Here is a 144179-nt window from a genome sequence, read left to right on the forward strand (position 1 = left end):
GGCTGCACCCCTGTGAAACCGTGCAAGCTCCCCGGTAAATAACAGCTGCACCCCTGCTAAACCACGCGTGGTCCCTTGGAAATCAGAGGAAAAAGGATTGTGAGTAAGCCGGCTTGTAGTGTGCTCTCGTCGACAAGGTTTCTGGGCATGCTCAGGCCTGGAAACTTGAGGTTCTACGCTCAACCTCAGACAGAAACTAGATAAAATGTGGTTGGTTCTAGTTATTCACGCAGAGTTTAGTAATAATTATGATTTACAATATTCATATGAATTTGGTAACAATAAGCTTAAGTTCAGCCAACACGTGTTTTGATAATGGGTCTTTGTCAAGGCACTGGTAACTTGTTAGCCTGACCCTGATGGTCATGAAGTGAGTTCAAAACTAAATGATTGGTTGTTAGAGGAAAGCACTCCTTAAAATAAAGCTCTGCTTTAGCTCTAGTTCTGCAAAGTAGCCGTTGGAATCACTGTGATGGTTTTGTTCAAGCCCAGGCCCCACCCACTAGCCCCCCTCGCCTCAGATACTACTCCAGGCAGCCCCTTCAAGCCCAGATACCACCCACCAGCCCCCCTCACCTCCATCAATACCCCGAGGCAGCCCTCTCAAGCTCAGACACAACCCACCAATACCCACAGACAGTCCCCTCAAGTTCAGACACCACCCACCAGTCCCTCTTAAGGCCAGACACCACCTACCAGCCCCCCTCACCCCTGCCAATACCCCCAGGCAGTCCCCTCAAGGGCAGACACCACCCAGCAGCCCTCCTCACCTCTGCCAATACCCCCAGGCAGCCCCTCCAAGCCCAGGCACCACCCACAAGCCCCCAAACTCCACCAATACCACTAGGGATCCCCCTCAAGCCCAGACACCACCCACTAGCCTCTCCCACCTCCACCAATATCCTCAGGCAGCCCTCTCAAGCCGAGACACCCCCAACCAGCCCCCTCACCTCCAACACTATTCCAGGCAGCCCCCTCAAGTCCACACACCACCCACCAGCCATGCTCACCTCTGCCAAAACACCCAGGCAGTGTCCTTACAGTCTGTCACCCTTCCAGTTCAATGTACAACTGCAACTCACCTGAACCTCTGTGGTCTGCCTCCACCATGAAGCAGATCACCAACATGTCCACCACTAACACAATCAACTGATAGCACTTATGAGCAATCCAGAACCGGAGCATCACCTGTCACTCCCTGGCAGACCTGAATCTGCAGCACCTAAATCTTGACATCACAATATTGCACCAACAACTATACACCCCCCCATCCACATATGACATGTGAATGCAATGCAACGTGGTATGTGCATATTGGCCATGTGGCATTGCAAAGGCCACAAAGCACACAGTTGAATTAGTGTTAAGGACAGAAGCACACAGAATCATAGATTGGGCATATCCATGAATAATGACAGGGCGCATTACAGCCAGTGCATAAGTAGCCTGGGTGGCAAGGGTGGCAAAGTCCCTGTCAGGGACGAACACATGACAGAACGGTGCATGGGTTATGAGAGGGCAGTCAGAGATTGCATGGCTCAGTGAGACAGGAAATGTGTGCTGACACACAGAAACAGCAAACATGGGACACAACTGCATTCCACTGGCAGAGGTGGAGCATGACATGAGAGTAGGCATTGTGTGGCTGCAGATGTCAGTGGGTGTGTGAGCATGACATGGCAATGACACAGCAATACAATATTAAATGCACAAGTGATGTGTCCAGCTCACCCATCCACAGTGTGCCCACTTCCCACCGCAGCAGCGACAATGATAAATACACACTACAATAAATGGACTGTGGGCACTCTGAGAAACCAAAGGGGGTCTCACCTGTTATTCCCTGGGGATCTCTCTCTCAGGTGGCCAGGGCACGGCCTTCGCTTTTGGATCCAGACCCTGGGGGTGGACCAGTGCGGGAGGTTCCCCTGGGTGAGGGGTCTTTGAGGTGTGAGGGTGAGACAGCCGATGGTGAGACCCAGTTTTCCCCCCTTTTTTGTTCACCTATCCCACCCTATTGTTTTGTATTCTCTGAAATCCCAACCCCCCATTTTTACACAAACACTTGGCTGAGGAAGAGGGTGACCAAGAGTAACAAGACTGCAGAGTTCGGGAGGCAATGCCAAGCCTGTGGTACAAACCTTGACACGTGAATTGGAAATCGAAAAACAAAGAATAAAACGCACAGCCTGTGAGTTGGCAAATGAAGGCTGCTTGCGTGTGGATGAGACGCAAAGAAAGGCAGACCTGTGAATGAACTTTAAAGCCACTGCAGCTGTGGAAATCAGTGGTACTGAGTAATGGAGTGGCCCGGAAAAATGAAGTAGCCCACTCGAATGTCTCCATAAAAGGTGTATTGTTTGTTAAGCTAAAACGAATAAACTGCAAAGGCAAAGTAAGAAAAAGTAACTCCTAGAGAAGGGCAGTGTGAAAGTTGAACCTTGAATTGTGAGTCCCCGTGGTTCTGCAGAGGTCTGTAAAGAGAGCCACACACATTGGAAAGTCTTCGACATCCGAAAGCATTCTGAGCCTGACTGAGGAGACCCAAAGTGTACAAGGCTTGGGGAAGGGGGCCCCTTGCAAGTCTTGTTGAATGTTTGCTTTAAAAGCTTGGGGAAGAGGGCCCTTTGTAAGTCTATGTGAACATTTTTAAAGGAAGGTTAAGGGAAGCATAAGGGAAGGTCTGAGCCTGACAGAGGTGGACATATGTGAACTATGTTTTTAAGAGGTCTGAGCTCGACAGAGTGGGATCCACAGGAACCCTTTGTTGAACATTATTTGGGAGGTTTGAGTCCGACAGAGGGGAACCTATGAGAACATTTTGTTGAAGATTATTTGGAAGTTTGGAAAGAGAGACTTTAATGTGGAAGGCCAGGTGAGCCTTGACCCACGTTTTGGAACTGTTTATTTTGTGGGAAAACCCGATACAGAGTGTGTCTTCCTGCCTACAGGGACTGCCTTATTCCATGTGGTCTCATGTGGGGAGGAGAGCTGATTTAGCTACATTTATTCTTTTAAACACTGACTTTTCCTTTACATACATTTCTCATTTATAGACCTTTTGTACAAGAGATAGGGCAGGCATTAGGTTTTGTTAGCATAGGCCATTTTGCTTTGACAGACTCCACTAGGACTGTTTCCTTGATTATTCGGTGATAAGACTATTCTCATCTTAGTTATTGGGCCAAGGAGGAGTTTATCCTACCCCAGAAACTTCAATAAAGGTTTTACAAATTGTACTAATTGTGTCAGTGTCATACTTGTGATACCATGCCGCCCCCGCAGAGGCAGCACATGAACAACAGTGGACCTGAAATGAAAACAATGCAAAAGAGTGCAAATACACATGAACAGATGGCAATCCATCCCCAATGAGAGTCAACATATAAAATCATAACATCATAAGACATCCACACATCACTGCAACCATACTCCTATGTACATCATCAAACACACAACAGAAGCCTGCATGCCAACCACACTGACACACTGACACCAAACACGCAATGACGCTGCACACAGAATGGAAAATGAAAAACACCCAGAGCAGCCTCTAGTGGTCTGATGGCCTCACCTGCACATGTCAGGCACATGTTCATCCCTCCAATCGCAAATACCACTGCATCAACATGACAAACACAGTCACGCTACAATACACATGACCTGCAAAGAAGAGATGCACTGAATGAAATAAAGCTATCAATGCTTAGACAGAAACTTGAACTGCTTGAAGTGTGCAATTAACTAATTGAAAGGCTGTATTGAACATACCTATAAAAATGAAACACAGGGATGGAATGTCTCTGAATTCCAGGGCAAAAGAAAAAACATAAATGAAACCTATTCCTAAATATAATATCTATATACATGAACAACTGGGAAGGAATGTTTCTGAAGTCTGGGGGGAAATTAAACCTATACCTAAAGAACTATATACAAAGGCAGTGGGCTAGTCCTCCTCTCCAAATTTCAACAACCTGTCCACCAAGGATGAGTCACAGGTCATGTCCTCCTCCCTCAGGCGGGCCTCTGCAATTGCCTGCAGGGGCTTTCAGGGTGGCCACCAACTGATGCTCGACCTACAGGATGGCCACCCGCCTCCATGCACATCGCAGTGCCACCTGAGCCCTTTCCACCATCACCTGCACCTCCCATGCCCACTGCCTCTCTGCAAGCGGCTGCCTCTGATGCTGCCGGAACAGGGAAGACATAGCCTACAAGGCCCCCCTATAGTCCTCCTACCTCATTGGTGCCACCTCCCTCCTCGGGGTTGTTTGCCCTCTAACAATGTGCTTCCTCCCCATTGCCATCTGCTGACTCCATACCAAGTTCATGCTGTGTTGGTATGCCCCCGATGTTATTACATTTGTCGGGAGCATACGACACTTTCACTGCTCTGAGGTGCCTGCTGACCCACCATTGCCTGTGGCCGTGTCGGTGCCTCGGTAGGCATGGTGACCACCTCATCCGACGTTAATGGGACACCCACCTCGGGCAGGGATGTTAGCTCCACCAGATGGGGCATTGGTGGTGGGACTGGTATACAGGGGGCCGCGCTGGAATGTGGCCTGGAAGGCACCCTGGAGGGTGACTGGTGCACAGAGGAGGAAGCCAAAGAGGGGGTGGCAGCAGAGAACAGCCCACCGGGCCCACCAGAGAACATTGCTGCTGCCAGCAAGGACATGAGGAGGCAAAGCTCATTGTGATGATGCACAAGCATAGCACAGGCAGCCTGTGCATCATCAGGGATGACTGCGGTCCTACTCGTGAGACCAGCCAGTAGGGGCAGCATATGATCTCTGATGGACACATTATCTGGCATTGGGATGCTGGTTAATGGTGGAGGCATCCCGGAAGGTGCACACTGCTACGTCCAAAGGACCAGGGACAGTATTGTATGCAGGCCCCTCCATGGTGGCCTGCACAGTCACATTCCCCTGGGACAGGGTTGCAGCATGAACACCCTCCTTGACACCCCCACCTGACCCCATGGGCTGGGCTGCAATGACCACCTCCTCCGCCTGCAGCTCCATCAACCTGGATTACTGCAGTGTGTCTTCCCCCATGGATGGCCCATGTGTGGAATCACCCTGTCCCACCGCTGCTGAGGAATCCCCTGCATTATTCACCTCCTGGGACTTACCCCCAGCAGCCACGCCCAATGGTCCTGGCACTCCCTCAGCCACATTGCTCCCCAAAGATGAGATGTCACAGGGGAGTGGCTGGGTTCTGCGTGTTGGTCTTGTGGATTTGTCACCACGTCCACGCACCACAGCACCGGTTATGCCCTCTTCTCCAGCTGCAGCAACTGTTGGAAAGGAGACACAGAACATTGACATCAGTGTACAAAGTCAAAACATCTGTGGCATACACAACATTTACAGTAACATGAAGTCGCCATGGTTCAACCAGCAACAGGCACACTCACACACACGGCCATGCAATTCCCATGAAAACAGACACAACAATCCAGTGTCAATGATGAGAACAGTCACAACACATTCACAAGTAAACACAGCCCAAAGACGGCAGTGCACAGCCACATACCAAGAAATATGACATGGCACAATGGCGTTCCTATGGAAGACATGGCACAGGGGCACAAGGTTACTAGGTTGACCAAACACGGAATGCATGGAAGCACAGATCGGCTGGGGTACCGCTTTGTACACATTGGTGGCAAGACGCACAGTGGAATGTTGGCTCTCAGTAGAAACACATGATTGCACTACTCACAGCATGGCCATGCCAACACCTGCTTGGGCATCTGTCAACACAATCACATCAAACAAAATGTCTTCCTGACAGCCTGACCTGTGAGCATGTAAAACATACACTAATTGCAGTAGCACACGTGAGTATGCCGTAGCCCCAAGCACATACACATGGCATGCTCATACATCAAATCAGAGTACACATGCAGTGGCATTACATATCACGTCAATGTCCCCAAAATATCAATGCCACAACTTGACACCGCCAAACATCCGTAAACATGTGTCTCCTCCAGACGTTAAGGGTGGATAGCCACACATTGCAGTGGTCCACACAACATCAAGTCCATCATGCATGCCTCTCACATGGGCACTGGAACGATTTTACGAGTGGATTGACCTACAGACTGGTTTTCTGAAATTTACGCACCAACATAGTACAATTTCCTTAGATTTCTTGGATATAACCATCTGTGCCGAACCTAACATGAAAAAATTGCATGTTAAGCCGTATAACAAGCCAACAGATAGAAACTCTCTGTTGCACTACTCAAGTTTTTATCCGCGTCATGTACGCGATAACTTACCACTAGGCCAGTTTTTGAGGCTGAAAAGAAACAGCACCAATAGAACTGACTATCAAGCTGAAGCAGCCAAAATGAAAGACAAACTCGAAGACAGGGGTTATCCAAAGAAAATCACCCAGACTGCTTGGAAACGGGCGAACAACAATAATAGAGAGGCACTTCTAGAATATAGGGAACAACGTGCACAACATACAAAGAAAGAAACCAACAAACGACTTGTGTTTGTTAATAGGTACAACCACCTCTTGAATGGAATTAAAACAATAATTGGGAAAAATTGGCACATCTTGGAAAATGGTGATCATCCGATTGCAAGACCCATTATAGCTTTCAAGAGAAGCCGTAATGTAAAATAATTTCTGACCAGAAACAACATCAGTAGGAAACCGACAACACAGGCGACATTACCGCAACAATGGGGGTTTCAAACTATGACGGGACACACACAGTGTGGTAACTGCCACTGATGCCCCTCCACATTTAAAAGTACAGCAGTAGATATTGGCGTATCAACCCTCTGGCAACAAAAAAGTTTTACTAACTGCAATTCCAAGATGGTTATTTACGCGGTTTGGTGCCCCTGCAGAAAAATGTATGTGGGCAAAACGGATAGAAAAATCAAAATACGGTTAGGGGAACATAAAAGTTGCATCAGAAATAAAACTCGGAATGCACCCCTAGTTGACCATTGGATTGAACACAACCATAAAGTGGAGGACATCAGCTGGACTATTCTATACAAACAAAGGTCAAGCATGGATAGCAATAAAGACAAAAGAACTCTTCTGAAAAAGGAACAACAGTTGATTTTTCTTACCAACAGTATGACTACTGGTCTGAATGAGAAAATCGATTGGTGGGCTTGAAGAACGGAGCCCTCTGGTTCCTGTGCATTATCTGGAGCTTGATGGGACAGTGCGGTGAGCCGATGGACAGTGCGGCTATTTACCAGTGATGTAGTAACTTACACTCATTTCCCAAAGTTATTACCCAAATTCGATTTAACTTGATCTTCCCCTTCTTCTGGGCTACATATACTTCCCATTGTTTAATATACACCAATGAATCCCTTCACACTGGACTGGCAGAGTGAACTACTCCTTAATTAATCTCAACGAGCTTTGGGCTAGTCCCGAGGCTCCACTGCGCATGTGTGTGTTAGGAACGCTGACACATAAGAAATCCGACATGCCGTCAGCCAATGGAAGCTACCCCGGAAGTGCCTAACTGCCGATAGGACATGGACGATTCACTCACGAACGAACGTGGAATTTGGACAAAACCCCGGAAGTGTCAAACTGCCGATAGGACGCGGATGAAGCGATCGCAAACGAATGCTGAACTTGGACTGAACACCAACGGTAAGAGGGGTGGTGAATACGATTCCCGAGTAGGGATAAGAGCCCGGATAGGGGCGGGTTTGGATAACTAAAAGTCCGTAATGATGCAGACCGTTAAGTTTTCCTGATGGACAAATTCACTCGCTGTTTGACCATAATCAGGCAATTTTAGATCCACGGCTAATGAATACATAGGTCCACACGAGTGAGATATACATACATGGGCAGGCACTGTCACTATTGTTAAAGCGAGTGACTAAAGACACAATAGACTAGCCACATTTGAGCTAACACGTAATATCACTGTGTTTCCCGTTTAGAAATAACAATCGGCAAGCGTGGGTCAACAATGGATGTGCCGGTAACGACACAGCTGTGACTCAACTCATTGGAGCCTGCGAACTCTAAACACGGAGCTATTACGCCCAGAGGAACACTTTGACTCAGTAAGTTCTACACACGTTAGACCTACGGACTGACTGTTATGAGAGGCATTTTTTCACCAACCCATAATATGTATTTTTTTCCCCATTGTAGCACCATATTGGCTCGAATCAGGTCGGACCCACAGTAGACAAGACCGTTGATTAAAGATTAACGCAAGCCAATGACCTTCATAAGAATTTAGGAAATGAAAGTCTCCTTAACTGGGTAAATTCACGCCAAAATATGCTAATTTCATACCAACTGACCGGTTTTTCACAGAATGTAATGGGATATTCTCTCACAATTTTCTTTCAGCCCAGTGAGAGCACATGATCCACAGGAGTGAGAGGATCCCTGTCATCTGCCCACAATTACAGAAACAGTGGACCAACATTTGATAAAAGGGTGAGTGGATGACATCTGCTTAACCCATTAACTAGGGAAGGAAGGGGCTTAATGAAGTCTCTCTCTCCCCCCCATTTTTCTCCTGAGTCGGGCAATAGAGTTAGACATATCTTGTTAACCGTTGGCCCCCTTGTTAGATGTACACTTACGCCTTCCTGACCACAAACGGATGTTTTGGTTACTTTGTATGATGACTGCCATTAATGAATAATGGTAGCCTTGTGAGTTCAGCAGTTGAATAGGTTACTAATACGCCTATTCTTTGTTGTTTGTTGACCCTCAATAGGTGGTGATTCCCTTCCAGATAGATGGACGGCAAAGGGACTACAAACCCTTAAGGAGAAGGGACCATTAAGACCCAACTTGAAACGTTGAGACAAGACTGTTTTCAGTAGTTATTATTTAGTTTTAGACTATAATGTTGACAGAAATACTTTGCATGTTTATTCAATCCTTCACGAAAGCCCCTGAAGAATTTCCAAACATTAATTTCAGTCACATTCTAAACGGAAAGAAACATGTTGGGCATTAGTTGTGTGTGTTGAATGTGATGGTGATAATGATTGAAGATGAGAGTGAATGTTAAAGTGAGGTGTGCTAAGTGAGGTATGTCCGAGTGTGAGAAACAACACAGCACAGTACACTTTAAAGTTTAGGAATTCGAATCTACTAGCTTACCAACTGAAGGGTTGAAGCTTGTGCATAGAATTCTGTGAATTGGTTTTTTAGATTTTCACTGTAGGAGATTCAAGAAGTACAGTGATTTTACACCGATGGTGTTCTTAAAATTTGTGTGCAATTTAATAATAAAATATGTATATTTTTCTACAAATTTGTGTCTAAATAATGCTTGTTCATATGCCTATAAGTGAATTTTGGACAGGAATAGGGTCCACCTAGAGTGGTCAGCAACTAGTAGCACCAGCTTTGTTGTCGCAAAGTTCTAAGGGTTAATCCCTTTATGTTGAGGGTATGCTGGTGTCACATACGCCTTTATCTCTCCTTCTTGTTTGAATAGACCCAAAATATCAATGCCACAACTTGACACTGCCAAACATCACACACATGTGTCTCCTCCAGACGTAGAGGGCGGATAGCCACACATTGCAATGGTCCACACAACGTCATGTCCATCATGCATGCCTCTCACATGGGCAAAACATCTTCATTTGGCACCCTTGCTGGCCATATACATCTAAACAATCAATTGACATTACATGTGCATGGTTTACACAACTGTACAACTACACATACTGCAAATACCAGCACATGTCCAATTAACAGATGTCACATTTCACAAATGGGAAGCATTGTATGGGGGCTGCATGCCGGTGTGGATCACTGAAACGCACATGCTGCATACATAAGGGATTAACTACAAACATGCAGGCCCATGCACACCACACATGCACTGAAAGCAGTGCACCACATGGCTACTCACAAGCAGCATCCAGACGGTGTTTCCACTTGCATATCTGGTGATAAAGCTCTGGGTAGAACCTCGCCAGGACTCGCATGTTGGAGGTGGAAAACGTGCACCTGCCAACACGGTGCACATCCACGGTGGCACCTCCCTTCACGGCGTGCATTGCCTTGATGTAGTTCCTCGAATTGAGGTCCTCCCATCGCTTTTGCCTTCTCTTGGGCCAGCAAACTGCAATCTCTTCTGCGTTGATGGCAGCCATGATGTTCACCCAAATCTGCTTGTGTCCTTCTATCCCACGTTGCTTTGTTGGGTCCAAGAGGGCATCCTAATTCTCTAGGTGGTCCTGAAGATGGGCTGTGGAGCAGTGGGGGTGGAATGGAGAGGTGGGAGCCCGACATGATAGATGAGGTGGTCGTAGGGCCGGACACAGAAGCATAGGCAATGACAGGTCAGCAGGCACTCCCAATGCAGTGCAGGTGGGCAGCAGTCAATCACACTGGGCAGGCACACTAGATGGCAAGGTGGGAGGCAGAAGAGTGCAGGAGGAGGCAATTAAATTGACACAGAGGCAGGAGAGGGGTGTTTCCTTGTCTAGCATCAAAGGCAGCCAAAAACAGAGTAAAGGCCTTTAGCATGTAAGTTATATGACATGCGCTGCACGCAGCATGCCTACTTGGCTCACGGCAATGATGGTGAAATTAAAGTGGTCCTATGCGCTTCACCGGAAGAGTATTGTATACACGTATTTGGGGGTGTTACGTCAGCTGTTTGCTGTAGGTACAACATACCGTATTTTTCTTTTGGGGGAGGCCTCTGCGTATACGCGTATGTATTTTGTGTTAATTTTGAGGCATACGGTTTGTCACATACGCAACACATTTTTTTGGGGTGCCACTGTTTATCGCGTACTGCTTCTTTCACCTTTCGGAAGCTTTCCGGGGATAGCGTGCACCAATTTAAGTTTCATGGTGCCTCTGCATATCACACACTGCTTTTTTCACCTTTCGGAAGCTTTCTGTGTATCCCGTATGCAATTCTTTCTTTCGTGTGCCTCTTCGTATCGAGTATTTATTTTTTTTGCTTTTGGGGTACATTGGAGCCTTGCTGAACCACCCATCTACGTCGTACATCACGTAGACTGTTCCCTTCCTCATATTGCCTTGAACAATATCTTTGTGTGCCTTCTATTTATCCTTTACATTTGCAACATGAGTGAAAGGCCCCAAAAGGGTAAGGGAGTAGACAAGGTCGGGGACGTGGCAAGAGCACATCTGCCCCAGCCCCAGGGGGGGTCGTGGTGGGCCTCAGTCTACAGGTGACCTGGTGCCTCGACATCAACGTTTTCACAGCCAGACAGGTGAAGCACCACCACCTAGGGCTACTAGGGCCAAGAAGGGTCACCCTGCAGAGCAGGAAGCTCCACCCCAAGACCCAGCACATTATCAGGATCTGCAGAGGAAAATGTGCTTCTACTGACAAGGAGCTCCAGATCTTTGTTGACCGTGTAACCGATCACCATCATGAGATGTTCCTGTATGCGGGTAGCACGTTTACAACCGTACATCGATTGGTGCATTGGCGTCATGTCACAGACCCCATCAGCGCCTTAGGTGTGGAGAGGTGTACTGCTTATCAGGTCCAAAAGTGGTAGAATGATCTCACGTGGATGACCAAGCACAAGCTTAGTGTTAACCTGGCCTCTGCAACGGCCACTGGAGGGGGCAACCAGAGGAGGAAGAGCTGACTCCAAATGAAGAGGCCACGAGTCAACTCATCAGCATTGAGCAGGTACAAGGCATGGGAGTTGTGGAGACCCATGAGGACACATCTGGTTAGTGCCATTTGTTTGCATTGTATGTGTGGAAAATCATGGTTGACTTACCCATATTTGTGTAGTAGTACAGCCGGTTGCAGTAGTCAGCCATCCTTGGGCAGTGCATGTTTGCTACGGTGTACACTTCTGTTACATGGCCAGCGATCAGTGATTTACCTGTGTGTGGCACATGTTAGTGTGACTGTTTACAGCACTGTCTGCTGGCCTACACAGCCATGCCAGTACTTGCATGCAGGGATAATATGTCCGAAACATGAACTAATTGCAACACCCCATGACATGCATCCCTGACAGGTACACATCACCCACAGGGCACACCTCTGTGTCACATTCAAGTACATGCAATATACGTGGACCACACATATCATTTTCTGCTGAGTGTCATGTTAGTATTGTCATCTGCTCTTACCGGATGCCTTGTCAGGATGCATAGCTGGGCATCCTGCCATGACACTTTGTGGTGTGACCAGCCTGCCAGGGAATCAGTGCCCACAGACCACTGTGCTGTGCAGCAGGTATTCTGAAGATGCAACTTGACTTGTTTAATGCATGAAAGGGGCAGCACTAGACAAAACATAGTGAATAATGGCTGATGTAGGGTCATCATGCCAAGGTGAGCTGTCTTGCATTCTCAAATTGTAATGTCTGTATACAGCCCATGCAAATGATTAGGGGCATGCTTAATGACAATGAGTGTGCCTGTCTGCATTGCAGGTCATGCAGGTGCATGGTCGAATGACGAATGTGTTGATACAGTTCAAAATAGTACTACCTGTCTGACATGATAGCCCTGTATGTTGTCTATCAATCGATGCATGACAGACACACGCCTTCTCCCTTGCATAATTTTGCCTGCCACTTTAGTATGTCCATGTGTCCACCAACAGCATGGACAGGACCAGTGGTGGGGTGGCGCTGCATGTCAGCAAATGCCATATATCTGTGTCTTACAGCTCATAGTGTGCCATTTCACGATGTCAGATACATGGGTCCCTTGCCATTTTGTGTCTGTCTGCCCTTTGATGCACATGCGCATGTTTGTCAGGACACACATGACTCAAAATTACAATCTCTGTCCATGTGAAGGTGATGATGCAGCCGATACAAAGGAGGAGGAGGAAGAAAAGGTGCCGATATCTCAGTCTACCAGTGGAGGCCGTGGTGTATTGTGCCATGAGAATCCCCAGGTGCCATTATCAGTCATGATCCAGCCTCATCAGACTCTTCTGACTCTGCTGATTTGGATGCAGAACCAGAAGTGGATGACTCGCTGAGGGAGAAGGTGAGTGGCCCAACAGGAAGGTCAGATGGGGTTGTCAGGTCTGCGACAGCACAGTTGGATTCACAGAGCCAGTCAGTGATGGGCCCGATGTCTGCAGTGGTTACGGCTGCAAGGCCACCCTCCCATGAGTTTGTATCAGGTTCTGGGGATGATGTCTAATGGAGGGTTACTGTCACAATCCATGCCCCTGACCCCCTCAGGTATAACAGCCCCCTGGGAGCAGTGGGGCTGAAGCCCTTCACACTGACCCCAATGGCCTTAAAACTCCATCAGAAACATACATGGAGTCAGTCCTGGTGCCTTTGGTGCCAGGCTCATTATCAGGAATAAAGCAATACCAGTCTTGGACCTTAATGCAAGATGGAGGCCTATTACACAGCTCAGTTCTTTAGAACCAAGCCATGCGGTCTAGTGTTTTGGGTGTGGCTGGGCCTGGAACAACTTGGCCTGGAACTACTTTACCTGGGCTATTTAAACCACACCCAAACATGCGGAAGCGATAAGCGTTATTCTGCACTTCTGCAGCCTAACGCTCACTGTGTTCAGCTCATGATAATCTGCTTCTTCGGTGGCCCGATCCTGAAGCCCTAGATCCAGAGTCCATCAATAACCTGGAAGGACAAGAACAGCATTAGCGAGCAAGAACACTTACCTGTGAAGTAACCGGTCTTGAATCCATCCTGCGCTTTGCTTACCTTGCACATCTCCGGAGTTCGCCGCAACCTGCAAAGGTAAAGAAACAAAGACAGCATTAATAACAATTCTCACCTGAGCAAGCAGCGAGTCCTGGCAGCACCCTGCGCTTCTCTTACCTCGCCCATCTCTGGGTTTCACCGCAACCTGCAAGGGAGAAGGAACAAGGTCAGCACTAACAAAGCACTTACCTGGGCAAGCAGCGCTTCGATCGCTCATCACTCCGGAACATTACCGCAACCTGTACAAAGAGAAGAGAACACAGGTTAGCAATTAAAACCAATAAAAAGCGCAGCGCTCCGCGCATCGATAACTCACTGTGGTCTTCACCATCAGCGCGATAACTCCGAGATCGCAACCATCCCTGTGAGACATTGTTAGGGAACAGCGTAGTGGAGCAAGATGCCGAGAGGACAGAGAAAATGGAGGGAAAGAAAGAGAATAAAGACGGAAAAGACATTATAACTCACCTGGAAGACAGCAAGCAGAGTCAGAGTCACAGCCAGTCGGGACCCGACATAAGGGCAACGGACCAGTGAAGCAACTAGGTCCATGGAACGTCTGCACCAACCATGTGCCCCTATACAGAGACGCAGGACGGAGAGTTCAACGCACAAAAACCTAAGGTGAGTAATAACCCCAAGGGAGGGGATATGGACCAGAGGGAGGTGGGAGTCCACCCATCACAGAATCAGTATCTTAACCCTCCATTCTCCTGTTATAGGCAATACCCAACGTCTGGCATAAAACCAAGCAGAGAGGTGTCCAGGATAGCGCTTAGACCTCCATCCAGTATCGTGTGGTGCCCCCATGGATACCAGGTGAGCGTAACAGTTACAGACCTGTAGCCAACAAAGTAGGCACCACAGCCATAGGACCTGGTCCCTTGCATCACACCGCTATGGGCCTTGCACACGTGGTGGATGTGTGCAGGCTGGAAAGACAGCGTGGGAGCAGCAAATGTTGCATACCACCATCGGGCATGGCAAAGTGTTGGATAGAATTGCAGAGGGCATAGATGGACTGGCCGAGAACATGACCTCAGCAGTGGGCCTCGATGTGCAATGGCTACAGATCATGCAGTCCTCAAGCTGCTCCCCCAGCCTGGGCATGGAGGCCAAGACCAAGGGCCAATGGGCCGATCTGATATGTCTGCTGGAGTCCCTGCATGAAGATGCTAGGGAACATAGAGAGGCCCTGAGGCATGAGAAGTTGGTATCTTGAAGTTCCAGTCACCGTGGGATGGAGAGCTTAAGGACTGCACTGCAAGCTGAACTCTCAGCCATCCTTGACTTTGACCGGCGGCAACTTTTTTGACCCTTTGGCTTAAAATGTTCACGGATGGACACAGATTTTCCTATGTGCCACCATGCACCCCCGTGGGGCCACCCAGCACAAGGCTGCACATAAATCCGCTACCCCGCCCCCTGAATCACGATCCTAGCACCTATGAGGATGTATCAACACCGGCAGCGCACCTACGTTCCTCTGTCACGGCTTACAGTTATACTAGTCACCCGGTGTGACACTGAAGTGCCTAGGACCCTCACTCCACGGGCACCCACCATCACAACCTGTGTAGAGTGCAGACAGCCTCAGTTTGAGACGACTTTGGGGATTTAGCACCATGATTCCCATTTTTCTGTTCTCCTCTCAGACATGGGACCACTCCTGGCCTATTCCAGTCTTGCGGGACCCTGAGAGACGTCGGCTCTTAGGAAACGACAGCCGACCCACCCAGTGCCATTGTTGCACCGGCAATCCTGCATCTTTTGAGGATTACCAAACAGCAACCTTCTGCTACCACAGTAGTAGGTAAGCTGTTCTCCAGATACACCATGCGATGGATCACCATGGCACCACTTTGCCAGTATTGAATACTTCTTTTACTTAGTCAATCAGTTTCCGAGATCCTCACAGCTCTGTTTAACCCACAGATTCAACGGACAGCACCGCCACAGATGCCCCTCCTGACGAAGGCCAGCACAAAGACAGGCTTCAATCAAGCCCCTTTTTTGGCCGAAACACACCCTGTGTCGATCCCCATGACACAACTGTACCATCCCCCCTCGTGTATGTTATATGTAAATATTGTTGTGTGCACCATGTGTAAACCATGCCTTGGACCAGTTTAAGTCTGAGGCGCATATTTCCATGCATAGTAGGGTTTTCCTACCTCATCCATTTTGGGAAATGTGCATTCTAATGAAGTTTTGACCTCAATAACCCCAGAGGTCGACACTCATCCATGTTACCACTATCCACAACCAGCCTTGTCCGTTTGTACTTCCTAAACTTTCGTGCTTATCGAAAGGATTGTAAAGAAAATTGTCAAGTCACCCAACACCTTCTGTGTTAATGCAAAATAAATACACGTACACAGAATCACTTTGTTTCTTGTTGGATCTCTCCATCCTGATTATTTTTGTATTATACATTTACCCACCTGGGTAGATCAGGACTCTGCCAGGTGCCCTATATTTTTTACCTCTCAGCCACAAGGACATTGCTCCATGAGGAGATGGATGCCTTGAGGCAGACACTGTCCCAGCAACTCGATGCGTCACCAGTCAGCGTGCATACAGACTCTGTAGCCATTTGTGATGAAGCACATTGTGACCTCACTGCCATTGGGATGCTGGTGCATGCATCCGTATCAAGGCTGCCCTGACCAATGAAGACCAGGCCTTAGCACTTTGTGGAATGGATCCAACACCACAACCACCTGCAAATCAACCGAGGGATGGGGGGCCCAGTACATACACCCACGCCTCCTCAACCACAGATACTGTGATGTCCATGAGCCCATCGAGGTTTTTTTTCCTTCATTTTTTCATTTGTGGTTCACTCATGTGGATATTGACATGGACCCTCCCCCTTCACCGCCCCATCTAGGGTGGATATTTGTTTAAACCCCAATCGATGATGGCCATATTCTTTTTTTACCTGGCCGGTGTGGTCTGATTTTTGTTTTTTTTACCCTTTGATAGGGATGGACCCATTATACATATTTTTTCATATCCCTGTCCATGATGAAGGCATGTGTTGTTTTTTTTTCCCTAATCCAAGATGGACTTTTTTTGGTTATTATTATTTTTTCCTTGAGAGATGTGCTGTTACCCTCTCAAAGGAATGATGAGTGTGGTACTGGAGATGCAGACATGCACAGGGGTGTCACCTGTCATGGTTACCTTGAGAACAACAGGATGACATGTGCAGGTAACAATGGGTGGAAGTACTGTTTCCACATATCTGCTGTGTGCATGATTTCCTACTACAGCTGGTCACATACCATGTCCCATGATTCATCTAGTGACTGCACTCCATGAGAGTTCCGGCCTGCAACCTTTCACCTCCCTTGTCCCCATGCCGTCTGCCAGGCAGTGACCCTCCTTTCACAAATGTGGAGGTACATTATCTGGTGGAGGTGATGAGGGAATCACATCTGGCCAGCTCGGTCAGCAGGTAAGTATGAGCACAGTCTCTCGTTTTAAATCTGTATTGGTCATCACCACAATATTTGCATGCATTCTCACACTTGTTCTATCTGTGAGTGTGCTGATTGAGTCATGGTAAATGTCAGTGCAGATGTGTGTTTGTCCACCAGCATGTGTGTGTATGTGCCGTTCCGCTTCAATGCGTGTGCATTGTTTATGACGTTGCACTTACAAAATTGACTGCTAAAATTATGGTAATGTGCAGCACTTATCACACTTGAGCCAGTTGCAGTATTTGCCACATTCGGGATATACATCATCATTAACGTCCTGCCTTATCTGTGCATCTGGACTCTGTATATTTTGGTTTTTCACTACTTGCATATCTGACCATAATGATGTCTTCTTACTGACACCCTTCTCCTCATCCTGCCCCATGTGTCCTATGTGGCCCTGCAGGTGTACTCCCTGCACACACTGCTCTTTCACATGTTCCAGTGCCCACTCCACTCCCTTATCCACTCAAATGGCCTGCCCTGCTACAATTCCACATCTAACACACACGTCCATTGTCAGATCTACACAACCTCTGCTTCATGACCTTGCCTCTCGTGACACAGATCTGGGCATTTGTCTACATTGGCTCCATGGGACAGATTTGTCACACTTGGTGCTTCTACAGTTATACAGCTATGCACATGTTTACCCCTGATGGACTGTACCTGTGTTCCACAATCAGGTCACATGTTGCTCATTGTTCCTTTCAGTATGTTCTCTCCACCTCAATGTATTGCATGACTTATTTTTCCATTACTTGTTGTTCAAATCCAGCACTATGAGTGACTGCATGGTGTGTGTGCACATTGTGGGAACATGCATGTGAAACATCATCGACTCCACCCACCTTCTGTTCATCTGTTGTCCCTGTTTGTGTTGCCAGTGCACCCTGTGATCCCTGCACACTTACTGGGACAGTCCCGTTTCAGGGTGTGCGATCTGTTGGAGGGTGATTGAACAGCTGTGTATTGTCCTCATCTCAATTCACTGAGTTGTCCAACTGGAGAGAGAGGGGACGGTTGTTGGTGCAGGTTATGGGAACATGGTTGGAGGCACTTATTTGCGGGGATATTGTGGACACAGGTCTCTTATTTGTATACATGGCATGGTGGGTTGTGTATCTTTTCTTTCTGTGATGTGAAGCTACTGATTGACCTTTCACAGATTACTTTGTTTTCCAGTCTGCCCTTCTACATCACCCACTTTTGTCCTTCCTTGCCCCCAACATGTGCTAGTTTCCATCTATGTGCCTTCCAGGCTCTCTGACCTTGCTGTCTTTTTTAATGCATTTCTGTCTCTGTCTACCTCTCTTGTCCACCTTCTCTATGCCCTCACCCACTGTAATGTCCAACATATCTTTCCTTATCTCCCCACCAGCCAGTTTCCTCCTTGCACTGTGATTCCCTATCCCCATCTCTCTCTCTCTCTCTCTCTCTCTTTCTCTATCTCCACTCCACCGCTATACATTCATTACTCTGTGCCCTGTCTCACTCTTGCCCTCTGTCATCCTTTTCATCAGCTACAACGTATGTACTTTGACTCCCGAGACCATCACACCTGACTTGGAGTCCTTTTCCTGCCCTGCATCCATGGGTGACCCGAAGGCACACATAGCACCTGACAGTGGGTGTCCAGAACTTGTATGCCTGCATTCAACATCCCCACTTGTTACTGCATCCCAGGGGTGACTGAGACTTGTTTCCAAAATGCAAGTCATGCTGTGCGTGTAATCTGTTTCCTTCACTGTCAGTGTTCTCTCTGTTGGTTATTTTTGCTGTGGGCATGTTTATAGTTGAGGTTGCTATGGTTTTTTGTACTTCCAGATGTTGACACTAGATGGTCCATGGCTATTTCATTGTTCCATACCGGAGTTGACATGGCTGTCCAGTATCTTTGCATTGATGCAATGCATGTCTTTGTAAGTTCATAATGTTGTTTCAGGTGGGATGCTGTGGATGCGAGACAGGTGGGTGCCTTGTGCAGGTAAGTTGAAGACACTCACAGTGGCACTTGTGGTGTTGTTGATGGTAGGGAGTCAGACACTGTGTGGGGTAAATTTATTTCTCCTTGTACTGAGGAGAGATGGTCTGGCTTCATGGGTGGGAGAACAGATGGTGATGGTGGGCTTGTGGTGGTATGCTTGATGTTTTTGCATGACAATCTGGGGGGCACTGATTGTGGGGGATTGCTTTGAGGGAGGCTGTCACTGGAGGGTGTTTATTGGTGAGTTGTCATGAGGGTGGCCGGTCCGGCTGCATGGGTGTTGGGGACAAATAGTGATGGGAGTCTAGCGAGTGATTGGTTGCGATTTTTGCATGTGAGCATGGCTTCCCATTCACTCAGCTCTTCATGTCATGTCTACCTAAACTTTCAGTTCACTCTTGGTACTTCTGTCCCTTCTGGGGGGTGAGGAGGGGCGGTCTTGAGACAAAGCCACACACAGCAGAGCATTTCAGGCCATTTGGGGGATGCCATGTTCACCAGAGGCACCAAGCACACGCAATTGGCCTGGTGTTGTTGTTTGCCATGGGGACATGTTCCATGCATGCCACAGTGGCAGATATTATGCTGCCTGTTGACAGTTGCTCAGTGCATCTCAACAGTCCCTTCGGTTCCCAGCACATTGGTCCCCGTTAAGTCCAGTTACTGTGAACACAGCCTTCCCTTCCTCTTATCTGTTCTCTAGTCCCTTTTGTGTGGCAGTCTCCCATGCCTCCTTTTCTCATTCCTTTCTCTTGTCTGCTTGTCTCTTTTATGCCAGTTGCTTCTGTACCCTGCCTTCCTGTATGACTGCTGTCTCTTTGACCAGCTGCCTTTTGCCAGTTCCTGTCTTCACTGCAATTGAGGAGATGTTTGCATTCCGTCGTCTTGGACATTCCATCATCGTCCCCGTGTCAGTGTTTACTGAACTGTCCTGATGCCACGTTAATCAGGGGATGCCGTTTCATGGCATTGGAAGTGCTTCCAAGGGGATCCTGGGTTTCCAAACTCTCAGTGATCTCTATTTGGGAGTGCTCTCAGTGTCATTCTGATTCAAGTCGGATCACTGTGTTCACAATGCCTCCTCACCAGGACAAGGGGTAAGTGTTACATGGTCCTTCAAAGCACAGCACTCTGGGGGGGAGGCAGTGTAGGTGTTGTGGCTGGGGAAGGTATCACTCTGTGGGGTAATTGACTTGCATTTGCCTGAGTTTGTGGCTCTGACTGCATGGGTGCAGGGACACGTGGTTATCAGTGGCTGGGGAGCTCTTGTTTGCATTTGTTGCATGGCACTCAGCGGGGCACATGTTACAGTGTAATTGGGTGCATGGATGTGTTACCTGCACTGACCGTGTGTTTTTTTTATTTCTAAACTGAGGCATTCTGCGGGGGATGTTGATGGCTGCAATTGAAGGGCATATTGCTGTTTGATGCGTGCTTGTGACACATCAGCAGAGTTGGGTGGCATGCAGACTTACAGAGGGGATTGTCAATGCATTGGACATTACAGCTGGTGCACGCTCAGAAGGGGAAAGTTGTGAGGTGAGATGTGCTTTGCTCTTTCGGTGCACTTTTCTCAAATTCTGCATGACTATTTTTATGTGAGTGTGTATTGTGAGCATTTGTGTCGTCACTGAATGGGTAGGACTCCACCTGTATATTGGTGTGTGACATGCATAGGGTGGCCGGGTCAGTCCTGACATGTGTTACTTGATTTTTTCCATTTTGTGCTGTGCCTTCCTATTTGTGTTATCCTGTGTGTTGTCCGGGGTATACATGCACAATAGTTGTTGGTGTCCATGTGACAATGGTCAGGGACTTTGTTGCTTGTGTTGTAGACAATGTAGGGTGACCTCACAACAGACATTGAATTAACACCCCACTAGGGAAAAAGGCTAGGTGCATCCTTTTTCGGGAAGAACAAGAGCTTTCTTTTGTATACAAAAAGGAAAATGGCGACAGAGTTTTATTAGTCCGCTGCCACAAAGCTCTCTCTCTTAATCAAAGCAAGCAGCACGTTATAACCTTGTTCATCATTATGTGTCACACATTTCATGTGCAGTTTTCATCCACCACCCTCATTGACTACATCTATTTGCATGCTTATATTCACATATTGTCCCCTCTCCCATTGGCTGTGTCATCTTATCCTCTGACTTGTTAACATATGTGTAACAGTCTCTTCATCTCGGGTCACTGTAAAATGATTGGTTGGCATTTGATTACTTCACCCTATCTTGGGGTATAACCACGTGATGTGCAACGGGCCATCAATATGACAACTTTGCCTCAATCTTACTGATGTTGGCATTGACAGTTTGCTCTGCCAGGTAAAAATCACAGAACTTGATCTCTGTTGCCCCCTTTGTCAGGTACTCCTCACAAAGAGTAGGCCTTGGGTTCCTGCATGTCCCACTGATCCATCTGATTCATGAAGGATTTAGAAAATTTTCCCTGGGTATCTGGTGGTTCAAATGGGATGGCCATTATCCTGGGGGGCGCTGGCATCCTTAAACTCACCTCATGTTTTAGCAGATCAGGACCTCTGCCCTGGCTCCCATGAGTATGACATTCACAATCACCCACAGCCCTACTCCTATTTGACTGTTCACCTTCCTGTCTAATTGTACAAAGTTGTAACTTTCTATATTTGTATGTGTGTGTACGCGCTTGTTCCCTGCTCTACCTGGGATGTGATATTCAAGCAAGAGAAGATGCCTCTTTGTTCTGTGTTTCCAACACAGCCTGCAAGGTTTGAGGCCTAATGTCAAATACAGTATTAGTTAATGTTCTGTATATCATGTACATGCAATGTATTGTACGTGCTATTTCTGCAAAGCAAGTGGTTCTTTTCACTTGAATATGTATGTGCTTCTACAATACACATGTTTCCTGCCAGTCACCTCCACCCAAAAGATTCACCCTCCCCTTATGCCCACCCCTATGCATTCCCCACGTGTAAGTGTTTATTCCACGATGTGAAAATGTGAATCATTTGGGAGGGGCTGGGATCTGAACGTTCTTTCCGACAACAAAATGGGTACTGTAGTTTCCATTTGCTATGATTCTGTTGGTGATTGGTGCATGTCATTTTATGTATAGTTGACAGACACAGTTTGCCTCTCGCACACATTCTCAGGGTATTGTTATGGGCACTGAGGATAGCCCCAATTCATCATTGAATGGCACCAGCGATGTGGCCTCACTGTGTGTGCTCCACAGGGCAGGTTTTCAGGTAAAGCTTATTTGCAACAGCTTGTTGCATGCAGCCTCTCCCTGTGCACTTTGACCAACCCAGGGCAAGGGTGGTGCCTGTGGCTAAGGGCAATGTCCCACCTGCATATCAACTGGTATGCTACGCTGTGTGGCTACGTTGTGCAGTAAACATGTTTTGACAATGATTTTACAGACTATTGGTGGGGAATATAGCAATACCCCACCAGAGTGGTCTAGGGAGAATAAACATGACTTATGCACCCTGAATGCCCGCTTCACTAAGCCCTTTGTGGCCACAGGTGCAGCATTATATCTTACCTGAGCTGGTGTGTCAAGATTCCTGTATGGCGTCATCATGAACAGTGATAGCAGGTAGGAACTGTCACCTGTAAATGTTTACGTGGTTGTTATTGGAACTTATTGTCATGGTATGTTGTTCAGTGCGTGACGTGCATGCATGCAGGTGCATGACAGTTCATACTCATCAATGATACAGGTGTTGCCATATTTTCCCGATGCCAGGACCCGGTAGAGTGGTGACTGGCGGTAAATGTAGCAGTCATGTGTGCACCAGGGAAATTGGCATTGACTTGCATGATCACTCCTTTCGTGTCACAGAGGACCTGCACGTTGCTGGAATGCCAGTGCTTGCGATTGAGGTTTATGTGTTCCATCATTGAGGGGGGCCGTAGTGCAAAATGTGTACAGTCGATGGCTCCAAGTACGCGTGGAAAGTGTGTAACGGCATAGAAATCCTAGCATACTCTGTGCCTTTCCTCCAGTGTGCTCTGCATACATATGTGCATACGCAGACACGCATGTGATGTTATGCAGGCCAAGACCTGGTGGAGACAACGGGATTGTATGGCCTGTGATGTCCCACCAACTATGGCAGTGGTACACTGCAAGGAGCCTGTGACAATGAAATGTAGTGTTGCTAGCATCTTTTCAAGCGGGGTAAGGGTCTGGGAGCAGATGGTGGGTGATGCTAGGTCTTTCTGACACTCCTATAGAAAGTATAGCATGATTTGGGGTGGGAAACGGTACCTGGCATACACCTGGTTGTCAGGCATCCCAAACAGCGTGGTGCGTGTTGCAAAAATCTGGGGCCTTGGCATCCTTCTACTCCTGTGTCCATATATGATGGCTCCACTATTGTAGCATTTTTCAATTTACTATCATACAAAATTTGGCCATACCCGATTAAAACACCAGCAGTTGCGAAAACTACAACACATTATTTTCCGCCTGCACCTTTGGGTCAAATAGGCAGGTCACGTGGGACTCTACGTCAGGGAAAATTTTATTTAATTGCCCTCCGTGAGGTGTGCCTAGTTGGCCCAATTGTCAATTCTAAAACATTTTAAGAAAATCCACATCACACACCACTCTCGTTAATGTGCGAGGGGAACATAACATATCTACAACAAGAAATCACAGAATCTATAACATTGATTCTAACACAATTCTTTCTAAAAGAGCATCAGTCCACTTGTGTCACTCTAAGTAAAGTGGCATCCATATGTCTGGTCGACCGGTTTCAATGATGTCTTTCGTGTATCATATTCTTCAGGACCCATTGTTTCTTCCATAGACCCAATCTGCAAACCCCATGAGGGTAAAGTTGCGACATGTTCTCTTTGTCTGTTGTATGTGCAAAGGCATGGTCACTTCCAAGAGTATTCACACGTTCTAAAGCTTCTTTTTAGAAAAGCCACCAACCTTGGTGCTAGATCACTCGTCAATCTCTTTTTGACCCAGTACACCTCTTGTGGTCTAATGTTCTTATGGGAAGTGCCTTTTAGGATGGTCGAGTTATTTTCGTCTGGGCTTCTCTGCCTCTCGTGCTTCATTCACAGTTTCGTTTACCTCGCGAGATTGACGAGTGATCTAGCACCAAGGTTGGTGGCTTTTCTAAAAAGAAGCTTTAGAACGTGTGAATACTGTTGGAAGTGACCGTGCCTTTGCACATACAACAGACAAAGAGAACATGTCGCAACTTTACCCTCATGGGGTTTGCAGATTGGGTCTATGGAAGAAACAATGGGTCCTGAAGAATATGATACACGAAAGACATCATTGAAACCGGTCGACCAGACATATGGATGCCACTTTACTTAGAGTGACACAAGTGGACTGATGCTCTTTTAGAAAGAATTGTGTTAGAATCAATGTTATAGATTCTGTGATTTCTTGTTGTAGATATGTTATGTTCCCCTCGCACATTAACGAGAGTGGTGTGTGATGTGGATTTTCTTAAAATGTTTTAGAATTGACGATTGGGCCAACTAGGCACACCTCACGGAGGGCAATTAAATAAAATTTTCCCTGACGTAGAGTCCCACGTGACCTGCCTATTTGACCCAAAGGTGCAGGCGGAAAATAATGTGTTGTAGTTTTCGCAACTGCTGGTGTTTTAATCGGGTATGGCCAAATTTTGTATGATAGTAAATTGAAAAAATTGACGAAAATAGTATTGTGTGTTTTGTGTCCCTGCAAATTAACATAGGGTGAGATTTGCCCCCTGGTGGTTCTAATGCGTAGCCGGTGCATCAGCGCTTGCTAGGGCTAGGAACACCATGCAGGGCTAGAATATTTTGACCCCGACAGGATAAGGGTTTAGGTTGCATTAATGGCATTACAAAGTAATTAGCTCAAGTGAAGCAACTGTTCCCCATTCTGTTTTGTGTGATACAAGTTTACTAGGTAACAGAAAGGACACATACCCGTCGCTAGAGGTAATGTGAAATTTAGCAATATCCCTGTGTGGTAGATGATCCACTATTGTAGCATTCATCATGGCTGTGCCATGCTTTTATGGTGTGCATTGCATGCTTTAGACTCATTGGATCCTTTTTGCGTGGAACTTTACGCCTGCTATCATGTGGCGGTTGGATCACAGGGTTTGCGTGTGACTTTTCCTGATGTGAGGTTGCACTTTGGAATCCATGAATTTGGTTGGGTTTGCGGTGGATTGGGCGTGCCATTGCTTTGCATGTCATGTCCCTCAACACGCCCACATTATTCCTCATTCCATGTGAAAAATGGGCTATATGCATTTTCCGCCCCGTTTTAATCTCTGCGCAGCCCCCACCCATGCCCTGTGAGGAGTCTCACACAATGCACTCGACTGCACAAAGAGATGTGTGCCGGACCATTGCGGAGTCCTTGCAAAGTTCTGAAAAGGCCTGCTAAGTCAATTCCATGATTCGACAAGGGCAGGTTTTGCATGCGGAATGGCCTGCAAAGTCCCTGTTTTCCCGTAAAGTATTCCCTGAATCAGCCCCAGATGGAGAAAAAAAGAAAGCTTACCATGAAACAGTTCGTATTGTGCAGGCTTTGTCTGGATTTGTGAGCAGGGACATGGGAAATCTTTGTGAATGCTCTAGGCGCATATAAAAGGGGGTGAAATGCACTATTCATTCATATGCTTAACCTCATCTTAATCTTTTGGCTACTGTGGCCCTAATGTCAAAATTGACACATTTGTGCATGCCCTATGCATATGTCCATAGACAAAAGCGATGGTTAAGTTACTGGTGCTGCATCCTGTTAAGGATTTCAATCAGGCGATGCACACCTTAGTATCGGCATAGTATGCAGCGCGAAAATGAAATGCTTATGTTTTATGTTAGATTCAATATTGAGATGATACACCACCCACATCACACACCCTTTTAAAATATCCTGGGTCACAATGGGCCATGAACCAGGCTGGTTGATAAAATGTAATATTTATTTATTTATTTTAAAATGCAAACGAATTCATACAATTTGTAATATGGGGCAGCAAACACCAATGGGTGTTAAGAACAATATGAATGTAAGCAATGCACTTAGTTTAACCTTCTATTGACACAACTACAAAACACAAGGAAATAGGAGCACTTTTTGATTTTAGGTAAGATAGCACTTGAGTTAGAATTTTCCCATGCAATGTTCCCTCAACCCACAAATAATCAATTGTAAGTGGATAAACAGAAGCAGCAGGTAATCAGGAATGACAAATGGAAATCAGATTTGAAATCGGACTTTTAAACCCTTGCAATGCTAAAAATGACACTCGGAAATGGATGAATAAGAAGACAATAAATGTCTATAAACTCTCGAAACAAAAACAATTCTTTACTGGAGCAACACTGGAAAGATACTAGCAATCACAAGCAATGGATTGAGCAAAAGCATATATTTTGAAATTGAATGGAAGATTTAAAACAGTTTATAATCAAAAACACACAGTGGAAATTTAGTAAACTTTTGCAATTCCTGCCTGGATTTACCAAAACGGTTTTTAATAAAAACGGGTGAAATATCGTAAATGCGCGATGCGTTTTTTGTGTGAAATGAGGTTTCTAGCTGGTAAATTGAGTGAGTTATGCAAGATCTAGTGAGGAACGTTTTGAGAAAATGAAGGCGCGAAAATGGAAAACAAATCAATGTTGACAAGGACAGTATTACTCTACACTAGAGCATTCAGTCTAGGCTACAAGATTGAGACATAGTAAGCTCCAGGGTTGACCCGCGAGTTCAACCCTAGCACATCTTCGTCTGCCCTGGCGGAACCAGTCCAATCACCTGAAAGAGGACTAGGGGCTTAGGATTTCACAAGACAAAATTATTAAAGATATTGGTGCTAGCACATGGAATCAAAGGCAGGGTTTCAAGAATGATTTTTGACAATATTACAAGTTATCAGGATAAGTATAGGATGACTTAGAGATTGGAACTACGGACAAGGCAAGGCAAGGTATACTATGGTTTACTTGGTTCCTATTGATAGTCACAGTCTGCTTTTTAGTTTGGATTTTGGACAGTCAGTGGTTCTGGTCACCACACGGATCTGGTCTAACAAAGAACAGCCGGACAAAATTAGCGGGACATGATCATCTGGGCAGGGACTGGATACCAAAGGATAGTTCTTCTGGACTGTCAATTCTGGTTTACTGGATGCTATAGGTCATCGGGGTAGCAGGATGGCAGCAGCATGCAGTGAGTGGCGACAAGCCAAGCTGGATTAGGATGCCAAAAGTAGCACAGTTTCTTCTGGTTAGTGCGAGATTAGGTGGGTTTTAATATTTTAGGGTAGGCCTTGCTGGAGCAGGATCAGCAATGCTTGGGCTTTGCAATGAGCCCCGGTATAGGATCAGGAATGCTTGGCCTTGTTGTTGGAATCTGGAGTCTTAAAGATGAAACAGGAACAGGAACACAGCGCAGGAAATCAGGAAGAGTGTGTGTCTAGAGTTTTGTCAGGGACCCTTAATTATAATGCAAACTGACACCATCAAGGTAGAGGCTGGGCAGGGTTAACTATGCCTGCCCCTAAACTACTTGGATTGGGCCGGGGAGCTAGTCTCTGCCTCGCTCTCAGTTGATTGGACTTCTAAGGTAATGATGTCAGATTTTTGAGGTGAGTTTTACAATGTCCAAACACTCCCACAATTACTTTACTCAAAATCCGATTTTGCCAAAAACATACCTTTCTTCACTTGCAAGCTCTTGGCAAATTATACACTCAGGTGCCATATTATGTGCAGCCCAGACCAGTCCAATCCTCCGGACTGTGTGACCTTGTTTTGCCTTTCTAATACATTTTGGTAATTTTACACATTAAAGATTTGGCCTAAAATTCCACAATTTTACGTACACATGTGAATTGACCCAGGGATGTATGTACAAAATGTTATGTTTGACCCATTAATACTTTCCTTGGAATCTGTCATATTTCTTAACTTCTGTTCCCCATGCGGCAATGAGTTCTACCACGTTTTAAAAGATAGCCTACAAAATTAGATTTAAAACTGCAAACAATTTACATTTTTGCTTATTCTTGCCACAGAAATAAAAGTCATCATAGTTTCTTTATAACATAGTCTTTGGCACCAAAAGGCAGTCCCTTTGTTACTAGATCCTGTTTTCTTTCTTCCTCCAACTGCAAGCAGCTGTCATTTCCTTCCAGGCAAGGGGGTTTCCAGTCTTAATTGAAGGTTTTATTGCCCCTTCACACTTGACAGGTGAGTGTCCCAGAACTGCTATTGTCCCAGCCTGGAGAACAGACGAATGTCTGATGAGCGTGTGAACTTTCATTGTCCTATCCTATACAAAGGATTTCAAGCTAGCACTTTGCACCGACGTGTCCTGGATTTATGGTGTATCTCCCTTCCTTGGAGGAGTTTCATGGCTGGCAACTGGAATAGCAGGTTTTTCTGAGAGTTTGCAAATCCATCCCATGTATTTTAAACTGTTTAATTTCTTACTTTGGGTCTTGAATTAAACAAACCTGTGACAGAAGATATCCTATGTGTATATTATCACCACTAACATAATTGCTTTACATTGCGAAATAAGCAGGCTTTCATCAACAGTTTATTATAAAACAGGCAATTTTTTTCTCTTCAGTCAGCACAGCCCATTTTTCCACATCTGTTAAAACCTGCTAGCATTTCTTTCTTTAATTTGGTTGGCAGCTCCTCAGATTGCCACTGTCTTTGCAGCTGTAGTCATTTCCCTGCAGCAGGAGTTGTATCCAAAGTATAGATACTTTTGCACTTGACCTGGCTCAAAGAGTTAAAAGTCTCTTTGAACTGCTGTGCCTGGATACAATATGGCAAGAAATAAATGCATATTCCATTGTGAGTGAAAAGAAAGTTGCTTGTTGATTTTTTTCAAATCTACTTTGACATGAACTGTCATTCAAGAATTATGCCTGTTTTTTCTGAGGCACCCTGACTTATCCTGGGCCTGGCAGGGCCGTTTCCATCACAGTGGTTTCAGAATGCACAGATGGAAATAGCATAACACAGTATTTTGAAAGGGTGATGAAGGTTTCATTTTGAAGGGGAATTATTGGCTTTTGCAGCAAAGCACTGCCGTCTTTCCCCTGAATTCCATATATGTCTCAGAACACACTGGCATACTTTTTCAGTGTACCCCCTGGTTCCATTTTCCCTGAAGCATGCTAGGCAGGATGGTGCAGCCATCTTTTGTTGCTGCCAAAAACGCATTTTTTAAGTCCTGGTGTGCACAGGAGCCAGCGCAGCCAGGTTGCTGTTTCTTGCGCAAATGCAGCTTAGTGATGTGAGGCAATGCTGTTGAGTGAGTCATTTTATCCCACAATCCTAAAATAAGCAGGCCACAGTACGGGAGATAGGGAGTGTTTATGCTGATCTAGGAGCACTGATCACTACTAGAGCACACTCTTCTCAGTGCCTATATCAATAACAACTTAGAAGGACTCTGAGGCAATCCTCTTGGCAGATGCTAAGAAGATCTGAAACATCATTGATACAACTTAACAAATGGAAAATGGACAAGTGCTCACAAAACTTCAAGGAAGGCAGACACTAACACTTTACACATCCAAGTACAAAGGCCTAGATACAGGCAGGGGAACTAATTGGGGAAAAGATGCCACATAGGAGAGTGATCATAGGCTCATATTATGAAAGTGGATGTTGTGCCAACCCTGGCTAAAGAACTGTGTCTCGTTCTGTAGGTGCACTCCATGAAAACTGAAGCCTGATAAGCAATAGGGTACAGGCAGATACTAAGATGAGGTTACATCAGTGTTAGACAATTTATAAAGGAGGATGTAGCATGAGAAATAGAGGTGTGCATTGCCAATTGGACTGTGGCTCTAGAACAAGCATGACATCAGATAAGACTTGTCCGGCAGTACAGGTGGAGTAACTAAATGGCGTTTTTCCTAGACAGGGTAAGTGCATGGAAGCAGCTTCAACAGCAGGACAGGCTGAAGCACAATCCTTAACACAGTGCGGATGTGCCTAGATGTAATGATTGAAAATTCAACTTTTTTATTAACGAACAATAAAGATCATAGTATTTGCATATCTACTTTAATGGTTTTCTTTTAGCAGTGAGATAACCAAAAGAAGTCACAATGGTCTAATTTTGCTAGGTAGCATTCAGTGGCATTGGCAGCTTTTGATACTGGTGGACGGGGCATCTGGGTAGGGCACCTCCATCATAAATGATTGAAGGTCAGTGTCAGTAGGTGTTTTTAATATTGGCGGCTTTTGGGGTCAGTGCGATGAGTTATCCTAAGGGGGCACCTCCATTATAAATGATTCAAGGTCAGTGACTGAAGGTGTTTTTATTTATTGGAGGATGTCAGTGCTTCTTCTGTATTATGTTGGGCAAGAAACGCGGCACCCGGAAGTGATGCAGTTTCACAGCCCTTTAAAAAATAAATAAAAATAATCCTTAGCTAAAAGCCATACACTGTACTATCCGTTCTGTAGGGTAACACATGGAAAGGATCTAAAAGATGGATGCCATATCGCCAACAGTTTATGTGGGCATTACACAACATTTTCATGATGCCTGTTCCTGGATTATATAGCAATATTGCCATAGTAGAACAATTTCATGTTGTTGCTCATAGTATCTGCTACCATGCTGTTATGTTCTGGCCCTGGAAGGTTTGGCATAGATGGTCCCTTTCCCGGTGTAAGGAGTGAACAGCAGCTGGAAGCGCTATGCGCGGTCTACTCTTCCCCTAAAATGGCCGCCGTTTACAGCGTTTCTATAACAATGCACTGAAGCTTCCGCTCAGTGCATTGTATCGCTCCATTACCTGTTTGGCGTTCTGGTCCTCCGTTCGCTAAGCTTTCAGTGCAAGTTTCTCCCCGTTCCTTTCCGCGGCAGCGGTATCTCGTTGCCACCACCTCCTTCCTCTCCAGCCCTTCCCGTTCTGCTGCCTCTGTCTCCTCCGCATCCTCTCTCTCTCTCTTCTGGGTATCCGGAGTGTTTTCTCTTTTGCCTCTTGCTTTCGGTCCGCATGTTACCTCTTCGGAAGTGCCGTGGGGCGTCCCCCTATTCTGTGCCTCTGCACGCTCTAAAGCCACTCTGGGCATTTCTCCCTATTATTTCCTCAGTTACATATTCCTCTTCCTTCTCGCTATCGCATACCAACAGCTGATCCCTTAACAAGACATCATGCCATTGGACTTCCTGGGTGTACTCTTCGCCCGCCATCTAAAGACTTACCTGATTCAAGCCAAGCCATACTCCTCGCGCAGCCTTCGCCCTCCAGGGTTTTTTGGAGCTGTAGAAGCTTTTTCCCTGAGTCTAAGGTGGGCTTGCTGCGGGTCCCTGGCTGGGAGTTTCCCCTGCTGCCAAGGTGGCCTCCAGCGGAGCCCGTCCTTACTTACACGACAAGAGGGCCAAGACAAGAAAGAAGAAGACCCAGAAGGCAACACCGAGAAGGAGAGAGACCTTGCAGACACAAAGCACATCTTCTGGAACATCAGGTGAGGAGGGGTCACGGGAGAGTACCATAGTCTTTCGCAGTCACGACACATGCTTCTGTAATGCACATGTTCATGATTACTCTTACCCCAATATACATTGCTTGTATTGTGTAGCTTATTTGATTCTAAACTGGATTGTTACATAAATATTAAATGATTACAATTATGAACAAAGGTAGAACAGAGAAAGAGATGACAGATAAAAATAATATGAAAATTATTTGAAATTGTTGATGGTTCATGAAAACAATACATAATAAAATTCAAGTAACCAAATGTACATTGTAAAACCAAATTAAGCCACCCCATCAGCAAGCAGGAATTATACGATGTGGATAGGGGACTAATCCTACAAATGTTCAAAGAAGTCCAAAAATGACATATTTATTGCAAGATGTGCGCAAAGGTACTGTGATGTCCCACAGAGTGCTTAATCTTGTGTGAGCGGGAAGATGGCCTGTATTAACTGGAGTGACTCTCTGGAACTTCTGCTGTATTTTCAAAGCAGAAACCCACCATACACTGCAAGATAGTACAGCTTGCAAGCCCTCCTGATTGCCATCTGTAGGAAGGCCTGTGGACAGAAATGACTTGCTACACACCCAGAGCAAAGGAGCCAGTATGCTGGAAATGCTGCCTCTGCCCGCTAAAACACTTGTTCATTATGCCTGTGACCAAAATACATGTCAGCACTGCCATTGTAAACACATTCATAATGGTAAACTATAATGGGATATGGGTCTATCCAAGGTGCCGACCATTCAATTTCTGATACAAACATTGAATCTGAGCCCTTAGTTTATCAGACTTTATATTTAATGCATTTTAATATTCTCAAAATGTGCTTGGTCTTGCCAACATGTGTTTCGACCTTAACAAATTTGGTCTTCATCAGGGATTAGCACACTCTTAAAAATACAACCTACATTATATTCCAACTTCATTAGTTGACTGTTACTCTTCTCTTACCACTACTACACCTCACAACTTTTGTTCAAAGTAAATTGACTCTGCAAATTTCTGTTATTGTTAACAACCTTCCAATTCTTAGATCCTATATGAAGCACCTGATGGGGTGCTTGCATTGTTTTCTGCAAGTTTTAGCATTTTTCCGAAAGCCAGTTAGATTGAATGGAATAATATCAAATTTTCCTGCCCAGTCCTCAAGTACTTTCCAGCATAGCGAGCAGGCATTAGTTATTAGGGTTATCTTGCCTGCCCTTTTTTAATATTGTCAGATTATGCAGTCGCGCCATAATTTAGGAATCAACTGAAGTGACTCGATACATTTGAAAAGGCGATGTAGGGCATGTGCCCAGAGATCAGGGTCCGCTTTCAATAGGGAGCTACATGCACTGTCAGGTCCAGGTGCCCTGGTGGTTTTACTCCCTCCTGTGATCCCCAAAATGTCCTTTGGTTGCAGGGTATAAATCCAGTGCACCTTGGGTGCCCTCCAGCGTTCATCAGCCCGGGTGTGCTGCCAAGAACCTGCTGAGTGTGCCAAAACCAGCCCTGCTCTGCTCTGAAACTCCATTCAAAGTTCCTGACTTGTGTTATTTACCGTTTACAATCCTCCAGAATTTTTTTTGGTGTCATTTGAGAAGGAGGCCAGCACTAATTCTTACAACTGGAGGCAATTCTCAACATATATGTGATTCTTCAGCCATTTATGATACTTAGTTTGGCGGCCCTTGCTCCTTTACTGTGTGCATTTGCTGAGACTTCTAACTTGGCTATGGCCCGCAGTTCTCCTCTCAATCCCCTCTTTCTATCCCAAACGTTTCTGTCATAGGGCTGGTGTTTGCTATTCCCATTGCCAGTGAATCCAGTCATTCCCTCCAATACAATGCATCGAATGCAAAAGCATCAAAAAATGCATTTTTTGTAGGTAAAGGCTTTTTAAAAATTAAAATAGGTTTTAAGGGGTAAAAAAACAGGGGTCATTTAAAAACAGGGGTCATTTAAAAAAATGAAAAAATGTATTTTTTTGATACATTTTTTTTTTAGGTTTTTGCATTCCATGATTTGGCTGTCAAGGCTATCACTAGTAACCTGTGGCCAGAGATCCCCCTCCATGCTGGATTTATGGTGGTGAGGGAAAATCCCTGGTAAGGGTCAAAGCCTACTCACTCTAAACACACGGGTGAAACACAGGTCCACCACCCTAGCTGGGGAATTGCCAACAAACATGTAGTCCAAAATGTTGCTCCCTCTACACCCCACCAAAGAGCAGTTGGGCGGGGTATCTGAAGAACGAGCACCATTCATTACTGAACCCATGTGCCCAACACTAGGCCCTTTAAGATGAGGTAACAATACTTTGAGATGGATGGAGATGCAGAACATACTCAAACATCAATAAACAGACTGACTCAGGAAGTTGGCAAAGTACGTCTGTTTTAATATCAAGTATCTAAAACAGGGAGATACAAGGAACATCAATGAACATCTCAGTGAATTTCATAAAAAACACAACGTATATAGTAAAAACTCACCATCATTGACGTCAATCTACTTGGGAAAGTGATAGGCTTAAAGGGAACATCTAGGTAAATGTTCCATACTTGTTGGGAAGGTGATTGGGTCTCTAACATCAGGTGGGGCAACTAAGCCCTCCTCGAGTGCAAATCACTACAAACGTCATCAAATACACAACGTCCTATTGGTTATACTATTGGTTATACAAACTATAGGGGTCTCTATTACGTTTCCCGCTACAGTTGGTTGGCACCCTTGCGCCCCTCTGTATTATTCCACACACGCTAGCAGCACGCAGGCTGGTACCCAGTGGGCTGGTTATAACCATAGCTTCCCACCTCGTTAGCCTCGTCATCACTCTAGTGGTCTGCCAGTCAATTAGCCCTTTGAACATTCGCCTTGGAAATGTTCTCTATCCCTGAGAATAATGTCTCTTGGTTTCAATACAGCTCAACTCAGTATCTATTTTCTTCCACTCACGTGACTAGAGACCATGTTTCAGAGCTTTATGGTATTTGAAATACTATTAAATGATGAACCGCTCATGTCCTCAATGTTCTAGCTCCTCACCTCAAACAAGAGTTTGTTCTTTTCACACGTTTTGTAGCTACTGCATGAATCTCCAAGCTCACGGTGGCCTTGACTTTCTGGTGCTGGGCCAGCCAAGCTCTTCTTGAATCTACCTCCGGTAATAAGTTGTTTTTACAACTCCAGCACACTGAAAAAAGTCTGTCTATTTACTGGGGCCAAACTCTGCTAAAGTGCATTGTGGAACATCCATAGTTTGTACAATCCTATGCATATATGTTTGCGCATCGCCGCAATCTATTCACTACGTAGCCAGCCTTTAAGAATACTTTGTTTACTTGCGTTACTGTGTCTGTACAATTGTAAAATGACTTGACGTTTTCTTCATCGTCTCTGTAGCATGAGCATCTTCATCTCGAGCCCGAAATGTTGCTCATCTTTAACAGCTCCTCCTTAGATCTTCATCGAATGCTTACATTCTTCAGCCTCTTGTCTCTTCTCTGGATACGTCAGCTCTGCTTCGCATGACGTCATCAATCTTCGCTTTTGCTCGTTTTTCACACCTCTTCCGGGATTTCATTCAGATGGCCATCATATTGTCGGGCGTGCATATATGGCTTTCTCAATGGGTATGTTACTTCGAGGATTCTTTTCAGTATAGGTACTCCCACTGGTACTGCACGTGTCCCACACTCTGGCGCCCAACATATAGGCATCATGGGGCAGAGCTTTGAGTGGTGGTACTTGGCTCCACATCTACATTACTTTGAAGCCATACATGGATAGTAAGCATGCCCATCCCTGTCCCCACTGGTGCATTCTCTGTTTTTGGTCTTTAGTAGCCATCAGCTCTTTATCAGGGAGTTCTCCCTGTGGGGGAACCTCATAGAGTGGTATTGTGGCATTGAAGTACCCACACAGAATTATTGGGTGCTCAGAGTGTCTGGGTAATGGACAACTACAGCTGTGCATTGTGTGTGGGCACAAGGGACAAATGCAACGGCTTGGGTTAGATGGTATTATGCCTTATTAAAATGGATCGTATGTGCCATGTCATTGCTGGTGTACTTTGTGACGTCTTGAGCAGTGTATGGCATGCAGAGGGAGCCATGATTACTCGGCTAACGTTAGCTGTGGAATTTCAGTGTTTGATAGGTGTTCCGGTGTAACCATCTCATCTCATATTCTTCACTGACATGTTTCAAGTTTGGTTACGCTTTTTTTTATGATTTTGTTGACACTGTAAGCAGCTTCTAGCAGTGCAGAATGAGAAAGAAAGAAAGAAAGAAGAAATAAAGAAGGAAGGAAGAAAGGAAAAGAGGAAGGAAGAAAGGAAGGAAGGAAGGAAGGAAGGAAGGAAGGAAGGAAGGAAGGAAGGAAGGAAGGAAGGAAGGAAGGAAGGAAGGAAGGAAGGAAGGAAGGAAGGAAGGAAGGAAGGAAGGAAGGAAGGAAGGAAGGAAGGAAGGAAGGAAGGAAGGAAGGAAGGAAGGAAGGAAAAAACAGAAGGGAAGTCGGAAAGAAAGAAAGAAAGAAAGAAAGAAAGAAAGAAAGAAAGAAAGAAAGAAAGAAAGAAAGAAAGAAAGAAAGAAAGAAAGAAATTAATTGTCATGTTTTACAATTGGGAACACATAAAAGTCAAATTCTACTGCGACTCATTTGTTTCCAGGCAGCTCGGAAAGGCCGCTCCTTTTTAACCATAAACCGACAAACGATGGAAAAAAGTCCCTAGATTGTGATTTTCTTTTTTACAAAAAGTAAATCAGCCTGAATGGACGATTTTTGGATTTATTGTGTTCATAAATTCCCCACTCAGAACAAGGATTGCAAAGAAAAGAGCAGGTGTGGCTAATTGCGTTTTAAGTGCTCCACACCATAATCTGTAGCCGGCGATGATCTTTCAGCAATGGTCATAATTTATATTAATTAAAGGGTGCCACCATCAGGCTGCAAAACCTTCTATATTTCGTGTACACTTAAAACTGCAGCAAACTTACAACTATATCCCTGTTATTAAATCAACACGCTGGTTTTTAATCTCGCTAATATTGTCTGCATTTGTGTTTTTTTATTGGGGAAAGCGTGCTGTAAAAATATAAAAGCCAGCAGGCCAATGATAGTTTGCTAAGATTTACAGGGTTATTAGTAGGTTTTTTGTGGAGATGCTTAACGGTCTTTGTTATGCTTGATTAGATGTTCCCGCGCGTGCGCATTCTACCTCTCAAAGAGAGGCTGTGGATGGCGTACTGTGGAAGCAGCTGTGCTGGCTGGCAGGGCTGGCTGGAGGTCAGTCGGTTATCAGAAAACGGCATGTCACTGCTGACAAATGCATCTATTCTTGGGTCTTCCTTTAACAATTCGCTGCGATCTGGTATTTTAGTCCAATTGGTCTGACTAACGTGCAGCTAGACTACATGCCCCAGAATGCACGAGGTTGTTATACGAACGCTTAGAACGTAAAGCTCTGTTTCCTCACTGGACATCCAGCAGCTCTGAGGATAAGCCAATCACGTGTCAGTTTTGTCTCTGAAACGACAGCAGAGCTGTGGAAGAGTGAGCTGCGTGCCAGTACTAATAGGTGACTGGCACCGCATCGCCACAGTTTTACTGGCCACAGACCCTTTGCTTTAACCCTCCAATTTCCTCTGACGATCGCCCACCTCTGACTTTCTTTGCCATGCTGGGTGTGCGGGGACTCAATGTGCCAAGGAACATAGTCCACTGGCAACCTCGGTTACAGGCCTCAAACCAATCGCGTCAGACGCCTCCAAAGGCAGGCCTGCTCGAGTGCCCTTGTTTTCTTGTCAGACTAATGAACATTTATGCTAATTACTCTCATTAACGTGCTCAAAGTGGCGCCAGCCTGAGCATGCATATTCATGGCTCCCTGCTCTGGCATGGGGGATCTGATTTCCTCTGCCACTTTTAAGTTACTGCTGATGTAAATGGCACATACACATTAAAGCAGAAACTATGCATACATCACCACTTAATCAAATCGAATTTATAACAAACTCTGTAAATAGATTTTTGGCAAGTTTGACCCTGCCACCTAAAGCTCCCCTGGGCATGCGCTGGTATGACAGAAATGACATGTGTCTGTGGCCACTGAATGGCACGAGGAGAGTTTCATTTACCCTTTCGGGACCTGACGCCATAACATTCCATGCCTGCTTTTGGAAGTCTGAACATTTTCATCCGCAGCATTTTGGGTTTAAACGGCTTCCATGGAAACAAAATGGACATAAACAGTCAGGGGGTGACTTGGTGGAATCCCTGCTTCTCCCGTATTTAGTTTGACCAACAAGGCTTTGTATCTGGAAAAAAAGAAGAAAAAATCCCTGCAAATAATCAGCCTAAGGCTGAACAACTCAGAAGCACTTTGAAGCAGGCTCGGAGTGCCCTAATAGGCCAATAGGGGATGCCGCTGTGGGCCCACGTGCCCTGCTCGATCCCCGTGATGTCTCTGTGTGGCCCCAGCCCCCTCTGGTTAACGTGATGTCTCTGTGTGCCCCCTGCCCCTTTGATGTCACAGTGTGCCCCTTAACCCCCCGTACCCCCAAGACGTGATGTCGCTTTATGCCCCCAGACACTCTAGCCCCGTGTTTCACTTCACTCTACCCCTGGTTCCCGTGTCAGCATTGCACCCAACCCCCTGGTCCCCAGTGATGTCGCTGTGTACCCCCAGCCCCTTGGCTCCCCTAAGATATCGCTGTGTGCCTGCGCCCCTCTCGTTCCTGTGCTGTCGACGTGTGTCCCCATGCCCCTCTGGTCCCTCTTGATGTCACTGTGTACCCCAACCACCCTAGTCCCCGCAATGTATTTGTGCCCCCAGACCCCTCTGGCCCCTCCATGCTGTTGCTGTATGCCCCCAACCCCCTTGTCCCGCAATGTATTTGTGCCGCAGCCCCCTCTGGCCCCTCCATGCTGTCACTTCGTACCCCCAGCCCTCCGGCCCTATTGTACTGCTCCTTCCTGTCTGTGTCTTGACAATTGCACTGTCTGGGTGTCGCTAGACCGAGTACAGTAGCTAGTCTTCTCATTCATGTTGTTCATGGCCCGTGGGAGTGTCTTTGCGTTTTCCCTTGTCCCTTGTTTTCCCAGTTCCCTCCATTGTCATCGAGCGCTTTTGAAGCATATTGTGTGTGGGCGGTGTGTATATTAACCATCATATCATATCACTATGCTTACTTTCTACTATACACCGTCACACAATTAGAGTGCAGCTACACCCCTCGATCAATTTGGCCTAGCTGTGCACATACGAACACTATCCCATGAACACCACATCACTCTAATAAAATGCAGCTATATCCCATGAAAAAACTGGCCTAGCTGCACACATAAGCGTCCCACAGACCTAACACAGCCAGAACCCAGTCTTGGTGTCCACCCCCCAGACTGCACACATTGAACAGATACCAATACCACCACACCTAATGCTAGGATTCCGCTACCACCAGGCAATTACATCAGCTGCACACATAACTGGTGCACCTATGAAAACAGAAAAAGAATATCGAGGCTGAGTACCCCAAAAAGGAAATACACCGAACACGGGTTACAAAGGAACATACAAAGTACTTTATTTTATACTGAACCCAGTTACAAAAACAGAGCAAAATCAGATAGCTATCGTCCCACAGTACAACACAACGAACTTCAGCATGGTTCAGTGTGTTCAGTGAGAGACTCTGTACATTAGAATGCATTTGCTTTTTATACATTTAGTGGGCGTGTTGTCCAGTCCCACTTCGGGTTAATAATCCTTTTAATACATCACCGATCTAGGGTTTGTGCCAAGTCTCAAATAACCGCATATAACTTGTTTGCCTTTAATACATGTATCAACAAGCGTATGCAATAACTGTGTATGCTAAAGTTTTCCATGCAGGCCTTCTTAAACATTAATACAATGTAGTTAAACAGATGTTCTTCCTTCAGTATTTGAATACATTGTCTCAACATATGCTTGTGGATTAGTTTCATTGCACGAATAATCCTTCCACACAAATGTCAATGAAGGACAAGGTCTCAGTTCACGACCTCAACAAGTGGCCTGCAGGCAAATTACATATTAGCTATGTACAGAGGTCTAGACGGCCATGTTGTATTCTGGAATGACATCGTCCACCATTTTAGCTCACAGGGTGACTTTTACACAACGAATCCTAAAATGGCGGTTTGACCTCAAATGGCAGCTTACATGGATTTGAGGTCAGGACCTTGCAACACAGATTTCTTTCGCAAGCGACTTTCGAGCAGTTTGGCGTAGGCCATTATTAATATATTTATTACAATAGGAGGCACAATATACTTTCTATTTCGACAAACCCTCCTTTTGGCCTATGCCAAGTGCTACAAACTACTTTGGATCTCCTTGCAAATAACTCCATGCATCATTGTCCATGCACCCTGAATCACTATCAGAAATATCTATTGCCATTAGGTCTTTTGCTAAAATATCATTCAATACGTATTCTTTGGAAGTTCTATCTGGGGCATACACTTCATGTCCTATCGAACCTATCGCTTGTGCGCAGCATCCCCCTAGTATCGAACACATACCAGGCAGACACTGAATACAGCAACAAAGAAACAGCAGTATTCCCAAAATAATCAGTAAGACCGAAAGCACCTTCCAACCCCAAGAATGCAAGAAGTCCCAGAACCAAGCGCTCAGAATCCATTTTCCCTGGGGATCATGCACTTCGGAACTAAGGACGTGCAGATTCTGTATTGCCTTGAAGATAGTTGGGGAGGAATCTGGTACGAAAACACAGCAGCGGACCCCACTAATTTGCATACTCCACCACACTCAGCTAAAATGACATCTAATCCCATTCGATTTTGAAGTGCTACTAATCTTATCGCCTTTTGTTCTAACGTCATATTATAGAGTATGTCCGTGGTCCGGTTGATGGTTCTCTCCAGTACTCTCGCTAGTTTTCTGATAACTTCGAATTCGCTATCTGCCCCCAAAATGGCACAACTGATTTAGCTATATCTCCCAAGAGTTGTGCTGGGGTGTCATCATTCCCATCCCGCCGTGGACGAGGCTACAAAACTACTTTTGTACTAGCTATAAAGACCACAGGTAACAGGATCCCTAAATAACAGGTTCCCTGCCAATCCCTGGGCAACCACGGGAATGCTACATTACCGCAGACAAAGTAGATAGGTTCACCTACATACAAAGGTCTGTTTTCCCCAGTCAAATTTGCAACGTTGGCACAACCTATTGACTGAGTAACATTCCTCTGTATGCAAAAAGAAACTGAATCAGGGCTATGGTTAACAGTGTAAGAAGGAGGCACGGCATCCTTACTGCCTATCAGAGCCATTTTAAAGGAAATCAAAGATTGGAAAGGACAAGACAGTTTGTCAGAAGGCCTAATAGAAGCAACATTCGGTTTACTCCTATTTGCAAAAAGCGAGCATCCCAGGGGAGTCAAAACACGTTTCTCAAAACTATTCAAATTGGTGCCATCAAAGTTCCCTGAGATGCTATCATCCCATCGGCCAAAGAACAGTGCTCTAAGAGAAGCATAGCAGGCAGTTGTCAACGGTAAAGGATGAATATACCAACCTAGCCCCTTATCCACGTGTTGTGGTAAATGTGAGCAGACCCAGCAGTTGGATTTATTAAACATGGCATGTGTAGCATTCATGATAAGTAGTAGAGTGTTATTGTGGTACCTTTGTCTGTGCTGGGAATCCCAAGGGGGTAAAGTGTGCAAATGTACAAAGGGAGTAGGAACAATGGGTGCACTTTCAGTAGGCAACAAAAGTTCTAAAGAGTGAGTTTCCTCGAGGTACCATAATACTAAGGCAGCGATTATTAAAAAAAACAAATATCATTATAAGAATACAGCAATATGTTTTCGGGGCCCAGGCTTTTTGTCCATTGTCCCGGTTGGTCACCCCCTTACTTACAAGTCCCATATGAGCGGTAGCGGTAGCAGTGGCGGGCATCGTAGTCTTCAAACAAAAACTCCAAAGTTTGTTGCTGGCGACCTCCCGGTCGAGCGACTTCTTAGTCCTTCCACCACCCCAGCCAACAGAATCCCCTTTCTCAAATTTGGGCAAAAAGCAAGACCTCGATGACTCTTTTCCTTCTCCGAATGCACAGCCGAACCGTGCCGTAAGTCTATCTTCGTGGTCGCAAGTTATATCGTACTTTTCCTGGTACTGATTGATCCGGAAACAATATGCCATCACTTCCTGCTGGAAGCAACGTGCCGGAGGCAAATGAAGGGGCTGAATTTGAAACAGCTGTTTCCGGGTGCAAAATTTGTGGAGAGTGTGGAGACAAAATGACAGCTTCCCCAAGCCTCCCGGGCTCAGAGATATTCTCCTACACACTCTCAGTGCTGCTTACTGCTTTGGGATCATTGGTTGCAGTATCAGCGAGGGGTTCTGTTTCTTCTGTAGCGTGTGGCACAGGGCGAGGAATTTTCTTGATGTGCAATGCGTGGATCCAGTTCTTTCGTCCAGCTACCCACACCGCTGTCTGGGTGACCAACAGGACTTGGAATGGGCCACGCCAGTGAGGCATGAGGCAGGAGGTGCACTCAAAAGATTTGACGAGCACCCAACTCCCAGGTTGTATGCCGTGGCCCGGGCCTTCATATCACACAGGTAAAGCTTCTCGTACCTGGTGATAAATCAAATACAGGTTTTTAGTCAATTGGCTACAATAATCTGAAAGTAGTACATTTTCAACAATCTTTAAAGTTCGAAATTTTGGAAGGTTTCAGATATTGGCAGGTCTCCCCATTACCACCTCAAATGGAGAGAGCCCAGTCTTAGTTTGAGGGGTTGTACGCATGGCTAGTAACACGATCGGTAAGGCGTCCGGCCATTTTAGTTTGGTGCCGGCACACGTCTTAGCGAGCTTGTTCTTGATGATACCGTTGTGTCTTTCTACTAGTCCGGCGCTCTGAGGATGCCGGGCCGAATGGAACCACTTGTCAATTCGTAACGCTGTACATATCTGTAGAATTACAGCGGTGACAAAATGTGGACCATTGTTCGACCAGATAACTCTTGGCAAACCGAACCGGGGGAACTATTCCTTTAACATGGTTTTCGCAGTGGTCATGGCTGTAGCATCTTTAACAGGGAAAGCCTCAACCCATTTACTAAAGGCACAAATGACCATGAGGACATACTTTAGATTGTTGCATCGTTCCATTTCAATGAAATCAAAGTGAATAACTTCGAAGAGGACAGAAGGTGGGCCAAAACTTCCCCTTGGAGTTGATGTCCCCTTTCCCACATAGTGTTGTAGGCAAATCATGCAGTTCTGGACATAGCGCTGGGCAATTTTCGAAATCTTGTTATTTGCCCAAACTTTTTCTAACATTTTCGTAACCTGCTGGGCACAAACATGTGTAGGGTCGTGTGCCATGACAACCATCATCATGACATAGGCGTCAGGTAACAGCCATTTTCCTTCGACCATGTCCACCCAACACCCATCATCATCAAGTTTCCCCAAGCCTTCAGCCCACCTCTTAGACTCCTCCATTGTGGCATCAGCTTGGATATCCCGTACAGACCCAACACCTCATCCATTACATAGGCCTCTACAGTCTCCCTTGAAACATACATCTCCGTGAAGAGATCTGTGGCAGTTTGTCAAGCTATCTGGTCCGCGAAAAGCATTCCCTTTTCCAATATCATCTACAATCTTTCGATGTGCTGCACGTTTCTTAACTGCTAACTGAGTAGGGAGCGCAAGCACTGAGAGTAGTTGCACTATCAGGGAGCCATGTTGAATCTTGGTGCCATGCGAAGTTAGGAACCCTCTTTCTGACCAACGTCTCCCAAAGTTGTGAACCACCCCAAACGCATACTGACTATCAGTATATATATTTACTGCAAGCCCATCGGAAAGTTTGCAAGCTCGGGTCAATGCTATAATCTCTGCGGCCTGCGCAGAATTATGCGTAATTCTCTTAGTTTCCACAACCGTGCTCAATGTAGTGATTGAATAAGCGGCTGTGGATGTACCATCCGGAAGTTTCAAGCAGGAGTCGTCATAAAACAGCTCTCCTTGCGGATTATCCAAAGGAGTATCTTTCAAATCAATTCTACCCTTTGTTTCTTGTTCGGTCGTATACAAACAATCATGTGTCTCTTCATCGCCGCAAGTAGTATCTTGCGGAAAAGGTAGGAGTTCAGCCGGATTAATGACACAACACCTCTTAATTTGAATGTGAGGAGCAAACAAGATCAATTCATATCTTGTCAACCATGCAGAAGTGAGGTGTTGGCGTTTGAGTTCGGTTCAATAGAACATCTACAGAGTGAGGCACCATCAGGGTTAGATCATGGCCTAGGACCATTCCCTCACTCTGTTTTACAGACGTGGCAGCAGCAGCGACAGCGCGCAAACATCTTGGCAAAGTGCATGCTACAGGATCAAGGGCGGAAGAATAGTAACCGCATGGCCTATTCTTTCCTCCATGTTCCTGCGTTAATACAGCCAAAGCACATCCATCACAATCATGCACAAACAACACAAAGGCCTTTTCATAGTTTGGTGTGCCCAAAACTGGTGCAGAGCATAATGCAGTCTTAAGCAAGTCAAACAACTTCTGGTGTCCCGTGTTCCATGGCAATGGCGAAGAAATGCCCTTCTTTGTCAAAGCCACCATCGGTTTGATCACTAGTGAGAAATTCAGGATCCACAACCTACAGTAAGAAGCCATACCTACCAAGGCCCTAACTTCCTTCTGTGTATTTGGGACAGACATACCAGAAATGTGTTTTATTCTTTCAGGTGTCAATCTTCTTCCCTCCTTTGACAGGAGATAGCCTAAATAGGTTACCTCCTGACAACAATATTGACATTTTTTAAGCAAAGCTTTGTGACCATGCTTAGCTAGATGAATAAGTAATAACACAGTGCCCTCCTTACAGGCACTCTCAAAGTCAGCAGCTAGAAGCAAATTGTCAATGTACTGAAGCAAAGTACAGGTAGAGGGCAATTCAAGGGTATCAAGTTGTTCTTTCAAAGCCCTACTATAAATACTAGGACTATCTGTGTACCCTTGAGGTGCACAAGTAAATGTAAACAAGCTCCCCCCTAAGGTGAACGCGAACAAATATCTACTTTCCTTGTGTATAGGAATACTAAAGAATGCATTCTTTAAGTCCACAACACTAAAGTAAGTAGCTGTAGCTAGAATCATGGTTAGGATTGTCGTTACATCAGGCACAATTGGAAATTGTGGTGCCACAACTTTATTAATGGCACGTAAATCAATTATAAAACAAAATCAGAAACAATACATTTCAAAGCTTGCTCGCCCTCAACCGAAATCTTATACTGGGGAATGCGTGGCAGCTCAATTCCATGTTTCAAAACTATCTTAACAGGCTCAATCTGTAAAACACCGACATCATTGTCGTCGACAGCCCACAAGCTCTCTGGTACATCAATGAATTCTGGAGGCAAAGGTCTAGTGAAAAATTGCAAGGCAGAAAATTGCTGTGGTGAAATTGTCAAGTGCACTCCATCAGAAGAACAATAAATCACTGCATTTAATTCTTTTAACAAATTCAACCCCAGCAAGTTCTCTCCGCAATCCGAAGTCAACAGAAATGGACACTGGTCCGTAAAGGGGCCCAAAGAAATAGGTACCGGCATAGAAACCGGACAAACAACTGGTGTACCAGAAAACCCTATAGAAACATTGGTTTGTCCTGACAGTGGAATGTTTGGAACCCGCAAATGATCAATGGAACACTTTTGTGCTCCAGTACAAAACTGATGTTTCCTATTTCCCACCACCATTTCAACGTAGGGACCTTTCTGATTGACGGGAATAGGTGTAGGTTCCAAACCCTGCTTTGGGCAATCCTAACGAAACAGAATATCATCAAAAGGAAGCTCTTCAGATAAATATGCAGCGGAAGGATGATCAAATATATTCCTGGTGTCCACACTCGGAGTCTGATTGTCCTGCGAAAAAGGTTGCTGAGGGTCCTGTGTAAATTACCCTCTACCAGGGCCCCCTACGCCCGGGCGACCTCTGGATCGCCTACCCATATTACCAAATGTATTATTCGACCTTTGTTGAAGGACGGGGCATTGTGCTCGCCAATGACCCTCTCGATGACAATAAGCACACTGGTTAATATTCACAGGACCCAAGGCCACATTCCCCTGCGGGACATATTGACCTCTAACCTGAGAACTACCGCCTTTGGGGCCCCTAACAATTTGCTAAAAATAGCACTTTAGTTTTTAAATCGCCTTTCCGTTTTTCAATCCTATCTTTTTCATTATTGACACGGTTCTCATAGTACTGGGCCATGTGCTGTGGGATGTTTTTACCCATGCATCCAAGCTCTACCATAAAACTGTGCAGTACTGGCATGGAAAACATCATGATGGCCAGAACTCCCCAGAGAGTGCACAGGGAAAACATGAAGAATAGGCTGCCGCCCATTTTTGCCTATGTTGTGAGCACAGGAGGGCACTGCCTAAAACCACCATTGGGCTACACACACAGTAGCCTGAAACCATTGGGAATGGCAATGCTGATTGCCAAAAAGCAACTCAGAACTGTGGGGAATTCATTTTCTTAATACCAAAAATGGTTGCAATACCGGTACTCACCACTATCAGAAAGCCGGCATTTTAAAACCACCAGACTTTTGTGTAAAACTGAACAGAGGAACCCAAACCAGACCAAGGAAAGACTTGCTAAGAGGTGGATACAATGTAAAACTATATTCTGAAATGACTTGAAGGAAGTAATTATTTAATGTATAGGTAAAAATTGTAAGTTTGATTTAAACTGGGAACTAAAGTGACATTTAGCTGAATTCTGCCTGACAACTACCCCCGACAGGAGAAACCTGCTCAGCCACTCTTCCCAGGCCTAGCTGCATCCTGCTTCCTCACCAAAAGGAGTTGACACCTCTCTGATTAGATTAGGGGAAGGGCACCGAAGGAGGTTGAACAAAGCCTTGTCCTGGACTCAGGCAAATGTTATATTGGGGGGGCCGTAAAGTGGCTTCCTCTTGGGAGAAGTGGGAGGAGAAGTGCCTCTGGGAGCCACCCGAGCTGGAGGCGGGGGCAGACAGAAGCTACCCCCATGTGCTTTGGAACCTAAACCACACCCATCTGGGCCAGAGCATAATTTAAAAAAAGATGGATAATTCATAGTACGGACTTGTCAGAATTATATAAGTAATATCATTATTCTGGTGATTTTTCTGTGCATGTTTTAAGAGGTGTTATTACCCTGTGGTGTATGCTGGGGGGTTGCTAGCGGAAAATAGGGTCTTACTCCAAATGTCTGCATGTTAAAAATCTGACACTTCATCAATTAATGTCCATACTCCTTGCGCACATGTGTGTAATTTTTGGTAAATGTCTGATATTGGTAAACCAGTCAAAAAGCGCAAAATGTTGTCATTTTTGAACGTAAGCCCCCAGGAAGATCAGAGGCGGACAAACATGGACCATAAGGAATATATAATGTGTACATGTAATTTCAACAAATTGTGTATCTGGGAAATATGTATTTGAATCAAATATAGATTTGTGGGCAAATTGACCAGGGGAGGATCCTCTGACCCATAAACAGACCTCATCATGATGACAATCCATTTCCTTCCCCCAATCATGGGAGAGGGGAGAATTGGGCCAATGACAAGTAGAGAGGGGCAGGCTTAGCTAGGCCCAGGCACACACCCATTTTCAAAACACATAAAAAGAGACTGCTGGGACAGGTAGAGACATTCAATTCCATTTTCTGCGGGACGCTCTGCCGGGAGACTCCAGACTTCACATCCATCAATCTTCAGAGACCAGAAATTTACTTCAGAACTTAAAGCAAGGGCCTAAACCCACAAACTGAGAACTCTTCTCAGGAGGCCTCAGCATCCTTAAAATCATTTGCAAACTATTCCACAGCCGGGTGCGCTGTCTGAATTCTTTTGCCAAGAACTTTTGCCAGTACCCAGAAAGCAGTGTTACATCCAGAATCCACTTGATCCGGACCAGAAAGCAGAGCAGTATCCAGAACCAGAGGCTGCTGTATCCAGAGAGGCTAGACCAGCAGAACAGAGCTGACCCAGACCGCTGTGAGCAGAACCAGAGATCCGGATCACTGTGAGCAGAACCAGTGCCTGATTGACCCACCGAGCAGACAGAACCGCTGCCAGACGTGTTGACCAGATCTGTGATGAGGCCTAGTTCAAATTTATATTGTGAGTACCTAGCAGAACTGTGCAGAACCAATCTCTTAGCTAAAATAAACTAATTTAAGCTATTTTAACCTAAGTAGAACTGCCTCCTAGAAATCGTGTCATCTGTCATTTTTAAAGCTGCACAACTGTCACCTGTCAATTCTGCAGCTGCAAGCTGTCACCTGTCATTTTGAGTTTTACTTTAAATCCGAAAATCTACCTTTATCAAATCGTTCGTATCTCTGGAACCGTTTGGGCTAGGAACGAAATTTCATTTGAAAGCTGTGATTCTAGGCTTTCCAACGAACCTTGAACCGACTTCTTACTCCCTATACTTTTTCCGCAATCGTGATTTACGCACTCGCGAAATTTACCGCGATTTGCGATTTAGGCTCAATTTCTCCACTTGTCAAAATAGCAGCTCCATTCTTTCCTTTGTTAAAATCCGTTTGCAACCTGGTAATAACTCATAGAGCATTGCTAAAGTGAGCCTGAACTAATACCAACAAGCATTTCTCACTCACCCTCAATCTCTAGAGGGAATTAAAATAAGTTAGCACATTTTCCCATCCGTTGCCATCACATTTAAAAGCATTTTGGGCCTGTGTTTCAAACTTCTACCTGTTTCCTCTAAGCTTGCTGGGGGGTGGGGACTGAATTCCGTATTGTATTTGATTGTATTCCCGAAGACTGTGTGTGTTACTTCCATCTCCTTGCATTGCATATAGGGGGGTGAATTGCCACCAGGGGAAAAGTGATTACATTGCCTTTTGTTGAAGCCATATCAAGTTATTTTCTCTACTGCATTTCATTCATCATTGCGTTTCCTTGAACCATATAAAGCATTCTTTCCCACCTTATTCTTCTGTTCCTATTCATAAGTTACCTCTTGCTGATTACTGCTCATATTCACAAGTGTGATATCCATTATCAATTTATTTATAGAAGTGTGATATATATATATATATATTGTTTATATTTTTCAAATAAACCTTTTAATTTGCAAAACAAACCTACTTCTTGGCTCAGTGGGGTCAGGGGGATTCTAAGAGGGGGATGTTATACAAGGGTTGTCACCCAGAGTACTGAACTGGACATACAAATACATCAATAAGGGTTTTCCTCAGCATCCCAGACTAGGCATTGACTTAGCTGTAGTGTTGATTGAATATCGCTTACAGTGCAATACTTCTGATTGTGATTTCACCTGCCAAGCGCTCTCAGAAGACAGAATCTGTGACTGGATGTCAGGCAGCAATCCACGTACAAATTTGTCCACAAATAATATTTTCCCAGACTCTGTGCCTAAGTCTTGTCCACTGAAATCCGAGAATACCTGTTTGAACCTATTAAAGAACTCGGTAGCACCTTCAGACTTTCCTTGGACACAGGCCGTAAGCTTGTCCCAAATAATTCTCTTTTCGGGAATTATGGTTTTTAATTTAGCAATGATTCTATCAGGCAGAGTTAATATCACCTGTTGAGGTCTTTCGCCAGCTGGCCTTTCCCCATCGAGTCTGGTAATATTCGCCCATGTATCTCCCAACCTGGGTACATCATCAATAGTTCTAACTTGTTTCCATAAATCTACGGGCAGGAGACAAACTGTGATACATAATGTGCAGGAATGTTCACAGCGACTATATTATTTACTGCAACGGCCACAACCTCAACCTTCGGGACAAATGTCGGAGGAACCTCTCTCATAGGCAACTGAGAAATAAGTGACTCCGAACGCTTACTAAGCAACAGAGCAAAGTCGAGCGCTAAAGCAGTCGAAGCAGTGTCAAGTGAAAAAACTCTCTTATAAATGCTCAATAACTCTGTGGGACAACTAATCTTCCTTTTTACACATTCATCCTGCAGGTATTCTACCATTACCTGTATCACCTTCCTCTGCATTTCTAAAGTATATTGACTATATGTGTCATATACCTCAACTGGAGTTATCGATATGTCTGAAATCCATCTAATCTCGTCTTTCTTACAAATTCGCATTTCCTCCGATATCGGTTTACGACACGGAAGGAACCGTTTCTGTACATACATATTCTCCTCTTCATCATCCTCATTCTGTAACTTTTCTTACTCCTTTCTATACCCAAATAACCTCTGGACATGCTCATTTACATTCTCCGCAGTGTCTCTAGAAAGCGCTAGAGTATTTAGATCCCTTAACCCTTGCGGAACATCCACATTATTTAATCTTCCCCACATTATACATAACTGAATCCCTAAACCTTCAATAAAAACATTTTTCTCAGGAAAATTATCCGTATTACAAAGTGTGGCAAAAACGCTAGCTTGATCATCCTTCTCCATACAATGCTTAGCCCATGCAATTAACTCACGTTACGTTTCTTCTCCGGTGGTACAGTATAGCTAGTGACAACTTTTGTTCCTGTACCTCGATCGATTACAAGCGGCTCAGGACCACTTGGAAGAGAGGGAGCAGGCAAATTCGATGGAGGTACTATAACTGGTGCGATAAAAAGAGGCGGAGGAGCAGGTGGAAGGACAAAAACTGGAGGAATAGGAACAACAGGTTGAGCAGAAATAACAGCAGGAAGAGGTACAGCAGTGGGAAGAGGAACATACGGAGGTGGCGCAGAGGCACCAGGCCTTCGTTCATTTAATATTTTGTCAATAAACGCATCAGAAATATGAAGATCTTTAGAAGGATAGATTTTCTGAATTCCAAGTGAGAAACCCCTATACATATTTTTAGTCGCCTCAAACTGTTTGTTTTGGTCATATAACAATGCTTTTTCAGCGTTCATTTTATGACGACGTGCATGTTTCTCTCTGCCTTTAAGTTGTTGCAACGCTTCTTTTTTCCAATTCTGCAAAACATCAAATGCTGCAGGTCTAGCCTTTTTCTTTAACAAGACTGACTCTAAATATTCAATACGAGGGATCTCAAAACTACCATTGATTGGCCACTGAAGTTCGGAGGCATGTCTGGTTTGTCTGTGCCAAATATCATTAAATACTATACTTCCAATGCCATACTTACAGTACATAGTACATGCCGGCGACCCCTCCTGTGGTGCGGGACGGCTAAATTCCAAAGATTGTCTATCACTGCGGAATAATGCCCTAAAGCAGGTAGACAATTTCCCAGGCATATCTCAAATTCTGGGTGTTACCTGGTCAATAATTGTGTCTGCAGATACAATGCGCCAAAATTCAAATTGTCAGGGTTAAATTAAGAATCAGGTCACGACTCACCTGACCAAACCTAAGGAGGACCGATTGGTACTTCTAAAAACCTTACCTAACTAATCTTACCTCGTGTATGGTGATTTCAGCAAATCTGCCCGCCTCGATAAGTGGACCCTCGTCAAGATGCCGTCTCGGACCACACGCTTTTCGTCCAAGGATCGGGTCATGCAGCACTGTTGAGGTGTCGCGTCTCATTCAGGGGGCCTCTTATGTCACACCGTCCGATCCCGGTCCGATAGCGTGCGTCAACCTTCAACAATCCGGCATCAATCTTGAGGGTCCCTATTCGGGCGCCAACTGTAAAAACAGAAAAAGAATATCGAGGCTGAGTACCCCAAAAGGAAATACAGCGAACACGGGTTACAAAGGAACATACAAAGTACTTTATTTTATACTGAACCCAGTTACAAAAACAGAGCAAAATCAGATAGCTATCGGCCCTCAGTACAACACAACAAACTCCAGCGTGGTTCAGTGTGTTCAGTGAGAGATGCTGTACATTAGAATGCATTCGCTTTTTATACATTTAGTGGGCGCGTTGTCTAGTCCCAATTCGGGTTAATATTCCTTTTAATGCATCACCGATCTAGGGTTTGTGCCAAGTCTCAAATAACCGCATATAAATGGTTTGCCTTTAATACATGTGGATACAATAACATACAAGCGTATGCAATAACTTTGTATTCTAAAGTTTTCCATGCAGGCTTTCTTAAACATTAATACAATGTAGTTAAACAGATATTCTTCGTTCAGTATTTGAATACATTGTCTCAACATATGCTTGTGGATTAGTTTCATTGCACAAGTAATCCTTCTACACATAGGTCAATGAAGGACAAGGTCTCAGTTCATGACCTCAACAAGTGGCCTGCAGGCAAATTACATATTAGCTATGTACAGAGGTCAAGACGGCCATGTTGTATTCTGGAATGACATTGCCCACCTTTTTAGCTCACAGGGTGACTTTTACACAACGAATCCTAAAATGGCGGTTTGACCTAAAATGGCGGTTTACATGGATTTGAGGTCAGGACCTTGCAACACAGATTTCTTTCGCAAGCGACTTTCGAGCAGCTTGGCGTAGGACAATATTAATATATTTATTACAATAGGAGGAACAATATACTTTCTATTTTGACAACCGTAGCACCCTTCCACACCCTGCTCTCAACTGATCTGTACTACGGTCCGATGGCGTTCAACCTACCAGCGCTTTGAGGTCATACCAATGATATATAGAGCACTATATAAATGCCAAATAACATAACATAACAATGTGGGCCAGTTTGATGAGTTCCTTCACTATTTGGCTAATAGTTTTGAACAGTGTTGCTGAATAAATATTTTTTTAATGCATAATTTGCATCACATTTTATCAAAAAACTCCCCCTTGTGTATTATTCAAACAGTGTCACAAAAGGAATGAATTGCCATTTACAACTGGGCACTTTTTCATTGGAGCCCTAGACAATTTTATGCCCCAGTCCCACCTGCTTTGAAGTACCTCCAAAGTGACATGGTCACCTCTAGAAAACACCCATATGAAAGAATTATTTAACTAGCTAATTATGATGACACTCAACCCTTTAAAGGACCTTAATTCCCAAAGGAAACTTGCAAATGGTGCCTGACTGGGAATCCTTCCTACACACACACACACACACACACACACTCTCTCTCACACACAACACACGTTTCACAATCACTTACGTGTGTCTTCCCAGTTTTATGTCTGAGCTGGAAGCTTATAAATCCATAGTTCTACTTGTGCTTCCTACCTAATCCCCCACCTATCCAGCAGACTTGAACTCCCCGGCAACCAGAGGTGTTGCTTAGGGGCTGAGGAGGCTATAGCCCCGGGTCTTTTTGTTGTAGTCCTGGATAGACGCTCAGGGCCTACAACCAAAAGGCTAGCTAGCCCCGAGTCCCGACAGTCCGACATTAGCATAGCACTGCATCTTTTCCAGACCTAGCAACACCCCTGCTGGCAACCCTACAGAATTTATCGTAAAGAGCAGGATTTCCAGCAATTCTGAATTTGTCACTTCTGCAAACTATTGGTGGTTTACCCTGTTTTCCCATTTTATCACAAGCACAATCCCTCTGGTGTCCAGTTACTCTCTTATTTTACCAAGACATGTAAACATCATAAACTGCAGGGCTTTAAGTGTGCCGGGCACTAGCTGCAGCTCATAAATATCATTTTGAGGCGGGGGCCTGCCGGGTCTCACTAATGTTCCCTGGCAGCTCATGTGTGAGAGCTTCAGACTTAAGAAAATAGTGGTGGCTCTGGCACATCCGATGTATCCCTTCAATCAAAAGATACATGTGGTGCGGCGCCACCTTTATCGAAGAAAAGGTGTGGCTGCTGTAAGGCGAGGCCTTTTTTTCTAAAGCCTGAACCTCCTGCCCATTCGCGGGAGATTCAGGCTTTAGGAAAAAAGGCCTGGCTTCCAGCGGGCTCACCTTTTCAGCCTTAATGGTGCTGCCCATTAAGGCTGAAATGGTGAGGCTCTGTCTCCTGCCAGGGAAGCCATTAGTAAATGCTGAGATCATCCACACCCAATCCCCTAGGGAGGAGAGGGTGCTGATTTCTACATAGGGCTGTCTGGCAGGGGTGCGTGTAGCCCATTAATCTGGGCTTGTCAAGTTGGCGTGGCCTACCGAGTCAACAGGCGACCCCCCACCATTAGCCCACGCCCTCTTGATAAGCCCAGGCTAATTTTCCAGTGGCACTTAAGACACTGATAAGGAGCCCTGGTGGGCCAAGCAGCAGTCCCAAAGCGTCAGCACCAAGTGTGCCACGTGAACATTGGTGGGTTTGTGCTTTGATGGGCGTAGAGGCATGGCTGGGTGGGTGGACGGACGTGCTGCATCACCCACCCCACTCGACCATCCAAATGATTGAGGTAAGCCTGTCGACTTAATTACTAGCTTTTCTCACTGAAATTTCTAGATTCAACGTGCGACATCACCAGAATTCCACTTTGCCCTTTATATTCATTTGAAGTCACAAATGAGCCCCTCGAGGCCGCCGGGCCACTGTCAGTGCGATATGAAACTTTATTACACAAGCAAACCGCAAAGTTAGCATTTAAAAGATGGCCACCGCCGTGTGATTCCAGCATCCGCACAACTTCTGAAAATATTTGCCTCCTGATTGGGCAGTCACCAGCAGATAGCCTATCACGGGGCACCGGCAGGCGTTAGCAGGCCCCCAATGAAGGCAAGCAAAAAAGGCTCCTGACTGAGCCTGACCAAGCTGCAGTGTGTCTGCAAGGACCCCTGCCCTGAACTCTGATGAAAACATGACTGTACTCATCACAAACCTATTCCATTGATTACGCTTATGGTAAGCACCCTAACATTTGCTGGGCACTCATTGCAAAGAAACTTGAGGAATCATGTTACATCTCGTTATGTTGCGCTCTTTTACCAATTAGCAGATTCTAAAGGTAGTTGTCCTACAAATACCAAGATGCACTTGGGCACTCTAACAACCATCTCTTTGCCTTGCCATTTATAATGTCTCCTCATGCCTAATTGCTTTGTGTTAGTTCTTAATGTACTGTCATACGAATACTGCCTCTGCCCATGCTTGCATCGAAGCCTCAGCAATCGAGACCATTTCATGTTTGCACCTTACCCATCTCCACGCAAAGGTCAGGCTGTCCGTAAAGCACTATTGATGTGCTACTAATGGCTCCTAACGGCCTACATACTGCACCACCCTTGTGCGAGCCAAGCGAGTCCCTTGACCTGGTTCCATCCTTCTTGCATTTATCGCTAGAACTATTCATCCTAAGGTATGGCAATCAATGACCTTGCATTACTAACTACCACAGTCTGAGTAGCAGGCCCGCCTGCTAGCTCCATACTCCCACTTACACCGACCCATGAGATTCTTACTTTGCAGGCTTGATTCAAAGCCAACTAGTCATTCTGCAAATTGCTGCTTTGGTTGTTTTTTAAATGAAATCAGTTAACACAATTTTACCATACCTATCTACCTGTCGTACAGTGATCTCATCCATTAGCCGGTTCGAACTGTATTATTCACACATACTGCAACTTGTCTTTATGACTGCCTTTTTGTAATCAAGCATCACAATTGCCGATAGTGTCAGACAACCTGGACTTTCTTGCTATCACAGAGTCCTGGTTGGATGAAGCAGCAGGACCCCTAATTTCATTAGCTATCCCTGATGGCTATACTATATTAATACAGACAGAGACAGGAAGCGAGGAGGTGGCATTGCCATCATCACAAAAACTAGTCTAGCGATGAGAACTATACCTTCTCTAGTTACTGACTCATGTGAAGTGCTTACAGCCAAACTCCCGCTACTTAACTCCCAGATCCTCACAATTCACATTATCTACAGACCCCCCGGACCTATTGGAACTTTTGAGGAAGATATCAATACCTTACTAGCGAATAATCTCAAAATCACCTCCGTACTACTCCTCCTAGGGGACTTCAACTTGGGTTTCAATGATCCTTTAGACAAACATTCCACCTCCATCTCAAATGCCCTCGCTGAACTAGGTATCACCCAAAAAATCACCTTGCCTACACACACCAAAGAGTGAACCCTCGATTGGGTGGCCAAATGTAACTTTACTGCCAATATTATAACTATCTCCCCTCAACTATGGATGGACCACTTCCTACTATCCTTTGAACTGGCCACCACCAGACCACTCTCCTTAGTCCCCATTATTGCCCCAGCTTTTTTAACCAGGAACAAAAAGAGTATAACACTTGAAAAAGTGATCCCTGCCATCCTCCCCACCCTCAACAAACTGGCTGATCACCTCGACCCAGAAACGCTTGTCGAGGAGTATAACAAGATCATGTTAACTACACTCGACAATATTGCCCCAATGAAACTCAGACCAAGCAAACCCAAAGCCGACCTAATCAAGTGGTTCACCCACAAGTAAAATATCCATGACTTCTAAAAAAGGAGGTGCGAAACTTCGTAGAAGTTACTCCCGTCAGAAGACAGCAAAACTAAACTTAGAAATCTCATCTCTTTACAAAAAGGAAATCTATTTAGCCAAGCATAATTCATACAATAAGCGCATATCCAACACTAACTCCAGTATGAGAGAACTGATCACCATCCTCAAGGAATTAGAACCCCCGTTTGACATTCCTGACATCTGCACCAAAGATAAAAAATGGTGCTCTGACATTTTCAACAGGCACTCCACAACAAGGTAACTACTTTGCAAGGCAAAATTGCCCAAAAAAAAAACACACACTCAACATACCCCACTCCGAAGACAACGCTACAGACCTCCCTTGAAAGAACATTACTCTATAGCTCTCTTCAAGTTCTCTAAAACCTCAATTCTTGAGGTAGAGAAAGTCATCCTCTCACTTAAGCCTTCTAATTGCCAGGGCGATCTCTGCCCAGCCCAGCTCATAAAAGATGCTGCAAGAGATCTCAACCCTTTTGTCTCTAAACTTGTTAACACTTAATTTGACCTTAAACAATCTTGGGTGCTGCCTCTGCTAAAGAAGCAAACCTTAGATCCACTCATACCCACAAATTACCATCCTATTACGACAGTGCCATTTCTGTTAGAAATCTTGGACAAGATTGCCTACAATCAAATTAAAAAATTCCTAGAGCTACATAAGCTCCTGGGTGCGTGACAATCAGGTTTCCGACCTAAACATGTGACCGAGACTGCCCTTATTGATTTGAAGGCACACATTGGGGGTCATTACGAGTTTGAAGGCAGCCATGGTGCTCATAGCGGCACAATTACCACATTCCTTAAGAGTAGAGCAACCCTTCCCTAAATTTAGACTTATTCTCATAAACTGGCTGAAATCCATGGATAATTAGTCCCTTATAAGTGGATATTACAAGGCTGAAGATACTGCTCTGGTATTTAACTTATAGCATCCAACCACCTAATCCATGTTGCCTATATGTGTAATTTATGTCCTTCATTGCTATGTATATATTCCTCATCATATATCACCATATCACTGCCTGTTTATATACCGTGTCTTTTTACTTTGTAACCATGTAATCTAAGCCTTGCATATTCTGTACTGATGTGCCCTGATACCCCCTGGTCTTGTGTGCATTACAAATGAATACAACAAACAAACAAACAATTGTACTTTATTTATATAATTCACTGTCTAGCCATTTGTTCCATTGACTGCCTTCTGCACATGCTATTGGACATCCTGCTAAGCTAAAATGAAACATGTTCCAACTCTGGGTAGCTACTACTTGCCTTATAACTTATCTGGACATGCATACCACTTACACATGACAGACCCTCTCATCGATGCTACCACACCCTGGTTACCCCAACACCTACAATGGAATCACAAACACACTCTAACAAAACATGGCCACATCCTATCTAAGGCGACTAACCTGCCATGCTCAGACAGCATTAAACCGACAACTTTCCTACCATGCTTCAACAAGTGTGCTGCCAAACCATACCTGTTCATAGACCTACTAAGAACATACCTCTAATATCGGACCTACGGATATATCCTTATGCCTTCAAATCTACTCCTAATCTACCTTGCCCGACCATAACCAGGAATCTCAGACTAGGTCACAGATTCCCTAAAACATGTCACTGGGCAATCACCAGCCTCCATATATCTCCTATTAAACCTATGCCAATAGATCTGAAACCAGTTAGCATCCCCAACATGCCACTCAACAAAAAGATCCATCCTACTAAAATGCCTATTGCTTCTAAAATGCTTACGCAGCACAATACCTCTACCCTCAAAGGAGGCCTGGTCAACGCCAGTTCTTTAACAACCCATGCGCTCAATATCAATGATATCAATGATCTCATACTGTCCAACGACCTTGACATCCTAGCCAGACATGGCTCCAACCAACATCTGGCCCACTACTCTCATTAGCTATCCCAGACCAATACACCATCATTAGGCAAGACAGAACCTCATCCAAAGGAGGAGGTGTTGCCATCACTGCTAAAACATCCTTAGGCCTCAGGCAAGCCACTAACCAGCTATTCTCCCCAGGAGAACTCCTCTCAATTAAATTACCTTTGTCGCCCACACAAACTATAACAGCTCATCTGATCTACAGACCTGCTGGCCCTCTGTCCTCTTTCGAGGAGGATACACTGCTACTTATCACAGCTAATTCCAAGCCAGGCTCACAAATCCTGCTCTTAGGTGATTGCAACATCGACCTTTATGACACTAAAGATACCAATGCGTTAGCTATCAGCAATAGCATCTCTGAACTAGGTTTTACACAACGGATCTCCTAACCTACCCATAACAAAGGGAGACAATTAGATTGGATTGCAGATACTAACTGCAACATCAACATCTTATCCAACGAGCCCTGTGCTTGGACTGATCATCACAAAATCCTTTTTACCTTGTATAAGAACAATAACCCTAACCCTGACAAATTATTGGCACCTCCCAGACTAGCAAGAAGTATGTGGAATGTAACAGTGCACAAGCTACTCCCACTCCTACAACCTCTCACCAACCCACGGATATTCAACAAATCCATCGACGATCCTACTCCTCTTGTGGACCTCTCTAATGCAACCATACTAGACACTATCAACAAGATCGCACCTCACAAACAGCGAAAAGCTAAACCTAGATCCCATATGAACACATGGTTCAACCCCCACCTAAGAATGTTGCCGAAAAAACAAAAGAGCAAAAGAGCAGCAGAAACCATATGGAAAAACCTCCCTTCTCTACCGAACAAAGTAGCGTTCACAACAGCCTCCACCACCTACACGATTGCGTTATTACTAGCAAAATACAAGTCTTACAAGGAGCGGATCCAGAAAGCTAAATATAACACAAAATAATTATTTAACATACTTAGAGAGCTAGAGTCACCCACAGCACCTCTGGCTGCTTGCTCCAAACACACCACATGGTGTCACAACATTCAAACAGCGCTCTCCGACAAGATTGAACTTCTTCAAAAGAAAATTGAGACTAAATAAGCAAGCCTAGGCAACAGCACACCTCAACCTTCAACTCACGATCCTCCACTAGAGCAAACAGACTTATTTAAATTCTCCACCCTTATGATCAAGGAAGCTGAGGATATAATCTTAAGCCTAAAACCATCCAGATGCATGGGTGATGTCTATCCAGCATCAGTTATTAAAGAAACAGCAAACAAACTTGCACCTTTCATTCCCTCACTAATAAATGCCTCATTCACAGCCAATACAGTACCCACCAACCTGAAGGATGCATGGGTCTTGCCTCTTCTCAAGAAACCTACCTTAGACCCCAATACCCCGACCAACTACAGACCGATCACCACAGTGCCCTTCCTCCTTAAGATTATTGACAGAGCGGCCTATCTACAGATTCAGCACGACTTAGAAAGCAAGAAGTTGCTGGGGCTACGCCAGTCAGGTTGCCGTCCTAGGCACAGCCCTGAAACAGCCTTGATAGATCTATTAACTCAAATAGAAACTATAAAAGACAACAGCAACCTTGCTTCTATTACTAGATCTATCAGCTGCATTTGACTTGGTAGACCACAATACTCTCTGTAGCCATCTCTCATCTGCTGCCCACTTTTCGAACAATGCCATCACTTGGATCCAATCCTTCATTAACAATAGATCTACTAGAGTGTTTGCCCCAACTCCATCTGACTCACCTGCCTCTGTCACTTGCGGGGTGCCTCAAGGCCCTTGTGTTTCCCCTACGCTTTATAATATATTTACAAAGCCCCTATTCAATGACCGCTTGGGTGTCTCATATACCAACTATGCTGACGACACCCAAATTCTCATACCCATCTCAGGCAACTACACAACTGACTCTAAACGACTTAATGACATTCACTTAATCAACCAAGCATGGATGGCGAAACGTGGACTATGCCTAAATGATGATAAGACTGAGCTCCTCCTCGTCGGAACTCAAACCAGATTCAACAGACTTGACAATCAGTTTAACACTTTCATCATTGATGGAAACTACATCGAGGTTTCTAAGGATGTCAAAACTTTAGGCATCTACAGTGAAGCAACCCTCTCCTTATCTAGACAAATGAATGCCACTGCCTAGACCTGTAAGCTTATCAACTCCTGCAGACCCTTTCTGACACTAGACAACTGCATTACCTTAGCCAGGGCCTTACTATTAACTAAGCTTGATTACTGCAATGCCCTATAATTAGGCACTAACCAACACAACCTAAGAAAACTGCAAATCTACCAAAATAATGCTCTTAGAGCAGCAAACAATTTCCTGAGAACACACCGCATCTCAGAGTTGAAGCAGAGTGTCAGGTGGCTCTCCATCAACCAAAGCATTAAATTCAAAACCCTCTCAATTACATACGAATGCCTTAATAATCAATCGCCTATGTATCTCTGTGACAACTTCAAACACTACACTACTGACCAACCGCCTAGATCAGCACATTGCAACTGCCTCATTATACCAAGGTTTAAGCTTCAAAAGGCAGGCGGCAGAAGCTTCCCGGTGCTAGCAGCCAAAACTTGGAATGCCCTCCCTCCTAGCCTTAGAGTAGAACCATCCTACTATAAATTCCGAAAGAATGTCAAAGCATGGCTCATTACTAATGAAGCCTAACCGCCAATAGAATCTGATATATTCTTCATCATGTTATTACTCTTCACAACTGTAAATTTGTTTCGGTATCGTGTAATTAATCTCATTGTATCTATTTCCTGCAAAATGTATAAATGCATGCTACCTATGTAACTATGTAAGAAATGTGCCAAGAAGCCCTAGGGCTTGGCACGCTATAAAAATAAATACAATACAATACAGTCATCAATGACGTGAGGTCATGCAGATCACAGCTCCAATTTATTTGTAATTGGTGTAATTTAGATTGTGCAAGATAAATTTGCATCTCCCACAATGCAATGCACTTACCGATTTGAAGATTTGCAACCAGAATCTGCACTTTTTAATCCTCCTGATTCTGTTATGCTGCATTACATTGATGCAGATATGAAATCCACCCAGATACACTGTACAGAGCTACAGGAAGACTGGGAACTGAAACTGGGTGTTCCTGATGCCGCCATGCTTGATACCAGGTAGCAAGAAAATGGATGCTTCCAGAATTATCTGTGTTGAGCTATCAGAAGTCATGCAAGTGTTATCTTCACTTTTCAACCGTTCTGGGGGAGTATTGCTCCAAGCAACTACTTCATAAGATGCATTCTGCTCAACTACTGGAATGTAGGTAGCTGCGCTTGGGAAGATTTCCTGAGCTCGGCTGGCCCAGCTTTCCATAAATCCCGTAAATGAATGTAAGCATTCCAGCCTCTAGCTTGAAAACCCTGCAGGTGCTCTCATTTGGCACAGTGTGTATGTGTGTGTGTGTGCATGCGTGCATGTGTGTATGTATGCATGCAGCGCATGTGTGGAATGTCTGTAGGCGCACACAATGTATGTATGTGATGTATGCCTGAGTGTGTTTTTGGCGTGTGGATGTCCGTGTGGATTTGTGTTTCATTCAAGACCACATGGAGAGTTTACCCTTCAGATTACATATAGTCATGATCAGTTCTGACACCCTGAAGGTGTTTAATGGCTCATTTGGTCCCCTCATCCTCCTGGGACTATTTTCCCGTGGCCTTAGCATGTCTAACCTCTAACCACAGCAGCACTGCTTCTATTCAGCTTGTGATTTCCTGGCTTATAGTTGTAATTTCAAATTTAACGTTTGCTTTCTGGCCTGCATGGATGGAACCTGCTTTCTACGGTCCATGCCATCTAACACAAACATGTATTTTGGGAGCTTCTGTTCTGCAAATTGTACTTAAGCAACTTACATACATGAAATGTGCAAGGAAAAGCTTAGTACTGGAAAATTAGTGTCCAAGTGAAAAGGAGTTATCTCATCACCTGCGGCAAAAGAGAATGTGATGACTGCTCTGTGGCGAATCAACTTCCGGGGCACCAGTGGTCCAGTGATGAATTTCGGTTTCCAAAACATCATTCAGCCCCACACTTCTAGTAAACCAGAAGGGATCCGAACAGAATGGAAACACAAGCAAATTATAAACTTCCTTGTCCAATTTTGGTAATGAGGACAGAACGGCAGACTTATCTCTGAAAGTTTGTGGGTCGTTGGTTAGTTGCAACACAGTGAAGAAACTATTATTACCCAATGATAAAAGGGAGTCTTAAGTGAAGAATGTACACAAATATCTACTTTATTATTATTACAACAGACAGCTTTAGCAGACAACCAAATACAGTCCACCCTGTAAAGGAATGCAGAGGATAGATAGTTTCAAAGTAGGAAAAGGTATGCAATCTGGATACTGACAGGAGGGTAATCGAAATAGTAAATAATCACAACAGTTCAAGGATACTTGGTTTCAACACAGAGGGAGCAATGGGTCGTAAAATGTCACTAGTGAGCTTCAGAGAAGGACTAAGGGGACAGAACCACAATGTACCTTGTGCTGTAGGAGTTTTTGGTGCTTGACAGGGTGGAGTTAGTTTCAGGGCGCTTTGCAACTTCTATGACAGAGTTCAAGACAGGAGACAGCTGTGGGTATCAGCAGCAGGCAGTTCAGCGAACAAAGCTGGATGCAAGGCTGTAGGCTGGCCTACATGACAGCTTGGGGTAGGGAATTGTTGTCTTAGTGCTGGTCGTGGTTATGAAGCACTGGTTGGACAAATTTGGATGGTTGTAGTGAATACAGCATAACAAAAGTCAGCAATGCAGTCAATTGCAGCTCGAGGGGCTCGACTGGCTCGAAAATGCCCTTTCAGGCAGACATCTTTAGATGCTTGGCAATGCACTCCTCCTAGCTTCCTCACTGAGCTCCTGTTGTCCTTTAAGGTGGACAAGCCAAAGCTGAGGAGAATGTTGCAGGCAGCTGCCTTGTCCATGGTTTGTTTCAGAGACTCTGTTTCACTTCCCACTTATGAAGCTTGCTGCAGAGCCTATCAGGGAAAGCTGTATGCTGGCTGATTACTGGTTCTGGAACTGCTGGGGGGTCCTCTGGATTCGGTATCTCCCTCTGTTTCCTAGGAGATGTTTAGGTGAGGGAACTTGCTTCCCTCTTCAGGGTCCTGGCCTTCCTTCACTGGCAGACTACATAAGGCAGCTATTCGTTTTAGCCAGGGTCTAATGATGAGTTCTTCCTTTTTTTTCTGGTTAAGCCTTCCGATGATCTGCCAAAAGAGGGGCTCTGCCCCATTGTAAAGCCAATTGGACTGCAGGGGGATTGGTGTAGACTAAGCCTACCTTAATGACCTAATCCTGGGGCCCCACCAACAATCTCTTGTATGTGTGAAGTCATAACCAGAGTGCTTTGCAACAAAAAAGGTAAAGGGGTGAAAACATGTAATACTAAGTCCCACCCACCTACCTGTCTGTTGTGCTTCAAAAGGTCCTTGTGGTTAACAGAGCTCTCTGTGGTTTCTGATTAAAGTGGCAGGTCTCCCTTGAAACTGTGGCGATTTCAGACTTTCTGGCTCTCTCCGTCCACATAGCTGTACTTTATGAATGGGGTCTCCCTGCAGGGATGAATACTTTAAACATGCAGTTCCAGGCATGATATTTCACTGTCAATCGATACTGGGGCGGGAGCTGGCATCAGGTGGACACAGTGCATATGAAAGGGTTTTCGGGTATTCTGTCTCATTTGTTAGCCTCTGCAGCCAGGCCCCATGTGGGCCTGTTTGAATTGACATCTGATTAGTATGTGAATGTTGCCACAAGCTTCAGCGCTCAACAAAAGCACAGGGCGGATCCATGGGGCCTTTGTTAGTTTATTAGGCTGGCAATGGCAGGGGGGGGATTGCCCCCCCCCCTTCTGAGATAATAATAATAATAATAATAATAATAATAATAATAATAATAATAATAATAATAATATTATAAAAGATGACATCGTGTACTCCTGGCTATCATATCACAACCAATATGACTGGGGGTACTCCGCCTGTAGGCTGTGTCCACCCAGAGTACATGGGTCTATGTGTATGCTGTGCGGTGAATATAGGAAAATGTGTGCGGATTAGCCCCACACATTTCCAGAGGTTGATCTACCATCATTCAATTTCATTTAAACTATCTAAAGAAAAACATGTGAGTGCACACCTACCATGCAGATGGTCAAATTCCTCACATGCTCTGTGTTTGATTTTTCTTTGTTTGGCTTGGTGCAGCTCCAACAGGTGACATAGCACGTTGGTCTGGGCCACACAGGAATAACCCACATACCTAATTTCCTGTTTTATAAACCTTACATAGATGGTGTGTTAAACTTTCCCCTGGAGCTTTTCCTCAGAGTTACCATTGCCATGTGATTTCCTGTCAGTGTACACTAGAGCCCTTTCATAGTTCCTACTAGGTTAGCATTAGCTAGGTTTACATTGTACTGGGTATTCCCTGTCGGTTTCTTGTAGGTCTCCCTGCTTTAGATCCAGCGTTAGTATGCCTTCAATGTTCATCATGGTTTCCATGTAGTGTTTAGGGTCTGTGTAATGATAGTTTTCTCCAGTTCTAGGTAGGTTTCTTGCAGGTCCACATAGTGGTATCATCTCTAGTGCCTGTCAGTTGTTTCCACTTGTACCTGCTAAAATCTACCTACTCCTTCACCTTCCACTATTTTCGGTTCTGCTTGGTGTTAGCTTTGTGCTAGAAACCAATGTTCTCCTCTGCACTGTCACATTTATCCCAACACTTAAAAGTAGGAAGATACCTCAACAGAGCACTGTAGGCAAAATGCTATTGTTCTTTATTTGTGTACTTTGCATTATGTGGTGCTGTGTAATTCTCACAAAACAAACCAATTGTTTCCTAACTCTAAATCAAAACTGATTGGGAGTGGACAAGTAACTACAATTGTTCTAAGTGTAGTGGTCTGCTACTTAAACCCCATCCATCCAGTTGGTTTCTCTCCCCCATTCCCTTGACAGTAGCAGCCATGGCCGTGCAGTGAATGTAGTTTGTTCATTTGCATGCTTTGTCTGTATCTAGCATGACAAGTCATTGAGCTCATCTTGTGCCATGTATGCATCCCTCACCAAACAGACCCTTTTAGCCAGACATTAAGCATCCACTCTGCCGCCTTATTTACTCTCTGTTGCCTGGATCTGCATCCAGCCTGCTTTGCCTGTCGGGACACCTGTCACCCAGAGTAGAACCTGTCACCCAGTGCCCTTACTTAAGGCTGATCCTGTAGGGGAGTCTTTCTTCAGTTGCCCAATCTCAGGAATTGGTGGATTTGGACATGATCATCCTAAGTGGCTGGAGAATGTCCCCTGCCCCAGCCTAAATGTAGCCGAGTAGCACTTATTAAAAGGCTTCCTGAGCAAGTCTGCTCTTGGCCTATGAATCACTGGCCTGCTAGAAGAAGCTTGGAGAATGGGCATTAAAACATAGATTTAGGGGCATCATCAATAAATTGGAAGTCATAGCCATATAATATAGACAACAGTGTCCCCGGCCCTAGGCTCAAACCTACTCTTACCCACTTTTCAAATAATGAGCTGGGTGCTTATAGTCTAAATAATGCATGTTCTAGAGGATTGCAATGGGCCTTGCTTAACGCCCACTCAATGCCTGCACATGCTCTGGAAATCCATTATTTCATTTTTCACAATATGCCTAACTTGCTGGCTATGACGGAAACCTGGCTTAAGGAATTTCCAGACCCAGCCATTACAGCCTCCATGCCACTGGGTTACTCTTTTACCACATCCAAAGGAGTAGCAGGTAGAGGAGGAGGAGTAGCAGGTAGAGGAGGAGGAGGTGCTCTCATATACAGGAACACCGTACATGTTAGCATATCCCCCAGAGAGGAGATTTCAAAGTGCAAGTGCCTGAATGTTGAAACCTCAGGTCAATTTCCTGGGCCGATACACTTTGGTTATTTATCGTCCGCCAAACAAAACATGACTCTCTGTTTGGTGAAAATGTGCTCATTGTTGTTGCACCACTAATGAAGGCCTCTTAACTGTTAATGTTAGTAGGACATTTTAATCATCTTAACCTTAACGATTCCAAAGATTCACTCCTAACATTTCTTTAAAAGTGGGCTTAGTGACCAGTTTAAAAAAAAATAATCTGAACACCCTTTCTAACTATATAAAGGGTTGCATCCCAGATAATTTAGAGTGGCCGTCCAAATGGGTGGACTGGAACGCCCACGCTATTCTACTTTCTAACACATTCCATCCTTTAATTAAAAGGTTAGGCCCAATGAAGAAGCGAATGTTCTGTAGAGAGACAGGAGGCAGCTGACTGGCAGGTTTCTAAACTCTACTTTTATCAATATAGAATAGCATTTGACGCCAAATTAATCAATTCTTTGGTCGATTCTTATAACTTATTTTTCAGCCAAACTGTCAATCAAGTTGCACCTCAAAACATAAACATGGTTAAAGCCAAACATTTTGGAAATTGTTGATTTAACGATGAGCCAGCTACTAAAACAAAAAAGAACAAAAAAGCAACCATAGATGGAAGAGAAATTCCAATCAGGTTAATTGCTTTAGTTTGAGATGTGAGCAGACTCTGTTCAAAACAATGCAACCAATTTACATTCAAGAAACAAATCATCTCATGCTTAGACTTAGCCCAACTAATTGTCCGAGAGATCCATGTCCTGCACTGATTAATAAGGTATTTCTTTTTAATTAAAATGTTTTATTGGTTTCAAATACAAAACAAACTTTAAATCTTTAACATATACATCTTCCCTACCATCACATCTCTCATTCACATTGAATTCACTATGTAAAAATCCTAAATCTAAATTAGGCACAAATTGCTTACCATTTACTTCGACCATCCCTTCTTTAAAATACATTTACATCACACCAAGCGGGACAATCACCCACCAAGACAAGCAGGAGAAGGGAGTCTGTGCATGCAGACGTGAGTAGAGTATAGAGAGATCCTCATTTTATAAAGATTCCACAATGGCACCATTAAAAGATACATCATTCCCTACTTCCCTTTTTTTCAATTAACACAAAATCCACCATCTTTATCACCACAATCACCAAACTGTTTTTTTCCCACAAAAGGACCCATTCCCACCATTCTGAAGAACTCAGTATTCCACAATCAATTTTACACCCATTTAAAGTATTGCTTCTCACTTCCCAAAGAGGCTCACATGCAGTCACCAAGTGGAGCAGCATGTCTATTGATCCTCCTTCTTACAAAAGCGACATTGGGCATTCTTAACTCTTGGCATTTTCCAGGCCCATTGTACCTCTCTTGTACCGAGGATGTTAAGCTGAAATCTCAGGAGAAGGTCCAGATAGATCGGTGAGGGGAATTGTTGTAAGTAAACTGGCAGACAGTTAAACATTTCTTTTCAGAACTCATTGGCTGTCTCAATTTTTCCTGACCACTTTTCTCAACAGTTGTTATCCAATCTGAATCTTGGAGTTTCTTTTTGACTTTATCAGGATTAACAACCAAATCACACATTTCAATCCCCTTATATTCCAGGATCCTTTCTACCTTCCTTCTCCATTGAGTCAGATACCCATCCTTCTCTTCTTTACATGGATCAAACATAGCAAAAGGAGTAACTGATGATTAATATGCACATTTTCTATGAAAAACAATTGTATTCCACAGTACCATATATTTGAGTGACTGCAGTTTCAACTTCTGTACAATGTTGATGTCATTTCTAGGTTTGACAGAGTACTATGTGAAGTTTATCCCAAATTATGCTGAAAATGCTGCATCCATGAGGGGTTTGCTAAAGAGGAGTGTCAGAATCGAGTGGTCTGGTGAGTGCCAGAAAGAGTTTGAGTTGGTAAAAGGGATGTCGATCAGGCTCCATGCCTGCGGTCATTTGATCCACCAGTGAAGTCAGGGTCGGGGCTGTTTTGGAACAATGGCATTATGGCGCGTATAGACCTATTGCATTTGCTTCCAGGGCGTTGCATGATGCGAAAGGTAGATATTCTGTCATTGAAAGTGAGGCTTTGGCCGTTGCATGGGGTCCTAAGCATTTCAGGACATTTTTATGGGGCATTCCTTACGTAATCAGGACAGATCATAAGCCGTTAGTGCACGTTCTTACTACTCAGGGTATAGCGTCTGTATCCCCTAGGATAACCAGGTGGGTAATTGAATTGCAGGAGTACAATTATATGGTGGAGTATCTTCCTGGGAGGAGGAATTTAGTGGCTGATTGTCTGTCATGACTGCCTGCGACGGGGTCTGACGATGGACGGGCCAAGATGACAGGTTGCGAGTGTACTGCCTGCCATTAACAAAAGTGAGTGGGAGGTGGAAGGTGACAGGGATGTGGACTTGTCTTGGATCAAGGAGGGTCTACTCAAAGGTTGGAATGCAGTTAGAGGTAGGGAGGAAGGAAGTGGTTAGGCTCAAGTTCTTGATGAATCAGCAGAAGGTCCATGGGGAGTATCTAGGGGTGACAGGTTGATACCCCCTGTGAGCATGAGGAGTAAGTTGGTCGCTTTGGCACATGAAGGTCATTTAGGAAGGTTGCTAACCAAGAAATGGTTATGTGAGGATTATTGGTGGCCTGCTATGGACCAAGATGTGGAGGTGGTAGTAAAGGACTGTTGTGCGTGAGCTATCAGCGACAATAGCAAGGTTATGCGTCCTCAGCCGGTTTATCCGGTAGAAGTGCCTGAAGAGGTGTGGTCAAAGGTCGCATTAGACATAATGGGCCCTATGGATTGTTTGGAAGCAGGGGCAAGGTTTCTTCTCGTGTTGGTGGATTATACCTCTCGTTGGGTGGAGGTTGCTGCATTTGGTAAGGTGACGTCAGAGGCAGTCATTAGTTTTCTTAAGAATGTTTTTGACAGGGAAGGAGTTCCTGCGAGTATAGTTACAGAGAACGGGGTCCAGTTTGTGTCTAAAAAAATGCAGGAGTTTGTAGATCATTTTGGCATCAGACATCATCAGACTTCTCTGTATAACCCTTGTGCCAATGGGTTGGTGGAGAGGGTTATCGGCATGATTAAGGAAGTGATTCAACTGGCGTTGGCTAATGGTTAAGAGTGGCAAGTTGTCGTCATAGAGTATCTTTCAGCTTACAAGAGGATGCTGTCTGTCATGACTGGGAGGACACCTTTTGAGTTGCTGAGGGGAAGGAAGGCTGCGTCAAGGTTGAGATCAATGGCACTGGGTGGAGGGGGTCCGTGTAATATGGATCTTACTGGTGTGTGTCAAAGGGTGCAGTTGCGGCAGGAGGGTATGAGGATGAATCTAGGGCATATGGAGGCCTTGGTAGTGAGGGTGGGGGACGTAGTATGTGTGAAAAACCCTAGGTTTGTGCTAAAGGGGAGAAGTATTTTTATGTCTCCTCAGGTAGTGATTAAAAGTGGGGTAGGATAGGTGCAATTGGAGGATGTTTCGAGATGGAGCAAGAAGAGAGTGGTTGTGTTGGACAACTGCAAGGTTGGAATACCAAAGGGTAATCAATCAGATGATCGTTCTGAGGATGTGGTGTGTGATTTTCGGCTTCCACTGCAGAGGGGTCAGGAGCCTGTGGGAAGTTCGAGTGGTATGGCGCCGGTGGACATTACTGGAGTAGGGATTGGTGTTGAAGGTTCTTGCAGTGAAATTGAGCGTGGTGCCGTTGAAAGGTCTTGAAGTGAAGATGAGCATGTTGTTGATGGGTCTTGCAGACAAGTTGAGTGTGTTATTATGGGTCGCCTCACTAGAAAACGTGGGCCTCCAGTTAAATTGAATGACAATGGGCCTCATTACGACCCTGGCGGTACGGAGTGAACGGCGCCGTAAAAGGTGCCGGCGCCGTTCACTCCGTACCGCTGCATTACGAGTTCCCCTCACGGGACACGGTAAGCACGCCTGGGAAAATCAGGCGTGCTTACCGGGTCCCGCGAGGGGAAGAGGGAGCAAACAACAGGCCATCTCGTAATGGCCCATTGTTTGCTCCCTCTCCCCTTTCCATTCAGCCCTATGGGGGCTGAAATGGGAATGGGGAAGGACCTTGTCCGGGTCCTTGGAGGGAGGAATTACCGGGCCTTCCGAACTCGGAATGGCCCGGTGAGTCCTCATTCCGAGGACCCGGACCCCGACACGAGCTCGGCGGCAGCCATGCAGCCAATAGCGGCATGGTTACCGCCGAACTCGTAATGAGGGCCAATGTGTGGTAGTTGGTGTGGGGAAAGAATGTGGATTTCCTTTATCTACTGTGCTATTTTTAGCATTCAGTGTAGTGGTATTTCTTTCATGTTTTCTTTGTTGTTGATTCAATATCTCATGGTTATGTGTTGTTGCTGTTGTGTTTGAGTTTCGGTTGTTAAGGGGGGATGATGTGTCGTAATTAGTGCGTGCGTGGAATATTGCTTTAGTTTGTATAGCAACATTCCAGGCAGCACACAGTTTATCTTATGCTGTGCTCGGCAGCGGCTGCTGCGGGGTCTAATTAAAATGGTTACTTACCTTCATGGTGTCCACGCTTTTATCACCTTTTTCTGAGCATTAGGGAAATCCATGATCTTCTACAATTCAGAAAGAGAGTACAAACCTCCCTGTGTGAATAGCATTTGTCGAACGATTCCATCTTTCTTGCACTAATCCTCCGGGATTGGTGCCTAATAATTGCCCAAACTGAATTGAAAAGTGCCTTCTTAGCAGAGATTGGGTGGGTTACCGTGCGGGCTTTGCTGCTCAATTCTCCCCTGTCTGTCTTTACCCCTCTGGCTCAAGGCATCATGGCCTGCACGATGAATGGTGAATGGCTGTCTTACTGTACCGTGCTGCTCCTGGGCTACCTGCACTCTTCCTCCTGAGTCAGCAGATGACACAGTTGTGCTGGTCGGAGCTGAGATATTCAGAAAGTGAGAAGGGAGGGAGGGAGTGAGAATAAGTGTGCTTGAGTCCATGTTTGTGCATGCTTGTCTTTCTGCTTGTGTGTTTGCGCTGCTGCTGCCCACACTGTGATTGCTCTGAGTATGAGGGAAGTTTGCACATCCTCACCTCGTGCAATACCTGGTCTTTTTGTTGAGAAAGGTTGAAACGCAGCCGCCTGTGATTCGCCTGTTTAGGGTACGTGACGAAGCGTGCACGGCGTTTGCTGTTGTATGCCGGTATGCATCTGCGAAGGGACACCCACCTGTCTTTTCATGTTTCTCTCACATGGTGTGCTTTTTGTTTTAAGCTCTAGCATTGGCCCATTTCAGGGGTGAGCAGTTCACCCGACCACTCGTCCCTCGTTTGTGTTCTGTGACTTGTACTTGTTTTTTTTCTCTTTATAAATGCAGAAACTAAAGTGCCATAATGCACAGGAAAGAAACAAGAAAACATGACTGAATGCATTACTCCCCATGGGCCAACCGGAGAGCTTCTCCTGTCTGCCCATGTTCCCAGTTTCTTACATGTTCGGTTCGCTGTCTGGGTGCATTACTTAATATTTCTGAAGGGCGACATGCCTGAGGCACTGTAAGCCAGTGCTTAGTAGAGCTCATGAATCTTGTGGGTACCTCACAGCTGTGTGCATCAGGTGCCAGGATTCCACGCCCTCTCAAGCATTGGCATTTTGATGATATTGCTAACACATGAAGGACTCAGAATTACAACTAATGTAGTCTTTTACAAAGTATGGTACTGTCCCTTTCACAGTATGTTGGCTTGGATGAGAACTACCAGTACCTTCAAATGAAATTAATTAAAACATCTCTGCTAAAGAGTGATGGTATCTTCCCCTGTCCCAGGCTCTCACACTTGCCACCACTATGCAGTGTGCCAACTTCTCGGGTTAAACTAGCAAATCACACTAAGTGCCCAGCAGGGACACAACGAAACCTACATTTCGGTCGGGGGAGGGTAACTGGTGATGGGAGGGGCCACTTCAGAAACTGGGCGTGGTAAACTTTGAGTCTCTTCCCCCTCTGTGCTATTCCAAGGGTTGTCTGACTTGGGTGTGGGGCCCGAGTACATTTCTGTTCATTATACCATAATATGCCAGTACAAAAACATTTTCACACTGGCAGTGCCCATACATTTCCATTCTGGCTGCACCAAAATATGCCCATATTTCCATACATGAACATGCTCATGTTTGCTTTGCACATAATGCCAGTAATAATTCTCTAAGAAAACATCTCCATCACAGCAAAACATGTCAAGCCTCAGAAAGAAATGGCTAGACTGGCTGTACCAAAATGCCAGTCTAGCCAAGTAATAACATGATATGCCTACTTTGTTATAGAGATACAGTAAAAAAATAAAACTCATGACACAGTAATAAATGACTAGTCTGGCTGCACTAACATGCCATTCTAGCTACATAACACGTAACATGCTTAGTTTATTATGCATGGCCACTAAAATGTTATGTTTAGAAAAATACCCCTTCCCCAGCCGTCTCTCTCCCACCAAACATCACCCCCCAACCTCCCACCCTCTAACCACCAGAATCAGCTCCTCAGCCAAGCATTACACATCAGCACACACATATACGTACCCACACACACACAATTACACATTCACTCACTCATTTAAACATCCCATTCACAATGCACTCGCTCATTTACATGTGCATCGAGCACCCATCCATCATAAACCCATTCACGCATACATTACATACACACCCCTTGCACACACGTATGCATAAATAATGAGCAAACATGTAACACTCTTTAAGACAGTTTGTTTTAGAATAGGCTTCCACCAACTCTCTACCTAACAAAAAGCAAGCAGGCACATCAGCCCCCTCCCCTCGGATCATCCGTGGAGAGGGGGCTTGTGTGCACATTTCATTTTTCTGAGGAAGCGACCAATTGTGTCTATGCTTGCACCACACCTGGTTGAAAAAAAAAAAAACAGAATAAAAGAAAATGAAAATTAGATTGGCAAACCTCTCACACTCTGTGTACAGGGAATGGAAGGAGAAAATCAGGGAGACCTTTATAGACATAACAACTGCTTTGTAGCCATATTAAGAATACTTCTCGCACTGATATTTTCAACAAAATATGTCTGGTCGTACGTAGTTTTATTCAGTATGACAACCATAAAAGCATCTTAACAAAAGATTAAAATATTCAACCACAGAAGCTATTAAAATACATATCGATAATACACTGTAAGAACACATATAAAATTCCCAAAAACTCCCAGCTAGATCAAATACACTTAGCCCTATACAACCATGCCCTCTGTATATATTTTGCAATACAATGAATCAGGTTCATGTCTATGGTACTCTTACAGAAAGTTATTGCCAGGTCTGTCGTTCTAATCTTCTTTAATAGGAATACTGGCAATACATAATACCTCCTCAGCCTGTCATAACCTGGCAAAACAAAAGAAAATTCTTCAATGTTTCCAGTGGGTTACCACATACCCTACAATGCTTTTCCCTGGCCGCTGTCCTGCTCGCATATATATGTATGTATGATCTCAAGGAATCATACTGACTTCTTGAAGGGGGTTTCTTTTTTTAAAGGTGCACAAAAGTGGGTTTGCTGTAGTTGTATTATGCTTGCGGAAATGTCCCATTCCATTCTGGAGATGGCATTTCAATTATGTCATAGTTTTACTTTGCATTCTGGGACTTGTCCTGCAATTCCCAAATGGAATTCTAGGACTACAAGTCACAGAATGTGAAGACAAAAACAAGACTGTTCAAGCATCTCCTGTGAAGAGCGGGGTGTGTTGGCATGTAAGCGTTTGAGTACATTTTGGCAATTTATTTCGACTGAATTGAAAGTCAAATGCACATTGGTTGAATGTTCGTGGCATCATGCATTTTCCTACCCTTTACTTGCTGCAACTGTTTCTAATGTCCGCCATCTTTGCGTACAACTATTTTTGAATACTATAGCTTCTATGCTGCAGTTATTTATGAAAAAGAATCGAGGCGATGGCAGTGTGCACGAATATATACCCCACTAGCATGCACTTGATGGACAGTAGTGAGTGACTACAAGAGTACATTAACAGAATGTTGAGCAGAAAAGCCTTACTAGTGGTGGTTCAGGTGAATCTATGGATAGCATTCAGCCATCTCTGCAGAGATTACTTTTTGGGAGGTTGAAAAAAGGGGCATGTGCCCGGGGTTCCCCCACCTTGGGAGGCTCCCCCACATGGATGACTGATCCAATGAAGTCAGAGCCCCTTTTTTCAAACTGTAAATAACATGTCATGCTTTTGTATAGTGTGTTGCTGACTACCTGAGTCTGCTGTCTGTCTGTTCTTAACAAGCATGTTCAGATCTCATAAATTAATCTTGACATGCATTCTATGCTCACTGTAGTACATACAGTTTGTGTGTCCACTATGAAACAAGTCGTGCAGCATTTTCTCATTCCTGTGAGGATTATGTTGATCATGTGCAATAAACAAAGTTTATACGTATAATAATATATGTGAATGCCACTATGGTTCAGAAGATAGCCCAGTGTGCTAAGCACTCTTTTCAGAGATTGGTGCTCATATGCATAATTATAGTGCCAAACTCTGGCTAGGATAACTCAGACTTTCCTTTCCCTGAGGTTTACAATCTTGAGTGTTTGTGTACTTTGGTGATAGTAACACAAACAGTGCTACACAATAATGGATCTGTACCAAATAGTACTAGTCATAAAAACGAATGTTGCATCAGTATAGTGCAGCTTTAGCGGTGGGTTCCTCCAAATGAGGACTGTAAAAACCTCTAGTCATCCCATTGAAAAGCATAAAGCCCCTTCCTTTCATGAAGAGGAGCTAATGGGTTGTAGACGGGAGGGGGGTGACCAAATGTCACAGGCCTCGGACTAGCTTATTTTCAGGCCTGCTTATTGGACACAAAAAAAAGTATTTTCTTGTTTGAACAATTTCAAATGTTCTTCTGGATATGAGTCATTTAAAACAAACCTGTGCACAAGTGTTCTATGTGCGACAATACAATGGAAGGAAGACAGAGGGAGGACGAAAGAAATGATTGTACTAGGCCTTGTGTCCTTCAGATCGTGCAAGTGTGATAACACAGAGTGGTGGGGGGAGGGAGAAGGTGGAAGTGCTAGGGAGAGAGAAGGGGGAAGTGCAATGAGTGTGGCATTGCTCTGAGTAAGTGCACTTATCACAAAGTTGCACATTTATATTTGGGATAAATAGTCAGCACACTTTGCATATCTGAATCACTAAATTCAAAATTTTAATTTTCAAAAAAAGCATTGCAAATATATATATTGTGCGATTACCATTCTCTGCACATAACAATACAATTAATACATTAATCTATTTACAACCAGCATGAATGCACTGAGAAAATGTTGAAAAAAATAAACGAAATACATATATTTTAACGCCAGCCATTATTAATATGGCGGGAATGCCGACATATGTTTCATGTTCTTGATTTCTTTTGAACAGTTCATCAGGGCAACCGCTTGTTGAAGAAGAAAAGGGCATTTCAGGATTTGTCTATGTATAACAATGCACTCTTCAGTCCCATGTTTTGCAGGGTTAAACTTCCTGACATAGAATAGCTGAGCATGCATCTGTAAAGCTCTGCCTTACTCACTGCATTAACAAGACACCAGTTTTAGTGTTTGGAAACTAAAATATATCTGCATCTGGGACTTCAGACTCCTTGAGCGGTGTTGACATGCTCCCCCAATATGCTTCTTTTTGACCCACTAGGTGGACACGGTCTTCGGCAGTGGCCACTATACATGTCTTTTGGGGACAATAGCCAGTGTCTTTAGCCCTGGCCAGTGAGCACAGCCCTTGGCCGTGGTCACTGTGTATTTCAAAACACTACCGGGGCACTTGCCATAGCCCTCCTCCCTGGTCACTGTACATCTTCTCCCAATATGTTTTTTTCAATCAACTAAAAGCCCTGGCCAGTGAGCGTGGCCTTTGGATGTGCCTAATATATATCTTAAAACACTACCAACCTTTGGCCGTGCTCACTGTATATGTACCCCCAATGTGTTTTTTTTTGTATCTGCTAAAGGCCCTGGCCAGTAAGCCTGGCCTTCGGTCGTGCCCACTTTATATTTTAAAACACTACCAAGCCAAAACTCTACTAAGCCACTAGCCATGGCCTTTCGCCATGGCCAATGGCCACGGCCTTTGGCAGTGTCCAGTGTACACGTTCCCCCAATATGTTTCTTTTGGACCCACTAGGTGGCCACGGCCTTTGGCCATGGCCACTGTACATGTCTTTCAGGCCCACACGCTAGGGATTTTGACCCTGGCCAGTGAGCACAGCCTTTGTGCTCACTGACTAGGGCCATATTGCACCCCTTGACATGTTGCCACAATAGGTTGCCCCACGCCTCACTGTATAAATTCACTTTTTTTGTAGTCATCTCATTTTTTTTAACACTCTTTTTTAAAAAAAATGTTTTTCCTATAACCACAATTAAATCAGTAGTTTGTAATGTCTTATCTTATCACGAAAACCAATAAAAATACTTTAAAAAAAAAAAAAAAAAAGAAGTACAAATCACCCCGAACATTCTGAAAATATGTGCGGTTATTCTACATGTGCCATACTAAGTAAAGAAAATATGAAAAAGTGACCTTGAATAACCTAGAATATGAACAAATAACCTTGAATATTCGAAAACATTTGAGATTTTAACCTGATCCTGAGCCTCCAACTTACCAATTTCACATGGTGTCCTCTTCCCCCTCCCGACCTCTAACCTGGTGGCATTTCATCCTTTTTCCTCCTCCAAATAGCATTAATTCAACTTTTTCGTTTTTGGATAAAAATGAATATTACCCTGAATATTTGTAAATATCTCTCGCATGGGACAGAAAAAGGGCGGCATTTTTATTTCTGGAAAGTCTTTCTGCTGCAATGCACCATGGGAGCTATCTCTATAATTTTGTCTGCAAAATTTCAGCCCAAACCATCATACGAGTCAAATGTTATTAGCAACTAATTTTTCAGATTTCCTATGGTACTCAATATGAACCTTAACTATAGTGCGGCAACCGCTGCATGATAATAATGCAATATAAATATAGATATAGATATATAAATGGATGAAACAATATAGACGTATATATATATATATATATATATATATTTATCTGCGTAGCATGTTAAGTCTGAGATAGTAATTGATAGGGACAGATAATGCATGGGGTTGCAGTGGTGTTGGCCTACAGGTGTACTTTGGGGCCTCCCTGCCTTTTCCATTTAGCTGCAGCATCAGTTTCAGAGTCTTGCCCAGGTCTCAACAGGACCCAGCAGTGGGAAAAAGAAGGGCATCTAAGAGTTGGTGGTCCGCAGGAGCATGATGTCTACAGTACCGTTTAATCCAGTTCATGTTTATTTCAGATATTTCCAATCCATAAAAATAGCAAACACTTTAAAGCAAGTTATACAAAATGCATACAACTATTGCATAATCATCAAGATCTTAAATATAAGCCTCTCCTTAGTAGAATGCAACCCTTATCCCAAAAATGGTTATAGTTCAGGCCCTTTGAGCCTCCCTCCACTGAGGTCCAGCCTAGGAGACATTCCCCCCATTCAATTTGCAAGACATGCCTGCTGTTCTCCGGCCCCGTCTACATGACAAATCCCTCTTCCGATGCTAGAGAGTTTGGTTGCAGTACTTAGCTAGAATGGGAGGACAGCAGGGACACCATGCAAGTCTCCCACTGACCCTGTTTGGGTGTATGTGTTTGGGTAAACATTGGATATGTCTTAAATGAGTATCTTTATAGCTTGTTTGTGTTTGTGTGTGTGTGGATGCACAGGAGGTGAGGTGATGTCAGAGTGTACTATGTCTCAAGTGGAATCGATGACAGGGTGTGGAATGCTTATTGAGTGTGGGGACCCAGGGGTTCCACCCAAGGCATTAGGAGGAATGCAGCCTAAGTGGTGGGTGCCGATGGATCAAGCTCGTGTTATCTTATCTAGAGATGTAACCAAGCAAGAAACTGAATAAAGCAACCCACCAGAAACCTACCTGAGCATCTATGGAGTTTACTTCATTACAAGCAGTGTGTCCTCCCCTTCACATATCCCCAGTCATACACTCGATGGCAATGATGGCAATGATGTCAAGGATTGGCAAGGGGAAGCATACAGGAATAATGATACAGCGGCCCAGCAGTCCCTGGCAGGGAGCCAGCCAGAAGGATAGAGCCACGGTGTACTTCTCTCTTGCTCCTTTTTTGTTCACTGCTAGAGAGCCAAAGGGGAGAGCGGCTTAGCTGCTCAGTTATGTTATGAGGTTTTCTTCAGTGCTCTATTTTGGGTCTGAGCTTGATTATTCCTAGTCTAAGCGAGGAAGTTGTTCAGTTCATCTTACTTGTCTTACCTAGGGTAGTGCATTCAAAGTCTAGACTTTAAGAGGGGAGTGGGATATTGATATTGATATTGATATTTTATTTCTATCGCGCTCGTACACACGTGTTTCAGAGCGCGACAAGGCAAGGGAGGGGAACAGGGGAGAACAAAACATCGATCTTTTTTACAATATACTGGCCAAAAGTGTTATCACTTTGAACAAAACCGGAGAAACACGGAGGCAATACGTAAGCACCTTTGACCTCTTTTCAGAACGGTGAATATAATATATAAGACAGTGTTTATATACAGAAACCCCCAGGTTTCTAAAGGGTCTGCTACACAGTAAATGCAAGGGGTGGAATTTTCTATGTGTACATCACAGGAAAGTATATCATGACATTTTCGAACAATGTACATTCTCATTGTCAGTATCTTACTACCTCTTTAGGCTTCAGTTTGCCCTTTGATAAGATAACATAATGTTACGGTGTGTAAAAGGTTATTATAGCTAATAGAAATGAGGTCCAAAATACATACTTTGAGAAAGGCTTTCTTGGCAGAGTAAGAGGATCAATATGTCTAGACTGTAAATGATTGGAGATTTTGGCTTGATGTCATGATTAGAAAGGATGCCTGTTAAATTGCACAGTGTGCTCACATTTTGTAAATATTGAGAAAATGACATTTGGACTGCCTTTATTTCAAAGAATGAACCATGCTGTATTTGAAAGGCAGACCCGGAAATGAAGTAGTTATTTCTCCTGGAATACACCAAGCAATGTATTTAAAAGCTTCTTCAAGAATTGGATTTCTTCACATTTCATTATAATGTGGATAACATGTGCAAAGTTGATGTCTTTACTGCAACGATGTATTCCCAGTCTAAATGAGATGAATGCATATGAAATCTATTCTTTTATTGTGCCAGACTGAAATGCTATTGAGTTTTGTTTTACTGGACAATGTGTATTGCAAAGGAAGGTCAGCATTGTAAAGACAGGGACATTTAACCCAGTGGGGCTTAAATGAAAGAAGAAAAATAAAATATGATGTGTGTTTTAATTCTCACTTGCAGGGCATACTGAAGAGCACACAGTCTGGTTGGAACTTGTTAGAAGATTGTTACATGTAATGGTCAGGCCAGATGATATTTTAGGCCACCACCAGAGGCTACTCCATTGCATGAAAGGAAGTATTTCAAAGCACACAAGTTCTATACATTTACTGATTCAGGAGTTTTATTTAAATAATAAGTCAAATGCCTAACTAACCGTATAGCAATGAAGAGATTCCCTACCTAACAAAAGTAAAAATAAGGGTGCTTGTAACGTTAAATTAAAATATATTCTGTCTGCTGAATCCTAAGTAGCTAAATGGCCCTTCCACTTTACAAAAAATCCCTAACTCAAAAGAAAAGCAAGTCTTCTTCACCAGTCTTGGTATGGACTTCTGCCTGGTTCAATTCTAGTTGACTTGTTCTCAGTCTTAATGTTCTGGTACGTTATCTTCACAATTTATGTATAAACATCCTTTTGTAAAAACAACTGTCTTTTGTAAGGGTTTGACACTCCCTCTGATGAGGAAACCATTTCATATTTATAAATGTTCAAATCCCTTCATGACTTGAAAATACACTTCTTCTTTCCCACCTTTGTAGCATTGGGACTGCCTGAAAATCTAGCTCTGTGGTAAAAAGTCATATCTTCCAGTATCCAATTTAACGTTATGGTTCTTGCCCAGTTGAATAACACTGCTCCTCATGATGCCTGCACTATGCTGTCCGTGTTGTAGATTATTCTGCTTCCTTGTACTCTTTCTCAACCTAGGACCTTGATCTGTGCTCCCCTTATAACCTTGGCAGTGACTTTAATGTTAATAAACAGTTTCTCTATCTTCTCCCACTCTTAATTCGTGAGGGCTGCATGCCCATATCATTCTCTTAACTTCATCTGCTTTGTAGGCTATTTCAGCCTTGTTTTACATTGTTCGTATCCCTTTTCCCTGTGGATCAGAGGGGCTGGGTGACTGTGACATTCTCTTAACTGTTCATCGTATTGTCAGCTGTTCCAGCCTTTCAATACAATGATCGTACTGTTTGCTCTCTGGTTCTATGGGGCTGTGTGCCTATTACATTTACTCTGGGTTTCGTACCTGCATCGGTTTCTGAGTTCCTGGAAACCAGCAGTCATGTATCCCGTTCACCTCCACAGGCCTGTAGCATCTCTCTCCCCGCCTATGCCTATTGTGCCAGAAATTATGCTTTTCAAAGGGAGCTTGGGATCATAGGGTCCTCTTTCTTCTTGGGTCTCGGCGTTGGTTTCTGGGCGCCAGGCCCACCACTGGTCTTTAGTGGCCATGCCACCTGGAAAGACAATTTTCTTTCTGTTCTCTGTCTCACCTTGACCAGAGCCTCCTGCTCGGTCAAGGCGCCACCATCCAGCTTCCAGCTAGCAGGTTTCTTACTCAGATTGTCACAGCTGGCTCCATGGCTTGATGTAGATCCACCCCTCCAGGACATAGATGCTTCAGGGCCTCACCTCTGCATAGCACTTGTTCTCCTCCCACCATGCAGGTTTCCTCTCCATTCAAAAGACGGTCACATCTTATACATGTCATTAGAATGAATGAAATGATATCCGCCCTCTATGATTATGGCACTCAGGCAAGGTTCACCATTACCTGAAGCCAATAGCTCATAGATCCTTGTGATTTACAGTTGTAACAGGGAATGCACCAGTTTTTCGGAAATCCATATATGCAGAAATTGTCGTTTTGACTCAGAACTCAATTATTGTAACGCTTACCTGAACTCCTCAGGCGCGTAATGCCTTCTCTGCCAGTGAACCTGTACTTGGGCACTTTTTGGATTCCTTTTCTGTAAAGAAAGGTAATAACAACAATACAATGGCTTTTGCATCTAATTACTGAGAAGGTGCTGCCTTAACATATATACTTTGATATTCTCTTCTCCAACCTGTGTTTATTATGAGTGGAGCTCTCCATCCTGGTTTCTACAGGGGCGTGTTGAAAATGGAATACAATGGAGTCTTGGAATGCTGAGGACTCAATAGTTGTTTGCCTTGAAAATGCCTATACTTTTCCATGAAATGTCTTTGGGTAAGGTATCTTGAGAAAAACGAATGCTATATTCTTCATATCATATTCCTATGTTGGAGAGATCTATCTTTCTAATAATTAACTTTTCTTTTACAGGTTCTCAGAATTTGGAAGAGTTTATGTCTGCGCATGACTACGAATTTACTTAGACTGTGGAAATGCTAAACATGGTAAGTTCAACTATACGAAATAACTGCAGTCCTAAGTGAAAGCACAGAAACAACTAGCAGTACTTCAGTACTTCAGGTACATAAGCTTATTCAACTTTCTTTTGTATTTTTCTATTCAGTTCATTAGTTAATTAAATACCTCTGTTTTATCTGCAGATTTTCAGAAAGTGGAGGAAATGGTGCAGAGGCGGCAGAAGAAACTTCTGACTGAAGATACTGTGGCTTTGGACGAAAAGTGCTGTCGGGTGATGCTGCGGCTGTGAGAAAAAAATTCTGACTGAAGATGCTGCGGCTTCAGAAGAAAATTGCTTCGGATGATGCTGCAGGTGTGAGAGAAACTTCTGACAGGAGCAGCTGTGGTAATAAACAAACACTGCTGACTGAGATGCTGCTTCGAAGAAAACTACAGTTGGGTACGTTTTTCTATGAGCTATAAAATCCTGTTGTCTTTTTTCTGTAAAGCTAATGTCTTATATTTCTCTCCTTTGACAGGTTCTGTGAGGAGAAAGAGTTGGTACCATTACCCGCTGTCAGCGGAGAAGACGCAAAGCGAGCGCTTCAGCGGAGGCGGGGCTTAAGTAGCTCCCTCTGCAATATCAATGGAGCGCGCTGCCAGATCTGAATGGATCTTGTGGCAGCCTATTTGGAGTAAAAGGCCAATGTTAACTCTATGAAAGTATATGGAAACTGATGCTGGGAGTGGTGCAAATGCCATTTATGCCAGGCTAACACCCACTTTTGACCAACTGACTGATGTAATGTTCCTTGCTTAACTGGGATGGCTGAATGTACACTGTGCTCATTGGCTGGAATCATGACAGTTATGGAATGGGAGTCCTTGTCCCCAAGAGGAGTGTCACTCCTGTGAGGTCATTTTTGCCCAGACGCCTTTGGAGGGTTTTGCACAGCGGTCTCAGCTCCCTAGCCTCAAACATGCGTGACTGCCCTCTGGGAGAAGAAAGAAATTGTCCATATTCGTCACACATTCAATAATGGAAAGAGGTTTTAGCTTCTAAGAATACATTTCACTTAAATCAGTTCACATACGCATATAAACACTGAATTAAATCAAGAGGTTACTGAGAAGGTGATTGATATTTCAATGCATGGCACCAGAAATTTGCCTTGGATTAGTCAAGGCGAAAGCCCATGGTGAATATGCACATCAAGAGAATTTTTATCTGGATCGTGGTACCATGAAAAGAGGATTTTTAGGCGATGTATTGTCTCTATCCTCTGGTGTTGAACAGCTTCAATAGCACAGCAAAGAAATAAATGCATTTGACATGAAGAGAAAAAGTACCAAAAATGTGTAATCACAAAATTAAACGGTGCATCACAGTGCAAGATTAGATTGGCACCCAATTAGGACAGTTTGTAGATACAAGTAACCTCTGTCACAATATTCAATACAAACTATATGTTGTCACATTTATAAATTCCCTGGAAATGGTACAAATGTGTAAAAGTGTCACATTGTATTGCACAAGATTAATTAAAATCTCTACATGTTCACCCCAACTTGCAGAATCAAAAATATAAATGTAATTAATCTTACATATTTTAGGCTATAAACAGGAAATGTGTGTCTCTTAAAATATACCAAATTCCCTTTCTATGCTGTGTCTGGAAAAACAAACCTCTAAGAAGCCAGGGGTATGGTTAGAGGGACATATAATATCATACTCATTGTACAAAGTGAGAATTATGGAATATTGGATGAGGAAGATTCAGAAGGGGAGCGAACTGGAGATTGTAGAGGAGAAGGGCATTACTGTCAATTGAGAGAACAAGTCCAGAAAAGTCCATAGAAGGAAGAACAGTAGGCACCTGTGGGTTGATTTCCAAAGAAGCCATCTGAATTAAATGTTTGATGTAGGAAGTAGGTCTTGCTGACTGGGTTCTCTGCTATTTCTCACAAACCAGAATTTACAACTGGAAAGATAAATCAGACCTAATTCCCACATTGTCAAATCTGATTAGGGTAAAGTCTGGGAAGATGAAAGGACTCAGAATTCAGGTAGGTGCAATTAAAGTGAGATGTGGTTTCTTTAAGGCCTAGCAGACTTTGCAGTGAAAAACAAAATCCACATCTGAAAGCCTTTTGGCTGCTGCTAGAAGGTGGTATTGTTTTTGTAAAGTTAAGTGTTATTTCAAATATAAGTAGTGGTGTAACCAATTTGGAGTCACGCTGGGTCATGGTAGAATAGTAACTCCTATCGCCTGGGATGACATCATGTATGTAATACGGCCAAGGAGAGTGATACTAATTACTGGATATTAGTGTAATGAAATGAAGCATTAACTAAATTAATTCAATTAATTAAGAACCACATGACATACACATCCTCTGCATTGCCCTGTGTGTCCATGCTCAGGCAGAGTCAGGTGTAATGTGGGAGGGAAGGGGGTCTTCAACTAAGTATCTGTTACTGGAGAATAGTACATCCCAAGCCCAGAAACGTAAGGAGACTGAACACATTATATGTTGGCCCCTTTAAAAATGTGCATGCTGCTGAACTGAAGTTAATACATTCTTGTTCAGGGAGAGCCACACATTCTGAGAAAGAGGAAGAACAAATATATGTTTAATGAAAGCCACTGACACAAGCATATTCAGAGCTGCACCCACACATTCAGGAAACATAGGATACATGTCGGTTCAGAACAAAACTAATAGATACCCGAGAACATTACCTGTCAATTCATATGTACATGAGCCAATGCAAACGAGTTAACTTCTGCATGTGCATGGCTTAGATCATAGTCCCATCCTAGCTGCTCATTCTCTACATGCCATGCATCCTCTACATAGCTAATTCATTCACTGACTCAGACCTGCATAAGGGGTGATGGTGAAGTGTAAAAGTGTCTTAATTCGTATGTTTCATTAACTTTCTCCTGTATCATAGTAGTCTTGATGCTGGAGAAAATCAAAGGTTTTAACCAAACTTGCAATATGTGAAATGGTTCCATTGCAATTTGAGAATGCCTATTGTCTTTTGGATCATCATGACATTTAGCGGAAGATAGCATAATTAAACGTGGATCCCTTTGTGGACCTATAATTGTGACTTTCATATATGAAGGTTCAATTTTATTTTGTTTAAGTATTTATATTGGATAACAATCATATTGTTCTGGACTCCAGGATAAAGCTTGAGAACCAGTTTATTGAGACTATCTTCTTCTATTAAATACATTTCAATTTCAATTAATTTACTGTCTCTTTCTCGCCCAGACTTGTTAGGTGGGATTATATAAGTGGGAACATGAGATTGGCGTGTCATGTCCCTATGAGACAATATAAAAACATATGCAAATACCCAAAATAAGTTGGTGGTAGCAGAGACTTGTTTTTGTTTGTAATGTGATGTGATGGAGTCATTACTAATACAGCAGAGTGATGGCGTACAATCTCAGCTGTCATTAACACAATGAGAATGCACTCACTGGAAAACAGTTACCTTGGTGGAGGCAATAGATTTTTTAGGATATGGCGGCACTCATGAGAAGTGCAGGCATCATGGCTGTATCATGGCAGTGATGACAGTTGTCACTCAAGTTTGTTTTCAAGGCGAGATGAGGGCACACGTCCTGAAGTCCTAACTGGCGTTTACCTGGGATTGAGCTTTGTCACCACAGCCTCTGACTATGTCTTTGTGTGTACCCCTGCCCCTTTGTTCTCATTGTTAGTGAGGAGACTAGGCTGAGTAAGGCTGACAGAAGGCACAAGATGTTAAGCTTGCTCCAAACCTGGTTCTGCCAAGACAAATGGAGTTAAGGGTGCTATTGGCCATACCATGGTGTAAATAGGAAGGGTGGTTCTCATAAGGACAGGACGAAATTTGCCATCAGGAGGGCCTTGGAGAGTTCAAAATTCCAGCAGGGCTTCTATTCTTGTTCATTCTTCATGTCAGCCTCATCTTCTGATTCAAAATGTTATTCTTGGAAAAGAAATGTAGGTGTTAAGCACAGAATTGTATTCAAGTCAAATATTTTGGCAACCTCCTAGGCAGTCTGTAATGCCTCATTCAAACATTCTATGCTTCTTCCAAGGCAGAATATCAGATGTGGAGCCAGGCCTGAATCCAGACATCTATTCAGAACATGTCTTATTTCAAGATAGTTATTGTCACATTGAACAAAGAGGCTAGGTGAGTGTATCAAGTGTATAACTACATCTGATTTAGATTCTCTCTTCACACAGGGACGAAGGCTTGCAACAGTTTTGAGCACAGGATTTTACATTGAGTTACCAGGAAGAGAGCCATGTTGTATATCAGGCACATATGCTTCAAAATTGATAAAATGCTGCGATCAACTATTCAAGTCCTCACTGTTAGTCCTCACAATGAGTGGAGACTTGTGCATGGCAAAGCAGTGAGCATGCTGTACACTGAACCTGAAGAACTTTGAGACCCATCTTGAGCACCTCTGTATTTGCATCACTGGTGAGTCTTAGGAGTAGAACTCATTGGGTACCAATTGGAAAACCAGGAAGGAAACTATTTGGAAAACACTGGGTGGTGACTTTAACATCCCCTTTATTCCTAAACGTGATACATCTTCTGAAATAATTAGTAGGAATGATCTGCCATGTGCCCAAATACCTAATAAAGAGTGAATGCCAAACTTGAATTTAACTGATCAATGGTGAGTTAATGACCCAATGGAATGGTAGTACACATCCCTGACCTCCCAAAATAAACACTATTCAGGCCTTTTGAAAAGTAAGGAGCAAACACAAGATACTGCTAGTAAAATTAATTCTAGTGTTATTTCAGCCCATGGAAAGATAGAATTAAAAATATTGTTGGAAGAGGGTGAAAAAAGAATATGGAGTTTTGTAATTGTTTGTCAAAATATGAACAAAATAAATCCTCAATTATGTGTAAAGGCAGAAGATTTTTTTCTTCTCAACAAATGTCATACAGATTATATAAAAAAGTATGGGACATGTTTAATGCAGTGTTAAGAGAGGAATTAAGTAGTTTAATCGGGGTTTAAACAAAAAATATAACAAAGTTTTGTAGAGGAGCAGCTGGAGACATTTTCCCTAACTCCAAACCCCCTGACCGCTTTCATACTGGAACTGCAGGAGAAGGGCCCTGTGTGAGACTCCATGTATTGTATCTATACCTCATTGAGTGTATGAGAGAAGATATGCACTCAGACAACCGTATCACGTGTACCCTCACACTAAAAGTATGAAAGGATGCAGTATGGAAGGATGTCAGCTCTCACACTTGGACATCATGGAGCGCTGAGTGAAATCTGACGAGGGCACACTGATGTCATAGAGAAGATATGAAAATACTTCAGAGTGACAATGTAACTGAGGCAATAAAACAAACATGTATGAAACAATAAAGTAATCATGAATGCAAAAGAAGACAAAGTAACTTGCTGACCAATAAATGTAAATATGCGGTAACGCAAGGTAGAAAAGATACATAGACTTTTGCAATAGAGGAATATATATCGTGGCAAGGGTGGCCATTGATGGAAAATGGACACCGGCTTGTGTAAATATTCCATTCAACTACCTCAGAAACTAGATCAAGGTTGCAGAGTCGGGAGACCTTGGAAGAACAGCTTTGTGTGCAAAACAAAGAGGAGCCAATGTTGGTTTAGGATCAAGGATGCCATTATTAAGGAATAGCTACAAAGTACGAAGGAAGACAGATGGATAAGCCATGGATGAGACATATTTCTCTCATATTAAAGAAGAAGAAAACATCTGCAAGAGCCAAGAGCATTGGGCAATTAAACATGTATAAAGTATATACAAGGTAGGGTGAGCAAGTCTCTAGATGCCAAGAGGAGCAGCGACACCCAATATAATTAAATCAAATAGCAGTAAATATGAGGCTGAAATGGACACATTTGTTGTCTCTTCAGATGTGACTGAGAAGTCAAAAACAAGGACTATTCATTAAGCCTGGGATGAAGACAGTGGTGTGCTTTCACTCCCTTGAATGTCCTAGAACAGAGAGCAAACTACAATGTCAACTACAGATGTGAAACTTTGGCTCATGGACAGTCTGATGAGAGTTATTAGACTAATTGGGAAAGAATGGAGTAATCTGATGTGATCCAAGCACCTGGGTTTCAGTTTCCTTACGTGCTGCTAGCTGAGCCGAAGTCCAAGGTTGGGTGAGAATGTCAACCAATCTTTGGGTCTATGGGGCAGCCTGCTATACAATGTTGCATGGACAAATCAGCTGCCATTTCGTTCACTATAATCAGTATTATACATATTTAGAGGTAGTTTGAGGGTTGTCTTACAAATAAGAGACAGTCAATGAAGTGCTATCCCAAATATATTCTATAAGAAGATATATTACCTTAACCAATCCCTCCCGCTACTAGGTTTTATGGTTTTTCCATGTAGGATTACATAAAAGATGATTAATGTTAGGGTATAAGACCCCTGTGTAATCAAGTTTATGGGTGAGTGTGCAAGCATCCGTTTGATGTTTGCAAGTTGACCCTGCTTTATTACACTGAGAATAAAGTAGTACTTTGCCATAGTCTTTGAGAATGTCTGGCTATTAGGTCTAAGATCTTTATTGGTAATTCCATCTAGCACAAGAGACACTTCAAGGTGCTAAAGCGCAGTGTGTGTGGAATAAAATCAAAATGGAACAATAAATAAATTTGGTTAACCATAGAACATAAAAAATACTGTAATGAAAAAGGGGAAGAAGTCGAACACGCATTCAGTGCTGAAGAATATATGGAACGGAAAAAATGTAGTTGAAACATTGCGCAAATTATCGCAATTCAATGCGAGCAGGAAGATGGCAATAATTATATCAGTAAAAGTACAAATGCTGTTAGCCCACAGATTGAAGAAGACCCTGATTCTATCATGGACATCTTCCAGTATTATTATTAGGAATTTTACAGGGAGTAAATAAGGGATATGGATAAAGGAAAGATCACAGAAATTATGATTAATTTAACATTGGACACTTTTACTGCAGATGACAAGGAAATGCAGGGTACAGAAATAACTCCCAATGAATTAATAGAGATAATTACAGCATCTAAATATTTGAAAGTAACAGCATGTTTTGAGTAATAATTGAGGCCACAAATAAGCCTTGATGGTCTTCCTAGTACTGTTAAAATATCTGACAAAATTATAAACATGATACTGGCCCTGACGTCTTGGGATCATTCAATTACCTACATGATCCTAAAAAGGAAAATAACTGCTTAAGTCTGAGTCTTATTACTGAATCCCTTTAGACTTGAACTTAGATTCTGTACTTAATTATTGAATGTTGGACTACTCATTATTTTGCAAAGTGTCTGCAAGAAGCAACATGGGTGTATCCCCAACAGACATGTTCATGACTTTGTTCTCGATCTATCTTCCCCAGTCATTACGGCAAAAGAGAAAAAGACTCTACAGGTGGAGATCAAAATCAATGTAAAAACTGAAGTTTTATTCCGTTAACTTGCAATTATTTTGGCAAGTCACCAAAAGCTAAAATCTGTAAAAATGAGAAATAACTAGAAAGTATAGAAATTCCATGAAACAAATGCAGTGCTGTCCACTCAGTCCATGCTTGTTTGCCATAAACATTGGTTCTTAAGCCTTCTGGCTTAAGAACGAGAATCAAGTATGACATTAATTTAAAAGCTAGACCACAGTGATAACAATATATACAGATGATTTGATGATTTATTCATATTAGCCAGAAACAACTATAAATATATTACTAGAGTTTACTCAAGAGTTTGTTGAACTCTCTGGGCTTCAGTGAAAAAGCTTAAAACATATGCATCACTTGTTAAAACAGAATATAAAACAGACATTCTTAAAAGCTAAATCAAATACTTAGGAGTAAGGATAAACACGGATTCAAACAAAATGAGGATACTTTGTGTGAAAAATACATACAAAAGGACGGATTACAATAGGGAATTATGGCTTTCTCTGATAGGTAGAATAATATGTTGGTTGACATTCAAATAAAATCTAGTACAATTAAAATGAGTACACATATTCCTATGTAATTTAATCCTAGTCATAAGAGTCACTTCCAGAAGAGAAACGACTGCCAGCAAATTAATAATGAGCATACAACATTTGACTGACTCAATATAACTGTCAATTTGTAGCAAAGTGGAAATAGAAAGTCAATCTTATATTTCTCCATTTCAGTGCTTAAAATTACTTTATCACTTTGGTAGTAACTGAATAATATCTCAGTAGAAGAAGACTTTATGGAAGAGTTACTAATTAACCATAACATCTCTCAACATGATATTGCAGCATTATGCCCCAGCGATGCGTGAAACATGATTCTATGTAGCTGGACGCATGGCTTATGGGCATGAAAGAAGCAAAGCTTCATAAGTGAGGTGAAGAGGTCATGAAAACCCATACTGCCTTGGACCTCTGCTACAATAAGGCGATCAAGTTCCCAGCCAATGTTTCATATACTGGTGGCCAGTCACAGTTTGCTTGGGATGAAATTAAAAAAAAAAAACTTTCAGGTATGGCCAACCAGCAAAGGTTTCTTGATGGCCTGCAGGCGATTGTCTGTTTTTCATTTCCGAAGTCTGGCAGAGCTCCAGAGCTGGAGGGAGACGCCCGCCATGGAAAGGATTGGGATCAGCCATTTTTAAGCTCAAAGAAGGCATGAGAGGAACACAGCGACAAAGAAGGGAGCAACAAAGGAAAGGGATGCAGGACTGGGGCAAAGCAGTATTGGGTATGAAATTCATTTCTGGTGGGCACCAGGAACATTGACAAACAGGTGATGAATGCCTGGCAGCTCTCATTCCTGATTAACCTACAGGAATTCCTCATTCCCTGCCAGTTGCTTTTCCTTAATCTTTATCTAATGCTTCAAGAAGAGATTAAAAAAGAGGAAAATAAATACCACCTGAGGTGGATGGAATTTTTGGAGCAAAACATACTTTACATTGTTTTGGGTAAAGGATTAGCAAATGTGCGTAGCATACTTATAACTCCGGCACAACTAAGCAATTTTATACTCAGTATAGGTTGTACTACCCAGCCTTTGACATGTCTGAATTTGGATGGCAAGACAATGGCAACATGCTTCTGCTGCATAGAAGAAAATACATATTTTTCAATTCCCTAGCTAGTTTCAAGGAGCTTAAAAAGTATTGATCAGATGTAGGATCTCAATTGAACATATTTTCTTTTATCCCAAACAGATTTATTTAACAGGTCACCTCATCTGATTGGAATTGTAGAAAACTAGGCGGATTTAACATCTCAAGAAAGAAAGTACATTTTCAATTTGGTTGCAATAGCACACAAAACATGATGAAAACTGCATTGGAGAAATAAATTCACAGTGGAAAGAATGGAGCATAACGGTCTTTAAAACTTTCCAAATGGAACAGGCTTTCCTCAAACACCAAAAATGTGCTCCCGAAAAAGCTTTGGGACTGGTGAAATGTCTTTCTGGTCTTTGATGAAAGATTACATTCAAAATGCTCCTTCAAAGCTCGGGAGGAGAGACGCTCTGGATGATGTGGGGGTGAATTGGGTTACTTAAAAACTGGCTTGATCAGAATGAATTGTAATTCTGGATAGTTTCGGAAGAAGCAAAACAAATGTAACATTATGAATTGCACTAAAAATGTATGTATAGATAAAATAAAAGTACCCTATTATGAAAATACCTTTGCATGGAGATTTTAGGAGCAGTCAAACGATGCAAGTCTGTGGGAGGATCAGATAATCAGAGCAATTGTCAACTTGGCTTGATGAGTATTGGCAATCTGATTTTAAAATAAAAAAAACAGAAAAAGAAAACACCTGGACCTTGCAGCAGAGTGTTGACTCTTTTACTTTTGGTCTCACCGTTTGGCAGCACTGCACTCTCCAATCTGTCTACCTAAAGCTGGGCTTTGGCGGGTATGAGTAACACCTCGACTTTTGATGGCAATTCCTGGCAATTGGTTGAGTATCTAGAAATCGAATGTCCTGACAAATGGGGACAGTACCTGAGCATTTGAAGGCAATTGCTGACTTTGGAGTGAATACCCACGCAATGGATAAAAGTTCCTCACAATTGGGAGAGTGTTGTATGTGACAGTCGCACATTCACATTCCAAGAGCACTCTGAGCTTGAAATGTGGAATGCAAGTTGCAGAGGGAGACGGGCGTTAGAAAGGAGAAAGGTGAGCAGACAGATGCTGCAAGTATTCTGTAATAGAGAAGGAGATGGTGCGCGTGCGGTGTCAACCACTTCAGGAAGTATGTGTGGGTAAATCATTTTTATAATCAACACAGATCACAAACCATTGGTGGAAGTGTTGACTCTGAAGGGAATGTATATGGCAACCCCTCGTCTGCCAAGACTGTCATTGAGATTGCAAGAATGCATCACCTCAGCACCTTCCTCTTTGCTTCTGCCTTCGCCCCTTCTCTCCCCTGCTGATTTGTTCTGTCTCGGCATCGTGCACCTGGTCACCCTCTGACTTTCGGGCCCAGGTAACTGCTCACCCTGCCTGCCACCCGCACTGCCTCCTGGCAATCCCTTGCACTGGGGTCTTTATCTATAACCCTACAGTCTCCTCCCCTTTTGTTCTGCACTTATCAGACACACCCTGTCTGGTGCCTTAAACCTAGCACTTGCCATTTGCTGGCTGCACTACAACTGTTTGTTGCATTTTATTATTAATTTATTCATGTTTTATTTGTATTCCTTTTGCTCAGCACTTTCCACTTCTCCCCCCTCCATTCACTTTCCCCTTTCCCTCTCCCATGCACTTGTGCGTTCTCATTATCCCTGGGCTTAGTAAGATTGCTGTTTTGTTCTCCCTTGTTCCCCTCCCTTGACCCGTCGTGCTCTGAAACACTTGTGTACGAGCGCGATCCAAATAATATATCAATATCCATAATTATTATGATTTTGAAGTGAGGTATGCACCGGGATTGAGTAACAAGGTAGTTGAGTTCTTGTCAAGGTTAGGGATGTCACATGTAGGCGAACCTGAAAATGAAGAAACTGACGATGTAGTGGCAGTATCATTGGAGGCCATATCCACATACAAACTTTGATGAAAGGGCAACTAAAGACAAGGGGCCTCATTAGGACCCAGGCGGTAAGGGGTTTACGCCGGCGTAAACCTTGCCGACCCTTACCGCCTGAGTACGAGTTCCCTTAGCGCCATGGCGGATCTAACACCTGCTTTTAGTAGGCGTTAAAATCCATGGCGCTAAGGGACCTTGTTGTTAATTACGCCACCGTAATTTACGGTGGCGTAATTAACGCCTTCCCCACTCCCATTATGCCCTATGGGGCAAAAATGGGAATGGGGAAGGGTAAATGGGGATTGGGGACTTACCGCCCCGCCAAGGTCGGAATGGGGCGGTAAGTCCGCCAACCACCATGGCGGAGTTGGCAGCTTAGCGCCATGGACCATGGTGCTAATAGCGCCATGGTCCTCCGCCAAGGTCCTAATGAGGGCCAAGGTGTTGTCGAGAGTTAAAGAATAATTGCCAGACGATGGCCATGGAAACAAAATCCTAAGCAAGTTTAATGCTTTACAGGGAATTTAGAGACAAACTCTCGATGGAAGATGATGTGCAGTTAAGGGACAAAAAGATCATACAGTCCAAGTTAATGGGAATGGATATTATATAGTTAGCCCATCAGAATCACTTAGGGGTTATGGGAACTAAACAGAGAGAGATATTGGTGACCGGGGATAGATGTGATAATTGAAAGGGCAGTAAGAGAGTGTGGGAAATGGCAGAATTCTGATAACAGTTGCAGAGTGATCAAACCAGAAGCCAAACCGATTGTGGCTCCTAAACGAGCAGGGAAACAAATAGGGATCAAAATTATAGGAGCTTACCATTTACTCAATCCGGAGTTGGGATTCATGCTGGTGATTCTACATTGTTGTACAAAATGGATTGAAGTCTAATTTGTGGAAGACGAATGCTCAGGAGAGTTGATAAAGTTTATTGAACAAGTGAGAAGAAGGGACGGCTATCCTGAGTTTATCATTAGTGAGTATGGTGCACAATTCAAGGGGAGACAAATTACACAGTATGCAAGGGCAGCTAGGATCAATAAAGACTAGTAGAACCTACATGGCTGCTTCCATCATTCCTGTAGGGAACACAGATCTGTGAGTACCTCAGCATTTGTTCATCTGGTGTCAATCCCTGCCAATGGGTTGAGTGGATGGAAATCCCAATGTAATCCTTGGCAAAGGAGTGAGAACCCGATAATTTAGCCTCATTCCCTGGCAGAAGGGTGACTATCTTGGTAATTAATGGAAATCTACTACTGCAAAGCGAAGAACTCCTTTCCATGTCAGGCAAATTACTTGCAAATGGGTAACGATTAATATGATGGTGATTCCTGGAGAAGAGACAAAGATCTGCTGTTATGGCAATTTCTCGCAACAAATCGAGTACCTGAGCATTTACTGTCAGTTTATGGCAATGGTGTGTGTACCCGGGCAGTAATGGCAAACCTTGGCAATGTAGTGATTTCTGATGAGTTCCATGGGAAACCCTGGCAATACCTGTGCATTCAATGGCGAGCACTGGCAAATCCACAGGTAACTGGGTATTTGATGTCAATCATTACAAATGGGTGGAAAACCTGGGCAGTTTATGGCAATCCATGACATTTGGCCACAGTCCTTGCCATTTGATGCCATACTGGGAGTGAAGTGTGTACACTTGCCAGTTAATGTTAATCCTTGGAAATGGAGTGAATACCGGGGAATTCAATTTCCGTTTCTGTCAGTGCTGTTGCTACCTGAGCCTATGAAGGTTGTACATCTGACTGATGTGGATAACTGTACATTTGATGGTAATGCCGGGAAAGGGTGAGTATCCTGGAAGTTTGAATCCAGTGGTGCATACCAGTTGGGTGACTGCCTAGACCGTTTTATGGAAATCTCTGGCAATGTTGGGCAAACCCATACATTTAATGGCAAGCCCTGATGAAAAATGTGAAGTGCCTGGGCATTTGCATGTAATGTATGATAGTTGTGTGTGTATCAAAGTATTCGAAGACACAATCTGGTCGACTGTGTGAATCCTGGCCTCTGATGTCATCACATGGCAATAGGGCGAGTTTGTGACAATGTTTGACCTCTGTCACGTTATAGTGAGTACCTGGCTGTTTGATGTCAATCCAAAGCTGCGGGATGACTACCAGGAATCTAGTGGCAATACCTAGCTACAGATTTGTCATTTTAATGGTTGCCCTGACACATGTCATTAGGAATTAGGAGGGTGATGCCGTGGGAAGACAGTATATCCATGTTTCCACTTGGCCCTGCCTCCAGTGGTGGTTGGCAGGGCAACCAGCAGCATAAGGCAACTGATGCTGAATCTCAGTGAGACTTGCAGTGTTTGACTGCTGCTGATCTCTCATATGATTCTATGATTCAGTGGTGGGACTGTTGTAATTCAGTTTACCCGAGCTTGCTCAAAACATCTCCAGTAACACTTCAGTATATCCTAAACGCAGCAGCCAGGATCATCTTTCGTTTGAATCGACACTACTCTATTTCTCAGGCATTGCGTGATCTACACTGGCATCCGTTGGAAAAACCTACTAAATTTGAAGTCTTCTATTTGGTACACAGGGCCGACCATTCTTTCTGTCAAAGCACCTAAAACAATATGGGGTTAATCATCAGCTTACATCAGCCTCTGCCGGTCTACTCATGGTTCCTAAATTTACACTTGAAAAGTGCAGTGGATGCACCTTTTTGTGCAGGCTGAAAAGTTATGGAATACCTTGGCCCCACCTGTCCGTTTGTCAGAAGATCATATGGCCGTATAAAAAGCTTACAATTTACTAGGTAACTGCTCGGGTCGGTCAGCATCTAAGTTGCAATGGTATGTCGTATAATGCTCTGTGCCTTGATGCCCCTGCAGAGGCAAAATGATGTGTATTACAAAGCAAGTACGTCCATGATTTGCCACTCCACTCCACCAGCACCTGTTTGGGTCTGTGTCAAACGCTCCAAAAAGGATCTCACTCTTTTTCACCATTCCAACCTTTCTGATCAAAATACAGTGGGAACAGGAGTTTTGCTTGTAGTGGGATCAGCTCAGATTCATGGGGTCATTACGTGTTTTTGGGGCGTACCCCATATAATACCACCTAGCAGAATTACAGTTACAGCACACAGTCATGGGAAGGGGCGGTATGATTTATAGTCATGCGGACACTTCTGTTATTCCCCAATTTGGCATCCGTGGCATTCCATTGGGGACATGTGGTATTAAAGGATTATGACTGCTTTGTGTAAATGAAAGCAGATGCAAGTTTCGAAAACTTGGATTTTTGTTCTCGCATTTATGCGCCAAACAAATAAAAAAAAGGTACATCAAATGCAAATGATGGGAGAAAAAAAATAAGCAATTAAAACAAAAAAAGCTGTTGTTTGAGATGAGTATGGAAAAGAGGGTAAGAGGAAAGGGAATGAATGTGTAGCAGGAGCGCGTTCCAGTGCAGCAGGGCCAATAGAGTAAAGGAACGGAAGTGTGAGCGAGCAGAAGGGCAGGAAAAATTAAGATGGAATTGAGATTAAGAAAGAAGAGACTGGTGAGGGGCATAGTAGGACACAAGAGAAGAGAGATATGGTGTTCAAAGGTTATCAGGAGATTAGAAAACTAGACAAAGGAAATTGAATTTAAGGCAGGAATGGAAGGGAAGCCAATGCAAAGAGGAGAGAGCAGGCAGGATAGAATCACAAAGAGGCAGAGAGAAAAGTAGGTGAAAAGAAGAGTTATAAAAAGATTTAAGAGGACTTAAGCACGAGACGCAAAGACCAAAGAGGAGAGAAGAGCAGTAAAAGAGGTGTGAACTAATTAGTGATGATATCATCAGTTTAGGGGCATGAAAAGAAAGACAAGGCTTAGCTTTACAAATATTGTAAAGGTGTGCTCGACAGGAGCGGGAAATAAACTATATGTGATGTGCAAAGCTGAGAGAGGAATCCAGATAGACTCCAAGATTCCGAGCTGTAGGGAAATAGAAAAAGTAGAAGGAGAAAAAGAGAACAACGCGGATGGAAGCAGAGGAGGAATCGTAAGAGCAGAAAAGAAGAGAACCTCCGTTTTAAAAGAGTTTAAGATTAGAAAATGATCATCCATCCATGATGGGATGGCCATTGGCCAAGAGGATATTTTGTTTGGATCAGGGCGAGAAAGAGGAAAACGGAAAGAGTTGTCAGCATAGAAGTGCTGTGAAAGCTTGAAAGAAGAGATAATCGGATCAAAGGGACAAGTATAGACAGAAAAGAGTACAGAACCAAGGGCAGATCTCTGAAGGACACCATGGTGAAGGGGCACAGTCTGAGAAGTATGACCATCCCAGGAAACAGAGTAAATGTGATTAGATAGATACGATTTGAACCATTTAATGACAGAACCAGAAAAGCCAAGGGAAGAAAGGGAGGAAAGCAGAAGAAAGTGGTCAACAGTGTCAAACACTGCTGACAGATCAAAGAGTATTAAGAGAGGGGTGTGCTTAGCATAGCGAGTAAAAAGTAATGAGTTACATGCAGAGAAAAGAGAAGTTTCTGTAGAATGGTGGGGGAGAAAACTAGATTGGAGACAGGGAAATAATGAATTTGAGGTGATAAAGAAAGAAACATGGGAATAAACAGTGGGCTCCGGAGGTTTATACAGGTAAGGGAGGAGAGAAATAGTATGAAAGTTAGATGCAAGAGAGGAGTGTAGGGAAGGCTTTTCCAAAAGGGGAAGGATGGTGGCGTATTTAAAGGAGGAAGGAAAAACAGAAGTTGAGAAGGTGTTATTGAATGAAGTGCTAAGAAAAGGAAGTAGAACAGGATAGACTTTAAGAATAAAAGATGGCAGAAGGGAATCATGAGGGGCACAGGTAGGGTGTGCTTTGCTCAGCAAAAAGCAGAGATATCAGTATCTACGAGAGGTGTGAAGAAAGATAGAGAAGAAGAGGATGAAAGTAGTGGAGGGGACGAACAGACGGAAGCAGAGGGGGTCATAGCACAGCACAAAAGGAGTGACAATTTAAGCAATATGAGAAGCAAGATCAGTAGCAGAAATTGTGGAGGAGAGGTCTGGGTCAGGAGGGTGAGGAGAGAGAATATGGGACAGAGTTTGGAAAAGATGACGGGATGGGAAGCAGAGTGCAGAAGATCAGGAAAGTAGGAGCACTTAGTGGAGAGAAGAGCAGTACTGTCATGAAAGGAGGTTCATGGAAGATGTGGTCCCGGTGGAAACTCCGCTAGTCCTGTTTCTATCTCTCTGCAACTATGTCTCTCTTCCCCTTTAAATGCAGGGAAGCCACGCCCCCTCAGTGTGTTGCAACTGTATTGCGGTTTTTTCGGTCCCTGGTTCTCTCGTAGTTCCAGCCTTCCTTCGTTTCTTCCTGAAAGCCCACCGTAGCGTTTCTTCCTGAGCTCATTTCTTCCAGCCTATCTGTCTGCTGTTGTTACCTTTTCCTGCACGCAGTATTTGGGTGTTTTCTGACATTGTTTACTTTCACTTTCTGTCACGGCGCTCGCCGCTTTTCTTACTCCGCCTCTTTCAGTCCCTTTGATTACCTTACCTTCCTTACAGGAGTTCCTTACAGGTATCCTGACCACTCTGCTTCCGTTTCGGTGCCTTCATCCTTGGGGTAAGAAGTTTTCCACTTGCAGGGGTTTCTTTTTACACGTTAGTACGGTGACCTCATGCGCCTGTCCCATTCTCTCTTTCTTATACCTACTTAACCTCCTTCTACCCTTTCCTCTGATATTTCCCTTGGTTTTCTTTCTCCTTCTATTTTTTCCACCGAAGTTTCACATCTTCCTGTCTATAGTCCTCTTCCGCCCTCCATTTTTTCTTCCGAACCACATATCCCAGTTTGCATCTTGCCTTTGGAGTTTTGCCTCTTCTTCGTCTGCTGGATTTCCATCATACCAGCCTTCAGGAGCAGATTTGCAGAAAGAATAGTTACGTTTCAACTTACCTGATCTATTCAAGTCATTCTACTGGATCGGACAAGCCATCACCTCCACGCCTTCTTGCCATTCCATCTATAGGGGTTTTTTGTGCCACAGGCTTTTTCCCCTCCGTGGACTGCACAGGGGGATTGTCATTTCTGTCTGTGGCTGTTACTCAGCACGACAATTGTGGCGAGCTCCCAGAACAGACCTTTCCTCTTCACAAAAAAAGGAACGCCTGATCTCTCGGCAACGGCTCTTTCCGGATCCGACCTCTCCTCCGGCGAATCGGATCTCGAAGCACAGGTGAGCCCCACTTTTGATGACAGTTTGCAACGCCAAAAGATGGCTACGGCAGAACAGGTCCAGGAGTTGCTGAACGCAGTTCAGACCCTGTCTATGGAAGTACAGGGGATTAAGGCTGAAAATGCAACTCTTCGCCAGATAGTCGCTGCCAGAGACGCCCATCAGGCTGATCTTCCACCCTTGTCCTTAGCAGTTGGGAAGTTTGATGGAGCACCCAAGAGAGTTAAGGAGTTCCTGGATGCCTGTATGGTATATTTCACATTTAGACCGGCTACCTACGCATCGGATCGCACCAGAGTGGGTTTTCTCGTCTCTAACATGATTGGAAATGCCCTGGCATGGGCCACGCCATTGGTTACATCCAATAATCCAATTCTACAAGACTACAACGCCTTCACTACGCTTTTTCGAAAGACTTTTGAGAGACAAGATATCGGAATCGCAGCCGGCGAAGCCTTGTTTGATATCAAACAGGGTACAATGGATCTTTTGTCATATATCTCGAGTTTCAAACGACTGGCTGCAGAAGTAGATTGGCCTGAACCGGTCCAATATACAGCATTCAGAAGGGGCTTACATGAGGATCTTAAAGACGAGTTGGCGCGAGTACCCAGACCTACTACATTGGCTGATCTTTTTACGCTGGTACTTCAAATCGAATACAGGATATCGGAGCGTAGATCTGAGAAAAAGAAGAGTCGAAACCCATTGATACCTGTATCCAGATCTCCTTCATCCCTACCACTATCTTCAAACCGTACTGGGGAAGAACCGATGCAAATCGGCATGGCCAGGGGACCTTTATCATCTACAGAACGAAGTGGACGCCGGGACAAGGGTTTATGTCTTTACTGCGCCTCTGATTCTCACCTGTTGAGGGATTGCCCTGAGGTTCCCCCACGGCGTCGGGGAAACGACGGACCCCGATCTTAGAAGGAGCCGCTTACCGGGGTTCAATCAAAGGCTCACCTTGTGCACAAACATCAGGAGAGGACTCTCGTCTCATGGTTCTTCAAGCAACCATATACAAGAAGAACCAACAACAACAAAAATGTCTTAGCCCTTATTGACAGTGGAGCTGCAGGAAACTTCCTTGATATCCATTGGGCCAAACAAGAAGGTATCCATCTTGTTGATAAACCGGAAGAACAGAAGGTAGAAGGTGTGGATGGCCGTCCGTTAAGTTCTGGACCTATTGTTCAGGCTGCAGTGGACCTTCAGCTTTGTATCTCCCATCATCATGAAACTCTCACTTTTGATGTTATAAGAGCAGCTCACTTCCCAATCATTCTGGGAATTCCGTGGCTTCGCAGACACAACCTGACGATCAACTGGTCTCTTAACACCCTGAAATTTGAATCCGAGTATTGTGGTCAACGATGCGGAGTTTCCCGAAGCGGGGTTTCCAACAAGATGGAAGAAGCTATGGTGACTTTTCCGTCCTTCTCATCAGATTCGCTTCCAGTTCATAATATCCATTCTATCTTCCAAGATTTCGTCGACCTATTCGAAGACAAGTTACCTAAGGCTTTGCCTCCACACAGACCCGAGGACTGTGCTATTGACATTCTGCCTGGCTCTTCGGTCCCATTTGGATGCATGTTTTCTTTAACCATTCCTGAAAAACAAGCACTAAGAGAGTATTTGGATCAAAACCTTCAAAACGGTCTCATCCGACCATCTAAGTCTCCAGCTGGGGCATCTTTTTTTTTCATTTCCAAAAAAGATTCAAAAGAATTACGTCCTTGTATTGACTATAGGGGCCTGAATAAGATCACAGTGAAGGATCGCTACCCTATGCCTCTAATAAGGGATATACTGGAAGCCGTAGAAGGATCACACTTGTTCAGCAAACTTGACCTCAGAGGTGCCTACTACCTTTTCAGGATTAAAGAAGGGGACGAATGGAAGACCGCGTTCCGTACTCCCTTCGGTCTGTACGAATACCGGGTGATGCCCTTTGGCCTAGTCAACGCCCCGGCAGCCTTTCAGAGGTTTATGGACCACCTTTTTGCTGACCTTCTGTTTGTCTCAGTTATTATATACTTAGATGACATCCTGGTTTTTTCGTGACACCCTCACCAACATCAGGCTCATCTCACGGAGGTCATGCAGCGACTAAGACGTCATCAGCTGTTTGCAAAACCGGAGAAATGTCTCATTGCAGTATCTTCAGTACCCTATCTAGGTTTTATACTATCCGAACAAGGAGTAGAGATGGACCCCAAGAAGGTTTCCGCAATTCTTGCCTGGCCCTCCCCTTCCAATGTGAAAGAGGTACAAGCCTTCTTAGGTCTTTCCAATTTTTACAGGAGATTTATCGCCAACTTCTCAGAGCGAGTACTACCTATCACAGCCTTATTAAAGAAAGATGTTCGGTTCGAATGGAATTCTTTAGCAGAGCAGGCATTCTGCGGGCTTAAGCAAGCCTTTTGTTCTGCACCCATCCTGAAACAACCCGATCAGAGTCGACCTTTTATTGTTGAGACTGATGCCTCCGCTGGAGCCCTGGGAGCCGTGATTAAGCAAGAACATAATGGAGTGGAACATCCGATCGCATATCTCTCTCGCACTCCATGTCCCAGCGAGATCAATTACTCCGTAATTGAAAAGGAATTGTTGGCCATTAAACAAGCCTGCTCTGAATGGAGACATCTTCTCCAGGGATCAAGACATCCGTTCGAGATATGCACCGATCACAGTAATCTCAAGGTGCTACAACATATGGAGTGCAGGAATTCCCGCCAAGCCCGATGGGCATACTTCTTTGCTCAATATGATTTTTTCATAACATACCTCCCAGGAAGTAAGAATATCCTAGCCGACAGTTTATCTCGCAGTCCAAACTCCTTCAATAATCCACCTTTTGAAGGCGAGGTGTTGTTTCCTAAAGTCCGTTTTATACAGGTAATTTCGAAATTCTTGCTAGACGTCAAGAAAGCCTCTCCAGAAGCCCTACATCCGCTTCCCAGAAGTCTATCAAACCGATTAACTACCAAAGAAGATCTATGGTTTTACCAGGGGAGACTATTCATTCCGGATACTAGGTTACGAGCACAAATCCTTCATTGGGGTCACGATTCTAAGATAGTGGGACACAGGGGTGTCACCGCCACATCCGAGCTCATAAGTCGGATGTTCTGGTGGCGGAAAATGCTTACTGACATCAAACTTTATGTGCATTCCTGCCCTATCTGCGCCAGAAGCAAGGGATCCACATCTAAACCGGTGGGTTTGTTACATCAACCAAGACTACCTTTGACTCCATGGTCTCATGTCTCTACTGATTTTGTGGTGGATCTTCCCATGTCAAAGGGATTCACAGCGATCATGGTCACTATCAACAGTTTCAGCAAAATGTGCCATTTTTCGCCCTTAAAGGGGATTCCCTCTGCTCCTGAAATGGCACAAGTGTTTTTGAGAGACGTGGTACGTCTCCATGGTCTCCCAGAAACGATCCTGTCGGACAGAGGTTCACAATTTACCTCAACATTTTGAAAGACTTTATGTGCTCTTTTAGGAGTAGAAAGAGCTCTTACTTCTGGATACCATCCTCAGTCCAACGGCCAAATGGAGCGACTCAACGCAACCATGGAACAATATCTGCGTTGCTTCGCCAATGAACAACAGGACAATTGGGCATCTCTCCTCCCCATGGCAGAATTTTCATACAATAACACTGTTCATTCTGCTATAAAGATGTCCCCGTTTTTGGTCGTCATCCTCGTTCCTTCCCTTTGAGTAACATCCCCAGTTCTTCTATACCTTCGGTGGACTCTCTTCTTGATGATATTGCTAGGATACAAAAGAATTCCATCACTAATTTACAGGAAAGTCGTCTCCGATATAAGCTCCAAGCAGATGCTCACCGCACTCAGACTCCAGGATGGCAAGTGGGAGATAAGGTATGGGTATCAACAAGATACTTACCTAGATGGACTCATCCCTCCAAGTTGAGCCCCAAGTTTTTGGGTCCCTTCCCCATCACGGCCCGCATCAATCCGGTGGCTTTTCGACTGAGACTGCCTTCTCAGCTAGGCAGAGTTCACCCAGTCTTTCATTCCTCCTTAAAGACCTATCTCCCGGATTTCCACCATCGGGAGAAGGTCTTTCAGTTGGAAAATAAGAAACCGGAGCCAGAAGTCTATGAGGTGGAACGTATTCTGGACTCCCGTTACCATAGAGGTAGACTACAGTACTTGGTTCATTGGAAAGGATACTCTCACTTGGAAGACTCTTGGGAACCTGTAACCAACATCTCCGCCTCCAGATGTCTACGACAGTTCTATGCCCTTCACCCAGGTAAACCCGGACCGGTCGCCCCAAGAAGGGGACATACTGTCATGAAAGGAGGTTCATGGAAGATGTGGTCCCGGTGGAAACTCCGCTAGTCCTGTTTCTATCTCTCTGCAACTATGTATCTCTTCCCCTTTAAATGCAGGGAAGCCACGCCCCCTCAGTGTGTTGCAACTGTGTTGCAGTTTCCTCTGTCTCTGGTTCTCTCGTAGTTCCAGCCTTCCTTCATTTCTTCCTGAAAGCCCTCAGTAGCGTTTCTTCCTGAGCTCATTTCTTCCAGCCTATCTGTCTGCTGTTGTTACCTTTTCCGCCACGCAGTATTTGGGTGTTTTCTGACATTGTTTACTTTCACTTTCTGTCACGGCGCTCGCCGCTTTTCTTACTCCGTCTCTTTCAGTCCCTTTGATTACCTTACCTTCCTTACAGGAGTTCCCAGGTATCCTGACCACTCTGCTTCCGTTTCGGTGCCTTCATTCTTGGGCTAAGAAGTTTTCCACTTGCAGGGGTTTCTTTTTACACGTTAGTACGGTGACCTCATGCGCCTGTCCCATTCTCTCGTTCTTATACCTACTTAACCTCCTTCTACCCTTTCCTCTTATATTTCCCTTGGTTTTCTTTCTCCTTCTATTTTTTCCACCGAAGTTTCACATCTTCCTGTCTCTAGTCCTCTTCCGCCCTCCATTTTTTCTTCCGAACTACATATCCCAGTTCGCATCTTGCCTTTGGAGTTTTGCCTCTTCTTCGTCCGCTGGATCTCCATCATACCAGTCTTCAGGAGCAGATTTGCAGAAAGAATAGTTATGTTTCAACTTACCTGATCTATTCAAGTCATTCTACTGGATCGGACAAGCCATCACCTCCACGCCTTCTTGCCATTCCATCTATAGGGGTTTTTTGTGCCACAGGCTTTTTCCCCTCTGTGGTCTGCACAGGGGGATTGTCATTTCTGTCTGTGGCTGTTACTCAGCACGACAATTGTGGCTAGCTCCCGGAACAGACCTTATCTCTTCACAAAAAAAGGAACGCCTGATCTCTCGGCACCGGCTCTTTCCGGATCCGACCTCTCCTCTGGCGAATCGGATCTCGAAGCACAGGTGAGCCCCACTTTTGATGACAAGTTTCAACAAAAAGTGGAGAGAGGAAAGAGTGGAGAGATCAGAGAGCTCATGGGTCTTGCACTGGCATCACTCGGCCTGGCAAAGCATGCACTGTTGGGTCCAAAGCTAAGGAGAAAACCAGGGGTTTACAAGTGAGGGAAAAGAGGGCTCCAGGATAGAGATAATTAAGAGTAGTTGAAAAGAAGAGGAAACAGAGGAATCAGCAAGATCAGCTGAAAGCAAAGCAAAATCGGGTTATGAGGGAAGTGAAGATATACAGGTAGAAATGAAGGAATAGAATATGTCTCAAATGTTCAAAGATCGTGACAAAGAAAGCAGTGACCAGAAGGGCATACTAGTTAAGTAGGGGAAGGAATAATCTTAAAAGAGAGTAGATTGGGGTCAGATGAGTAAATGGGCATGGCAGACTCAGAGGTCATATGAGAAGGGGAAGAAGACATTAGATCAGAGATGTGAACGGGATGTGTGAAGATAGCAGACAGATGATAGGAATGGAGGATAGAGATTAAAGGGACAAAATAGTGAGTAGAAGAAAGATGGAGATTAAAGTCTCCAAGAAGAATAAGAGGGATGTACAGAAGAAGGAGCACAGAAGGAAAAGCATCAAGATCATTGCAAAAAGAATTGATAGGGCCTGGGGGTCAGTATGACAGAGAAAAAGCCATAGAAAATTGGCCCATGAAGGAAGAAGCCACACAAGTGGACGAGAGAACAGGAAGAGTACTGGTATTAATAGAAGACATCCAAGTTTCAGTAACACAAGATTGACAGAAGAAGGATAGTGTAGATAGGGGGGTAAATAAGATTGTACAGGTTACGAAAGGAAGAAGGTTGAGGGGGAGGATGGAATGAGTAGTGAGAAGGGATGAATGAGGTCATTATGAACAGGAGAGCCTAGAAAGAAAACTTAAGAAAACAGGAAAGATTGCAAAGTGATGAGAAAGCAAGTGCTAGGATGGACTAAGGTAACAAATCAGTCAAAGAGACGTGAGGCACAGATTGAGATGAAAGTCCGGGCAAAGTAGGCTGTAGAATGGAAACAGTGCAAGAAGAGCTGTATTTAGAGGGGGAAAAGACAACGTTATAGATACTAAAACTAATAATTAGAAGATAACAATGATATAGTACAGCATACAACCGCAGAGGGCAGTGCGTTGAGTTTGCCGGACTTCTAATTTGATGGAGCGGCAAAACATGCAATCATAATGACCCCCTAAGAGCCCTTAGCATACGGTTACCTTGTGTTTCTTGTGGATAAGACCAACGCTGTTCATTTAATACTCAATTTGTAACCAGCATTCTTGTCTTTGCTTGCTGGTATGGTGTCACCTACCAAGTCCCTAACACCAGCTTGCACAGTCTAGTAGGCACATTTGGGGCTAGTGAATTTCCAGGGATCTCAATTATTCATAGTCAGCTGTACCCAGCGTTGCCAGTGTCCTGATCGAGTGGTGTCTCATGTGCCCTGGAGGATGTTTTTTTTGTCCTCTTGTTGGCAACTCTTGCTTCAGTTTGCTCTGGTGTCTCGTGCCCTGGAGGATATTGTTCTTGTCCTCTTTTCAGCAAGTCTTGCTTCAGTTTGCTCTGACATCTCATTTGCTCTGGAGAAAGCTGCTCTTGTCGGCAAGTCGTGTTGCAGTTTGTTGTTGTGTTTCAGAAGCTCTTCATATTGAGTTTTGCTTTGCATCAGATTGAGCTTTTCCAAGTGATGTTCGTATTTTTTGCAGCATGTTTCAGTCACTCAATGGCTTCAGCACATTTGAGAAAATGTCAAAGACTGATTGATTGTGCTCTCTTCTTGTGAATGAACTTAAGTCAACTGTAAACTTGCTATTTTCCATATTTGGTGTGATGTGATAAAAAAAACATACTTTTTTTTTAATTCCCTTTAAAAATGATGTAATAAACACTTTTGAAACTATATACAGTAGTAATACATTTCAAAGGAATAACCAACTCATGTAACATTTAGCTTCAGACACTTTTGAGTGCATCATCATACCTTAGAAAGTTGAACTGGACTATTAGTCCATTGTATAGAAAAACATTCACATTGACCCGCTGACCACTGTGCCATTCCCTTTTAGACCGTTTCACATATTTATACTACGCATGCTCAGGAATTGGAAACAAGGTGATTGAAGTCCGAATTGAATTAAAGTGACCTGCTGTGTTTTAAACGCTTTTCGATTAACTGTGTGAATAATCCCGACAAATAATATTTTCAATCCTTGGGGGTGGCCGTTCCTCAATAGGAAACTGAAATGTGTTGTGTATGTTGTATGTGGAGATGTACTTATCAACTCGGCTATCACAGGAAAGTCAGGCTGTGTCCTTGGTCAGGTCAAATGACTGCTCGGTTAGGTGTGTGTTGGTTAGCGGGTTCACCTCCCCAGCCCCCAGTCCTCTTGCTATCTATAGGTCTGCAGGAGGAACTTGCTCTCCTGCCTCCTGTGCTCCACCTGAGCACAGCGTAAGAAAGTGGTGTGCACTGATGTTGTGTGTGCTTTACCTTTTTTGTTTGGGTTTGCACTGCTTCTGCCTATGCTGCTACCTATCTGACGTGGGAGCAAATGCCACAACTTTTAAATTCACCTGGGCTGGGTGAAGGAGGGGCGTGCCCTATTGCACAATCCTTGACCCAAATCATGTCATGGGGAAGGCCATGAGGGGGAGCGATGGGGCGGTGCACTGTCCATGCCTCGTTTTTTAATGACATTCTGATTTCCAGCAAAACATATGAAAAGTTTTACATGAATCATATCCACTATTTGCTCTGGGCAGCCTTCCATGCCATTGTTTTTCTAGCTAGTCTGTACTGTTACAGAAGGAGACTGACCATCCATTTCCAAAACAGCCAGGGTCCTTAAACCAATAAGAGTTGTCCAGTTAAAACTGCTGGGCCATATTCCTTCTGCACATAAACACCAGACCTGCTTCAGCCTTGTTGGACATAAACAATGCTGTTCAGTTTGATTCCCTAGATCAGGGATCCCCAACGTGTCACTCGGGAGCAACATGTTGCTCTCTACACCCTAAATTGTTGCTCGCCAGTTGCTCTGGGCCATGGTGTGGATGCCTAGAAGGAGGTGCTGAAGGAATAAGATATCCGTAGCATTGTAGCCAGGACAGAGTCCTGCAATGTGCAATAATGTTGGCAAATGAGCCTGCTATGGTTCCAGCTGTTTATTTTTATGCATGCAAGATTTGTTTGTTGCCACCATGCAAATTAATTTTCAGTAAATGTCCTTACTTATTATCGTAGTGTCATTGTTAAAACCCAGTCATCTTCAGTTACTTTGCTCAGATGACAAATGTATTAATGAGTAAAATAATTGAACCATATTTGTGTCCTGGAGAAAATAGTAATATTCTGTTCCTTGGTACAGCTAACAGGAGCACAATGGATAGGTGGCATGCATAACCAACTTTCCTTTATTAAATAATTTGCATGCACTGCTTTTTGTACAAGTGTAGTTTGTGTTAGATGCCACCAAGCATATTTATCTGCAATTTTAATTTTGGTGTCACCTATATTTATTATTAGTGCCCTAGTGGAAAACTTGTAATCGTTTGATACCCTGCACATCTGACACACGGGTAATGGGCAGATAAGGTAAATGCATGCCACATTTTTCATAATTAATTTGCCCTATATTCAAATCCAGTTAAGATACCGTTAATGTTTATACTAACAAGCCAATTAATGAATCCAAATACTTAGTTAACACCACCATACCCCTCTATGAAGTGGTCATCAAATGCTCAACGTTTTGACCAATGTTTTCCACTAAGTCTTGTGTAAAATCCCTTTTGGGCAGAGAAAAGAGAGAAAAGAAAGGCATTCTTTTATTCCTAACCACTTGTTCACCAATGTAACAGCCCACTGGAGCTTTAAAACGCACCATTTGCTATAACATTCCCAAATATTCTTAGGAAGTAACCTCCAAAGCCCCACTGAAGTGTTCTTTAAAGCCTACCATGTAATGACCTGTAGTACTCAATTAATGTATTTCTAATGTAAGTTAGCAATATTTAAAAACATGCATCATATTTTTCATACAATTCACACAGAACAAGCCCAAAATAAAAAAGCATCTTTAACATTTTCAAACATGCTATATATAAATGCCTGATCATTGCAATTAATTATATAAAACATAGCTCCCATGCATTCCACTCTTTTGCAAAACAGAGAAACAACGACAAATTAACAAAAAATGAACCAAATCTTCGACTCGTATTTTGCAAGCACATTTTGTGCTTCCTCTTGCACACCTTAATTTATTGAGGAATGGGAACATTTAACCAGCCTCCTGCCTTCTGGTGATCTCATTTCACAGATCTCTCCTTGCAATCTTATACGTTTACACAAGTCTGTATATAAGGCTAAAGAGGGCAGCCTATGTATATTTTGGACATCTGCCTCTTTTTCCATCGGACAAGCTCTTGCTATTAGAGCTATTTTGAGGTGGCTTAATGTGCCAAATTTAGTTATATCCCATCCCTATCCAAATGGACAGTGCCTTACAAACGCCCATAAACTCAAGTAGCTTTCTTTACTAGGGAAGGGTACAATCGCACTTGCACTGAAATTCACTTTATGATTAGCAGGAAATCCCAGATGTGCTTTTAAAAAATAGGTAAAATATCTTAACTGGTCCAACATTTTCAAATTAAACACCCCTAATTCAGCTCATAAGACACTACCAGGTGCATCTGCAGGGATGCATACTATTTGGCTCAGGAATTTATTTTGCAACTCCTCCAGGCCACGACAGTTTGAACCACCCTAGATTTTGCTGCCATAAAAATCATGGAACACACCATTGCCTTATATACCTCCAGGCACTTCTCCAATCGGAATGCCTCAAACTTGAAATGACAATGTAAAAAGGCCTTTATAACTTAAAGATGCCTTTTCAGCTGTCTTCTTAAAATGATTGATGCAAGCATCACACTTTGGATGATTAGGCTCAAATAAAATTAGACTGCCCCCTCATCTTTTCATTCATTTAAAAATTAGCTGCATGGTTACACCCTTTTCATGAATACCATAATTTTTTAAAATAGTTTTTAATTTCAAACTATTGTAACTTGTGTTTAGCAGGCCCTGTTGGAGACCTGCCGTGGGGCATGTCCGAAATAGATGCGTCTTCTGCATAAGGAAGCATGCTATAAAATGCACCCTTCAAAGAGGGTGGATTAACTCTCCCAAAAGTACTAGAATCAACATCCAAAAGGAATAAATCAGGCCCAACTGACATCCCTGCTTTTCACCTTTATCTGTGGTGGAAATCAATGTATAATTCCCTGATCTTGTGTATCGGACAGATTCTGAGATGTCTGTGTATCACTGTTGGATACGACTTAACAAACCATTAGTTACCTGTAATGGTGTAGAAGTAGGACTCAGACGCAGTGGGCTCATGTTGATTGGCATACACTTATATTAAAGTAAAAGGGTGCGGGTGTTGGGGAAACTTCTGCCTTTCCCTAAAGCGGAGAGGGGTTTCCCTACTTCAACCAAAACTAAGCAAACTGTCAGGCTGTTTTTGTCTAAAATAAATAGTCCACTGTCACAAGTCCAACACGTATTTCCACCCTCACACTACTGACTAAACTATAAAAAACAAAAGTTATTCTTAATTCAGAAGAATAGGTTGTAGGTTTTAAACCCAAACTTCATAAATGTAAAACAAAGTTCCATGAAGTTCTTAGATTTTTCTCTGTTACACAAACTTTGCAACAACCAGGGGCAATGACTCTCTTGTCCTGGTTCCCTCTCTTGGCAATTATCTATTTCTTGCAACACAACCGGGGGTATTGACTCCCTTGCCCTGGTTCCTTCTGTTGTAGGTCCCAGATCTCTGCTTCTCTCTTTCCGCTTGGGCCAACTTGGTTCACTTCCCTGCCAAGTATGGTCCTTATTAAATTGCTCTGTCATTTCCCTTCTTCTCATGGGATTGGGTCCCAAACCCCTCTTTATGTTCAGGAACGGGACCCCTCTTCTCCCAAGTATCACCACGAGGAAGAGGACTTGCGTGGCTCTCGTGTAGTGGGTCCCAGATATCTCTTTTTTGTGTGCAGGTACTTGGAGCCCTTTCCTCCCAAGTACCGCCATGAGAAGAAGGACTTGCGTTGCTTTCGTTTGGTGGGTCCCAGACCCTTAAAATTCTCTTCTTGCGGGACAGACCTGGTTCACGTGCCTGCCAGATCCTGTGACTATGAAGATGCTGACTGCACCTTCTTAGTTTCCCACCAGCCAGCCTGAGCACTTCCCCTATCTCTATGGAGCCTTGTAGTGGGCTCTGGCCCACCTGGAAACACTGCAGTGTCAATCTTTCCATGGGCAGCGTGGTCTTCCTTTCACGTGCTTCCCAGTCTTCAGGAACACCAGGAGCTACTCTCTGCCAGCTCGCATTCTGGTCCTTCCAGCTCCCCTCTTGGCATCCATGTGTGCTTTCCTGCCCCTTTCTGCACCATGGAGGACTAGACAACTTCTTCCTAAGTCTCATCTTTTTCTACTCTACATTGACCAATGAGCAGCCAGCAACAACTAGACTGCTCATTGTGGTTCTTAGGAGTACTCTTACTGCCTCTCTGCCTCTGCTTCGTCCCAGTACTTATTCCAAGTTGACTAGAATATGTATGTTGATTCCGATGGGCTCTCTACATTCCTCCATGCACCTTCTTCATCTCAGTGGTTATAAATAGTATATATTTAATTTCTTCCCCACTTTTCCTCGTCTCAGTATTTCTACCCTTGATCTCCATTGGGTCAATTGTGCTCTTCATAGCATAGTCCTAGTACTTTCTAGGGAAATGGCAGGGCGACTATCTCATGAGCCTATTATGGAAGGGGTTGCTCTTAGTGTTATAGGAAAGGTGGGGGCTAGGTTCTGGTGATTGGCAGGGAGACCGCTTTCTCACGGGTGGGTCCTCCCAAGCCCCATGAGGGGTTTCTTCTCCCATGTGATCCTCTCCCTGTGTCTCGAGAAGATAGCTCCGGGGCAACATGTTCGCCCTGGAAGCAAGATGTCACAGAGCAACACAGGTTCAATCCCTGAGTCCGCGCTTAGAAACCTCTGGGTATTATGATTGGTTATTTATAAACACACTCATCATATCACCAACCCCATTGTAACTATTGTACCGAGGATGCACCACCCTCCTGGCCCCACGGGAATGGTCTCCCCCCCAGGGAGAAGGGGCAACAGCCGCAGATTTTTCACAGACCCCAATAAAATGTAAATTATGCCACACAGTTTCTATCAATCGAACACCGCCGAAATCCACCCTGGAGTCCTATGGACTCCATCAGTGGGGACAAACACTGCCAAACCACCACTTGGAATCCGGCAGTGATACCACCAGACAAAGTGGCAATAGCATTGAGATGCCACCAAACTCGCAATGAGGCCCAATGTTCTCATTTCTAATTTGTTTTGCAATCATTTGTCCGCCAACTGTGCGTCGATATGTTCTATCAAAAAATGTATGTTGCTCACCATTTTATTTGATATGGCAATTTTGCTCATTGCGCACAAAAGGTTGGGGACCCCTGATCTACGAGAGGTGTGAAGAAAGATAGAGAAGCAGAGGATGAAAGTAGTGGAGGGGACGAACAGACGGAAGCAGAGGGGGTCATAGCACAGCACAAAAGGAGTGACAATTTAAGCAATATGAGAAGCAAGATCAGTAGCAGAAATTGAAGAGGAGAGGTCTGGGTCAGGAGGGTGCGGAGAGAGAATATGGGACAGAGTTTGGAAAAGATGACGGGATGGGAAGCAGAGTGCAGAAGATCAGGAAAGTAGGAGCACTTAGTGGAGAGAAGAGCAGTACTGTCATGAAAGGAGGTTCATGGAAGATGTGGTCCCGGTGGAAACTCCGCTAGTCCTGTTTCTATCTCTCTGCAACTATGTCTCTCTTCCCCTTTAAATGCAGGGAAGCCCCCCCTCGGTCCCTGGTTCTCTCGTAGTTCCAGCCTTCCTTCGTTTCTTCCTGAAAGCCCTCCGTAGCGTTTCTTCCTGAGCTCATTTCTTCCAGCCTATCTGTCTGCTGTTGTTACCTTTTCCTGCACGCAGTATTTGGGTGTTTTCTGACATTGTTTACTTTCACTTTCTGTCACGGCGCTCGCCACTTTTCTTACTCCGCCTCTTTCAGTCCCTTTGATTACCTTACCTTCCTTACAGGAGTTCTCAGGTATCCTGACCACTCTGCTTCCGTTTCGGTGCCTTCATCCTTGGGGTAAGAAGTTTTCCACTTGCAGGGGTTTCTTTTTACACGTTAGTACGGTGACCTCATGCGCCTGTCCCATTCTCTCTTTCTTATACCTACTTAACCTCCTTCTACCCTTTCCTCTGATATTTCCCTTGGTTTTCTTTCTCCTTCTATTTTTTCCACCGAAGTTTCACATCTTCCTGTCTCTAGTCCTCTTCCGCCCTCCATTTTTTCTTCCGAACCACATATCCCAGTTCGCATCTTGCCTTTGGAGTTTTGCCTCTTCTTCGTCCGCTGGATTTCCATCATACCAGCCTTCAGGAGCAGATTTGCAGAAAGAATAGTTACGTTTCAACTTACCTGATCTATTCAAGTCATTCTACTGGATCGGACAAGCCATCACCTCCACGCCTTCTTGCCATTCCATCTATAGGGGTTTTTGTGCCACAGGCTTTTTCCCCTCCGTGGACTGCACAGGGGGATTGTCATTTCTGTCTGTGGCTGTTACTCAGCACGACAATTGTGGCGAGCTCCCGGAACAGACCTTTCCTCTTCACAAAAAAAGGAACGCCTGATCTCTCGGCAACGGCTCTTTCCGGATCCCACCTCTCCTCCGGCGAATCGGATCTCGAAGCACAGGTGAGCCCCACTTTTGATGACAGTTTGCAACGCCAAAAGATGGCTACGGCAGAACAGGTCCAGGAGTTGCTGAACGCAGTTCAGACCCTGTCTATGGAAGTACAGGGGGTTAAGGCTGAAAATGCAACTCTTCGCCAGATAGTCGCTGCCAGAGACGCCCATCAGGCTGATCTTCCACCCTTGTCCTTAGCAGTTGGGAAGTTTTAATGGAGCACCCAAGAGAGTTAAGGAGTTCCTGGATGCCTGTATGGTATATTTCACATTTAGACCGGCTACCTACGCATCGGATCGCACCAGAGTGGGTTTTCTCGTCTCTAACATGATTGGAAATGCCCTGGCATGGGCCACGCCATTGGTTACATCCAATAATCCGATTCTACAAGACTACAACGCCTTCACTACGCTTTTTCGAAAGACTTTTGAGAGACAAGATATCGGAATCGCAGCCGGCGAAGCCTTGTTTGATATCAAACGGGGTAAAATGGATCTTTTGTCATATATCTCGAGTTTCAAACGACTGGCTGCAGAAGTAGATTGGCCTGAACCGGTCCAATATACAGCATTCAGAAGGGGCTTACATGAGGATCTTAAAGACGAGTTGGCGCGAGTACCCAGACCTACTACCTTGGCTGATCTTTTTACGCTGGTACTTCAAATCGAATACAGGATATCGGAGCGTAGATCTGAGAAAAAGAAGAGTCGAAACCCAATGATACCTGTATCCGGATCTCCTTCATCCCTACCACTATCTTCAAACCGTACTGGGGAAGAACCGATGCAAATCGGCATGGCCAGGGGACCTTTATCATCTACAGAACGAAGTGGACGCCGGGACAAGGGTTTATGTCTTTACTGCGCCTCTGATTTTCACCTGTTGAGGGATTGCCCTGAGGTTCCCCCACGGCGTCGGGGAAACGACGGACCCCGGTCTTAGAAGGAGCCGCTTACCGGGGTTCAATCAAAGGCTCACCTTGTGCACAAACATCAGGAGAGGACTCTCGTCTCATGGTTCTTCAAGCAACCATATACAAGAAGAACCAACAACAACAAAAAATGTCTTAGCCCTTATTGACAGTGGAGCTGCAGGAAACTTCCTTGATATCCATTGGGCCAAACAAGAAGGTATCCATCTTGTTGATAAACCGGAAGAACAGAAGGTAGAAGGTGTGGATGGCCGTCCGTTAAGTTCTGGACCTATTGTTCAGGCTGCAGTGGACCTTCAGCTTTGTATCTCCCATCATCATGAAACTCTCACTTTTGATGTTATAAGAGCAGCTCACTTCCCAATCATTCTGGGAATTCCGTGGCTTCGCAGACACAACCTGACAATCAACTGGTCTCTTAACACCCTGAAATTTGAATCCGAGTATTGTGGTCAACGATGCGGAGTTTCCCGAAGCGGGGTTTCCAACAAGATGGAAGAAGCTATGGTGACTTTTCCGTCCTTCTCATCAGATTCGCTTCCAGTTCATAATATCCATTCTATCTTCCAAGATTTCGTCAACATATTCGAAGACAAGTTACCTAAGGCTTTGCCTCCACACAGACCCGAGGACTGTGCTATTGACATTCTGCCTGGCTCTTCGGTCCCATTTGGATGCATGTTTTCTTTAACCATTCCTGAAAAACAAGCACTAAGAGAGTATTTGGATCAAAACCTTCAAAACGGTCTCATCCGACCATCTAAGTCTCCAGCTGGGGCGTCTCTATTTTTCATTTCCCAAAAAGATTCAAAAGAATTACGTCCTTGTATTGACTATAGGGGCCTGAATAAGATCACAGTGAAGGATCGCTACCCTATGCCTCTAATAAGGGATATACTGGAAGCCGTAGAAGGATCACACTTGTTCAGCAAACTTGACCTCAGAGGTGCCTACCACCTTCTCAGGATTAAAGAAGGGGACGAATGGAAGACAGCGTTCCGTACTCCCTTCGGTCTGTACGAATACCGGGTGATGCCCTTTGGCCTAGTCAACGCCCCGGCAGCCTTTCAGAGGTTTATGGACCACCTTTTTGCTGACCTTCTGTTTGTCTCAGTTATTATATACTTAGGTGACATCCTGGTTTTTTCGTGACACCCTCACCAACATCAGGCTCATCTCACGGAGGTCATGCAGCGACTAAGACGTCATCAGCTGTTTGCAAAACCGGAGAAATGTCTCATTGCAGTATCTTCAGTACCCTATCTAGGTTTTATACTATCCGAACAAGGAGTAGAGATGGACCCCAAGAAGGTTTCCGCAATTCTTGCCTGGCCCTCCCCTTGCAATGTGAAAGAGGTACAAGCCTTCTTAGGTCTTTCCAATTTTTACAGGAGACTTATCGCCAACTTCTCAGAGCGAGTACTACCTATCACAGCCTTATTAAAGAAAGATGTTCGGTTCGAATGGAATTCTTTAGCAGAGCAGGCATTCTGCGGGCTTAAGCAAGCCTTTTGTTCTGCACCCATCCTGAAACAACCCGATCAGAGTCGACCTTTTATTGTTGAGACTGATGCCTCCGCTGGAGCCCTGGGAGCCGTGATTAAGCAAGAACATAATGGAGTGGAACATCCGATCGCATATCTCTCTCGCACTCTATGTCCCAGCGAGATCAATTACTCCGTAATTGAAAAGGAATTGTTGGCCATTAAACAAGCCTGCTCTGAATGGAGACATCTTCTCCAAGGATCAAGACATCCGTTCGAGATATGCACCGATCACAGTAATCTCAAGGTGCTACAACATATGGAGTGCAGGAATTCCCGCCAAGCCCGATGGGCATACTTCTTTGCTCAATATGATTTTTTCATAACATACCTTCCAGGAAGTAAGAATACCCTAGCCGACAGTTTATCTCGCAGTCCAAACTCCTTCAATAATCCACCTTTTGAAGGCGAGGTGTTGTTTCCTAAAGTCCGTTTTATACAGGTAATTTCGAAATTCTTGCTAGACGTCAAGAAAGCCTCTCCAGAAGCCCTACTTCCGCTTCCCAGAAGTCTATCAAACCGATTAACTACCAAAGAAGATCTATGGTTTTACCAGGGGAGACTATTCATTCCGGATACTAGGTTACGAGCACGAATCCTTCATTGGGGTCACGATTCTAAGATAGCGGGACACAGGGGTGTCACCGCCACATCCGAGCTCATAAGTCGGATGTTCTGGTGGCGGAAAATGCTTACTGACATCAAACTTTATGTGCATTCCTGCCGTATCTGCGCCAGAAGCAAGGGATCCACATCTAAACCGGTGGGTTTGTTACATCAACCAAGACTACCTTTGACTCCATGGTCTCATGTCTCTACTGATTTTGTGTTGGATCTTCCCATGTCAAAGGGATTCACAGCGATCATGGTCACTATCAACAGTTTCAGCAAAATGTGCCATTTTTCGCCCTTAAAGGGGATTCCCTCTGCTCCTGAAATGGCACAAGTGTTTTTGAGAGACGTGGTACGTCTCCATGGTCTCCCAGAAACGATCCTGTCGGACAGAGGTTCACAACTTACCTCAACATTTTGAAAGACTTTATGTGCTCTTTTAGGAGTAGAAAGAGCTCTTACTTCTGGATACCATCCTCAGTCCAACGGCCAAACGGAGCGACTCAACGCAACCATGGAACAATATCTGCGTTGCTTCGCCAATGAACAACAGGACAATTGGGCATCTCTCCTCCCCATGGCAGAATTTTCATACAATAACACTGTTCATTCTGCTATAAAGATGTCCCCGTTTTTGGTCGTCATCCTCGTTCCTTCCCTTTGAGTAGCATCCCCAGTTCTTCTATACCTTCGGTGGACTCTCTTCTTGATGATATTGCTAGGATACAAAAGAATTCCATCACTAATTTACAGGAAAGTCGTCTCCGATATAAGCTCCAAGCAGATGCTCACCGCACTCAGACTCCAGGATGGCAAGTGGGAGATAAGGTATGGGTATCAACAAGATACTTACCTAGATGGACTCATCCCTCCAAGTTGAGCCCCAGGTTTTTGGGTCCCTTCACCATCACGGCCCGCATCAATCCGGTGGCTTTTCGACTGAGACTGCCTTCTCAGCTAGGCAGAGTTCACCCAGTCTTTCATTTCTCCTTGTTAAAGACCTATCTCCCGGATCTCCACCATCGGAAGAAGGTCTTTAAGTTGGAAAATAAGAAACCGGACCCAGAAGTCTATGAGGTGGAACGTATTCTGGACTCCCGTTACCATAGAGGTAGACTACAGTACTTGGTTCATTGGAAAGGATACTAACACTTGGAAGACTCTTGGGAACCTGTAACCAACATCTCCGCCTCCAGATGTCTACGACAGTTCTATGCCCTTCTGTCACACCGATGCGTCCATGGAAGCTATGGGCAAGATGGAGGCGCTATTAGGACTCTACGGCTTGTCTGTTAGCGGTCTAGCCTTTTGTTGCTACGGGCATATATGGAAGCCACGCCCCCTGTGAGTCGCGTTGCAACTCGCTTTCGCTGACTTTCATTTTGATCCGTACCAGTGCCTTCCTTGTATTCCTCCCGTTTCAGCATCTTTCCCTTGCTGCTTGTATTTTCTCTGCTGCCCTATCCCTCTCGCCTGTATGCGGTTCTCTTCCTTGCTATCCTAGCATGTCACGCTGGTAACGTATTCCGACTTTGTCTAGGTCTGTTTCAACTATTTGCTTCGAGCTGCCGCAGACCTGCCTTCCCCGGCGGCGGGGTTCCGACTTGTCGGCTCCCACCCGCTCGGGGTTTCTTTCACTACATTTCCGTGCTCTCACAATCTCACCCACTCGCACTCAAACTCACTCGTTTTCTCTCACTCTCTCACTCAGACTCACTCGCGCTCTCTCACTCTCTCACTCAGACTCACTCGCGCTCTCTCACTCTCTCACTCAGACTCACTCGCGCTCTCTCATTCTCTCTCACTCATTCTCTCTCACTCATTCTCTCTTGTGCTCTCTCTCTCGTTCTGACTTCTCGTTCTCTCTGATCTTACCTGCTTCTCCGGGAGTACTTTTCCCATGCTAACTCTTCTTGCCGCGTCCGTGTGTGTTGCGTAGGCCCTCTACAGCGACTCTTCCTTACCTTTCCTTCCCGGGCTCCTTCCTCCTGTAGAGCCCCGCTATCCTTTGGATTTACAAACAAGATCAAGGTTGAAGGTCCTCACCTGCCTCTGGACTTTCAAGGTTTCTCGACCATCGTCATCTGCAGCTATACAGGGTTTTTTCTGCCAATCCGGCTTTTTCCCTGTTTTAAGGAGCGGGCTCCCCAGGGTTCACTTGACTGTTTGTTCTATTAACGGTCAAAGTGGCCTCGGGAGGAGACCGTCCCTATCTCTTTGAACGTAAGAAGGGTAAAGGATCCCTAAAGAAGGAAGGGGAAGAGGAGAAAACGCCAAAGGACCGGAGAAGGAGGCAGAAGGTACTGAGCCACAGTGAAGATCCAGGTGACGTGATCCCTGGGAAAGGAGCCTTGAGCAGTGACAGTTTGCAACGCCAAACAGCTACTATGGCCTCCTTGGAGCAATACCAGGAGATGGTGACAGCGATTCAGGGCCTTCAGGCAGAGGTTCAGAGCCTCAGAACAGAGAATATCAACCTACGTCAACAGGTAGCGGCTCGAGAAGATTTCCGAGGCGATTTACCACCACTGACATTCTCCTTTGGGAAATATGATGGCAGTCCTCAACTCTTGAAAGAATTCTTGGATGCCTGTATGATATACTTTACGTTTCGACCTAAAGCTTATGAACTCGACAGAGCCAGAGTAGGGTTTCTGGTCTCCAACCTTGTGGGTAATGCCTTGGCTTGGGCTACTCCAATGATAGCTCAGACAAATCCTGCTGTTAATGACTACACTCAGTTCACTCAATTGATGCGTACCAGGTTTGAAAGACCAGAGGTCCAATATTCTTCCTACGAAGCCCTCCTAGACCTCCGTCAAGGAAACCAGGATGTCCAGACTTATGCTTCCACCTTTATGAAATTGGCGACAGAGGCAGGGTGGCCGGATTCTGTACAGCAGACCCTTTTTCGTCGTGGCTTACATGATGAACTTAAGGACGAGCTTGCTCGGATGGCACGTCCAGCTGCCTTCCAGGATTTGGTCACGATGTCTCTGCAGTTGGAATACAGATTGCACGAGAGAAGGTTTGAAAGAAGGAGGTTTAGACTTCATCAGTCTGTAGGAAACCCAACGGCATATACCCCTACCAGACTACAGACAGAAAAGCCTATGCAAATTGGAACAACTAGAGGTCCGTTGACTCCTGAGGAACGAAAAAGACGCAGAGAACAGGGTCTGTGTATGTACTGCGGATCCTCGAAGCATTTGCTTCGGAGTTGCCCTGAGGTACCCCCGAGAAGTTCGGGAAACGCATCTCCCCGGTCTTGAGCAGGGAAAGGAACCGGGCGGAGCTGAAGAATCCCTGCAATTCTAGGCTACAGGAAGTATCGGAAGAGGACCATAGACTCATGGTATTTACAATTCATCTTACTTTTGATTCACTCGCCTCATTGGAAACCTTGGCTATGTTGGACTGCGGTGCCGCAGGTAACTTTATTGATATACAGTGGGCTCAAGAACATGCTATTCCCCTACATCAAAAGAATTGTCCCTTGCCAGTAGAGGGTGTTGACGGAGCTCCTCTCTCATCCGGACCCATCACCCAGGAGACCGGTCCAGCCACCATGTCTTTGTTTCAGCACCAAGAACAGATTACCTTTGATGTTATTAGAGCTGCACACTTCCCTGTCATCCTGGGCATACCTTGGTTACGCAAACATAACCCCAGGATTAACTGGTCTGCCAACACTGTCTGCTTTTTGTCGCCGTTTTGCTCGGCTTCGTGTCTACCCCAGGCATCTCCGGTTGAGGGGAGGGGAGTCACAATTCCAACCTCCTCGACGGTTGTTCAGACGATTCCTCCATATTACCAGCAATACACCGAGATTTTTGAAGATAAACTACCCCGGACTCTACCCCCACATCGAGCAGAGGATTGTGCGATCGATCTGAAGCCTGAAGCATCGGTTCCTTTCGGGCGTATGTATCCGATGTCCCTCCCGGAAAGAAGGGCACTGAAAGTATATCTAGATGCCAATCTACAAAATGGCTTGATCCAAGAATCTCATTCTCCGGCAGGGGCCTCAATGTTCTTCATTCCCAAGAAGGGCACCACTGAACTCAGGCCGTGTATAGATTACCGGGGATTGAACAGCTTGACAATTCGAGATAGATATCCGTTGCCCCTTATAAAGGAGGTACTTGAGGCAGTTGAAGGAGCTTCAATCTTTACCAAGCTAGATCTCCGGGGAGCCTATCACTTGCTGAGAATCAGGAAGGGGGATGAGTGGAAGACCGCCTTTCGGACTCCTCTGGGACATTATGAATATAGAGTCATGCCCTTCGGTCTGGTGAACGCACCTGCTGTATTCCAGCGTTTTGTTGATAAGATTTTTTCAGATTTGTTATATGCCTCGGTAGTGGTCTATCTGGACGATATCCTGGTCTTTTCTTCTTCCCTGTCTGAACATCGAAGGCATGTCACTCAGGTCCTCCAAAGGTTATGGGATAATCAGCTCCTAGTTAAGCCAGAGAAGTGCGTCTTCAAGGCTGCTTCAGTGTCATATTTGGGGTTCATCCTCTCAAAGGAAGGGGTACAGATGGATCCCGAAAAGCTACGGGCAGTCCTCAGATGGCCCACTCCAAAGAGTCCCAAGGAGATACAGAGGTTTTTGGGTCTGTCCAACTTTTATAGACGATTCATCTCTAACTTCTCTGACATAGTATTGCCTATCACTCGTCTTCTTAAGAAGGGTCAGAAGTTTGAATGGGATTATGAAGCCGACCAAGCCTTCCAGTTACTTAAGAAGACCTTCACGACTGCTCCCATTCTAGTGCAACCTAACCAATCTCACCCCTTTGTGGTAGAGACAGACGCCTCAGGAGGAGCAATTGGAGCCGCCCTCCTGCAGGCTGGCAAGGATGGAATGGAACATCCGGTTGCATATTATTCTAGGTCGCTTACACCAAGTGAAAGGAATTACTCAGTGTTGGAACGAGAACTATTAGCCATCCGCCAGGCCTGCATTGAATGGAGACATTTATTACAGGGGGCTGCCCATCCTTTTCTGGTCCGTACAGACCATCGAAATTTGAAGGTCTTACAGCAGATGGAGTGTCGGAACTCCCGACATGCTCGTTGGGCCTATTTCTTTTCCCAATTTGATTTTGAAATAACTTACCTTCCCGGAAAGGACAATGCCTTAGCAGATGCTCTTTCTCGGAGCCTGGAGTACCAAGAGACTCAGGGCCAGGATGAAATACTTGTGGGCAAGAGAATCCTGGGAATGATTAGCTCCTTCTTGCATGATGTAGAGATTGCTACCTGTCGTTCCGAAGTGTTATCGGAGCACCATCCACTCCTGGTTAAGAGGGGTATGTTATACTTTCATCAGGGCGCACTGTTTCTACCGACTAAGGAACTCCAAACTCAAGCCCTGTATTGGTGCCACGACCTTCCTTCGGCGGGACATAAGGGCCAAGAGGCAACTCTACATTTGGCTTCCAGATATTTCTGGTGGCCTTCATTGACAAAGGACATTAGGGCATATGTAACGGGTTGTCCAGTATGTGCCGCCAACAAGCAAACTACTCACCGACCTTTAGGCCTGCTCCAACAGGAACCTCTACCGTCTCAACCCTGGGAACATATTTCTACTGATTTTATTGTAGATCTTCCCCCTTCCAAGGGGTACACAGCTATTATGGTGACTGTAGACACCCTGAGCAAGATGGCACATTTTTCTCCCTTGCCTGGTCTGCCTTCTGCTCCGGCTGCTGCCGAAGTATTTCTGAGAGATGTGGTGAGATTACATGGCCTGCCCCGGACCATTGTGTCTGATAGGGGAACTCAATTCACCTCACGATTCTGGTCAGCATTATGTAGCTCGTTGGGAATAAAGAGAGCTTTATCTCCTGGTTACCATCCCCAGAGTAACGGTCAAACAGAATGTTTAAATGCCACCCTCGAACAATATCTACGCTGTTTCTGTCATCAGGAACAGGACATGTGGCAGTCTTATCTAGCATTGGCCGAATTCACCTACAACAATACCCAACATTCTGCTACAGGGTGTAGTCCCTTCTTCTTTACCTACGGGTATCATCCGAGACACATACCTGTTTTTGGGGTACCTCCTACTACGGTGCCCTCGGTCGATCAACGCCTCCATGAGCTTCGTTCCATCCAAAAGGAGGCAGTGCAGAAGTTGGAGGCTAGTAGGATCCGCTACAAGAAATACGCCGATAAGAAGAGATCACCTAATCCCAGGTGGACAGTAGGAACTAAGGTGTGGTTATCAACCAAATATCTTCCACGTTGGGTTCAACCAGGGAAATTCTTGGCCCGATTCATAGGTCCATTCCCTATTTTGTCTCAGGTCAATCCTGTAGCTTTTCGCTTACGACTACCACCTAGTATGAAGAAGATACACCCTGTATTTCATACTTCTCTTCTGAAGACTTATCATCCCGATCCCATGAGTCGTCGTGGACTCTCCTCCTCAAGGATCAAGGATCCTGACCCTGAGGAGTATGAGGTGGAGAGGCTGGTGGATGCCCGCTACAGACATGGCATCGTACAGTATTTGGTCCACTGGAAAGGGTACTCTGCTGCAGAACGATCTTGGGAACCCAGACGCAACATTCACGCCCCACGTCTACTTAGACTGTTCCATCGCCGTCACCCAGGTAAACCTGGAGGAGAAGGGATAAGGAGAGGGCATACTGTCACACCGATGCGTCCATGGAAGCTATGGGCAAGATGGAGGCGTTGCAACTCGCTTTCGCTGACTTTCGTTTTGATCCGTACCAGTGCCTTCCTTGTATTCCTCCCGTTTCAGCATCTTTCCCTAGCTGCTTGTATTTTCTCTGCTGCCCTATCCCTCTCGCCTGTATGCGGTTCTCTTCCTTGCTATCCTAGCATATCACGCTGGTAACGTATTCCGACTTTGTCTAGGTCTGTTTCAACTATTTGCTTCGAGCTGCCGCAGACCTGCCTTCCCCGGCGGCGGGGTTCCGACTTGTCGGCTCCCACCCGCTCGGGGTTTCTTTCACTACATTTCCGTGCTCTCACAATCTCACCCACTCGCACTCAAACTCACTCGTTCTCTCTCACTCTCTCACTCAGACTCACTCGCGCTCTCTCACTCTCTCACTCAGACTCACTCGCGCTCTCTCACTCTCTCACTCAGACTCACTCGCGCTCTCTCATTCTCTCTCACTCATTCTCTCTCACTCATTCTCTCTTGTGCTCTCTCTCTCTCGTTCTGACTTCTCGTTCTCTCTGATCTTACCTGCTTCTCCGGGAGTACTTTTCCCATGCTAACTCTTCTTGCCGCGTCCGTGTGTGTTGCGGAGGCCCTCTACAGCGACTCTTCCTTACCTTTCCTTCCCGGGCTCCTTCCTCCTGTAGAGCCCCGCTATCCTTTGTATTTACAAACAAGATCAAGGTTGAAGGTCCTCACCTGCCTCTGGACTTTCAAGGTTTCTCGACCATCGTCATCTGCAGCTACACAGGGTTTTTTCTGCCAATCCGGCTTTTTCCTGTTTTAAGGAGCGGGCTCCCCAGGGTTCACTTGACTGTTTGTTCTATTAACGGTCAAAGTGGCCTCGGGAGGAGACCGTCCCTATCTCTTTGAACGTAAGAAGGGTAAAGGATCCCTAAAGAAGGAAGGAGAAGAGGAGAAAACGCCAAAGGACCGGAGAAGGAGGCAGAAGGTACTGAGCCACAGTGAAGATCCAGGTGAGGTGATCCCTGGTGAGGTGATCCCTGGGAAAAGAGCCTTGAGCAGTGACACCTTCACCCAGGTAAACCCGGACCGGTGGCCCCAAGAAGGGGACATACTGTCATGAAAGGAGGTTCATGGAAGATGTGGTCCCGGTGGAAACTCCGGTAGTCCTGTTTCTATCTCTCTGCAACTATGTATCTCTTCCCCTTTAAATGCAGGGAAGCCACGCCCCCTCAGTGCGTTGCAACTGTGTTGCAGTTTCCTCTGTCTCTGGTTCTCTCGTAGTTCCAGCCTTCCTTCGTTTCTTCCTGAAAGCCCTCAGTAGCGTTTCTTCCTGAGCTCATTTCTTCCAGCCTATCTGTCTGCTGTTGTTACCTTTTCCTGCACGCAGTATTTGGGTGTTTTCTGACATTGTTTACTTTCACTTTCTGTCACGGCGCTCGCCGCTTTTCATACTCCGCCTCTTTCAGTCCCTTTGATTACCTTACCTTCCTTACAGGATTTCCCAGGTATCCTGACCACTCTGCTTCCGTTTCGGTGCCTTCATTCTTGGGGTAAGAAGTTTTCCACTTGCAGGGGTTTCTTTTTACACGTTAGTACGGTGACCTCATGCGCCTGTCCCATTCTCTCGTTCTTATACCTACTTAACCTCCTTCTACCCTTTCCTCTGATATTTCCCTTGGTTTTCTTTCTCCTTCTATTTTTTCCACCGAAGTTTCACATCTTCCTGTCTCTAGTCCTCTTCCGCCCTCCATTTTTTCTTCCGAACTACATATCCCAGTTCGCATCTTGCCTTTGGAGTTTTGCCTCTTCTTCGTCCGCTGGATCTCCATCATACCAGTCTTCAGGAGCAGATTTGCAGAAAGAATAGTTACGTTTCAACTTACCTGATCTATTCAAGTCATTCTACTGGATCGGACAAGCCATCACCTCCACGCCTTCTTGCCATTCCATCTATAGGGTTTTTTTGTGCCACAGGCTTTTTCCCCTCTGTGGTCTGCACAGGGGGATTGTCATTTCTGTCTGTGGCTGTTACTCAGCACGACAATTGTGGCTAGCTCCCGGAACAGACCTTATCTCTTCACAAAAAAGGAACGCCTGATCTCTCGGCACCGGCTCTTTCCGGATCCGACCTCTCCTCTGGCGAATCGGATCTCGAAGCACAGGTGAGCCCCACTTTTTGACTATGAGGGTGTTCTCCCCCGCAGCGGCAGCAGACCCTATCCCAATCACCTGCGGAGTGCCCCAGGGATCCTGCGTCTCGCCGACACTCTATAACATCTTCACCAAGCCACTCTTTGACGATCTTGATAATCTGGGTATCACCTACACTAACTATGCAGATGATACTCAGATTCTCTTACCACTTACTGGGGATTACGTCGAAGATCTGGCTCTGGTGAATAGAGTCTATAGCATCGTTCAGGCATGGATGGCCAACCATGGCCTATGCTTGAACGATGACAAAACAGAGCTCATCATCCTGGGCACGGCAGCCCGTATCTCCAAACTTAACCAAAACTACTCCGCCTTCATCATCGATGGCAACACTATCAAGGTCGCCAGAGAAGTAAAAACCCTAGGTTTTTACCTTGATGCGACACTATCTTTCACCAAACAGGTGAACTCACTGTCATCATCCACTGCCTATACATGCAAGTTAATACGAGCTGGGAAACCATTCCTTTCAGAGGACAGCTGTCTTATTCTAGCTAGAGCCCTCATTTTATCGAAATTAGATTATTGCAACGCCCTCTACATAGGGACTACCAAACAAATCATCCACAGAATCCAAGTGCTCCAAAACAATGCACTTAGAGCGGCCCTAAGTATCCCCAGAAGTGCACACATTTCAGAAATAAGACGAAAACACAAATGGCTTTCCACCCAAGAAAAAATCAACCTTAAATCTGCGTCCCTTATCCACAAATGCCTAAACAACAAAGCTCCCCGATACCTCTCAGAACGCTTCAACAGGAAAAATCCAATGAGACTCACAAGGACAGCCAGCCCCAACTGCCTCCTAGTGCCCAGATTCAAACTAGCCACCATTGGAGGTTCCAGCTTCCCAGTTAAGGCAGCACAGTTATGGAACTCCCTACCCCTTGCACTCAGATCTGACCAAACCTTCAATAACTTCAGAAAGAACACCATAAAATGGCTTATTGAGAATGCGACATAGCGTATGTCACTTTATACGTAACGTCTTCTTATAATGTTTGTACTAACCTGCTTTTACTGTTTGATCGCCATAGATTTGACTGTTTAGCTACGCCTTATCTGCACTTGCACTTGCCCTACCCTGCAGATTCGAAATGTCCACTATGCCTGTAACCTGTAACGTTAACTAATCTGTAACCTGTAAACGTTAACTAAGCTGTAAACCTCCTTGTTCTCTTGCGCCCTGCTACCCTAGGGTCTGGTGCGCACAATAAATAAATAAACAAACAAACAAACAAACTTTTGATGACAAGTTTCAACAAAAAGTGGAGAGAGGAAAGAGTGGAGAGATCAGAGAGCTCATGGGTCTTGCACTGGCATCACTCGGCCTGGCAAAGCATGCACTGTTGGGTCCGAAGCTAAGGAGAAAACCAGGGGTTTACAAGTGAGGGAAAAGAGGGCTCCAGGATAGAGATAATTAAGAGTAGTTGAAAAGAAGAGGAAACAGAGGAATCAGCAAGATCAGCTGAAAGCAAAGCAAAATCGGGTTATGAGGGAAGTGAAGATATACAGGTAGAAATGAAGGAATAGAATATGTCTCAAATGTTCAAAGATCGTGACAAAGAAAGCAGTGACCAGAAGGGCATACTAGTTAAGTAGGGGAAGGAATAATCTTAAAAGAGAGTAGATTGGGGTCAGATGAGTAAATGGGCATGGCAGACTCAGAGGTCATATGAGAAGGGGAAGAAGACATTAGATCAGAGATGTGAACGGGATGTGTGAAGATAGCAGACAGATGATAGGAATGGAGGATAGAGATTAAAGGGACAAAATAGTGAGTAGAAGAAAGATGGAGATTAAAGTCTCCAAGAAGAATAAGAGGGATGTACAGAAGAAGGAGCACAGAAGGAAAAGCATCAAGATCATTGCAAAAAGAATTGATAGGGCCTGGGGGTCAGTATGACAGAGAAAAAGCCATAGAAAATTGGCCCATGAAGGAAGAAGCCACACAAGTGGACGAGAGAACAGGAAGAGTACTGGTATTAATAGAAGACATCCAAGTTTCAGTAACACAAGATTGACAGAAGAAGGATAGTGTAGATAGGGGGGTAAATAAGATTGTACAGGTTACGAAAGGAAGAAGGTTGAGGGGGAGGATGGAATGAGTAGTGAGAAGGGATGAATGAGGTCATTATGAACAGGAGAGCCAAGAAAGAAAACTTAAGAAAACAGGAAAGATTGCAAAGTGATGAGAAAGCAAGTGCTAGGATGGACTAAGGTAACAAATCAGTCAAAGAGACGTGAGGCACAGATTGAGATGAAAGTCCGGGCAAAGTAGGCTGTAGAATGGAAACAGTGCAAGAAGAGCTGTATTTAGAAGGGGAAAAGACAACGTTATAGATACTAAAACTAATAATTAGAAGATAACAATGATATAGTACAGCATACAACCGCAGAGGGCAGTGCGTTGAGTTTGCCGGACTTCTAATTTGATGGAGCGGCAAAACATGCAATCATAATGACCCCCTAAGAGCCCTTAGCATACGGTTACCTTGTGTTTCTTGTGGATAAGACCAACGCTGTTCATTTAATACTCAATTTGTAACCAGCATTCTTGTCTTTGCTTGCTGGTATGGTGTCACCTACCAAGTCCCTAACACCAGCTTGCACAGTCTAGTAGGCACGTTTGGGGCTAGTGAATTTCCAGGGATCTCAATTATTCATAGTCAGCTGTACCCAGTGTTGCCAGTGTCCTGATCGAGTGGTGTCTCATGTGCCCTGGAGGATGTTTTTTTTGTCCTCTTGTTGGCAACTCTTGCTTCAGTTTGCTCTGGTGTCTCGTGCCCTGGAGGATATTGTTCTTGTCCTCTTTTCAGCAAGTCTTGCTTCAGTTTGCTCTGACATCTCATTTGCTCTGGAGAAAGCTGCTCTTGTCGGCAAGTCGTGTTGCAGTTTGTTGTTGTGTTTCAGAAGCTCTTCATATTGAGTTTTGCTTTGCATCAGATTGAGCTTTTCCAAGTGATGTTCGTATTTTTTGCAGCATGTTTCAGTCACTCAATGGCTTCAGCACATTTGAGAAAATGTCAAAGACTGATTGATTGTGCTCTCTTCTTGTGAATGAACTTAAGTCAACTGTAAACTTGCTATTTTCCATATTTGGTGTGATGTGATAAAAAAAACATACTTTTTTTTTAATTCCCTTTAAAAATGATGTAATAAACACTTTTGAAACTATATACAGTAGTAATACATTTCAAAGGAATAACCAACTCATGTAACATTTAGCTTCAGACACTTTTGAGTGCATCATCATACCTTAGAAAGTTGAACTGGACTATTAGTCCATTGTATAGAAAAACATTCACATTGACCCGCTGACCACTGTGCCATTCCCTTTTAGACCGTTTCACATATTTATACTACGCATGCTCAGGAATTGGAAACAAGGTGATTGAAGTCCGAATTGAATTATAGTGACCTGCTGTGTTTTAAACGCTTTTCGATTAACTGTGTGAATAATCGCGACAAATAATATTTTCAATCCTTGGGGGTGGCCGTTCCTCAATAGGAAACTGAAATGTGTTGTGTATGTTTTATGTGGAGATGTACTTATCAACTCGGCTATCACAGGAAAGTCAGGCTGTGTCCTTCGTCGGGTCAAATGACCGCTCGGTTAGGTGTGTGTTGGTTAGCAGGTTCACCTCCCCAGCCCCCAGTCCTCCTGCTATCTATAGGTCTGCAGGAGGAACTTGCTCTCCTGCCTCCTGTGCTCCACCTGAGCACAGCGTAAGAAAGTGGTGTGCACTGATGTTGTGTGTGCTTTACCTTTTTTGTTTGGGTTTGCACTGCTTCTGCCTATGCTGCTACCTATCTGACGTGGGAGCAAATGCCACAACTTTTAAATTCACCTGGGCTGGGTGAAGGAGGGGCGTGCCCTATTGCACAATCCTTGACCCAAATCATGTCATGGGGAAGGCCATGAGGGGGAGCGATGGGGCGGCGTACTGTCCATGCCTCGTTTTTTAATGACATTCTGATTTCCAGCAAAACATATGAAAGGTTTTACATGAATCATATCCACTATTTGCTCTGGGCAGCCTTCCATGCCATTGTTTTTCTAGCTAGTCTGTACTGTTACAGAAGGAGACTGACCATCCATTTCCAAAACAGCCAGGGTCCTTAAACCAATGAGAGTTGTCCAGTTAAAACTGCTGGGCCATATTCCTTCTGCACATAAACACCAGACCTGCTTCAGCCTTGTTGGACATAAACAATGCTGTTCAGTTTGATTCCTTAGATGTAGCATACACCCTCTCCCCCAGTGAGACAATCGAAAACAGAAAAACGCGTTGCATTAATTATAACCACTGGCAATGCCTGGTAAGCCTTTAATACCATTTTCTGCAAACTATTCCTGGTCTTGCCACCACCGTGAGCAGTCTGACACAACTCAAAAGGACAACAAATGGCTGGGCATGCTGTTACCATGCAGATGGTACCTGGCCTTGCAGTTCGTCTCATACTGTTCCTACTGGTGGCAGGGCAAAGACTGATTAGTATATGGCTTGCCCCCTTCCGTAATGCCATAGACACGCTAAAATATAATGCACCAAAGAAGGCCCAGAGCAATGGTATTGGTTATAATTATTGCAACGCCTTGGATTCAACATTGCCTGATTTATCTCAACTTTCCCCTCTTGAATTTTCATTACCCCAACCCTTTGGTTTTCACCAATCCTTAAGTAAACAAACTCATACAATAGATAATTTAAATAAAATGTGTAAGGTCCTTCAGACCTCAGTTGGTTGAGGCACCTTCTGCAGGGATCTGTGCGTAAGATGCAGGCCACAAGTTACATCCTGGTTAAGAGGGAAACGCATTTCTTCCTTCTGAGGCTGATAAAATGAGTGAACTTTAGTTGGCTTATGCCCTCCTATCTGGTGAGTAGGTGATGGAGAGTGGCAAGGGTGATCGCCAAACACACCAGAAGTCTTAAAATCTATGTGAGCTTTTGCCTGTCCAGCAGCAGACACGAATGAGCTAGCAGGCTGTCCCCACATGTCCTGGATGATGGAGAGAGGATAGAATCTAAAGCAATGTGTGGCAGGTAGCAAGCAGTCCCTGCCCCCCCCACCACCCTACTCACTAACAGGGTACTAGAGCAGACCACATGACCACGTGTAAAAGGGTGAGTAAACTAAATTGTGCTGACAGACCTGTTACAAAGAGAAAGCACAAGTCTCTGGTGAGCCCTATCACCTGCCAAACATTGTAGCACATCATTTATTTGACTTTTCTGTTAGGAGAAAAACATGACTCAGAAGTGGTTTTACCGTGAGCAATCTCAGGGCAATTTCAGCAAATTATCACCAGCATTATTAATATGATACTGTTGGGGCCCTATAGTTAAAGTGAGAGCTGTGTGCATAGGCTTTTCCAAAATTCTACTAATAACTTTTGACTCACTGGGTGGAAGAGATGCAGGGATCACAACCTTCAGACCTGGCATAAACCATCATTTTATCCTAAGCCATTCACGGGCATTCAACGGACACTGCACCATCCCCACTGGCCTCTCTAAGGCAATGGCACATTGCCAGACTTCCTGCAACTCAGAACCCATATGTCCTAAAAACGCCCCAGACAAAAAGCTTTCCAGAGCCTTGTGAGGGCCCCTGTCGAAAGCCAAACCTGACTCTTTCAACATGAGTGTGACGGAACACAATCACGATATAGTATTGGACACAAACCTATCACACTAGGCTACACAAGTCATAGGACTAACACATGACTGGTTGTGCCGCCCCTCTTTTGGCCTGCTCGACTCACAAGCCTGCTATGTAGATGATTCTGCCAACACTGATCTTGGACTAGCTTGACATACAGAGTTTGAACTGGATTGAACCTACCATTACTGACATTGTCCCATCTCCACCTGCCTTCCTGAGAGCACTCTAACAGGGTGGGCTTTGTGATTTCATTTTCTTTCCCTTTTGTTCAGTTCCAGTGAGCCCTGCCCCTCTTAACACACAGACCTTGATATATATATATATATATATATTCAGTGAAAAAACGTTGTTAAAGGGACGTTATGGTTCAAAGTAAAACCAAAAAACCCCTTGAAATTCAGCAGTTATGGTAAGATAAGCAACCATAACTCGCGCCACTGTGCACTGCTAACACAAACACCCAGGACATTAAAGATGACATCACAAATGTCATTGATGACATCACTGAGGACATCAGATGGCTGGCTCTCCTTTTTTTTCCTTTACTGACATATCTAAGCCACATAGTTTTCTTCAGTAACAGTCAGGAAGTAAAAATTGAAAAGGTACTATATTTGTAGACTTAGGCTCAAGTCAAATCATATCAAACATATACATAGCAGAAGACACAGGCTTGAAAGAGAGCAATCCTTTCTCTGCATGAAGATAATCATTAGGGTTATCAGCACTTTCTCATAGTTTGATTTTTATTACTCTACCTTCCCTGTATATGCTCATATTTGTATACATTATACTCACTCTCCTTTCCTTTGGGTGCAGTCACATCATGTGATACACATACATATGGTAAGTAGCAGCTTTGAAACAGAGCAATAGTTTCTCTGCATAAAGACAATCAGTTAGGTTATGAACTCTTTCTGCTACTACTTCTGCGTTTTTGTTTACTTCACTGTCCCTGTATATACTCATATTTGTATGTGTTGTTGTCTCTTTGTGTTTTGTCTGTAATAATTATGAATTAAGTGGGTTTTATTATCTACTTATTGCATGTTTCACAGTACGCAAAACTCTAATAAGAAAGCAGATATCATTTCACTATTCAACATGGCAAGATTATGAATATGGCACCTTCATCATGTATGCTGCACACACTGCCTATGTTTCTGCATGAGTGGCTTAGTATACTGGATAGAACTTTATAATAGAATGCTATTTATATCAATGCATTGCTTAATGCACTAATTAGCTCATGATATTTATCCCAATGATCCTTGACAGTTTTTGGTCAGCATTATAAGAATCCCTTGTACAGAGTTTTTATGAAAAGTAAATGCACATGTGATGTCATCAGTGACGTCATCAATGAAATTTGTGATGTCATCTTTGATATCCTGGGTGTTAGTGTTAGCAGTGCACGGTGGCGTGATTTATGGTTGCTTATCTTACCATAACTCCCAAATTTCAGGGGTTTTTCGGTTTTACTTTGAACCATAACGTCCCTTTAACAAAGTTTTTTCACTGAATTTCATAGGTTTTTATTAGGGCAACTTAACCATAACCTCCCTTTAACAACGTTTTTTCACTGAATTTCATAGGTTTTTCGTAGCGCAACTTAACCATAACGTCCGTTTAACAAAGTTTTTTCACTGAATTTCATAGGTTTTTAGTAGCACAACTGAACCATAATATCCCTGACTGCATATACATGTAACATAGAACATACTGAACCCCCACGTAGTGATTTTGATGTCCGCGGACTACCGCCATGTCCGCGGACATATCGAGAATCTGAGCGTGGTGAATGTAAATTTAAATAGTGTGCCCCATTTCCCCTTTGAAGTTGGCTCTGAAAAGAGACTTTTTTTTAGTTTTTTTTACAGATGCTTGACAGACACCTGTTATTTTGTATTTTTGTTCTTGTTTTTTTTTCTGACTTTACTCCTAAAATCTTCACATTACCTTCTCCAAAGCAACCCTTACATTCCAAAATAGAAAGGCATTTCCCGTAAAAGATAAAGAGATGCCATCTTCTTTAAAATTAACAGTATTACTGGCATCAATATTCTCATTATTACAGAAGAACATACCAGCTCTAAGCATGAAGGCACACATGCCTCGGTTGATGACACACCTAGCAATGTTTGCTGAAGACAAAAAACTGAACTATTGTCCCTTATTGCCCTAGGTAGTAATCCAGAAAAAATTACTTTCGCATTTGGAAGGATCTTCATTACGGCTTGAACCAAGCGTTCCAAATCAGCCAACAAATTGGGGCACTGACGTTGCCCCAATGGAAAGCACCATAGTGCAAAACTACCACATGCGGACTGTTCATCGTGGCCATATCCTCACAAACTTGTACAATTCCCTTCACATTGCAATCAGGCACAGTGCTCCACACCAACTCCACTCCTTTCACATCAAAGGTCTTTTCAACATGCCTGCCTCAAGCGTACTGTTGTAAACCATGCACAAACATATCTCCAAGCACCAACACCCTGACTTTCTCTACTTCTGCCATCTTCACCACACACAGTCTCTTTCAACACAAATCCACAACCTCGACATCTGATTGGCTAATCCGTACAGTCTTCTTTCCATGTTGGATTTGCTGGAAAACCCCGGATGTAGCACGCCCTGTCCACGGACAGCCGCGGTGTCCGCGGACCGCGTAACTCTTCAACACCCCTTCTACATTTCCACTTTACTCTCTGTGCCATTCCCTCATTGCATACAGCTAAGCAGTCACACAATACGAAGAACGTCCTCAGAACACCCCCATTTTGTTTATTTTCGAACATTTCAGGACAATTATTTCATTATTCAACATATTAACATTACAAATATTATACTTTCATCTTGTACGCTGCACACAATGCTATGTTTCTCCATTAGTAGCTCAGTATACTAGATAGAACCCCATAATACAATGCTATTTATATCAATGCATCGTTCAAAGCACTAATTACGGTATGATATTTATTGCAATGATCCTTGACACTTTTTTCGCAACATTATAATAAAAATCCCTAGTACACAAATTTCATGAAAAGTAAATGCACATGTGATGTCATCAGTGATGTCATCAATGACATTTGCGATGTCATCTTTGATGTTCTGGGTGTTAGTCTTAGCAGTGCACGGTGGTGGTGCGAGTTATGGTTGCTTAGCTTACCATAACTGGCAAATTTCAGGGGTTTTTCGGCTTTACTTGGAACCATAACGTCCCTTAAACAAACTTTTTTTATTAGCAAACAAACAATATACAAAGATGTAGTGTAAACAGCAAGTTCTCACAGATGGCTTTACACAGAATGTTGCAAAGTAAGTATTTATGCTCGTTCACAGTGAAGGTCAGCTGCTTCCATTTTTTTCTTGCAACCCGAAGAGGCCCACGACTCCCAGTATAAGGTTCTATTTTCTTTTTACCTTGACAGACAGAGATTGTGCTGAAAGACTTCTTTTGAAGAAGTGTAGGAAAAACGTAAGACACGATAAAGATGAAATTTCTGAAACAAAACCACTTTTGTATATTATATCACTTTGAGAAAGATCGTTGGCACACGCGGAGTCGTATTTTGGGACTGCACTACACTTGGACAATGGAAAATGCAATTATAATGTAAGTAACCCTTTAGATTATTTTATACCGGAATATAATAACAATAGCGTGGCATTAAAGCCTGGTCAAGTTGTACTTGTTCGTTCAATGTGACATATTGTATTCTACTGCGCACTATCACCGCCGAATTGATCCGCTGTCGTTTAGAGGGCTCTGAAAAAGGCAGACGACACAGGGTGAATTAATAGAAATAATTTAACCGGTCTGTAGCCGGTCAAGCGCTCTACTCGCTGTGCCACTTTACTGTAGCCGGTCAAGTGGCACAGCGAGTAGAGCGCTTGCTTTGACATCCGTGCACAGCTTTCTAACGCAGGTTCAAATCCCGGCACGGCCAAACTCAGCCTTTCATCCTTCCGTAGTCGATAAATGAGCACCACACACCGTGGGTAATAATAAGCAGCGCTGAGATACCTGATGGTTCTTAGCGCTATATAAATGCGAAAATATTATTATTTTATTATTAACATGCTCCGTTGCACTATCTTCGCTAGCAAATAGTTTCACGCCCTAATAAATAAAATGAATATTTTTAATAAAGATCGGCTGGTGAGACTAATTTATGTTTTTTAAAACAGGTATGTTGCCCCATTTTGCCAATGTAACGATTTTCAGACTCCAGCGGATGTATTTTTCAACTGCCAGGTGCAGCTCCATGTAAGCAACTTCATGACCCTCACCATTTTATGGGACAATCGCCAAGGACCTATATGCCCTTACGCAGTACTACCGGCTAGAAGCAACATACCAACCATTATGGTGGTCTAATGCCTCGTTGTTGGACCAACCTTCCGATTATCAGTGCGACCATTTACTGCTTTTATCATAAACCAACAGCCTATCTACCGCAAAGGAACAGCGCGTGGCTCAAAATAAACCTTTGCTGATCGACAGCAGAGAAAATTGCAAATCGCTGAATATTCACTAAACAGTTCATGTGAAATAAATGTACTTTACCAAATGTACAATCCTGCTGTTTACTTTTAAACCACAGTTTCATATTCCGAATTGTGGCGCACTGTGTTCTAAGCTGATCTAACACCCTCTGTACCGCAAAGGAACATCGCATGGCTCAACATGAACTTTTGCGGATCGACAACAAAGACAAATGCAAATCGCTGAATATTCTCTAAACATTTGATGTCAAATAAATGTACTTTACAAAATTTACAATCTTGTTGTTTGCTTTTAAATCGCAGTTTAATATTCCGAATTGTGGCGCGCTGTGTTGTGACATAATGTGTGTTGTCTTCCGGGTTCTGTGTAAAGTTGCATAGGACTGGAGACGACTGGGCGCGTTTGATGACGCACCCTGTAACATCATGAAGAGAGACGGAGAATATGAATGCTTTCATAATGTCAGGCTTAGGGGCGGGAGATATGATTTAGTGTCGCAAAAGCAAGTCAGCCAGGTCAATAGCGCCAGTCATAGGATTATCACATAATGTCCGCGCACACCAGCCTGATTTATCGTTTCTTTAGTGGACAAAAAGTCGGGTGAGGCCCATAGGAAATTGTACTATCAGCGGACAAAAGGAGGGTTCGTAGAACACTTTTAACCTGACAACGAACAATACAAACAACGTTCTGAGAACATCCCCATTTTGTGTAATTACAACCATTTCGGGACACCGTGAGTGTTCTTAGAACACATTCAACTTGACAGATTACAATACGGACAGCGTCCTCAGGACACCCCCAGTTTGTGTATTTACGAACATTTAAATACACCGCGATTGTTTTTAGCTCAATTTTACCTTCCTTGCAAACAAAAAGGACACATACTCCGTCCTCTGAACACCCCACCATTTAGTTTATTTACAAAATGTCAGAACAGCCGTGTTCTCGGCAGACAAATCGAACACAACAAAAGCATATAGCACATAAAAAAACAAAACATTGAACCTATCTCATACTCCCCCACCCTCCCCAAACACTCTTACACACTAACACACTCCACTAAATACAATTTTTAATCCAAGTTTCACTTTGCTGTCCGCGGTCGTCCGCGAATGCAAGATGGCGGGCACCACAGAAAATCTGACACGCTCCACGCCCCACGCCGTCCAATAAGTGAACACGTCGAATGTTCGCGGACATGACGCAAGCCCATGGGCCAATCGGGGTGCTGTCCACGGAGCGAACAGGGAAGTCCGCCCACGAAGCGAACACAGATATCACACATTTTTTTGCCTTACATTTTGGTCATTTTAAAAAAAAAACTACTGGACGGATTTACACCAAATTTGCAAAAGCACGCTTTCGGGACCAAGCCGCCGCTCCTGCCACAAATTTGGTGTAAATCCGTCCAGCGGTTCGGGCCATAGCAGTGCGCAAAGTTTTTTCCCATTATGTCTATAGGAAAAAACAAAAGTTTTGGGACCCCCCCTATAACTCTGCCCCCCCCCTGGACCAATATATATATATTACATGGCCACGGTAGTGGCCATGTAGTTATGGTTAAGTTGCTGTTTCCATAGGAAGAGCACTTTTTGGGTGGCTTATAACTTCGCTCTCCCTGCACGGATCCTCACCAAACTTTGCAAAAAAAGTATTTGGGTCACTCTGAATATTTTTGCAAAGTTTGGTGAGGATTCGTCCAGGGGGGGAAAAGTTATAGGGGGTGTCCCAAAACTTTTTTTTTTGCTCGCACCTACAGCCCAAACCGCTGGACGGATTTCCACCAAATTTGGACCAGGAGCAGCGGCTTGGTCCCAAAAGCGTGCTTTTGCAAATTTGGTGAAAATCCGTCCAGTAGTTTTTTTTTAAATTTGTGATATCTGTGTTCGGTTCGCGTGCACACTTCCCTGTTCGCTCCGCGGACAGTGTCCTGATTGGCCAATCGTCTTGCGTGATGTTCGCGGACATGCAACGTGTTCGCTGATTGGACGGCGTGGAGCGTGAAGCGCGTCAGATTTTTCGGTAGCGCCCGCCATCTTGGATTCGCGGACGTCCGCGGACAGCGCGGTGAAACTTTGTTCAAAATGTGTATTTTGTAGAGTGTGTTGGTGTGTAGGAGTGTTTGGGGAGGGTGGGAGTGTATGAGATAGGATGAAAGTTGTGTTTTTTATGTGTTAGACGTTCTTTTTGTGTTCGATTTGTTTGCGGACATCACGGGTGTTCTGAAATGTTCTAAATAAACTGACTGGGGGGTGTTCTAAGGACTAAATATGTGTCTGTTTTGTTCGCAAGCAAAGTGAAACTGTTCTAACAACAGTCGCGGTGTCTGGGGAGCGTTCGTAGGGGGTGTCCTGAGGACGCTGTCCGTATTGTTCTCTGTCAAGTTGAATGTGTTCTAAGAACACCCGCGGTGTCCTGAAATGTTCGCAAATAAACAAAATGGGGGTGTTCTGAAGACGTTTTTGAGAACACTCCCGGTGTCCTGAAATGTTCATAGGGGGTGTCCTGAGGACGCTGTCCGTATTGTTCTCTGTCAAGTTGAATGTGTTCTAAGAACACCCGCGGTGTCCTGAAATGTTCGCAAATAAACAAAATGGGGGTGTTCTGAAGACGCTTCTAAGAACACTCACGGTGTCCGGGGAGTGTTCGTAGGGGGTGTCCTGAGGACGCTGTCCGTATTGTTCTCTGTCAAGTTGAATGTGTCCTAAGAACACTCGCGGTGTCCTGAAATGTTCGCAAATAAACAAAATGGGGGTGTTCGTTCTGAAGACGCTTCTAAGAACACTCGCGGTGTCCGGGGAGTGTTCGTAGGGGGTGTCCTGAGGACGCTGTCGTATTGTTCTCTGTCAAGTTGAATGTGTCCTAAGAACACTCGCGGTGTCCTGAAATGTTCGCAAATAAACAAGATGGTGGTGTTCTGAAGACGCTTCTAAGAACACTCCCGGTGTCCTGGAATGTTCGTAGGGGGTGTCCTGAGGACGCTGTCCGTATTGTTCTCTGTCAAGTTGAATGTGTTCTAAGAACACCCGCGGTGTCCTGAAATGTTTGCAAATAAACAAAATGGGGGTGTTCTGAAGACGCTTCTAAGAACACTTGCGGTGTCCGGGGAGTGTTCGTAGGGGGTGTCCTGAGGACGCTGTCCGTATTGTTCTCTGTCAAGTTGAATGTGTCCTAAGAACACTCGCGGTGTCCTGAAATGTTCGCAAATAAACAAGATGGTGGTGTTCTGAAGACGCTTCTAAGAACACTCGCGGTGTCCGGGGAGTGTTCGTAGGGGGAGTCCTGTGGACGCTGTCCGTATTGTTCTCTGTCAAGTTGAATGTGTCCTAAGAACACTCGCGGTGTCCTGAAATGTTCGCAAATAAACAAGATGGTGGTGTTCTGAAGAAGCTTCTAAGAACACTCCCGGTGTCCTGGAATGTTCGTAGGGGGTGTCCTGAGGACGCTGTCCGAATTGTTCTCTGTCAAGTTGAATGTGTCCTAAGAACACTCGCGGTGTCCTGAAATGTTCGCAAATAAACAAGATGGTGGTGTTCTAAAGACGCTTCTAAGAACACTCGCGGTGTCCGGGGAGTGTTCGTAAGGGGTGTCCTGAGGACGCTGTCCGTATTGTTCTCTGTCAAGTTGAATGTGTTCTAAGAACACCCGCGGTGTCCTGAAATGTTCGCAAATAAACAAAATGGGGGTGTTCTGAAGACGTTTTTGAGAACACTCCCACTGTCCTCGAATGTTCGTAGGGGGTGTCCTTAGGACGCTGTCCGTATTGTTCGTTGTTAAGTTGAAAGTGTTCTAAGAACTATCGCGTTGTTCTGAAATGTTCGTAGGGGGTGTCCTGAAAACGGTGTCCGTATTGTTCGCTGGCAAGTTCAAAGTGTTCTAAGAACACTCACATTGTTTGCGGACATTAAAAGTTTCCCATAGATCATAGTTGAAATGTTTGACTCTATGGATGTGATATGCTGCGGTGGTTGTTGCCAGGGCATACAGTCTTGGGTGCATGGCCATTTGGCCATGCACCCAAGACTGTATGCCCTGGCAACAACCACCGCAGCATATCACATTCATATTTGCTTATAACTTTGGGTGAAAAACAAATGTATAAGGAATAAAGGTATTAGATACTATGGATGTGATATGCTGCTATGGTTGTCCTTATTATTGTATACTTACTGTTTGGTCTAGTAATGGGAGTCCATGTTTTTCTTCTTCATTTCTGTGATAAAAGAAAATAGCATGTTAGTATTAGTATTTTGTAATGACTTATTACATTGTATAAGCAATATACTTTTATTTTTTTTTTACCCTCATATTTAGTAGAGTACAAATCAGAGTACTGTGCAATTTGCTCAGTTTCTGTATTTGTTGCTAAAATCATTGGGTCTGTGGGAGAAAAAAAAAATCATGTTGGATTAAAAAAAAACCTTTTTCTGTTATGCTACAGTTTATTTGTTTGTTTGTTTTCAGTGTTCACTTGTTGTTTCTGGCTAATGCTTTATACTTTGCTTTGTTGTATTTTTTTTGGAGCAGTAACAGATTCTTCATTTGTTTTGATATTATAAAATTTTGGAGCAGTTAGATACCAATTGGCATATTCTAACTGTCTATTTTTTTATATATTTTAGTGGTTTTGATTTATCTATTTGGATATTGTTAAATTTTGGGACAGTTAGATACCAATTGGCGTATTCTAACTGTGTATTTTTTGGCCTAATTTAGTGGTATTCATTTATCTGATTAGTTGTTGTAGAATCTTTGAGCTGCTAGATAGCTTTATTCTAACAGTTTATATTATTTTAACACAAATTTATAATTTTGGGCAGTTAGATACCAATTGGCGTATTCTAACTGTGTATTTTTTGGTCTAATTTAGTGGTATTCATTTATCTGATTAGTTGTTGTAGAATCTTTGAGCAGTTAGATAGCTTTTGGAGTATTCTAACAGTTTATATTTTTTTAACACAAATTTACTTAAAGGTTTAAATACAGTTTATTTATCAAATTTTGGTTTTAAGAACATCAAATAAGCGTTTGTAAGATTTGCTGGTAATCTCTGCTTTAGAGTAATGGTACTATCATTACATTCAAACCATCCACATTTCTTTTTTATATATGCCGTGTACTGCCCTGAATTGGTTGTGGCTCCTGCGTGGTAGATTATACCTATTGTTGTGAAGGTTTTCTTACCAAGTGATATTTGACTATGTGTGAATCCAGTCAGCTTGCAGTTGTTTTTGGTACCATCTGCATTGTAACGTAGAAGCATTAGTATTACGTATTTACTATGTGTTTGTATTACTAACGTGGAGCGATTATCTGAATTGCAGGTAGAACATAATCTACCATGGTTTGCATTTTGTACAAGTTGCTGAAATGGAATGGATTCACAATTTGGTATTGATATATATATAAAGCGTTCATTGGGAATTTCTTCTTGTGTCACATTGTTGCACAGAGTGCATGTATGTTTCCACATGTATGAAATCTGGAAGATTTCATTTATAGGTATGTTTTTGTTTTCCAGTACTAATAGTAAGTACATTAGAAATTCTTGTGGATCTTCCTGTGAGTTTATAGTGAATTTCACCATTCCAGCACAGTAGTCCAATTGTCGTCTTATTCCAAAAACACTATGGGGGTAATTCATAGAATTCAGCGCACAAGTGGCGCACGCGGCTGCCGCACAGTGTGCGCGTGCGAATCCCTGCGCCAGCCGCGTGCGCCAAAACCCATTTCCGCGCACAGCGTATTCATGGATTCCAGCCACCGAAACCAGCCGTGGCGCATAGTGGCGCAGCGACCTTGCAGCAGCGCCAGTTACGCCCCCAAGAACGCCTTCCGCGCAGGGAAAAGCCATCAAAATCCCCAATCCAGCGCAAAGGGCTGCGCTAACCCTGTACCAGCACGGCAAGCGGGCTACGTGTATTTCAGGGGTTCGCGTGAAGTTCCACACGCGAATAGCCTGGGCGCGTGTATTTAGCCTGGGCGCGTGTATTTCAGGGGTGCGCGGGAAGTTCCACACGCGAATAGCCTGGGCGCGTGTATTTCAGGGGTGCGCGTGAAGTTCCACACGCGAATAGCCTGGGCGCGTGTATTTCAGGGGTGCGCGGGAAGTTCCACACGCGAATAGCCTGGGCGCGTGTATTTCAGGGGTGCGCGTGAAGTTCCACACGCGAATAGCCTGGGCGCGTGTATTTCAGGGGTGCGCGAGAAATTCTACACGCGATTGGCCTGGGCACGTGGATTTCAGGGGTGCGCGGGAAGTTCCACACGCGAATAGCCTGGGCGCGTGTATTTCAGGGGTGCGCGTGAAGTTCCACACGCGATTGGCCTGGGTACGTGGATTTCAGGGGTGCGCGAGAAATTCCACACGCGAATAGCCTGGGCGCGTGTATTTCAGGGGTGCGCGGGAAGTTCCACACGCGAATAGCCTGGGCGCGTGTATTTCAGGGGTGCGCGTGAAGTTCCACACGCGAATTGCCTGGGCGCGTGTATTTCAGGGGTGCGCGTGAAGTTCCACACGCGAATAGCCTGGGCGCGTGTATTTCAGGGGTGCGTGAGAAATTCTACACGCGATTGGCCTGGGTACGTGGATTTCAGGGGTGCGCGGGAAGTTCCACACGCGAATAGCCTGGGCGCATGTATTTCAGGGGTGCGCGTGAAGTTCCACACGCGATTGGCCTGGGTACGTGGATTTCAGGGGTGCGCGAGAAATTCTACACGCGATTGGGCCTGTGCGAGTGGGGCAGTGTATTACGTGGGTGTGCGGGAAGTTGAAGAGGTGAATTGCCAGTGTGGGTCCTCCCCGGTCTCCCCTCTACCCCCTCCACGACCTCTGCAGGCAGCCCACACCACAGGGGACTACCCTGCACCCCTGGTCATGTCCCGCAGGCAGCCCATCCACCATGGGCATGCCCCCCAGCCAAGCCACATGTCCCCTTGCACCCCCACCCCCCAGCACTGTGGGGCACCTGCCAGCAGGCCCCCAACCATGTCACACTCATGTCCCCTTGCACCCCCACCCCCCAGCAGGCCCCCACTCATGTCCCCTTGCACCCCCACCCCCCAGCAGGCCCCCACTCATGTCCCCTTGCACCCCCACCCCCCAGAACTGTGGGGCACCTGCCAGCAGGCCCCCAACCATGTCCCACTCATGTCCCCTTGCACCCCCACCCCCCAGCAGGCCCCCACTCATGTCCCCTTGCACCCCCACCCCCCAGCAGGCCCCCAACCATGTCCCCTTGCACCCCCACCCCCCAGCACTGTGGGGCACCTGCCAGCAGGCCCCCAACCATGTCCCACTCATGTCCCCTTGCACCCCCACCCCCCAGCAGGCCCCCACTCATGTCCCCTTGCACCCCCACCCCCCAGCAGGCCCCCAACCATGTCCCCTTGCACCCCCACCCCCCAGCACTGTGGGGCACCTGCCAGCAGGCCCCCAACCATGTCCCCTTGCACCCCCACCCCCCAGCACTGTGGGGCACCTGCCAGCAGGCCCCCAACCATGTCCCACTCATGTCCCCTTGCACCCCCACCCCCCAGCAGGCCCCCACTCATGTCCCCTTGCACCCCCACCCCCCAGCAGGCCCCCAACCATGTCCCCTTGTACCCCCACCCCCCAGCACTGTGGGGCACCTGCCAGCAGGCCCCCAACCATGTCCCCTTGCACCTCCACCCCCCTGCAGGCCCCCACTCATGTCCCCCTGCCCCCAGGTCCTGACGAAACGCAATCATGGCAGTAATGGGCAGCATACCCAGCACAAACACCCAGCCAAGGATTGCATCCACCCACATAGTAGATGCAATTACATGATACAACCCCAATGGCAAGTATGTAAATGAACACATGTCCGTCACACACACATACACAATGGGTGCAAGTGAATGTCAAAACCCATATCATGACATGCATGAAACCAATGAGAAAATACCACAAATATAAGTAATAAATATATGTATTAAAGATGAAAATGAAGTAAAGAAATAAAACACACAACAATGGGGATGACAAAACAAATGGTCCATGTCCGAGAACTAATAGAAAAAATCAAAAAACAAAGGAATCCAAAAACTAATGTAGTCCAAAGAAAAATAATGGGGGGAAAAAATAAGGAAAAACCATTGCCTCATGTGAACACAAATATAAATCCAAAATTTTTTTCCAAACATCAAACTATGTACAAGAATATCCCAGGGTCCATGAGCCCAACACCATAAATGAAACCTACTACTACTAACTAATGAGAAAAATATATACAGAAAAGTGGCCATTGTCCGAGCGGTCCAAAAAAAACTTAAAACATAAAGGAAACCTAACACTAACTAACTAAAGAACTATATACAATGGCAGCGGGCAAGTCCTGCGGCTCACTCTGTGATGTTGCCGGCCAGGGCATCATCGAACTCCATGTCGATGTCCCGGAGGCGGGACTCTGTCCTGGCCCCGAGGTCTCGCAGGGACAACCCCGTGTCCACCTCAAACTCCCTGCGAGCTTTCTCGAGGCACTCAGCCCGCCTCAACACCCGACGCATGGAGAACTCCGCCCTGACCATGGTGAGCCGCTCCTCTTCCGCCCGCTGCCGCTCCGCACCTATCCGCTGGACCAACTGCTCCCACACGGAAGACACTGCCATCCCAGGGTTCTCCTGCCCTCCGGCCGAAGCCTGCCCCTCTGATCTTGATGGCCCCGAGCCATGATGCCTCCCACGTCGAGCCTGCTGCTGCCTCCGACGCCACTGCCTCTGCCAGCACGACGGCATCCAGGCTGATGGAATCCACCGATGCCGTCGTGCACGTGCCCTGCCAGATGATGCCGGCACATCCTCCATCTGCAG

Source organism: Ambystoma mexicanum, chromosome 1p (genome assembly GCF_040938575.1).
Source record: "Ambystoma mexicanum isolate Mex_15411 chromosome 1p, UKY_AmexF1_1, whole genome shotgun sequence".
Classification (NCBI taxonomy): Eukaryota; Metazoa; Chordata; class Amphibia; order Caudata; family Ambystomatidae; genus Ambystoma; species Ambystoma mexicanum.